This window comes from Phyllobates terribilis, unplaced genomic scaffold (genome assembly GCF_046119375.1).
Source record: "Phyllobates terribilis strain yellow unplaced genomic scaffold, ASM4611937v1 Scaffold_12__6_contigs__length_324123572, whole genome shotgun sequence".
Taxonomy (NCBI): Eukaryota; Metazoa; Chordata; class Amphibia; order Anura; family Dendrobatidae; genus Phyllobates; species Phyllobates terribilis.
The window spans coordinates 259045825-259190003 of record NW_027362772.1 but is presented as its reverse complement, the minus strand read 5'-3'; the positions used below and the strand labels follow the sequence as shown (position 1 = coordinate 259190003).

General features: G+C 45.2%; 1 long non-coding RNA gene across 1 annotated transcript; it reads right to left on the bottom strand.

Annotated features, from left to right (window-relative positions):
* Positions 1-57168: 57168 nt before the first annotated feature.
* On the bottom strand, positions 57169-125058 carry LOC141171582 (uncharacterized). Its single transcript, XR_012252348.1, has 4 exons — positions 124338-125058; positions 78721-78787; positions 58267-58337; positions 57169-58146 (listed from the first exon to the last, which is right to left on the bottom strand). It is a non-coding gene; the product is annotated as an uncharacterized lncRNA (long non-coding RNA).
* Between the last annotated feature and the right edge of the window lie 19121 nt (positions 125059-144179).

The following is a 144179-nucleotide window of genomic DNA, read 5'->3' as shown; positions in this document are numbered from 1 at the left end:
GAACAAGGGTCTACATTATGCTCAGAACCTTCTTCATCTGGTCCTGGATCCAACTTATAAAGATTCTGGGCATCGGATCAGATCATTTCCTCATCTGGATTAACAGAAGCTCTGGAGCAGACCTCCGTTTCCCAGGCTATAGTATGAGTAAACAGCTGGGCAGACTCAGCCATCTGTGTTACCCCATACTCAGACGGGCAGCTGGAGACTTGGGAGCTGTGAGGAAGCAAGTGCGATTGGGGTGACACCTCTGAGGACTGGAGTATTTGTGATGTTGAAATAGAGGTGATGGAGAGCCCACTTGAAGGAGCACTTGATATCCGTTGAAGCACCTGCTGTTTTTGTGCCTCATCTAGAATTTGTAGTGATGGGCGTGTCCGTAAGAATGGGATCGTATCACATTGTCCACGAAAAGAAGTCGACATCTTAGTTTGGCTGGAAGATGGTCTTTCTTCTGCAGATGTTACTCCCCCCCCCACCGTGGGGGGCCTCGACCCACCGGCGGACAGGCACCAGTATTGGGATAGGGGGGCTGGCCGTCAGGGTCCACCGCGGCTCTGGCACAAACCCGGCGACACAGAGGTGGCACAGGCAGGAACGGACTGGCCGTGTCGGCTTCTCACTTTTTGGATTTTAGAAGGGCATGACATGCCTATATCTGTGTCTCCCCCTCCTTTTACTCCTCCACCTCTTTTCTTTTCGCATGACTATATGTACTTGTCACTTTTCCATGTGTTAGTTGTGTCTTCTGAGCAGTTTGTCAGCTTTTGGACACCTTTGAAGGTGTTTTCTATGTGTTTCTATGTGTTTTTGTTTGCCTGCCATTGGTTTTAACTGTGTTCGAAGGTGTTCGACGAACAGTTCAACGAACAGTTCGGCGAACACACGGGTGTTCGACGAACCGAACCGAACTCGAACACTACGGGGGTGGCTCAACACTAGAGAGGAGCTGCATACATGAGCAGGGCCGTCACTTCCACTGCTCACCCACGGTACTGGGGACAATTAGGTTTAAGTACTCAGGTTGGGAGGGGGACGGTTGGGGCTAAAGTAGCACAACATGATTTAATTGAATTCATCCGGAAAGAGACTCACGGCCTAGCGGGAATAACCGGTGACCCCCGCTAGGGCCAAATTCACGGTTAAAGAACTTGTGTGGTGCTTCTCATGCTTGAGGGCATCACCTTACTTTAAAAGACTGCGCCTTATTTTAAGAGACTGCGCCTTACTTTGAGAAATTTTGTATTTTTCTGATATTTCAAACCACTGTTCATTACCCTTGTTGCTAATCCCTTGTTTCAGTATACCTGTTGTATAAAACTGTTTACAAACGTCTCTGACTGTTCTCGCCTTGTGTCTCTGTGCGTTGCATTCCGGTACCTGCATTACATTTGGCGTAGTCGGCAGGATGCAACATTCAGACGCAGAGATGGGAACCGAGGACTGGGACCATTGGATGAGGTGTTGCGTGACCAACTGATTGCTGGCTTGAAAGACCCTTCCCTGAGGCAGATCCTGAAGGAGCGGCTGCGATTGAGCCCTGATATGGGCTTCCTGGAGGTAGGGGCTGAAGCTAGAGTCCTGGAGAGAGAAGTTCCTGTTCTCAAAGCCACAGTTAGAAATCATGAGGCAATTGCTCCTGGATTCACCAACCAAGAGCCTGATTGGGTATGGGAAATACGTCAGGAAATTCGAGACATTCGGGGTGAGCTGAATTCTATTAGGAAGACTCCTACTGCCCCCTTGCCGACAGACCGTACTGCTCAACGCGGACGGAGACCAGAACGAGAAAGACGTTCCTATCCGGCCCCAGCACGACATGTACCCGACCTATCGGCAGAACAAGGACCGGAGTGCTGGACCTGCGGAGGTAGGGGGCATATCTCCAAAGACTGTCCCAACCGAGAAAGGAGGAGGAGGGGACAGCCGTTAAACTAAAATGCCCCACGGTTGTGAAGCATACCGTGGGGTCTCGAGCTTCAGAGAGTAGAAAAGGGAGCTCTGAAGACATTGTCTCCGAGAGGCCCATTATCTGGGCTGAATTCAATGGGCAGCGGATCCACTGTTTGATGGACACCGGGTCTCAAGTGACCACTATGCCTGAGACGTACTTCCAAAGTCACTTTCCTGAAGTCGCTCGTTTCTGCCGGGAACCCACTGTCAAACTGGTGGCGGCTAATCAACTACCTATCCCAGTAGCGGGAGTAGTATGGATGTCCGTGCGGGCATGTGGAAACGACCTTGGTCGAAAAGGGATTGTACTGACCACCGGGCCCGGAGGCGATGGGCCCATTGTAACCCTGGGCATGAATGTGCTGAAAGAAGTCGGACAGTTCCTGGCTGAGGGCTGTAGCAAAAACAACTGGACCCGCGCCACTCGAGACCCAGCTAACAAGAGAGTGTTCCAGCACCTCGTGCGGGTCAGTCAGATTCAAAAGTTGCCCACTACCTCCCAGTACCTTGGTAAGGTATCGATACCGCCCGAAGCCACAATGACACTGCCGGTGGGACAGACTGTACTCACTTTGCCGGTGCTGGCACATGTGTCCTTAGAGGGCGTGGACATTCAAGTTGAACCAATGGAGGGAGAAGAAGCGCCCTCTGGACTCCTGATTGCTCGAACTCTGGCCACCGTGCGGCACGGTCGAGTACCCGTGCGCTGCATCAATTTAAGTGGCACCAGTTTACAGTTATTGCCCCGACAAGAGGTGGCGCGAGTGTGCGTAATGCCGGAGGCCCTTACTAGAGCTGACGCTATAGGGCTGGCACCTGTAGAAGGAAAACCATGGACCCTAGAGGTGTCCCTCAATAGCCAGGAACATGGAAGAGAACCGTTGGCTGGACGCCACCTCCTGGAAGAAATGGAAGCTAACCTGACTGAGTTTTCTGCTGGACAAGTAAGGCTGATCGAACAACTTCTACAGCGATATCAGGGAGTGTTTGCACAGCATGAAGATGATTTCGGGTGCACTCGGGACATTCAGCACGAACTACCCACCGGAAATACTGCTCCCATCTGAGAGAGAAATCGGCAGATACCGCCTCAAATGTACCAGGAGGTGAAAGAGCTGTTGGCCCACATGTTGCGGAACGGTGTGATCCGTGAAAGCCAGAGCCCCTGGGCGGCTCCGATCGTAATGGTCCGAAAGAAGGACGGTACCCTGAGATTCTGCGTAGACTATCGGAAGCTGAATGCCTGTACAGTACGGGACTCCTATCCACTCCCCCGAATCGAAGAGTCTCTATCTGCACTAGGGATCGCCAAATTCTTCTCCTCCCTCGACCTGGCCAGTGGCTATTGGCAGGTCCCAATAGCTGAGAAGGATCGTCCGAAGACAGCTTTTGTTCTCCCTATGGGCCTGTTTGAGTTCAATCGAATGCCGTTCGGACTAACAAATGCGCCAGGAACCTTCCAACGGCTGATGGAGAGATGCTTGGGGGACCTCAACTTTGAAGCCACTTTAATATATCTGGACGATATAATTATCTATTCCGCAACGTTTGAGGATCATCTCCGCCGATTGGAACAAGTGTTAGAACGGCTACAAAGGCACGGCCTGAAAATTAAGCCTTGTAAGTGTCGTCTCTTCAAACGAGAAATTGAATATCTGGGGCACACTGTGTCCAGTGCAGGGGTGCACCCCACTGCGGAGAAAGTAGCTGCCGTGCAGAAGTGGCCCACGCCCGCCAATCTAAGGGAACTAAGGGCATTCCTGGGGCTCCCTGGATACTACCGCAGATTCATTAAAGACTTCGCTAAGATTGCGAACCCGCTCAATGAATTGCTGAGAGGAACAGCCGGGGGAGCCAAGCGGCAGCCCATTCAGTGGGGCCCACGACAAGAAGAGGCATTCCAAGCATTGAAAATGGCGCTAACAGATGCCCCGATTCTGGCCTACGCTGACTTTTCGCAGCCGTTCATGTTGTACACTGATGGAAGCTTGCATGGGCTGGGAGCAGTGCTGGCTCAAGTACAAAGAGGGAAAGAGCGAGTGATCGCGTATGCCAGCAGGTCACTCCGAGATACGGAGAAGAATCCGGACAACTACAGTTCGTTTAAGCTGGAGCTACTGGCACTGGTGTGGGCCATGACCGAGAAGTTTGCTGAGTACCTGTCAGGGTCAGAAGTGCAAGTGTGGACAGATAACAACCCTTTGGCCCACTTGGAGAACGCCAAACTGGGCGCGTTAGAACAGCGGTGGGTCGCAAGAATGTCCAAATTCCAGTATAAAATCGCTTTTCGGTCCAAGGCCCTGGACACACATGCAGATGTCCTGTCCCGGGTCACTCAGGCGGGGCCGAAGAAGGACAGAGATGAGGAGCTCGAAGGAGACGAGATCCCGATTTCAGCCAGTTCTCCGCTGCTGTGGTCGACGCCCAAGAGACCAGAGGGGAGCCGAGGCCCACTCAGATTCTGGGCCGTTCAAGAGACGAATGGATACATCTGCAGCAATCTGACCCGGAGCTAGCAAAGTTGAGAGAATGGGTCGCCCTTAATCAGAGACCCGACCAGGAAACCAGAGCTGCTTCACTTCCAACTACCCTACAAATCCTAGGCCAGTGGGAGAGGCTCCTCCTGAAGGACGGCTTGCTATGCCGAAGAATCCAGCTGCCTCGAGAGTTTGATGTTACCTGGCAAGTGGTAGTTCCAGGAGCGCTAGTAACACAGCTAGCCCAAGAAGCTCATAGAAGAGGTGCTCACTTCGGAGTAGAAAAGACCTTCCGGTGGTTGCAACGGCTGGTGTATTGGCCTCAACTGCGACAAGAAGTCGAGGGGGTCTGCCGAACATGTCGCCAGTGTGAGTTGAACAAGCCCCCGGAGCAAAGAGCTCCCATTCAGACCATCCGAACTTCTGCCCCCTTGGAAGTCTTGATGATTGACTACTTGATGGTAGGAACTTCATACAACGGTTATGGACACTGTTTAGTCATGACTGATCACTTCACCAAGTTTGCAGTAGTGACGCCCACTAAAGATCAAACGGCAGAAGCCGCAGCCAAGGCCATCTGTCAAGATTTCATCCGGATTTATGGGTGCCCGAAGCGAATACATTCTGACCAGGGGGCCTGCTTCCAAGGACGAGTGATTGATGAGCTATACCGCATCTATGGGATCGACCGTTCCCGGACAACGCCCTACAACCCGCAAGGGAACGGTGCATGCGAGCGCTTTAACCGAACCCTGTTGCAAATGTTGCGAACACTGGAAGCGGACAAAAAGATGAAGTGGCCCGAATTCGTGTCCGAGCTGGTGTGGGTGTATAATAATCGAGTTCATGCAACCACCGGCTACACCCCCTACATGTTGCTGTTTGGAAGAAGTGGCCGAGAAATCACCGAACTGGAGCTAGACTCAGAAGACCCCGGTCCGGGCAGTAGCCCAAGTACCTGGATTCGAGAACACCAGCGTCGACTCCATACCGTGAGAAAACTGGTTGCTCAGAAGTTTCAGGAAGTAGAGCATGCAGTTCGGCCCCCGACCACAGGTGGATCGCTTCAGCCAGGAGACCGAGTGCTGGTGAGGGCTAAATGATTTGGGAGTAAGCTGGACCATCGTTGGGAGGCAATACCATATCGGGTGGTGAAGAAGGTTCACCCAGACAACCCCGTCTACGAGGTTAGGCCCGAAGGGGATGACGCCGCGACATCCAGGGTGTTGCACCGTAATATGTTGCGACCTTGCTCCTCTGAAGCAGAAGTCTGTAACAGGGCTGGGCCCTCAGACGTGTTGGTTGAAGTGCCACATACAGGAACCTTGGGGGATGAAGAAGGGTGGGCCACAATGCAGTTGGGCCCGTCAGAACCGTTGGTGCCACTCCCGAGTGGAAGTCAGAATGAGTCAGGAAATGATTTGCAATCCCCGGTAGTTGATTCCTCGGATCTCCCAGAGTCTCCTCCGCAAGAAGAGCCCCGCAGAACTGAGCGGGCTAATGCTGGAATTCCTCCTAACCGGTATGCTCAGGAAGAGTTTATCTGGTCTCGAATCCAACAGAAAACGCAGGAGTGTGCCCAACTCCTGTCTGAGCTTGCACTGCCTCGAAGGAGACATCAATTTTGCGAGGAGTCCACTCGCCCGAGGACTGGCGAGCAAAAAGGAGGGAGGAATGTAGAACGAGCAAAAAAGCTTGTAAAAGAACTTCAACATGACGTTTCAAGGATGGAGCGAGACTGCCATCTACTGGCCAGAGACAGTCAAGCGGAACCAAAATATACAAAGGAAGTTGCAGGGAGGGCAGATTCAGAGGCTGGACCCGATCAGGTGACTTCGAGGAAGGAGTTCAGAGAGATAAGAGGCCAGCGCGCCAAACCTGAGGGGTCTTTGGTGCCAAGCAGCAGAGAGGAGCAGACGTGCTCCCTGCGTCCTGAGAAACCCCGCGTGACAGGGCAAATCCAGAGGCCTGAGAGGTGCTCCAGCCGGGCACCGGTAAAAGAGCTCCGGATCCCTCACAGTTGTGACTCGAGTGCTGTGCCTGCTGAGGATACTAGGAACCTGATCGCGGTGCTGAGTGAGTTCGCGGAACCCGACGTCGGCCGCCGACAGACAAGGCCTGGACCCCCCTATCCAAGCCTCGAGAGACTGCCCCCAACAGCCAAGCAGAGAGGAGCTGCATACATGAGCAGGGCCGTCACTTCCACTGCTCACCCACGGTACTGGGGACAATTGGGTTTAAGTACTCAGGTTGGGAGGGGGACGGTTGGGGCTAAAGTAGCACAACATGATTTAATTGAAATCATCTGGAAAGAGACTCACGGCCTAGCGGGAATAACCGGTGACCCCCGCTAGGGCCAAATTAACGGTTAAAGAACTTGTGTGGTGCTTCTCATGCTTGAGGGCATCACCTTACTTTAAGAGACTGCGCCTTATTTTAAGAGACTGCGCCTTACTTTGAGAAATTTTGTATTTTTCTGATATTTCAAACCACTGTTCATTACCCTTGTTGCTAATCCCTTGTTTCAGTATACCTGTTGTATAAAACTGTTTACAAACATCTCTGACTTTTCTCGCCTTGTGTCTCTGTGCGTTGCATTCCGGTACCTGCATTACACTACCATAGCCTGCAGTGTCTCCAGACTTGTCTCCCATCTAGTACATCTAGAACGTCAGTGGTCGGTGATAACATAAGCAGCTGACAGCAGCGGATCTTGATGATTTGCCCAAGTGCATCCAGCTCAGCAGAACATTCCTCAGTTGACCATTAATAACCTCATTGATAGCAGCAAAGGCTGTAAGTGCTGGGATATCTGCTCATACTGCAGACTGATATAATCAAGATGTTTTGAAAATTTTGTTTCCATTTTGTCATCATTTGCAGATCAGTAACATCTCTATTCATCCTGTGATTTCCATCATTCCACAACTTTTGTTTCTTGAATTTGCAATTTTAAAATATATACACGGTGGTCCAAAAGTAGGTGGCCAGAAAATAATAACATTTATTTTGATTTATATATAAAATTATATTTACTAACACAAGCATAACATTGACAATTACATTTTATTCTGAACAATAATACAAAAGCCCTTAAATTTTATCAACGCAGGTGCTCAAACTGTTTTCCATTACAATTTGCACAGCTTTGAAGTCGCCTCTTACACTTCGACAAACTTTTTTGCACAAGTCTCTTTGGGCATTAGTTTCTTGAAATGCATCTCTTATGTAATTTTTCAAATCACTGACACTTTTTGGTTTTCGACTATAAACTTTGTCCTTGAGTTCTCCCCAAAAGAAAAAATCCATTGGGGTCAAGTCTGGTGAAGGTGCCGGCCAATCAAGTGGGCCTCTTCGGCCAATCCATTTATTAGGAAATGTTTCATTAAGATACTCGCGGACTACTCTTGAATAATGCGGAGGGGCCCCATCTTGTTGGAAATAAAGGTCATTTGAATTAGGCTGTTGCTGTAACTGGGGAACAACTTGATTCATTAGAATTTCGAGATACTTATCTCCTGTGACTGTTCCATCAAAAAATATTGGTCCTAAAACACCAAAACTTGAAATACCAGCCCAAACATTGACACCAGACTCATTTAGTTGTTGCTCTAATGTTAAATGCATGTTCTCATTATACCAGTAAATACAATTATGTCTGTTAATATGGCCGGATAATCTGAAAGAAGCTTCATCACTCCACATAATGTTATCTAAAATTACTGGATTTTCTTCAATTTCGTTAAGCATAATCTCACTAAATTGCAGCCGCCTGTCTGGATCATCCTCCAATAAACCATGAATTAGACGTGGACGATAAGCTTTCCACCCAATAGATTTCAGGATTCGCATGATAGAAGCCCGTGAAATTCCCAATTCCAAAGAGGCTCTTCTGTGGACTTTTTTGGACAAATGTTTCAGCAACAAGTTGTTTATTATCTTCTGTACAGACTGTTTTTGGTCGACCAGTTTTTGGAGCATTAAGGATTGAGCCAGTGGCATTGAATTTGTCACGAATGCGGTAAATGGTTTGTCTCTTTGGGGCTTGAGTACCAAATGTTTCAACCCAATTTGCTCTAACGGTTTCAGCATTTTGAGGTTTCCAATACTGTGTTAAAATCCATTTTCTTTGATCTGTATTTAAATTATCTGCCATTATGTGTTATCTGAAGTATCTGAAAAGAAAAAAGATTTGGGGGAGATCTATCTGTGAAAACTAGATCAGTGAAACTGGCTCAGTTGCCCTTAGCAACCAATCAGATTCCACCTTTCATTTTCCAAAGAGCCTGTGAGGAATGAAAAGTAGAATCTGATTGGTTGCTAAGGGCAACTGAGCCAGTTTCACTTTACACCATGTTTGATAAATCTCCCCCTTCATAACCTTATTACACTTTCTGTCCACCTACTTTTGGACAACCCTGTATATGTATATATATATATGTATATATATATATATATATATATATGTATATATATATATGTATATATATATATATATATATATATATATATATATGTAAAAGAAGGTATATCAAAAGGCAGCACTCCAAATACTTTTTTTTAGAAAAAATGGACTTTATTGAGCCCAAAAAGCAACGTTTCGGTTCACAGAACCTTTTTCAAGTCCATTTTTTCTAAAAAATTAGTGGAGTGCTGTCTTTTGATATACCTTCTTTGATATGCAACAGTTTGGACAGACTGTTTGGAGGCCTGGCACCCATCAGTGAGTAATTATTAAATGGTGCTGTTTTCAATATATATATATATATATATATATATATATATATATATATATATATATATATATATATATATATATAAACTTGTAATCTTTGGGGAGTCTGGTCAGAAACATTAAGGGACCTTGGGTGATATGCACAAACATAGGGGGTCATTTCACTTAAGTCCTTTTAAGGGTTGAGAATATCCCTTTGTGCAGGTTGATAAGTGCACTGAGGTCTGGATGTGCTGTAGTTCTAGGATATGGCCTGGTGATACTGTTCTGGCCAAGACTGGACTGGATGGAGGAGCAGATGGGAGGGATGACATAGTGGGAGCCCTAGAGAGTGAGGACTAAGGTGGCAAAGCTGCCTCTATTGTGTGCAAAAATAAATGTGGATGGGCCCAAAGTATGGCCTAATTGTCCCATAGTGAAAAAGCATTCTGGATGAAATATCACAGTGAATATATGTGGCGAGAACACGGTCTTGAAAAAGCAGGGTCAGGGTCGGAAACTCAAGAGTGGGTTCTGTACGAGAGTGTTGCCAGATTGCAAACCCCACGTTTCTCCCACCTCGAGGTCTAAGACCGGCCATAGACATTAGATGGCTGATGGCTGAAAGCTTGTTTGGCTGACAATCATCTCAGCTGACTCTCCCATACAGAGGAGCGCTCGTTATGCCAATGCTCCTGTGTTCTCTATGAAAAAGCCTCCGACTTAAACATCGGTTGGTGGCTAATCTATGGGAAGACAATGCGATCGGCAGTCCGAAATCAGACCTGCCTGATGGGCATCTTCCCTGACCATCATTTGGCCGGCGACTCCATATACATTAGACCGTTGGCTGAACCTGTCGATATTAGCCTAGTCTAGTGTGTATGGCCTGTCTCTGATTTTTTTATTCTTTAAACATGCCAATTCAACGATGAATCCAGCTGTCAATTTCATTTTTTAGCCTACAAGAAAATTTTAAATTGGATTGGCCACTCGGACAAATGAGTATGACACTAATAACTAGTTTTTTTTTTTAGAGAAATTTCTCCTACAACCGTCACCTACTTTGAAAAAGTTTGTAACCCCCTACCCCAACCTTCATATATCACTCGAGGTTCATTTTTTAGAGTTATGTAATTTACAGAATCTTTCCAAGATTTTGCATCGATTTTATCCATTCATAAAAAAAATAACATTTTCCGCCTTTAATGCGATGAGGTCATTTGGTTTTGATTGGTTAGGATATAGAGATGCATATTAAAAGTGGACGGAAGAAATAAGACTCCGAGGAGACGTTTCCTGCACAGTAAATGAGCAAACTTAATGAAAACCACTGTTATTCTTTCGCGTGTGTCATTGTATTGTGTAGTGTACACCAGATGGATATTGGGTTGCCATGGAAAAAGCATGTCTTTCGAAAAAGATCCTATAAATAGTAATAGCAATATTCAATCTTAAACATCTTTCTCCAAAGACAGACCTTGCACAGCTCGCATTGAATACTTTCCTTATGTGACTTTACCAGATTTACTGTAAAAGCCATAGAATTTCATTGGAAAGTCAGAGATCTCATAAAATGATCCTTGAAGTTTAACTGAGCAATGTTTGACTTTTCCCACAGCCACTCCACTGATATTATTGGAATTTGTCGACCGTGTGTGAATGGTGCCAAGCAGTATTGCTTTCAGTGTTGAGTTCCAAACTTGGACGGCTTTTGAGGAATGGCCAGTTTCAATTTAAAAGGGAAAAAAAAACCTGTTTTTACAGAAGGGGGTCGGTTGTGGAAGAAAACCTGAAACTCTGTAACAAAACATAATAGAAGAAACAGAACAGAAATGTTGTTGTATTAGATAGAAGGGCCCAGAAACGATGAAACTAGAACCATTTTTCATAATACTGGAGAAAAACACAGCAATTTTTGCCCTAAAGGAGGGAAGATCAGATAACCAAGGTGAAACGGACAAATGCTTGGAGATCATAATTCCAATTGGGCTCATGACCATCTTAGAAACGTCTTAAAGGAAATATTTTTGCCCACATAATGTAACCCCCACCTCCAGAAATATTCCTCTTACTTTTTACTTTCATAGATTTTGAACCAGTCATCATTGACAGATGTATCATTTGATCTCCAGTCTGACTACCGGCCCAATACAAACTCAACCCATAGATAGAAGGTCATTCTCTCCCCACCAAGCTGCACTTTCCTTGCATCTCTGTAGGACCCCTGCATGTGCCCTGGGTGCTGAATGCTGGGTGGATTGGGAGCAGTCCATTTTGCTTGGCCAGCATATTTAGACACAGAGTGCTAGGGCAGAAAATTGAACCTTTGCCCTAGAAAAAAGAAAGCCTTGCAGCTCTATAAAATAGCAGTGTCTATTAAATGATTAGTTCCAGTGTAATAAACTGTCCTAGATCACACTGGCTGTCTATAGCTATAAGTGCTATCTGCATAATCACCAGTGTATACTTTCAGATGCATCTTCAGTTTATCTCCTCTGCCTCCTGCTTGTTAGTACTGACAGGGAACAAGCTATTACAAGCAGGTGTCAGGTGAAAGATGCGTCAAATACCCTGGGGCTGTGCAGTATGAAGATGCATCATATGGGACACACTGAGAACCTGCAGTGTGAATTAGGGGATAGTTGTTCTGCATCAATGATATATTACTTGCTTTCCTTAGATTTTTTATTTTACTTACATAGCATCATCATATTCCACTGCACTTTACAGTTTCAGACTTAATCATCATTCCACCCTATTGGGGCTCAAAATCTAAAATCACTATCAGTACGTTTTGGGAGTATTGGAAGAACCCAGAGAACGCAGAGGAAACCCACGCAAACCTGGGTAGAACATACAAACTGCTTGCAAATGTTGTCCTTGGTGGGATTTGAACCCAATTGGGTCAGTTGGTTCATAAAGGTCAAAAGGATTGGTTATATAACCTTATTTGATGTAAGACCATCTTTGTACTTCATGCTCAAAACACATCTCTTGATCAGGGCAGTACTTATTATGAGATCTGCACCAATGTCCCATTCCAGGATTGGTCCATGGTCCCCCATTTATTTTCATGCATGTAGAGAGTCTAAGCCAATCAACTTTTCTGTCTCTGCATCAGCCGACATGGTGGAGGGTTCTGGCTTAGCTATTAAGGTTAGCCAGATAGTCAGCCCCCTTTTCATATAGAACAGGGGTGAAAAACCTTTTTTCTGCCAGGGGCGATTTGGATCACCCGGGGGCCATACAAAATTATCAGCCTGAAATTTATCCTGCTATATTTGATCAAACAATGAACTAAACTTGTCTCTAATGTGACGGCTGGATCTGCTTCTGTTTGGTGTGGCTGTGATGTTAGGTGGTATGGATGATACTACTTGCAACTGCTCTTCCACATTTGCGTCAGTCTGAAGAGCTGTCGACTCTTTGCTATGAATTTTGAAAAGAACTCGCAGCATTAAGCTCTGACCACAGATGTATATTACACCTCACAGAGGGAAATCACTGCACACGTTACATATATAGAACTCAAGCAGTGGGAGGTCTGAAGTATATACAACACATAGGAACCACTGAGACTGCTGTATATACATCACATAGGAGACAAGAAGACTGCTCTATATACATCACATAGGAGACACTGGGGCTGGAGCATGTACATTCCATAGGAGACACTCAACTGCTCCACATACATCAAATAGGAGACACCAAGACTGTTCTATGTATACCACATAGGAGACACAAACTGCTGTACATAAATCATATAGGAGACACTGAGACAGCTCTATATACATCACATAAGAGGCACCGAGACTGCTCTATATACATCACATAAGAGGCACTGAGACTACTCTATATACATCACATAAGAGAAAAGTAGACTGCTCTTTATACATCACAAAGGAGATACAGAGACTGCTGTACATACATCACATAGGAGTCACCGAAATGCGTCTGCTGGACCAAGCACTGTGGTTCTAGGGAATCTGCCCAGCACAGGAGAAAACGACCCATGGGCCGGGTGTTCCCCACCCCTAATATAAAAGAAGAGTACAAATGAATAAGTAGAACTTCCTGGACTACATGATTGTACATTTTTCATTACACAAAGTATCAGCTATTTTACACACACTATGTCTAACCATGGTTGGCATTGTTTGGAAATGTTCCATATCTGGTCCATGTCCATTGAAATCCATCACAATAAATATTTAGTATCAGTCTGACTGCAAACATTTCACAAGTCTGATCCATTTCATCACTAGAATACAATAGTTTTCCTGTTTTCATGGTAACCACCAGCAACAATCATTGAACCCGTCCTTGCCTTTCCTCTTTTCTATAAAGGATCACGGAGTCTTAAAGAACATTGTTACTCCATGAAGAAGAAATGAATGATTTAAGCATGAAGAAGAAATTTCACAGTGCTGGGAAATCTGATTTTCATGTCAAAATCAGTTATGTATAGAATAATATTGGAAATGTCATTATCTACACAACATCAACTAACCTGCATTTCACAAAAAAACTTCCGACTCTATAGAGCGATACCATCTTTACAGCCAGTGCTCACACCTTCTCCTAAGGACAGGTGCAGACAATTGTATTATCGGCCTGAGTGCGATCCAATGTTAGTCTATGGGGCTGTGCACATGTCTGATTTTTTCCTAGGACAGAATCTGTCCAAAGAAAAAATTGCAGCAAACACGATTTGCATCCATAAATTGGATCACACTCGGCCATGCAAGTCAATAAGTTTGTGGGAAAAAAAATCGGACTGCACTTGGATGACATCTGAGTGCAGTATGATCTTCACAGACTGACAGAATGGAGAAGATAGAGAACCTTTTTTCTTCCATCTTTTCCTCATTCAAGAAAATCGGATCAAACTCTGATCAAACTCTAATTAGCATAATCTGCCCGATTCTCTCATATGATAGAAAATATGGTCGTGTGACCCTAGCCTAGAGTCATCTTCCCAGGATGAATGCTCCTTGGAGGAAGAAGCCAGGATGATGTCTCACTAGCATGTGCCACCCATGTATCCCCAGAATATTGGTTGATTATCCTGGTCTCCACAAGAGTAATTCACTTCAGAATAGTGACCCTCCGATTGCCATGCCAGTTGATATGGAACATGCTACCATACTTGGATACATGTCACTTAAAAGGGAATCTGTCAACCCTCCTAAATGGCCATGTAGGTCTTTAAAAGCTAAATCCATTAACACCTTTATATCTTCTATCTGTCGCTGCATTCCCGAGATATCAGTGTTTTAATTCATATGCAAATAAGGTGTTAAGTGCTTTGGGTGTGACAGAGCACTTAGGATATTATTAAGTAATTGTGTCATGTGAGCCCCGAGAGATCAGACACCGACATTGCTGGAACGGGGCATTCACTGGAGGTTATTATTATAACATGGGTAAAATATGGGGATTGAGAAGGGGTTGAGTGAGAAGATGACAACCCCTTTAAGAAGTCTAATATAGACTATTGGTCTTCTCATATGGGATAAAGGGATCTTTAGTGTGGGGGGCTTCAGGGTTTGGTTGCAACTGCCTCCGAACCTATAGACTTTTTCTTAGGTCTAAACACGACTCGGATTGCGATCAGATCTTTATGCCTCTTGTTGTGATCGATCATTGGGGGTTTTAGTATTGGACCTTCAACCATCGATGGTACTGAAAAGGGGCTATACCACTAAGCCATATTAAAACCTATTTATCTACACTTTATGTTTCACGTCTACTTAGATACACCCTAAAACTAACGTAAAACTTTAGATTTTTTTTATGATAATGTTGATATTTTTGAAATATAAGTAATTTTTTATACAGTATATCACAATGAATACATTCATGTTCATCATCCACATACAATAATGAATTTGTTTTGTTTTTTTCTTAAAAGGGTTGTCCACCTTTGGGGGAGTCATTTTTTTATTTTTCTACTTAAACGTATGTATTTTGGGCTAAAAATAATTTTTACAATTGGTTTCCATTAAAAATTTTGCACCTTTTGGCTCTTACAGGCTCTTTGTTTCCTTGCAAATTCAACTTTAATCTAGTCTGTGGTCATAATTCAGCCGAAAGGAGCATATAAAAAGAGAGATAATAGAATTGCAAACCTTCCTGACGTCAGAACGAGCTCACTGAAGGATCCTCAGTTAACTCATTCTGCAGACATCAAGAGAAAATACAGCGCAAAGGTTATAGAAGGCAAAATTTTCAATAAAACCCAATTGCAAAAATGACTTTTAGCCCTTAATACTTGCATTTAAGCTAAATAAATAAAATGGTTCCCATGGGTGGTCAAATCCTTACCTACTTGTTTGCTAAAAATGCAGTTTTACTTTAGAGAACATTCTTGACACCCAGGAGACCAACCAGACCTGGGCACCCTCTTGAATAGACCCCATAGCGGCCACATGTGCTGCCTTTGTGGTTTTTTGGCGCTTTCATGGTCCAATACAACCTTGTTTAGTGCTATAGAATGGATTACAATTATACAAGTTTATATGCTTAGTTTGGGTGTAAAGTGTTGATATTTGATCCCCCAAAGTGGTGTTATACTTTGTCTATTGTTAACTAAATACAATGCTTCCTTTTCATTCTCTGTTTTCCGGAGCAAAGCAATAAAATTGTTCTGTGATTCAATGACGGCTTACTAACTTTTTACTATTATTTAAAAAAAAAAAAAAAAAAAAAAGTTTCCCACAAACTCTATACCCCCCCCCAGGAATTACATTAATTGACTGGGAAATTTGCAGACAGGAAATATATAAAAAAAAAATCGACACAGCTCGGGAGTAAAACTGGATTTCTTACAGTGTCATTCAAACTAAAGCCTTATTTGTCATCCAGGAACATTTCAAAACGAAACATCTTTCGAAAGAATCGAGCCTGACGCAGCGGAGAAGAAATACTTGTCTCATCTGTTGCTTGAAAGTTTGTGACATAGTCAGAGCACCCCATCACTTAGCGAGTGGCTCTTCCATTCCCAAGGAAGTGACTTTAAGAAGAGTAAAAAAAAAATGTAAAGCTGCTATAGTGATGGCTGGTGCCAAAATCAAGAACAAAGGGAAACGAAAGCTTATGGGTTCCCTCCATCCCCACCTCTTAGCTTCCAGATAGTAAAAGGACAGATGGAAATAAATAACACGTGACGACAGAATCTGATTGCATGGAAGGGTTTACTGTTTGAGACAGTAAAGGAATTGAGAGAAGAGGTGGACACCGAATAATAAAACCCTACACCACCAGGATCAAAGCCATTAACTCCTCTCCTAGTGATGTCACCATTAAGTTCTAGACCACCAGGGATGTCTCAATTAACTTTTTCACATCCCTGGATCCTCAGGGAAGTGTCTTACTATTCAAATTAAATCTTAAAGTCCCCATACACATCAGCTGAAAGTTAGAAGAACCTGCTGATATTGACGAAAGTAACATAGTAACATAGTTTTTAAGGTTGAAGGAAGACTGAGTCCATCTAGTTCAACCCATAGCCTAACATGTTGATCCAGAGGAAGGCAAAAAATCCCATGTGGCAAACACTAAGCTCCACATTGGGGAAAAAAAATCCTTCCTGACTCCATACGACAATCAGACTAGTTCCCTGGATCAACGCCCTATCAAAGAATCTAGTATTTATAACCTGTAATATTATACTTTTCAAGAAAGGCATCCATGCCCTTCTTAAATTTTAGTAGTGAATCACTCATTACAACATCATGCGGCAGAGAGTTCCATAGTCTCACTGCTCTTACAGTAAAGAATCCGCGTCTGTGATTATGAATAAACCTTCTTTCCTCCAGATGTATGAAGATGCCCCCTTGTCCCTGTCTCTGGCCTCAGAGTAAAAAGATCAGTAGACCGGTCTTTGTACTGTCCCCTCATATACTTGTACATTGTAATAAGATCACCCCCTAAGCCTTCGTTTTTCCAAACTAAATAACCCCAAGTGTAATAACCTGTCTTGGTATTGCAGACCCCCCAGTCCTCTAATAACCTTGGTCGCTCTTCTCTGCACCCGCTCTAGTTCAGCTATGTCTTTCTTATACACTGGAGACCAGAACTGTACACAGTATTCTAAGTGTGGTCGCACTAGTGACTTGTATAGAGGTAAAATTATGTTCTCCTCATGAGCATCTATGCCTCTTTTAATGCATCCCATTATTTTATTTGCCTTTGCAGCAGCTGCCTGACACTGGCCTCCAAACGTGAGCTTGTCATCCACCAATACACCCAGGTCTTTTTCAGTTACAGTTTTGCCCAGTGTTTTACAATTAAGCATATAATTATACATTTTATTTCCTCTGCCCAAGTGCATTACCTTACATTTATCCCCATTAAAGCTCATTTGCCATTTATCAGCCCAAGCTTCTAGTTTACATAGATCCTCCTTTAATATAAAATTGTCCTCATCTGTATTGATTACCCTGCAGAGTTTAGTGTCATCTGCAAATATTGAAATATTACTCTCTATGCCCCCTACAAGGTCATTAATAAGTATGTTAAAAGGAAGGGGGCCCAATACTGACCCCTGTGGTACCCCACTGTTAACTGAGACCCAGTCTGAGTGTTTTCCATTAATAACCACCCTTTGTTTCCTATCACTGAGCCAATTCTTAACCCACATACATATATTTTCCCCTATCCCCATTGTTCTCATTTTATGTATCAACCTTTTGTGTGGAACCGTATCAAAAGCTTTTGAAAAGTCCATATACACAACATCCACCGCATTTCCTTGGTCCAGTCCAGAACTTGCCTCCTCATAAAAACTGGTCAGATTAGTCCCTCGTAAACCCATGTTGATATTGGGTCATGAGGTTATTCTTCTTCAGATACTCTAGTATAGCATCTCTTAGGAAACCCTCCAGGATTTTACCCACAGTAGAGGTTAAGCTTACTGGCCTATAATTTCCAAGTTCAGTTTTTGTCCCCTTTTTGAATATTGGAACCACATTTTCTATACGCCAGTCGTGTGGTACAGACCCTGTTATTATGGAATCTTTAAAGATTAAAAATAATGGTCTATCTGTGACGTTACTTAATTCCTGCAGTACTCGCGGGTGTATCCCATCCGGGCCTGGGGATTTGTCAACTTTAGTGATTTTTAGACGCCGCCGTACTTCCTGCTGGGTTAAGCAAGTGACATTTAATGGAGAATTTTTGTTATCACTAATCATGTTTTCTGTCATGCGATTTTCTTGGGTAAATACGGCTGAAAACAAATCATTTAGCATATTGGCTTTTTCCTCATCCTCATCCACCATTTCACCCAGACTATTTTTAAGGGGGCCAACACTATCATTTTTTAGTTTTTTACTATTTATGTAGTTAAAGAATATTTTGGGGTTATTCTCTCTGCCTCAATCTTTGCTGCCTTGATTTGTTTTTTACATAATTTATTTAATTTTCTACATTTATTTAATGCCTCATCACTACCTACTTGCTTTAGTTCTCTAAATGCTTTCTTTTTGTCACTTATTGCGCCCCTTACAGCTCTATTTAGCCATAGTGGTTTCCTCCTATTTCTAGCATGTTTATTGCCAAAGGGTATATATTGTGCACAGGTCCTATTCAGGATGTTAATAAATGTCTCCCATTTGCTTTGTGTAGCTTTATGTCTCAGGATATCGTCCCAGTTTATTGCACTAAGATCATCTCTCAACCGTTGGAAATTTGCCTTCCTGAAGTTTAGTGTCCTTGTAACCCCTCTACTACACATCTTATTAAAGGTTACATGAAAACGTATTATTTTGTGATCACTATTACCTAAGTGACCCCCAACTCGTATATTTGATATGCGGTCTGGCCTATTGGTTAATATTAAGTCTAGCAGTGCCCCCCTTCTTGTTGGGTCCTGAACCAGTTGTGAAAGGTAATTGTCTCTCATAGTTGTCAAAAACCTATTACCTTTGCTTGAACTACATGTTTCTGTCCCCCAATGTATTTCAGGGTAGTTGAAGTCTCCCATAATAATGACTTCTCCTTGAGTCGCTGCTTCATCTATTTGCTTTACGAGGATATTCTCCGCTACTTCCATTATTTTTGGAGACTTATAACAAACCCCTATCAGTAATTTATTATTTTTTCCCCCTCCCCTTACAGTGCCTACAAGTAGTATTCCACCCCCTGCAGATTTAGCTGGTTGACACATGCGGAATTAACTTGGCATTGTGACATTTGTACTGTAGATCAGCCTGGAAGTGGGAAATGCACTGCAGCAAATTTTTTTTTTTTTTTTTTAAACGTTAAAAGTTAATTCAGAGTGTCATTTATTATTCAACCCCTCAAACCACAAGAATTCTGTTTGGTCCTCCTAAAGTATTAAGAAGTAGTTCAGGCACCAAGAATAATGAGCTTCACATGTGTGGATTAAAGATCTCTTTTGCCAGCCTTTTCTGACTATTTAAGACCCTCCCCAAACTTGTGAACAGCACTCAGACATGGTCAACATGGGAAAGACAAAGGAGCATTCCAAGGCCATCAGAGACAAGATCGTGGAGGGTCACAAGGCTGGCAAGGGGTTCAAAACCCTTTCCAAGGAGTTGGGCCTACCTGTCTCCACTGTTGGGAGCATCATCCGTAAGTGGAAGGCTTATGGAACTACTGTTAGCCTTCCACGGCCAGGACAGCCTTTGAAAGTGTCCTCCCGTGCCGAGGCCAGGCTTGTCCGAAGAGTCAAGGCTAACCCAAGGACAACAAGGAAGGAGCTCCGGGAAGATCTCATGGCAGTGGGGACATTGGTTTCAGTCAATACCATAAGTAACGTACTCCACCGCAATGGTCTCCGTTCCAGACGAGCCCGTAAGGTACCTTTACTTTCAAAGCGTCATGTCAAGGCTTGTCTACAGTTTGCTCATGATCACTTGGAGGACTCTGAGACAGACTGGTTCAAGGTTCTATGGTCTGATGAGATCAAGATCGAGATCTTTGGTGCCAACCACACACGTGACGTTTGGAGACTGGATGGCACTGCATACGACCCCAAGAATACCATCCCTACAGTCAAGCATGGTGGTGGCAGCATCATGCTGTGGGGCTGTTTCTCTGCCAAGGGGCCTGGCCATCTGGTCCGCATCCATGGGAAGATGGATAGCACGACCTACCTGGAGATTTTGGCCAAGAACCTCCGCTCCTCCATCAAGGATCTTAAGATGGGTCGTAATTTCATCTTCCAACAATACAACGACCCAAAGCACACAGCCAAGAAAACCAAGGCCTGGTTCAAGAGGGAAAAAGTCAAGGTGTTGGAGTGGCCTAGTCAGTCTCCTGACCTTAACCCAATTGAAAACTTGTGGAAGGAGCTCAAGAATAAAGTCCACATGAGACACCCAAAGAACCTAGATAACTTGGAGAAGATCTGCATGGAGGAGTGGGCCAAGATAACTCCACAGACCTGTGCCGGCCTGATCAGGTCTTATAAAAGACGATTATTAGCTGTAATTGCAAACAAGGGTTATTCCACAAAATATTAAACATAGGGGTTGTATAATAATTGACCCACACTTTTATGTTTAAAATGTAATAAAATTCAGCTGAGCAACATAACTTTTTGGTTTGTAAGATTTATGCTTCTGTTCATGAAACCTACTCTCGTTTGCAGTTTGAAGGCTCTAACTTATTTGCATCTTATCAAACCAGCTAAATCTGCAGGGGGTTGAATACTACTTGTGAGCACTGTATCTCCACCCACAGGGACTCCACATTTTCATTAGATTCAAATATATCCTCCCGCAAGACGGGTTTTAAGGATGATTTTACATATAAACACCCCCCCCCCCCCGCTTGTTTGTACGGTCATTTCTGAACAGACTATAGCCCAGTAAATTAACTGCCCAGTCATGGCTCTCGTCCAGCCACGTCTCAGATATCCCTACCATGTCATAATTATTTTCCAACAATATTAATTATAATTCCTCCATTTTGTTGGTGAGCTTTCTGGCATTAGTGTACATGCATTTATGTATCTCTCTGTACCTCTATTCCTTCTTACTTTATTGACTGTTCTAACCCCACCTCCAATTTCTTTATTTGTGCCCAGGTCACTATCTGCACTATCTTCCCCACCTATAAAATGAATACTCTCCCCCCCAATCCCTAGTTTAAACACTCCTCAACCTTCTAGCCATTTTCTCCCCCAGCACAGCTGCACCCTCCCCATTGAGGTGCAGCCGGTCCCTAGCGTAGAGTCTGTAGCTAACTGAGAAGTCGGCCCAGTTCTACAGGAACCCAAATCCCTCCTTCCTGCACCAGTTCTTGAGCCACTTATTTATCTCCCTAATCTCGAGTTGCCTCTCTGGCGTGGTACCGGTAGTATTTCAGAGAATACCACCTTGGAGGTCTTGCAGCCTAATTCCCTGAAATCATCTTTAACCCCTTTCCAACCCATGACGTCTTAGTACGCACATTTGCATACTGAACCGAGCACATGTCAGCTGATTCTTACAGCTGACATGTGCCCGCAACAGCCGCGGGTGGAATCGCGATCCACCTGCGGCTGTTAACATGTTAAATGCCGCTGTCAATCTCCGACAGCGGCATTTAACGCGCGCTTCCGGGTTGCGCGTCATAAGCCACGCCCATCGGCGACCCCGTCACGTGATCGTGGGTCACCGATGGGTGGGCATGACAACCCAGGATCTGCAGCAGACGCCTGTGGTTGTCATGATCTGGTCGCTATGAGCGCCACCTAGTGGTCGGCGCTCATAGCACAGGACCATTTCTGCTGCATGCAGGGGATCTGCTCGTCCCCTGTATGTAGCAGAGACGATCAGACAACTGCTGCTTCTAGTCTCCTATGGAGACTATTGAAGCATGCAGTAAGTGAAAAAAAAAAGTTTTTAAAAATATAAAAAAAATTAAAAAAATATAAAAGTTTAAATCACCCCCCTTTCACCCCATTCAAAATAAAATATATATAAAAAAAACCTACATAGACATATTTGGTATCGCCGCGTTCAGAATCGCCCCATCTATCAATATAAAAAAAGAATTAATTCAATCTTTAAACGGTTTAACGAGAAAAAAATTCTAAACGCCAGAATTACGTTTTTTGGTCGCCGCAAAATTGCAATAAAATGCAATAACGGGCGATCAAAACATCGGATCTACCCCAAAATGTTATCAATAAAAATGTCCACCCGGCGCGCAAAAAATAAGCCCTCATCCAGCCCCAGGTCACGAAAAATGGAGACGCTACAGGTCTCGGAAAATGGTGCTATTTTTTCTAAAAAATTTTTACCAAACTTTGGAATTTTTTTTCACCACTTAAATAAAAAAGAACCTATACATGTTTGGTGTCTACGAACTCATAATGATCTGGAGAATAAGAATGGCAGGTCAGTTTTAGCATTCAGTGAACGTGGTAAAAAAATAAAATAAAAAACAACTGTTGTATTGCACTTTTTTGCAATTTTACCGCACTTGGAATTTTTTCCCCGTTTTACCGTACACGATATGGTAAAACTAGTCATTGCGTTGAAAAGTACAACTCATCCCACAAAAAATAAGCCCTCACACGGCCATATTGACCAAAAAATAAAAACGCTATGGCTCTGGGAACAAGGGGAGCAAAAAACGAAAAAGCAAAAACGACAAAACCCAAGGTTGCGAAAGGGTTAAGGACCTTCCACCTACCTCTAACTTTGTCATTTGTGCCAATGTGCACCATGACCGCTGGGTCCTCACCAACCCCTCCCAGTAATCTGTCTACCCGATCAGCGATGTGCCGGACTCGAGCGCCAGGTAGGCAGCACACTGTTCGACGATCCCTGTCTTTGTGACAGATTGCCCTATCTGTTCCCCTAATAATTGAGTCCCCCACTACCAGCACCTGTCTGGCCTGCCCTGCTCTCCTATTTCCCTCTTTACTGGAGTTGACACTCCTCCGGCTTTCAGGGGACATGCCTTGCTGCCGCAGTGCTACCCCTGTACCGTCATTCCCCTCATCTGCCAACTTTGCAAACTTATTGGGGTGTGCCAGATCAGGACTAGCCTCCCTGGCACTCTTCCCTCTACCCCCCCTTCTAACTGTCACCCAACTAGCGACCTCACTGTCCTGCAGCTCCCGACTACCACCCTCCCCCACATCTACCCCAGTGAGCTGCTGCTCAGTGAGCAGCAGACTCCTTTCCATATTGTCAATGGATCTCAGTGTTGCCAGCTGCTCATTTAGATCCAGTACCTGGGCTTCCAAACGCACAACGTGCACATGACTCGCCCCCTGGGCCGTGGGGCACTCGGAACCGGGCAATAGGGAGACGATGGGGGTAGTAGTGGCGACCCGGTCCCGTGGCTCAGGGTGGTCAGACCAGTGGCAGTCTTTTAGATGTTTTAAGAGATGTCCGACTACGCCACCCGTGGATTGCGGTTATTAGGAACCGCCGCTGCAGGGCAGACCGCTGGGGCTGATGATATATGCAGCTGGGATGGTGTGACTCTCCACGGGAAGAGTGCAGCCCCAGGGCAGTGTAGTGGATGGTGGGAGTGATGGTGGTGAGAGTCCCAGTACCGGTAGTGCCGGAGGAGCGAAAAAGCACACAGACAACGTACTGCAGTCCAGGGTCTTTACTCACGGTTAATATCCAAGTCACTTCTGCAGGGAATGACTGCCCGAGCCGTGCGGCGTCCACCAGGTGAGGGGCTCGGTCAACTCCCAGGCAGCTCAGGAGTATGGCTCAAGACCCCCTTTTGTCCTTTCTCTGGCCTGCCTCACCAGTGACCCACTTTTGTCCAGCTGCCGCGGACTTTTGCGGTTAAACGTGGGCCCCGTTCTCCGCTGTCCTATATGGTGCCTTCCTAGCAGGTTTGGGATCCGGCACCCTAAACCTGACCCTTCACCCTGTATTCTCGTGGGTTCTTAGGGTCCCTTCTGCCTTCTTGTTCCTGAGCCCTTCTGTTTCTCTGTCTCTCCTCCGTCTTTCCTGTTCCTTCTTCTCCTCCCTTCTCGTGGAGCTGGGCTGAGGTGACACCACAGCTTCCCTTCACCTCCTCCTCGGCCTCTCACTAGGCCCTCCTGGAGTAGAGCTCCTACAAAGCCTCTACTCCCTGTCTTCTCCTCTCTGGACAGGACTGAACTGAACCCAGATCTAAGATGGTGCCCACTTTTTTTACCTCCCTCTGACCATGAGCCCAGGTGACCAGCAATCAATGGGCTCCTTCCTACGCTCAGGAACCAACCCCTGTCTGCCCCTACAGCACTGGGTGTTCCACCCCCCTCCCCACTCCAGACAGGGACATAGTCGGTCGTGCCTGCACTTCTGTCTAGTGGGAGCACCGTTGAGCTGTCCCTCGGAAATGGGGTGTGTGTGCTGTATGCAGCTAACTGAGCCCTGGTCCATACTCCATCCTTACCCGGGAGTGGAATATCACACCTCTGGCAGAGGTGCAATACCCCTGTAGCGGCCGATCCCTCGGGGCGCTACACACACATCTCGCACAGCAGTAAGCAACCCCGACCGGCTGTTCAAGGAACGCATACATGTGGCAAGATGTACACTGGATAGCATTGTCAATAATGGAGCTCATTTTCTAATGGGGATTGCAATAGACAGAATTTTAAGTAAAAAAGAAAAGTAAAGAATTAATAAAATACAGACAGCAATTCAGTCCAAAGTCCTCCCTTCCAAACTCCCTGAATCACTAGTCACTGAAAAACAAGTCACACACTTACTTTCGTTCGCACTTATGCTCCGGTCACACTCAGCTCGTTCACACTCGCAAACTAAGAGATTTAAAGAGTCCCCCCCCCCCTTTTTTCAGCAATGCACCCTACAGCTCAATGCACTTCCAAAAGTGGTCAACCATCTGATGTGTGCTGTGAAGCCGTCTCCTAAATCTTTCCCAACATCATCTGTCAAGAAGGATCATGCAGTTGGAATTTCAACTCCCAATCCTTTTGTTTCCAGAGGAGGTAAGCCCCTGCCAGAGGTGCCTGACAGGGGCTTACCTCCTCTCACCCCAATGAAAACATATGAATGCTCGAACCAGCCGAGTTCTTGAGTGCATAAGGAGAGGAGAGGAAGCCATGGGCTGTCAGTTATCTCAGGTGTTTAGCCAGCTTTAAATGGGTTGTCATCTCATTCCTTATGTTTGGCCCCATTAAAATAAAAACACTTATACTCCCCTCTGGCGCCGGCGCCGTTCCGGCAGTCACGTTCTCGGAGGAGATAAGTAGTGGACAACCCCTTTAAAAGGGGGGTTTTCTGGTTTGAGAAAAAAATCCTGTCCCATGGCTGTAATTTCTTTTAAAAAATAAACTAATCTTTACTCACCCTCCCCAGGTCCAACGACGAGTCTCCGCCACTGCTTGCGGTGGCTGTTATTGTATGCAGAGCTGATACCACATTGATAGCTCTGCAACCAATAACTGAGCTGAGAGGCTCTGTCCGAGTTCAATCAGCTTGCTGACTGGCTGCAGTGCTGTCGATGTGACAATAACAGATACTGGGAGCAACAGCAGAGACTCATAGCTGGACATGGGGAGGGTGAGTAAAGCACTTTTATATATTTAAAAGGAGACCAGAAAACCCCTTTAATGTACTAAAAATGTCTCCCTTTTACAAACCTAGACCTCCCTAGACCACCAGGCCATATGCTTAACTTTTACATTTTGTTTTAGTCCATGCAGCTTGTGCAAATTGCACCACCATAATCTTTCCTCCGAGCTCAGTCCTTCTAGTGTCCTCTAACAGGAGGCTCCGGACACCTTCATTACCCTCACAGCAGGTATAGTAAAGGATAGTGCCAATTAAGCTATATTTGGGTTTTTTCGTGAACATAGTTCAAAGTTAAGAAAACCTAGAAGTGTAAAATTAATAATCAGCTAATTGTAACAACTCGTTAGACTGATAACATCGTCCTCCAGAAGGGATTCTGTACAGCCGAGACGCAAGTCATTAATCATTCTACCAAAACGTCTCCAGAAGAAAGAAATTACAAAAGGCAATAAGACGGACATTAAAAAGTTTTTTATGTATTTTTTTTTTACTGTTATTTTTCTATTTATTTTTTTAATGCTCCAATCAAACATAACATTTATGATATTATTTAATAAGGGATCCTTAGAATCTTGATATGTGATCGTTGGGAATGACATCACGACACCTCGCACACAGCGTGACATATTAAATAGCAGCTGGAAATTGAGCTGAAAACTTTGGATCTTCAAGCAATGTTCACCGAAGACAGATCACATAGCGGCTCCCGGCCATTTTTTTCATATCTTATGGCTACAATGCACCTTCTATTGACAAAACTATTAGTCTATGTGCACATGTTATGAAAATATGCAAATGTCTCTTAAGAGAGGAAGAGGACTTGATCTCTAGCGCCACCTATAGGAACTAGCAATCCTACAATTCAATATCGACCCTTTAACTTGCCTTGTCACATGATTTAGGATAAAAGCCAAACCAGAATCTCTATTTGCAGACACGTGTTTCTGGGTTTTGCCCCTCCCCAGTGAATTGAATGAGGTCTGATTTGGCTGCATGAAAGGCCACTGACTGGGGTATGAGAAGAAACCCCTTTTGTACTGGTTCATGATGCCACCATTGCCCTAATTTCTGGACTGAAGAATCTGGCTCTCATTTAGCCCCCTCGTTATCCATGGTAGAGTAGAAGTTTGCCTTGAAATGATGCTGCCCCCTCATTCTTATGAATAGAGGGTGATGGAAGCCCTTGTAGATTCTTATCGATCCCATCATCGACTCCATTACATTCCCAGTGGACCTGGCACTGTGGTATGTGCACACTTGCCTCCATATATCTATATAAACAAAATAAAACTAACCTTGAAATATAAAAGAAATCAGAAATCCATCAAGGATAGAGCCGAGCAAAAAGATTCACTCGTTCCTGGTCCAATGGCCACATCAGTAGTCTATGGCTGCCGGACCAGAGCCCAATGAGCCTCCTCCTACCTGCAGGCATCACCGGTGCCTCTTCTGATTTGTAGGGTTGGGCAGTTACACACGCATTATTTCCCGCCATGCCTACTAATCAGAAAGTATGCCGACCGGTAGGTCTCTGGTCAGGTGGACATGGACTATCAACATGACCTCTGAACCAGGGTCCTGTGAAACTTTTTGTTCAACTCTTGTCATGATCAAACTTTTTAAATTAAGCAATTGTTCATAATACTACAGTAAGTGTCACCTTTATAAACTACAAAAAGGGTCTACTGCTCTGAAGGATGTGGCATGAACTTGCATTGCACGGGCAATTCATTTATTTCAATGGTAACTCTGCAATGCATCATTGTTCCTGTGGTGGCGCTGCAGGGGAAATTGAACACTTGCTGCTGGCTTCCTCTGCAGATTACAGCTGAGCCCTGTAGTGTGGGGTCATGAGGGTCAACAGTGACTCAACATATGATCAACTTGTGCAAAAAGGATTTCACCTCAACCATAGGACATCGTTGACGTGTTTCAGTTGGGCATTGTGTTCAAAGTTCAGGTCAGCTCTGTACTATTAAATTAATGGAAGCCATGAATATCTATTAATTTATTTGGGAAAAATCCAGATGAGGTCATTGGTGCAATCAAATACATAGAAGAGAGAGTCCTATTGCAGAGGTCAAAATAGACCCACTATTTTCGTACAATAATTTACCACCAAAGAATTTGGTACAAGAATTTACCACAGAAGAGTCTACACCCTTACCAAGATCGTTAAATGAGGAATAAAGGAATTGGCCTTAGGGAAGAGTCAGACGGCCATATAACTTGGACGAGGATCACACCACAATGCTCGGACTGGTCCAGCGATGCAACCATGCTGCTGATATGAACTGTCAATCAATCTGCTCCTGGCAAACAGGAAGCCAGGAGGCAGAGGAGCAGTGTGTTCCTGAGCATCAATGCTGAGAACAAACATTAAAGAAAAAGTCAGTCGACCGTATAACTTGGACAAGGATCACAACGCAATGCTCGGACTGGTCATCAGCTTTCCTAACTCAAACATGACAGCATGTATTTCTATCCAGCTGTTGCGCTGTCATGTTTGAGTTAGGAAAGCCGATGGCCAGTCCCAGCACTGCGTTGCAATCCTAGTCCAAGTTATACGGCCGTCTGACTTTTCCTTTAATGTCTGTTTTTGACATTGATGCTCAGGAACACACTGCTCCTCTGCCTCCTGGCTTCCTCTTTGCTGGGGGCAGATTGATTGACAGTTCATAGCAGCAGTATGGTTGCATTGCTGGACGAGTCCGAGCATTGTGTTGCGATCCTCGTCCAAGTTATATGGCCTACTGACTCTTCCTTTAATGTTTGTTCTCGACATTGATGCTCAGGAACACACTGCTCCTCTGCCTCCTGGCTTCCTGTTTGCCGGGGGCAGATTGATTGACAGTTCATACTAGCAGTATGATTGCATTGCTGGACCAGACCGAGCATTGTGTTGCTATCCTCGTCCAAGTTATACGGCCATCTGACTCTTCTCTAAGGCCAATGCTTTTATTCCTCATTTCCTCAAGACAGGTAGGTGTTCTGGTGGTGTGATTTGCATCTATCCTGTAGATATACCAGAAAAGTCCCAAAATAATCTCTGTTGCGTACAGTCTGTGCATATAGGAGAGAATTCTCCTTTATACTCTTTTAATATCTAGTATTTAATTATCTCAGCGGATTTCTTGCAGGACAAGCAACAGTCTATTTTCTCCGGGAAGGTATGTTTGACTCTTCGGAAATAAAACTGTTGAAGAATTGGATTTTATACAGGTTGCATTATTCTGAATAGAATTTATTGTCCAGATGGAGATGGAAAATGTTCGCTCCTAATGAAGTGGAGAGTCCAGGAATTAAAGAATCCTTCCCATAACTCGACTCAGAATTCACTATGTGACACGTTACTGTGTCCTAATGGAGAAATGAAAATATATCCGTTATATAATGTCTATGTTAACCTTTTCAGTGGCACAATAAAATTACAATATTAGGAAAAAAATAAACTCTGGTAACCACAGAATGTAAAAAATCTACGCCTTGTGTTGAAATCCATTTTTATACACTAAGAAATAGAAATCACAATATATTCCTTTTGCTGCTTAGTAAATATTTGCACATTAAAATTAAAGAAAAAAAACAAACTTTATTGATATTATTTTATTTGCCATTAGGGGCAGTATTCCATTTCAAATGATTGCATCTTGGTTGGAATGAACAATCAAAAGGACTAAAGGGTAACATTTCTCCTTGTGGAGAGTGACATACCGGCCCTAGCATGCCAATGTAAGAAGGCTTATTCGTCATGCAATGCTCCTCTGGGAAATTAAATATGCAAATTGCCTCTTCAGAGAGGAAGAAGACTAGAACTCTTTAGCGCCACCTGTTGGAAGCAGCGATTCTACAAGTTACTACAACCCTTTAGCGAGCCTTGCAATATGACTTACGATAAAAGCCAATCTGCAGGCACGGTGTTTTGGGGTATTGCCCCTCGTCAGTGCAAAGTATGAGATCTGATTTGGCTTGGTGAGAGGCTCTGGACTGAGGTGGACAGGTGGCGCTATAGAGTTCTAGTCCTCTCCCTCTCCGAGGAGGCAATTTGCATATTTAATTTAACAGAGGAGCATTGCATGGTGAATAAGCCTCCTTACATTGGTATACCAGGCATGGCTTGTCACTCTGCACAAGGAGAAACGCTACCCTTTACACCTCAGTCCAGAGCCTTTCACCTAGCCAAATTAGATCTCATGCTTTACACTGATGAGGGGCAATATCCCGAAACACTGTGCCTGCAAATTGAGATTCTGATTTGGCTATTATCCTAAGTCATATTGCAAGGCTCGATAAAGGGTAGATAGTAACTTGTAGGATCGCTGCTTCCAACAGGGGGTGCTATAGAGTTCTAGTCCTTTTCCTCTCTGAAGAGGCAATTTGCACAACCAAAAGGAAAAATGTTGCCTCTTTTCATTATTGTTCATGACAACACAATGTATATACATGCAAATTTACTGGGTTTTGTCCAAAAAAAGAAATCCTTTTATCCACCCCCCTCGCAAAAAAAAGACTTATTTTAGAGTATAATTAAATTTAGTTTGCGCTGGAGTATACAGCTATGGTGGCTCAGTGGTTAGAACTGTTGGCTTGTAGCACTGTGTCATCAGCTTGTTTCCAACCAAAGTCTGAAGTCTGTGTACTCCAAGGCCCTGATTCATCAAGATCGGTGACTTTCTCGCTGTTTTTGGTGGTTGATTGTGTTGGAGTCAGACGCATACCTCTTAATGAATCAGCAGAATCTGACAAGTGGTGTGCACCTCTGTGCGCCACGCCACAAAAACCTCACAGGAGTAACATTTCTGGTGTAAAGCACACCATGGCTCATCCTAAATTAGATGAGATTTGGCATCACGCCCCCCGTCCTCCATGCTCAGCCTACATGCTTCCATGAGCATAAACCCTAAATCCCTGGAGTTATTACTCATCTTAAACATATATTGCAGCCAAGACAGCACTTTTATAGTCTTTTACAGTAAAGAATCCGTGTCTATGATGATGGAAAAGCCTTCATTCTGTAGTAGCCTAGGTAAGAATGGACTATTACATAATCCTCTGTACGTAGTAAAAAGGTCCCCTAATTTGTCCTTCTCTAAGATAAGGAATACCAAACTATAATTTTTCTTGGACGGCGGTCTACCTACAGTGGGGAAAAAAGTATTTAGTCAGCCACCAATTGTGCAAGTTCTCCCACTTAAAAAGATGAGAGAGGCCTGTAATTCTCATCATAGGTAGACCTCAACTATGAGAGACAAAATGAGAAAACAAATCCTGAAAATCACATTGTCTGATTTGGAAAGATAGTTTTTTCAAATTTTGGTGGAAAATAAGTATTTGGTCAATTACAAAAGTTCATCTGAATACTTTGTTATATATCCTTTGTTGGCAATGACAGATGTCAAACGTTTTCTGTAAGTCTTCACAAGGTTGGCACACACTGGTGCTGGTATGTTGGCCCATTCCTCCATGCAGATCTCCTCTAGAGCAGTGATGTTTGGGGCTGTCGCTGGGCAACACGGACTTTCAACTCCCTCCAAAGGTTTTCTATAGGGTTTAGATCTGGAGACTGGCTAGGTGTTATGATCTGCAACAAGTACTAAGGAAAGATAGGGGAAAGCTGTCTCTACAGTAAGACTAAGCTGAATCCCTACGATGTAGCGGGCTGCCTGTTCCTAGCGAACAGACCCGCCTTTGTCCTCGGCTAGTCTGAACGAAGACCTATAGCATAAGGGGAGGGGTCCCTAAAAGAGCTAAGGACTGGGACAAAAATGGGATACCTCCTAAACAGAGAAGTTGTTGCAGAACACAAAAAGACAAACTGACAAAAAGGTACTAGAGGTCCCAGAAGTACCAAGCGAACTGACAGAGAAAGGCACAGAAGCACCTGGCTAGAGAAACAGTCAAACACTGAAGTCCAGCACAGCCAAAAGGGCGGAGCTGGAATATAAAGGCAGATGATCACGTGACCGCAAAACACAAGATGGAGAAAAAACAAACAGGAGGGTTCTAACAGTACCCCCTCTTTTATGAGGATCCTCCAGATCCTACAGGCCCAGGCCTATCCGGAAACCTCTTGTGGAAAACTTTAACAAGCCTAGGAGCAGAGACATCATCCGTCCTTACCCAGGAGTTGTCTTTGGGACCGAAACCCTTCCAGGAGACAAGATACTGTAATCTCCCTCTCTGCCATCTAGAATTCAAGATATGAGAAATTTCATATTCGCCGTCTTCTACCACAGGAGGAACTGTGACAGTGGCATCCCTATCTGACACATCAGCCTTTTTTAACAAGGAAACATGAAACACTGGATTAATCTTCCAGGAAGTAGGGACATCCAACCTAACAGCAGACAGGTTAACCACCTGAAGCACCTTAAATGGACCCACAAACTTAGGACCCAGTTTTTTAGAGGGAATCCTCAACCGCAGGTTCTTTGAGGGCAACCAAACCATGTCACCCATAGTAAACAAAACCTCCTTACGTTTCCTGTCAAAATACTTCTTGGACTTCTTGTTAGCCTCTTGAAGGTTGCAACGTACATTAGTCCAAACTGTCTCCAAATCACCGGAAAAATTCTCCTCCTCCGGCACCGCCGACCCCAATTTGGAAAACAAACCAAATCACAGATGTCTCCCAGTACAACAAAAAAAAGGAGAACACCCAGCAGAGGAGGATGTATGATTGTTAAGAGCAAATTCCGCGAGAGGCAGAAACTCAGACCACACCTCTTGATTGTCCGCCACAAAACAACGCAAAAACTGTTCTACATCCTGTTTTTTTCTTTCAGTCTGTCCATTAGACTCAGGATGATAACCAGACGAAAATGACAAATGGACTCCCAACCTGTCACAAAAAGCACGCCAAAAGCGAGCCACAAACTGAGGTCCTCTATCAGAAAGAATATCCATGGGAACGCCATGAAGCTTGACAATCTCCTTAACAAACGCCTTAGCGAGTGTCTTGGCGCAGGGCAACTTAATGAATGGAACCAAATGACACATCTTACTCAAACGGTCCACGACCATCCAGATGACAGTAAAACCCTCAGACACAGGAAGATCAGTAATAAAATCCATTGTGAGATGCGTCCAAGGTGCACTAGGAACCTCCAGAGGGCAAAGCAACCCTGCAGCAGGAGTATGTGAAGCTTTTGACCTAGCACACACAGTACATTGATGCACCCACTTGATGACTTCTTTCTGCCATCCAGGCCACCAAAAGCTGCGACTGATAAGTCTCCGAAATTCCTGGATGACCTGCCAACCGAGACTCATGACACTCCACAAACAAATCTCTCCTAAAGGCTCTAGGCACGAACAACCTCCCATGGGGAGTGCTAGATGGGGCATCATCTTGAGCTTTCAGAATCCCATTCTCCAAAACGGAGTCCAATGCTGCCACCATAACTCCCTTCTGTAAAATGCTCTCCTCCTCCTCGGCACCGACCGTAGGAGAGAAGCTGCGAGATAAAGCATCGGCTTTAACATTCTTAGTACCAGGGATATAGGTAACAGAAAAATGAAACCGAGAAAAAAAAAGTGCCCACCTAGCTTGACGGGCATTCAAGCGCTTGGCAGCATCCAGATAGATCAAGTTCTTATGATCTGTGAAAACCTGAAGAGGAAATCTAGCACCTTCCAAAAAATGATGCCAATGTTCAAACGCGAGTTTAATAGCCAGCAACTCACGATTTCCAACATCATAATTCAGTTCGGTTTCCGAAATTTTTTTCGAAAAGAAGGCACAAGGATGTACTCCACCCTTGTTCTCCTGAGACAAAACTGCTCCGACCCCCACCGATAAAGCATCGACCTTGACCAAAAAAGGCTTGGTCTCATCAGGCTGTATAAGGATAGGGGCAGAACTGAACCTCTCTTTGAGATACTTAAACGCTTCAATGACCTCAGTAGTCCACTGGACCGTATTCGCACCTTTCCTGGTGAGATCGGTTAGAGGTTTAACAATTACAAAAAAATTCTTAATGAACTTCCTGTAATAATTGGCAAAACCCCAAAATCTCTGTATAGATTTCAAACCAATAGGCCTAGGCCATTCCTGCACAGCCTGAACCTTCACAGGGTCCATCTCAAAGCCCTCGCCGGAGACAATGTAGCCCAAAAAACTAATTTTCTGCACAGCGAACTCACATTTCTCCAGCTTAGCAAAGAGTGAATTATCACTCAATAACTGCAAAACTTCACGTACACTCTGCCAATGAGACTCTAAATCTGGTGAATAAATCAAAATGTCATCCAAATACACAACCACATTCTTACCAATCAAAGGTCTCAGGATGTCATTAATAAGGTTCTGAAAAAATGCAGATGCATTGGTAAGACCAAAAGGCATCACCAGATTCTCAAAATGACCTACCGGAATGTTAAAAGCAGTTTTCATTCATCACCCTCCTTCACTCGTAACAAATTGTATGCCCCCCGGAGATCAATCTTAGAGAACCACTTGACCCCCACTAACTGGTTAAACAAGTCAGGAATTAACGGCAATGGGTAGGAATTGCGTAAGGTAATCTTATTAATTTAACGAAAATCCAGACATGGACGTAAACCCCCGTCCTTTTTTTTAACAAAGAAAAATCCAACTGCCACAGGCGACTTAGAAGGTCTAATGTGACCAGCAGCCAGGCTAGTCTGTATGTACTCCTCCAAGGCCTTTCTTTCAGGGATAGTCAGATTAAATAAGCGACTCTTGGGAAGAGTAGCTCCAGGAACAAACTCAATGGCGCAATCATAGTGCCTATGAGGAGGTAAAACTTGCGACTCCTCCTCCGAAAAAACCCTCCAAAAATCTTGAATAGGTACAGGTAATTCCCCTTTTTCCACAGCCACAATGCGACCATTGCAACATTTATCATAGCACTTCGGACTCCAAGACTTAATCACATTAGTAGACCAGTCCAGCAAAGCATTGTGCGGTTTTAACCAAGGCAATCCTAGAACGACCGGAGAGGGTAAATTATCTACAGTGGTGGCCAAAAGTATTGGCACCCCTGAAATTCTGTCAGATAATACTCAGTTTCTTCCTGAAAATGATTGCAATCACAAATTCTTTGGTATTATTATCTTCATTTAATTTGCTTGCAAGGAAAAAACACAAAAGAGAATGAAGCAAAAATCAAATCATTGATCATTTCACACAAAACTCCAAAAATGGGCCAGACAAAAGTATTGGCACCCTCAGCCTAATACTTGGTTGCACAACCTTTAGCCAAAATAACTGCGAACAACCGATTCCGGTAACCATCAATGAGTTTCTTACAATGCTCTGCTGGAATTGTAGACCATTCTTCTTTGGCAAACTGCTCCAGGTCCCTGATATTTGAAGGGTGCCTTCTCCAAACTGCCATTTTGAGATCTCTCCACAGGTGTTCTATGGGATTCAGGTCTGGACTCCTTAGAAGTCTCCAGTGCTTTCTCTGAAACCATTTTATAGTGCTTTTGGAAGTGTGTTTTGGGTCATTGTCCTGCTGGAAGACCCATGACCTCTGAGGGAGACCCAGCTTTCTCACACTGGGCCCTACATTATGCTGCAAAATTTGTTGGTAGTCTTCAGACTTCATAATGCCATCACACGGTAAAGCAGTGCAGTGCCAGAGGCAGCAAAGCAACCCCAAAACATCAGGGAACCTCCGCCATGTTTGACTGTAGGGACCGTGTTCTTTTCTTTGAATGCCTCTTTTTTTTTCCTGTACACTCTATGTTGATGCTTTTTGCCAAAAAGCTCTACTTTTGTCTCATCTGACCAGAGAACATTCTTCCAAACGTTTTAGGCTTTCTCAGGTAAGTTTGAGCAAACGGCAGCCTGGCTTTTTTATGTCTCAGGGTAAGAAGTGGGGTCTTCCTGGGTATCCTACCATACAGTCCCTTTTCATTCAGACGCCGACGGATAGTACAGGTTGACACTGTTGCACCCTTGGACTGCAGGGCAGCTTGAACTTGTTTGGATGTTAGTCAAGGTTCTTTATCCACCATCCGCTCAATCTTGCATTGAAATCTCTCGTCAATTTTTCTTTTCCGTCCACATCTAGGGAGGTTAGCCACAGTGCCATGGGCTTTAAACTTCTTGATGACACTGCGCACGGAAGACACAGGAACATTCAGGTCTTTGGAGATGGACTGGTAGCCTTGAGATTGCTCATGCTTCCTCACAATTTGGTTTCTCAAGTCCTCAGACAGTTCTTTGGTCTTCTTTATTTTCTCCATGCTCAATATGGTACACATAAGGACACAGGACAGAGGTTGAGTCAACGTTAATCCATGTTAACTAGCTGCAAGTGTGATTTAGTTATTGCCAACACCTGTTAGGTGCCACACGTAAGTTACATGGAAAACAAAAGCAGTTGGAGCGCCAATTGTGAAGAGCCTGAGGTTTGGGAGGAGGAATGAAGGGGGAGATGTTGTGACCCATCACCTGGTTCTGTTGTGCAAAGGAGCCCCGCACAACAAGGGAAAACACTTCCAGGTGGGAGTCTGTATGATGACCGCAGCTTAGCAGGAACTGCTGTAGGGAGTTTCTGTCTGCTTCAGCAGTCACATGACCAGGACCGTGTGACCGAAGTGGGCGTTCCACAATGACATCATGGCAGGTCCTGTAGTAGGCTAGTTGTAAACAGAGCAGCTTCCACCGCTCTCCACAGGGGAGATTAGAAATCAAGAAAGAAGGAATTGTGCGGTGTTAGTGAAGCGCTAGAACAACTAGACAGGGGATTAGGTTATAACACACAAACCTTTTATTGTTTAGTACGCTCTCTAACGCCATGACGCGTTTCGATAGCAGAAGCTATCTTCCAGGTAAGTTACAGGTGCTGTTAATTACACGAATTAGAGAAGCATCACATGATTTTTCAAACAGTGCCAATACTTTTGTCCACCCCCTTTTTTAGGTTTGGTGTGGAATTATATCCAATTTGGCTTTAGGACAATTCTTTTTGTGTTTTTTCATTGAAGACAAATTAAATGAAGATAATAAGACCAAAGAATTTGTGATTGCAATCATTTTCAGGAATAAGCTGAGTATTATCTGACAGAATTACAGGGGTGCCAATACTTTTCCTGTAGTTCGGCCACCTCCAGAGACAATCCCTGCAAGCGTTGAGGCAAATCCTGGATGGAAACCATACTGATCCCGGAATTTCTTTCCTTTAAATTTTTTGGGCTGGACTTACTGTTATGATCTGCAACATGTACTAAGGAAAGATAGGGGAAAGCTGTCCCTACAGTAAGACTAAGCTGAATCCCTACGATGTAGCGGGCTGCCTGTTCCTAGCGAACAGACCCGCCTTTGTCCTCGGCTAGTTTGAATGAAGACCTATAGCATAAGGGTAGGGGTCCCTAAAAGAGCTAAGGACTGGGACAAAAATGGGACACCTCCTAAACAGAGAAGTTGTTGCAGAACACAAAAAGACAAACTGACAAAAAGGTACTAGAGGTCCCAGAAGTACCAAGTGAACAGACAGAGAAAGGCACAGAAGCACCTGGCTAGAGAAACAGTCAAACACTGAAGTCCAGCACAGCCAAAAGGGCGGAGCTGGAATATAAAGGCAGATGGTCACGTGACCGCAAAACACAAGATGGAAAAAAAACAAACAGGAGGGTTCTAACACTAGGCCACTCCAGGACCTTGAAATGCTTCTTACGAAGCCACTCCTTCGTTGCCCTGGCGGTGTGCTTGGGATAATTGTCATGCTGAAAGACCCAGACACGTTTCATCTTCAATACCCTTGCTGATGCAAGGAGGTTTGCACTCAAAATCTCACGATACATGGCCCCATTCATTCTTTCATGTACACGGATCAGTCGTCCTGGTCCCTTGGCAGACAAATAGCCCCAAAGCATGATGTTGCCACCCCCATGATTCACAGTAGGTATGGTGTTCTTTGGATGCAACTCAGCATTCTTTATCCTCCAAACACGACGAGTTGTGTTTCTACCAAATAGTTCTACTTTGGTTTCATCTGACCATATGACATTCTCCCAATACTCTTCTGGATCATCCAAATGCTCTCTAGCAAACTTCAGACGGGCCTGGACATGTAATGGCTTAAGCAGGGGGACACGTCTGGCACTGCAGGATCTGAGTCCCTGGCGGCATAGTGTGTTACTGATGGTAGCCTGTGTAATGTTGGTCCCAGCTCTCTGCTGGTCATTCACTAGGTCTCTCCGTGTGGTGCTGGTATTTTTGCTCACCGTTCTTGAGATCATTTTGACCCCACAGGGTGAGATCTTGTGTGGAGCCCCAGATCGAGGGACATTATCAGTGGTCTTGTATGTCTTCCATTTTCTAATTATTGCTCCCACAGTTGATTTCTTCACACCAAGCTGCTTGCCTATTGCAGATTCAGTCTTCCCAGCCTGGTGCAGGGCTACAATTTTGTTTCTGGTGTCCTTCGACAGCTCTTTGGTCTCCACCATAGTGGAGTTTGGAGTGTGACTGTCTGAGGTTGCGGACAGGTGTCTTTTATACTGATAACAAGATCAAACAGGTGCCAGTACTACAGGTAATGAGTGGAGGACAGAGGAGCCTCTTAAAGAAGAAGTTACAGGTCTGTGAGAGACAGAAATCTTGCTTGTTTGTAGGTGACCAAATACTTATTTTCCACCAAAATTTAAAAAAAAAATTCTTTCTTTCCTAATCAGACAATGTGATTTTCAGGATTTGTTTTCTCATTTTGTCTCTCATAGTTGGGGTCTACCTATAATGTCAGTTACAGGCCTCTCTCATCTTTTTAAGTGGGAGAATTTGCACAATTGGAGGCTGACTAAATACTTTTTTTCCCCACTGTATTTCCTGTTGTAGGCCCAATACAAAAATTATAGAAGTTGTATTTTCGGTAGACCATTGCCATATTGGACCTTTGGTATTAAAGATTTGAGTATGGGAATGAGCTGTTATTATGATATTTCCAGTATAAGGCTGAACACTAGTATCTGACACAATGCTCTTTTCTCACCTTTCATATACAATGGAAAGTAGCGAGGTGCGAAGAAAGAGAATCCTCTATTCTTAGGATAACAGACTATGACCTTGACTTAGAAATGTTATCCAATGATGAGGGTGTTCATGATCAAGGCAATCATCAGTGTCCTAACGAACAGTCTAAGGAAGAAGACTCGGAAATACAAACATTCCTATATTCCTACGGAATTCTGTTGAATCAAAATAGGAATATACTTTTGTTTTAGATTTAAAGGGGTTCTCCACTACCGGACAACCCCAGCTTAATTAATTCTGGACCTGAATAAAAATAATAACAGTGTATGCTGACCTGCCCCTGCAGCACCGTTCCAACGAAGTTGGCATCGCTGTGCCCAGTGGTAACATGATTTTGTTGAGTCACGTGTCGGCCGCTCTTTGGCTGCAGTTCATCAATATTTCAATATTAGTTAGTTAATCCAGAAATTAGTTAGCTAGCAATATAACAATATGCCAGCAAAGTGCATGTGCATATATAGATCACAGTTGATGAAGCTTACTCATGATAAAGAGCAAGTGCAGAATCCCAGGGGACACTCTGATGAAATAGCTGCAGCTGACAAGTGGACAATGTCCTGTTACAGCCGGGAACTATCACACCCAGAGCACTTAACGTCTCATTTGCAGATGAAAGAAAAAGCTAATTAATTTGTAATGCAGCAACAGATAGAAGATATAAAGGTGTCATTGGCTTTACATATCAAAAGACCTACATGCACATATACAGTACCTTGTAAAAGTATTCATACCCTGTGAATATTGTTGATCGAGCATGTATTGGTAACCCTTTCGGCGAGCACGCTCGGGTGCTAGCTGAGTATTTTTGGCGTGCTCGGAATCTATGTTAGTGTCGCCACGACTGCATGTGTCACGACTGTTAGACAGCTGTGACACATGCAGGGATTGCCTGTTTGTTTGACACTGATTAACATAGATGCCGAGCACGCCGAAAATACTCAGCGAGCACCTGAGTGGCTCGCTCAAAGGGTTAACAATACACGCGTGATCAACACTACCTGTGAGCTGTTCCACGTTTTTTCATGTTACACCCACAAACTTAAATGTATTTTTATTAGGATTTTATGTGAAATACCAACACTAAGCAGCAAGTATTTGTGAAGTGTAAAAGAAATAATACATGGTTTTCCAATTATTTAAAAAATGTATATCTGAAAATAGTGATGTATAGATGTATTCAGCCCCCTGTATTATGACACCCCTAAATAAAATCCTGAGTGACTAATTGCCTCCAGAAGTCACATAGTAAATTAACTTACTATGCTGCTGTGTGTAATTTATTCTCAGTATATCTACAGTTGTTCAGTGAAGGCTTCAGAGGTTTGAGAACATTAGGGACCAAACAGCATCATGAAAACCAAGGAACCCACCAGACAGGTAAGGAATAAGGTTGTGGAGAAGAGTAAAGCAGGGTTAGGTTCTAAAAAAAATAGTCCAAGATCTGAACATCTCATGGAGCACTATTCAATTATCATCCAAAAATGGTAAGAGTATGGCCGGAGGTGTAGCTAGGGTTTTGGTTCAGGGGGGGGGGGGGGGGCGAAACTTCTGAATGGGTCCCTAAACAGGTAACCCTGATTACAACTATAGTGACGCACCCAGATAGTGGATGTAGGAGAACCTCAGCAGATGACAGCGCTGTTACTGAAAATAATCTCTATACAAAGACCAGCACTGATACTACCGCCATATGGTGACATATATTGATATATGCCAGTCCTGCAGAAAATAGAAGAGATCACAGCACAGTTATATATAGTAACTTACAGCTGACGTTCTTTCTGATTAAATGGTTCACTTTTTCCGTCTTTTCCATCTGGCCCAGACCGACACGACAACTTCTCCATCCAGGACTCAGAGTCTCAGGTCTGCAGAGATCACAACAAACAAGAAAGAAGGAATTGTGCGGTGTTAGTGAAGCGCTAGAACAACTAGACAGTGGATTAGGTTATAACACACAAACCTTTTATTGTTTAGTACGCTCTCTAACGCCACGACTCGTTTCGATAGCAGACGCTATCTTCCTCAGGTAGATACTTCATTCCCCCCCCCCCAAACCTCAGGCTCTTCACCATTGGCGCTCCTACTGTTTTTGTTTTCTGAGATCACAACAAAGACACATTTGACTCCTTACATTTCAGGCCCCGTCCCCATCTATTCCCAACCTGCACAAACCCCTCATCCTGCTGATACCCCAATGCTGAGCCGCTGCCGTATGTGTGCCTATTACTGCACCTGCTGTGTGCCCTCTATATGGTAAAACAAGCCTCTAGAATATAGTAATGCCGTGTGCAAGTGCCCTAGAAAACAGTGACCACATTTTGCCCCCTAGAAAGTAATAGTGCCCTCTGTGTGCCCCTCTGACAGTCACAATAACTTGAGTTCCCCTATAACGGTAAGTATAAGTGCCCACTTAAGATTTAATAATGTCCTGAGTCTCCCCCCATGTACAGCTCCCCTATACACAGTATGATGCTCTCTTATACACAGTATAATGCCCCCTCACTGTATAGTATCCCACACAGTATACTGATCCCTTAGTAGCCTCCAATCCGATGGCTCCAACACTGTATGATGGCCCCCACTCTGTGAAAAGAACCCACATTATCTCCCACAGTGTATGATGGCCCCCACACTGTGCAAACACCCCGCATTATCTCCCACACTGTATGATGGTCCCCACACTGTGCAAAGACCCCACATTATCTCCCACACTGTATAATGCCCCCTCACTGTATAGTATCCCACACAGTATACTGATCCCTTAGTAGCCTCCAATCCGATGGCTCCAACACTGTATGATGGCCCCCACTCTGTGAAAAGACCCCACATTATCTCCCACAGTGTATGATGGCCCCCACACTGTGCAAACACCCCGCATTATCTCCCACACTGTATGATGGCCCCCACACTGTGCAAAGACCCCACATTATCTCCCACACTGTATGATGGCCCCCACACTGTGCAAAGACCCCACATTATCTCCCACGCTGTATGATGGCCCCCACACTGTGCAAAGACCCCACATTATCTCCCACACTGTATGATGGCCCCCACACTGTGCAAAGATTCCACAATATCTCACACACTGTATGATAGCCCCCACACTGTGCAAAGACCCCACATTATCTCCCACACTGTATGATGGCCCCCACACTATACAAAGACCCCACATTATCTCCCACGCTGTATGATGGCCCCCACACTGTACAAAGACCCCACATTATCTCCCACACTGTATGATGACCCCCACACTATACAAAGACCCCACATTATATTGACTCACCCCCGGCGCCGTGGGGTACTCTCTGGGAGATATCACGGTGGCTGGCCCAGGGCGGTCAGTGCAAAAAGGGGTATCAATAATTAGTAAAAGTTCAGAGAGTTCGTGACGCCACCTGTGGTGTCTGGTGAGGATCACCAGCGCTCCAACAGTCCTCTGAGGCAGGTGTCAGAGCAGCTAAAGATGGTACGGCTCCCCACAGGTGGAGCAGGCCTCAGGGCAGTGTTAATAGGTGGAGGGCTGCGCTGGGCGTTGTGGTGCGGTGAGGAATATTGGTGCCGGTGAAGAAACAGACAGAGGCTGTTCGATGCAGTCGTCCAAGGTTTTACTTACAGTTCTTAGGCAATTTACAAGTGCACTTTACAGGTGAAGGCCTACCTCGTTGCTCTGCGTTCACCGGGTAGGGGTTCAGTCCTTTTTCAAGTAGCTTAGGAATGCCTGGCAGAACCCCACTTTCTCGTGTTCCTACTTTTACCGTCTTCACACTTGGTCCTTCTCACCGCTGCCCTACGCTGCTCACTCTCATTCCCGCTCAGATATGCTGAAGTCCTTCCTGTACGTCGGATCCGGGACCAACCTGACCCCCTGGGGATTAGAATGAAGCAACCGATCCCTCCTGACACCTGGCAGGAGCGGGGCGTACGGGTGCCGTCCTGCACGCGCCGTACCCCCTGGGATCCTTTCCTTAGAACGGAGCCTACTCCCTGCTCCCCTCCAGGGCCTCTATCCTGGGCCCTAACTTGTGGAGCAGAGCTCTGACTGAGCCTCTGCTCCCGGACTGTTCCTCTGAACAGCCCTCACTAAACTCCAGTCCTTACTCGACTACTCGACTGATCTGAACTAAGATATCTTCCTTTTATATCTACTGTATCAGTGCTTCCTCCACCCACACCCACTATTGGTTCCCCCTAAATTTGGGTTCCCCCCCTACTCCAGCCAGTGTCAGGGCTCAGCAGCTGCGCTCTGCATGTTGCTCTTCCAGCCGGCCTGGAGCAGTGTGGTATTGGATGCAGGTGTTTGGGGTTCCGTGCGGCACTTCCATCTTACTTGAGAGAAGGGAGACACCACACCTCAGGTGAGGTGCAGTACCTCTGTGGCGACTGAACCCTCAGGGGCGCCACAATATCCTACACTGTATGATGGCCCCCACACTGTGCAAAGACCCCACATAATCTCCCATACTGTATGACCCCAAGTGTAATCCCCACACTGTATAAATAGCCTCCATATAGTATAATGTGCCAGATAGTCCTCAATATAGCATAATCCCCCCCCATAGGCAGAGTCTGTAGTATAATCCCCCCATAGGCAGAGTCTGTAGTATAATCCTTCCATAGGCAATCTGTAGCATAATCCCCCTACCCCCTATAGTCAGTCTGTAGCATAATTGTAGCGCCCTGAGGGTTCGGCCACTACAGGGGTATTGCACCTCTGCCAGAGGTGTGGTATTCCACTCCCAGGTAAGGATGGAGTGTGAACCAGGGCTCAGTTAGCTGCATGCATCACACACACCCCATTTCCGGGGGACAGCTCAACGGTGCTCCCATTTATACAGTAATGCAGGCACGACAGACCATGTCCCTGGCTGGAGTGGGGAGGGGGGAGGAAAACCCAGTGATGTAGGAGCAGAAGGGGACGGTTTCTGTAGCATAGGAAGGAGCTCATTGGGTGCTGGTCACCTGAGCTCACAGTCAGAGGAGGAGGTATAAAAGGTGGGCACCTTCTTAGGACAGGAGTCAGTCAGTGAGAGGAGAAGAAAGGGAGCGGAGGCTCTGTAGGAGCTCTGCTCAAAGGCAGGCCTAGGGTGAAGGACGGAGCCTGGGAGGAGAAGGAGAAGTAGGCCTGGAGAAGAGGCCGAGGGAAGGAGGAGAAGAAGGAACAGGAGAAGAGGAGAAGTGACAGAGAAGCAGAAGGGCTCAGAAACAAGAAGGCAGAAGGGACCCTAAGGACCAACGTGAAATCGGGTGACGGGTCAGGCAAGAAAAGGGTACCGGATCCCAAATTGGTGGAGGTAAATTATCCCTCAGCCAAGAACCGGAGGTCGTGATCACTTGGTGCGACCCCCTGCTAAACCTTGCTAGGAAGGCACCATATAGGATAGCGGGAAACGGGGCCCACGTTTACCCGCATAGATTCTCGGCAGCTGGACAAAAGCTTGGTCACTGGTGGGGCACGAGCCAGAGGAAGGATAGAAGGGAGTCCTGTGCCATGCTCCTGAATTGCCTGGGGGTTGACCGAGCCCCTCACCTGGTGGACGCAGCACGGCTTGGGCAGTCACTACCTGCAGAAGTGACTTGGACTATACGAACTGTGAGTAAAAGACCCTGGACTGCAACACGTTGTCTTTGTGCTTTTTACTTCGCCAGCACTAACGGTACTAGGACTCCCTGCACCATCACCCCCACCATCTACTACATTGCCCTGGGGCTACACTCTTCCCGTGGGGAGTTATACTAACTCAGCTGCACACACCATCAGCCTCGGGGGACTGCCTTGCAGCAGCGGTTCATAATAGCCGCAATCCACGGGTGGCGTAGTCGGACTTTACCTAAAACATATAAAAGACTGCCACTGGTCTGACCACCCTGAGCCACGGGACCGGGTCGCCACTACTACTCCCAGCATTGCCCTGAAGCCCAGTCCCGAGTGCCCCACGGCCCAGGGGGCGAGTCATAATCATCACCCCACCCCCCATAGGTAGTCTGTAGCATAATCCCCCCACCCTCCCATAGGCAGTCTGTAGCATAATCCCCCACCCCTCTTAGGCAGTCTGTAGCATAATCCCCCCATCCCCCATAGGCAATCTGTAGCATAATCCCCCCACCCACTATAGTCAGTCTGTAGCATAATCCCCCCACCCCCATAGGTAGTCTGTAGCATAATCACCCCACCCCCCATAGGCAGTCTGAAGCATAATCCCCCAACCCCCCATAGGCAGTCTGTAGAATAATCCCCCACCCCTCTTAGGCAGTCTGTAGCATAATCCCCCCACCCCCCATAGGCAATCTGTAGCATAATCTCCCCACCCCCTATAGTCAGTCTGTAGCATAATCCCCCACCCCCATAGGTAGTCTGTAGCATAATCCCCCCACCCCCCTTAGACAGTCTGTAGCATAATCCCCCCACCCCCCATAGGCAGTCTGTAGCATAATCCCCCTCACCCCCAATAGGCAGTCTGTAGCATAATCCCCCCACTCCCCATAGGCAGTCTGTAGCATAATCGCCTACCCCTCTTAGGCAGTCTGTAGCATAATCCCCCCCACCCCTCTTAGGCAGTCTGTAGCATAATCCCCCCACCCCTCTTAGGCAGTCTGAAGCATAATCCCCCACCCCCATAGGTAGTCAGTAGCATAATCCCCCCACCCCCCACAGGCAGTCTGTAGCATAATCCCCCCACCCCCCATAGGCAGTCTGTAGCATAATCCCCCTCACCCCCCATAGGCAGTCTATAGCATAATCCCCCCACTCCCCATAGGCAGTCTGTAGCATAATCGCCTACCCCTCTTAGGCAGTCTGTAGCATAATCCCCCCACCCCTCTTAGGCAGTCTGAAGCATAATCCCCCACCCCCATAGGTAGTCAGTAGCATGATCCCCCCACCCCCCATAGGCAGTCTGTAGCATAATCCCCCCACCCCCCATAGGCAGTCTGTAGCATAATCCCCCTCACCCCCCATAGGCAGTCTGTAGCATAATCCCCCCACTCCCCATAGGCAGTCTGTAGCATAATCGCCTACCCCTCTTAGGCAGTCTGTAGCATAATCCCCCCACCCCTCTTAGGCAGTCTGAAGCATAATCCCCCACCCCCATAGGTAGTCAGTAGCATGATCCCCCCACCCCCCATAGGCAGTCTGTAGCATAATCCCCCCACCCCCCATAGGCAGTCTGTAGCATAATCCCCCTCACCCCCCATAGGCAGTCTGTAGCATAATCCCCCCACTCCCCATAGGCAGTCTGTAGCATAATCGCCCACCCCTGTTAGGCAGTCTGTAGCATAATCCCCCCACCCCTCTTAGGCAGTCGGTAGCATAATCCCCCCCACTCCCCATAGGCAGTCTGTAGCATAATCCCCCACCCCTCTTAGGCAGTCTGTAGCATAATCCCCCCACCCCTCTTAGGCAGTCTGTAGCATAATCCCCCACCCCTCTTAGGCAGTCTGTAGCATAATCGCCCACCCCTCTTAGGCAGTCTGTAGCATAATCCCCCCACCCCTCTTAGGCAGTCTGTAGCATAATCCCCCCCACTTCCCATAGGCAGTCTGTAGCATAATCCCCCACCCCTCTTAGGCAGTCTGAAGCATAATCCTCCCACCCCTCCTTCATAAGAAAAAACTAAATAAATAAGCACAATACTCACCTCTCTCTCCTCCTGGTTCCCCCGCTGCTCTGAGCGCCCGGCCTGCACACATCTTCAGCACAGCGGGCCGGGCGCCATGTGATGATGTCAGTGACGTCAGACACAGAGGACGCCATGGGGACTGATGGGAGAGGGGGCGGCACTCCCTCTCCCATCACTGAGCTTGCTCAAGGTCCCCATAGCATCCGTCGGGCAGTGCAGGTACATCGAGTCTCCCTCAGCACGCCGCTACAGTTACAATAGCATAGCTTCGGGTGGGCCCCCTCAGAGCGCGGGGCCCAGGGAGACCGCCCCCTTTGCCCCCCTGGTAGCTACACTACTGAGTATGACACATCTGCATACCTACCAAGACATGGCCATCCACCTAAACGGACATTCCAAGCAAAGAGAGGATTAATTAGAGAAGCAGCCAAGAGGCCCATGGTCACTCTCGAGGAGCTGCGGAGATGCACTGCTCAGGTGAGAGAATCTGACCTCAGGACAATAGTCCCCAAATCTGGCCTTGATGGAAGAGAGGCACTTTCAGGAAAATAATTTACAAAGAAAGTGTTTATCTGCGAAGTGTCCCAGGATCGTGGAGATGTTTAGTAGAAGCTGTATAGCCAAGAAATCATCTATGTTCAGTAATTTCCACAAACTTTCGACAATCGCTGCATCTTTTTCCTGCTGACTGATTAGTGCAAGCAATCAAGCTAAATCATATAAATCAAACCCATTGTGTAAATTATCCAGATGTAAAAGGTCATAATCAAAATTACAATGTTTATAGGAAACCCATTCCTGAATTTAGGTAACCTCAGGCATTATCTACGGGAGGGGACTTATAGGAGAAATCAGGCTTTTTTGGCAGGGTCAATGTTTAGATTGTTAATGCAGACATTAGCAGTATATGTAGACTGGAGAAAGCATTTTTCCCACCAAAAGGATAAATAAATATAATATATCCCAGATGCACCTCGTCTGCTTGTAACTGAAGCTCAGTGAGCAAGGCAGAGGCTGACAACCTTTCGCATTGCAGCTGCAGTTAAGTAACAGCTCCCAGGATCCTTTATAAATCTGGTTTGATTTGGGACATTGGGTGTTGTAATTGGCAGACGTAACAGTTTGCTGCTATAGATACAGTATTAAAGAGAATCTGTCACCTGGTGTTTGCTATATAATCTGAGAGCAGCTTGATGTAGGTGCTGAGACCCTGATTCCAGCGATGTATCACTTACGAAGCTGTATGTTGTCAATTTGATACAATCACTGTTTTTTTCTGATGAAGATCTAGCAGTGCTCTGAATATTCAACTCTGTAAAGCCCCGTCCATACCACCAATTGCTGGCTTTCATAGCCGGAAAGCTGCCAATCAGTGCTGGGGGTGTGGTTGGACCAAGAGCCACCAGACACCTAGTCCTGTAGTGATGATCTCATTTTATACACAGCTCAGAATTCAGAGCACTGCTAGATCTAAAGCAGAGAAAACAGTGATTGCAATAAAATGACAGCATGCAGTCCAGCAAGTGACACATCGCTGGAATCAGGGTCTCAGCCCTTACATCATGCTGCTCTCAGATTAGATAGCAAACACCTGTGACAGATTTTCTTTAATTATGAGTCTGGACACTGTGATAGTTTACTTTAGCCAAATAACACAACATGTTTGAGCTCTTTTGGCTAATAGTATAGTATTGGCTTTCTTATTAGGGCCAAAGGGACCTTTTTTGTTAGAATCCCTGTTATCTCTGCTGCAGGTCTAGCAGTGCTCAGAATTCTGAGCCCTGTATAACCCCTCCCACACCCATGATTGGCTGCTTCCTGTGTACACTGCGCATAGACAGAAAACTGCTAATCAGTGATGGGGGTGGGGTTACACAGATATACTGGACTGCCTGGCACGTGACACCTAGTCCTGCAGTGATAATTTCCTGCTGATAAAAGTATTGATCAAGTGACATCACTGGAATCAGGGTCCTTGCCCCTACATTAAATGTCAAAAACTTGCTGACAGATTCCCTTCAAAATCAAGCCAGTAGCAATAAACGACAGCCGGTCAGCTGCATGTTTGCTCCTTGGCTGTCATTCAATAGCCAGGTAAACCGCTTGTAAGGATGTGTACTGAACAATGTATAATAGGTTGCCCAGGGCGCATAGGCTGCCATTGTTCTAAGTAGCACAAAGATCAATGCGATGTTGAGAACGATGATCTGTTGTGTAGATCAAAAAATAATTTCACCCGACGAACGAGCATTTTTCTCATTTGTCGGGTAATCAGCAACCGGTTTACACTGCAAGATTATCAAGAGCGAACAATGCAGGGAACGATCGAATAATAATCTTACATGGACCCCAAGTCTGTGCATTATTGACCCAGCAAGGTGAAGCTTTTATTGCAGTGCATTGTAGTGCCAATAGCTATAAACCACAGTACCAGGTACGTCTGACCTTCTGCCTCCCCCGCCTCACAAATCAAAAACTTCATGAGATTTATGTAGGGGCAGACTCCACTGCTTTCAGCAGGATTCCTCTCTTTTGATAAATCCAGGGCTGCATTTTTCTACATTTCGGAATCTGGGGGACTTCAGTAAATAATTCCTATATTTTTGAAGTTACAGCTGTCGACACAAAAAAAAGCAGAGAATTATGAGAGAATAGCAGTATGCAAGCAAGACATCACTAGTGCAAGCTGTGATATTCAGACCAGTGAAGTCCGAATCTGGCCAATCCAATGTTGGTGCCAAAGATGGTAGTTTCACAATCTTTATTTTATTGTCCCTGTTACTCAGTTTCCCAAGAATCTCCAAGGATGGTCAAACGCAACAAAGAGCAGTCGTTGAAGAGCAATATCTCCCGACCTCTTCCAAACCTGTGGCCTATGGGAAAAGTGAATTAAACTGTTGCTAATCCCCTCAAGACTTCCTCATCTGATGGTCTTATAGTCGTGCCAAAATAGATGGTTTGGCTGACTTTAATGGGCATAGGGATGGCCAGATTTTCACAAATATTACAGCCCGGGAAGGTCACACAAAACCACCCACTACGATCTTTGGAACGAACAGCTCTTTGCTGTCCCCTATCGTCTGGACAATTACATGATAGTGCAAACAGCCTGCGGTCTCCTCTGACCAAACAGGCCGGTTATCGGAAAACTAACAGTGAGCGTATAGTGTATACACCTCCAGATTCCAACACATGGAATATGTGCATATACGCCCGTACGATCACCGCTAACTCCACGATAACCCCAGACTACTCGCTGCCACCACCAGTCATTTTTACAGGCTGACTGGAGGCCTGGTTCTGGTAGCATATGGCTTTGGGGCGCAGTTTACAGAACAAAAGGAACAGAACTATTACATTTTATATTTAATTCAAAGGGAGGCAGTGTTTATGAAAAATATACAAAAGATTTTACAAAGGGGACAAAACAATACAGCATATACAGTTACAAAATAAAAGGGATAAAATAAAAGAAACTTACTACACCGATCACAGATATGATTCGGCCTAGCTAAGGAGAGCGCTTCATTTGAAGAACGTCCAGTAAACGGGAATCATGCATACACTGAAATCTATCTCTCTACAGGAACACAGATCATAATTCGGCTTGATCTTTTATCAGCCCCGGAGTTCCACCCATACACCCTCCCCATGATGACCTCATGTGGGTTCGGTTGTGGGATGTCCTCAACCCTTCAGGATTTTATGAAATTTCCAATTTATGTGATAACTTTACTCCTGATGGTCACAGAAGTTTGAGATTGCCGCCATGTTTTCCATTAGGAAAACATTTCCACAGATAGTAAACATGTCAGTTATCTGTCCACTGTGGATTTTTGGCTCATAGGCAGGGGTTACAGTTATGAAAAATTATGTGTCTTCTTCCACTACTATTTCTGTCGCTGAAAATGTATGTGTAGCACCCTGAGGATTCGGCTGCTACAGGGGTATTGCACCTCAAGCCAGAGGTGTGATATTCCACTCCCGGGTAAGGATGGAGTGTGGAACTGAGCTTAGTAGGCTGCATGCACTACATACATCCCATTTCCGGGGGACAGAACAACGGTACTCCCACCAGTATATGTGCAGGTACGACAGCGTCTGTCCCTGGCTGGAGTGGGAGGGGGGTGGAACATCCCAGTAGTGTAGGGGCAGATAGGGGGAGTAGTCTGGGTAAAGCTAGGAGCTCATTGGGTGCTGGTCACCTGAGCTCACACATAGAGGGAGTATATAAGGTGGGAACCATCTTAGATCAGGGTCAGACAGGCAGACAGTTACCAGTCAGTCTTTTGTAGAGGGTCAAGCAGTCCTGAAAGAAGAGAGAGAGGAGAAGAAAAGGACCCAGAGGGGAAGAAGAGGGAACCCCAAGAGCCCAAATACAACCAGAAGGGTGAAGGGTTGGCACAAGGGTACCGGATCCCAAGCTGGTGGAGGGCACTAATCCTCAGCCAGAGACCGGAGGTTGTGGGCAGGATCTGCCACGACCCCCCACTAAATCCACTGCGAAGGCACACCGAGTATAGGGTCAGGGAACCCAGAGACAAGGGTTTTACCAACAAGAGGCCCGAGGGAGCCGGACATAAGTGGATCCCTGGTGGGGAAGGCCAGAGAAAAGGAACGTCAGAAAGGGAGCTCAGGATCACGCTCCAGAATTACCTGGGGGTTGGCCGAGTCCAGGACCTGGTGGACGCAGCACGGCTCGGGCGGTCACTCAAGGCCGGAGTGACCAGCACAACAGCAGTAAGTAAAAACCCTGAACTGCACAGCCCGACTCTGAGTTTTATTACCATCCTCACAGCACCACCACAACCACCACCCTCTACAACTGACCCCCTGAGGCTATACCCCTCCCGTTGGGGGTTATACTACCAGAAGCTGCACACACACCACCAGCCTCAGCGGACCCTGCTGCAGCGGCGGCCGTATTGACCGCAAATCAACGGGTGGCGTAGTCGACACTAAAGAACATCCAGCAACATCTGTAGGACTGCCACACACTGAGCTTGACACCCTGGGCACGGACCGGGTCACCGCCACTCGGAGACTACAACCCCCATCTGATCCGGCTCCGGGTATCCCCCAAACAACACTGGCCCAGGGGGCGCGTCATATGTTTCATGAATATCGGATTTATACAAATTTCGATATTCAATATTTCCTTTTGCAGACATTAAGTCTTAGCTGGCTTATTGTAACATTTCCCCTACAGGATATCACAGTGTTGCTTGAATCCAACCTGCATCTCCTGTGGACAAAATGGCTTCCACTGCCCTGTTCAGGTATAAACACAGGTACCCTTTTGTTGTCCAACTCTTTAAAAAGAGTTCTCTTGTCTATTTTAAATCTCTTCGTCTATGCACCAAAAGACATCCTCTTTGGCACTTGGCTTCAAAAGGACGTCCCGCATTTTAATTTCCTACTTCCTTATGCCCATTGTAAGTCTGTTTCTAAGGGTGTCAGCTAGATTACCAGCTCTTGTCTTACTGGAAATCTGTGTGAAAAGAAAAAGGAGTTCTTGTTTACTAGGGAAACACTTCAAGGCTATCAACCCCTTCAACATGGAAAAAAATGTTTTTATCAGAAATCTTCATTCCATTATTCATTTTCAGACCCTCTGATTGCAGTTTGCAATCTGAACCGAGTTTCAAATTTTTCTGTTGTGGGAGTGTCTCTCTCAGTAGTATAGGCTGGATGTGAGGACTGTGGGTATCCAGGATGCTGCTGTGCCGTTAACTCATATATCAGCACAGCACCTATCCCACACTTTTTTCTTCTTCATGTGCTTTACTCTTTTCCTGTAGCTTGCTTTCTTTCCCCTCCCTGAAACTGTAAATACTTTCTCCCCGCTCCATGGTGTGAAAATCTGAGTAAAATCCACATCTCTAATGCTGTGAGAATGAGCTCTGCTAGATTTGTAACATTTTGGCAGAGTACTCTTCTTAAAGGAATTTTGCAGCAGCAAATGGTCCAATTATTTTTTAATTAAGACGATTTAGAAAGTTGCTTATTTTTGCATTTAGGAAGCAAATGAACAATAACCATAAAAGTCGGTGCATAGGTATACATAGGCTTTAAAGACCTTGTTGAATATTTAATAAGCTAATGCACCAGAATTTTGACTTACAGTGGTGGCCAAAAGTATTGGCACCCCTGCAATTCTGTCACATAATACTCAGTTTCTTCCTGAAAATGATTGCAATCACAAATTCTTTGGTATTATTATCTTCATTTAATTTGCTTGCAAGGAAAAAACACAAAAGAGAATGAAGCAAAAATCAAATCATTGATCATTTCACACAAAACTCCAAAAATGGGCCAGACAAAAGTATTGGCACCCTCAGCCTAATACTTGGTTGCACAACCTTTAGCCAAAATAACTGCGAACAACCGATTCCGGTAACCATCAATGAGTTTCTTACAATGCTCTGCTGGAATTGTAGACCATTCTTCTTTGGCAAACTGCTCCAGGTCCCTGATATTTGAAGGGTGCCTTCTCCAAACTGCCATTTTGAGATCTCTCCACAGGTGTTCTATGGGATTCAGGTCTGGACTCATTGCTGGCCACCTTAGAAGTCTCCAGTGCTTTCTCTCAAACCATTTTATAGTGCTTTTGGAAGTGTGTTTTGGGTCATTGTCCTGCTGGAAGACCCATGACCTCTGAGGGAGACCCAGCTTTCTCACACTGGGCCCTACATTATGCTGCAAAATTTGTTGGTAGTCTTCAGACTTCATAATGCCATGCACACGGTCAAGCAGTCCAGTGCCAGAGGCAGCAAAGCAACCCCAAAACATCAGGGAACCTCCGCCATGTTTGACTGTAGGGACCGTGTTCTTTTCTTTGAATGCCTCCTTTTTTTCCCTGTACACTCTATGTTGATGCTTTTTCCCAAAAAGCTCTACTTTTATCTCATCTGACCAGAGAACATTCTTCCAAAACGTTTTAGGCTTTCTCAGGTAAGTTTTGGCAAACTCCAGCCTGGCTTTTTTATGTCTCGGGGTAAGAAGTGGGGTCTTCCTGGGTATCCTACCATACAGTCCCTTTTCATTCAGACGCCGATGGATAGTATGGGTCGACACTGTTGTACCCTCGGACTGCAGGGCAGCTTGAACTTGTTTGGATGTTAGTCGAGGTTCTTTATCCACCATCCGCACAATCTTGCGTTGAAATCTTTCGTCAATTTTTCTTTTCCGTCCACATCTAGGGAGGTTAGCCACAGTGCCATGGGCTTTAAACTTCTTGATGACACTGCGCACGGAAGACACAGGAACATTCAGGTCTTTGGAGATGGACTTGTAGCCTTGAGATTGCTCATGCTTCCTCACAATTTGGTTTCTCAAGTCCTCAGACAGTTCTTTGGTCTTCTTTCTTTTCTCCATGCTCAATGTGGTACACACAAGGACACAGGACAGAGGTTGAGTCAACTTTAATCCATGTTAACTGGCTTCAAGTGTGATTTAGTTATTGCCAACACCTGTTAGGTGCCACAGGTAAGTTACAGGTGCTGTTAATTACACGAATTAGAGAAGCATCACATGATTTTTCAAACAGTGCCAATACTTTTGTCCACCCCCTTTTTTAGGTTTGGTGTGGAATTATATCCAATTTGGCTTTAGGACAATTCTTTTTGTGTTTTTTCATTGAAGACAAATTAAATGAGAGAATAATACCAAAAAATTTGTGATTGCAATAATTTTCAGGAAGAAACTGAGTATTATCTGACAGAATTGCAGGGGTGCCAATACTTTTGGCCACCACTGTATATTGGTCCAAAACCCTGGCATACTTGCCTTTTGACAGGTTGACAGTATTACGTGTTTTAGACACTTTTTGACCACCTACTCTGTCTACCTCTTGTAATACTGTAAAGCTAGCGTCACACAACCGTTTTCTCTTCATCCAAAAAAAACCAGTCCGATTATGTTAATCAGACTTTGATCAGAGTGGGATCTGATTTTCTCAGAGGTGGAGAAAAAAAAAAAGTTTCTCCACCTCCTCCATGCAGTCAGTCCGTGATTTTTATTACGGACCCATAGACTTGAATGGGCGCGTGCCTGCCATCCAATTCTAGGAGTCAACTCGTGCATGCTGTGATTTTATTCCTCTGACCACTCAGCCCGATGAAAATATCAGCCATGTGCATGGTCCCATAGAAAAACATGCATAACATAGGATTATAGAGTGTTAGAGTTGGAGGGAACCTCCAGTGTCATGTCCAACCCCCTGCTCAATGCAGGATTCACTAAACCATCTCATGTCTGTCCAGCCTTTGGTTGAAGACTTCCATTGAAGCCCACCTTTTCTCCCCCACTCAAAAGCCCCATAGGAGCTGCAAGGTTTGCACTATGAACTCTCCTGAAGGAGAAGCCAGGGCCCACCGGAGGATTCTCCGGTTCTCTGGTGGGCCAGTCCAACCCTGATCATGGGTATGAATCCTTTCTGTGAAAACTCCAGATAGCACTCATCCGAGATAATCGGTTGCGTGCAAGAGCCCTAAAGAATGAAACAGTGAAGTAGTCCCTTGAATGGATATTATCAAGTTAGTGAAGTCATCCCCTAATAATAGAATAGGGAATAACTTCCCGATCACTGGGGTTTCCATCACTGGGACCTCCACCGATCCCGAGAAACAGGCACTGGTCGATCATGCGCACTGTCACTCCATTCATCCATAGGGTTCGCTTACCCTGGAGTATAAATAATTTATATTAATTATTTAAATTAACTATTTATATTATCCAGGAGAATGGAATAATTTTTTTCTCCCTTGTCAGCCGTGTACAATCCGTTTTTTCACTCCGCAGCTATTAATCTTTTAAAGGACCATTTACAGTTTCCTATGCTACAGAATTATAAATGTATCCATAAAAATCGGATGCTGTAATGATGGTCCGTATGACAGGCAATTTTTTTTATGGCATGCTATGATTTTTTTCTCATGCCGAATACAGCTGAGAAAATATACGCAGATCTGCACTGCCTCCATGAATAACAATGTTCTGAGTACAATCTGATTTTTTATCGGATTGCACTCGTCCGATTTATACACCAGTGAGAACAAACCCATATGGGAATGCCGGTGCAGCGCTCAACTATCTCCGGAAGTCCCATTAAAAATAAATTAAGCAGCCGTGCACATGATTGACCACCACTTTTTTTAATCGGAGATCTTCTAAGCCCTGGTTCCCTCAGTTGGACCCTTAACGAATAGAAATTTATCCCCTATGGCACGGATAGGGGATAACTTCCAAACCTTAAAGGGGTATTCCCATCTCCCAATATGTAATAGGTGTAATAATAATAATATTAACAAATACCTTCAATTAGAAATTTAGTATAGTTCTTCTGATTCACTATGTCTCTTTCCAGCAGAACCTTAGGAATCCATGCTTACGACCTCTGATATAGTGACCGTTATCTAGTTACTAGTTGTCGTAACCATGGATACCTAAGGTTCTGCAGGAAAGAGACATAGTGAATCAGAAGAACTATACTACATTTCTAATTGGATTTATTTGCTAATATCGTTATTATTACACCTACTACATATTGGGATAGGATCTTGGAGATGGAAATACCCCCTTAAATTCTAAGGTTTGACCCCATAATTAAGAAGGGAAGAAGTGAAGGAATATATAATAATTTCCATGATTGTCCGTCCGTATAAATGATGCATTGTTACATTTTTTTTGTATATATACAGTGATAGTAAATCCCCCCTACCCGTGTAACCCAGCTCTGTACAATTGTAATGAGTCAGTAACCTTTTTAGAAGCCCCATTACATAAGAAGCTCTGTTTTCCCCGGATTATTTTTCCTCCAGAAGCTTTCATTTCACTAATGTAGAACAGAATTGTTTACAAGCATTTTGCAGCGAGACATCAGTTTGGCTGAGATCTTGAATATAAACAGTAGCAAGTGCTTTTAAATATGACTTCTTTTTTTTTTTCTTATGAGAAAAAAGCTGGAAACGCGTTGACAAAAATTAATTCATTATTGCAAACAGCATATTTTAATTAATATTTGGAACTTAGACGTAAAGGATGAGGAGCACAAGCAATGTAGGAACAAAGGCTTGTACTGTGGGGGGGCTCCGAGCTTAGTTTTTTTATTTATTGGGCGTCTCCTATCAGTTCTTTCCAGTCCTCGCTGACCGCAAGCGTAAAACTGTTTCACGTATTGGAATAATGAAAATGCTCACCACTTCACATATGGGAGGGTTTCGCAGGCGAGGGAGCTCGTCACTGTGTGAATGTTTTATTGCGGAGGCAAAAAAAAAAAAAAAGTGTTAAAATGCCCCTCTGGCGCTCAGCATTACCAACCGGCTTTCTAATAACAATTACAGACCTTTTTTTTTTTTTTTACCAGACCCAATTAATGCATTCTATATAGAAATTGTGTTTATTTTGAATTTCGATTTAATAGACAAATAAAAAGTCAACTGAGCGTAGAAGTCGTATTCTTTGATAATTAACGTTTATGAAGCTGTAATGGGTTAGAACCATATAACATTCACAGACCAGAGCAGCCGGTTGGGAAAGAAAAGGGTGAGAATATTCACATGAAACACCGGGAATTAGTACAAGGTCAGACAGACACATGACATGAAGAGAAAAGTCTGCTGACTCCAGCATTGTTTGAAAGTTTTGTAAAGATCTCTGTTGCAGGTTTGTTTGCCATGTAATCTGAGAGCAGCATGATGTAGGGGTAGAGACCCTGATTCCAATGATGTGTCACTTACTGGTCTGTGTGCTGTCATTCTTGATACAATCACAGTTTTCTCTGCTGCAGATCTAGCAAAGCTTGGAATGCTGAGTTCTATGTAACCCCACCCACAACACTGATTGGTTGCTTTTTGTGTACACTGTGCAGAGGCAGAAAGATGGTGGTAGAAGGATTTGACCAGGAGGCACAAGATACCTAGTCCTGTAGTGATAATCTCCTGCTGATAAAACACTGATTTTATTGTAACATCAACATGCAGTTCAGTAAGTGATGTATCACTGGAATCAGGGTCTCTGTCCCTACATCATGCTGCTCTCAGATTACCTAGCAAAAACCAGTGGTGACTTATTCACTTTAAATGGGATATTACAAGTTCACAGGATAGGTGCTAACTTTGTGATCAAGCCAATCAGTGAGGCGCTGAGCTCACAGATTGGCTGCAGTTCTGTCGACGTGACGTCAGCACTGCAGACAATTACTACCTGCCCATTAGTTTTTAGGCCCGTAGTAAAAAAAAATAAAAGAGTCCTTGACAATCCTTTTAATGCATCAACAATCTGTATGATGAATAATTCTGCTGAAAGTTGAAATCAACTGCAACAGGTTATGGGCCCATGCCGTTAGTACTGTCAGCGACCAGCTTCAATCTGTGGGAGATTTCCCTGCACTGCCTCTACAGGGGAAGTAAGGTATTGCAAAATTCTCAGATTTCCAGATAAGATTTGTTGGGAAATTGACTTTCAGCAGCTTTCGTTTCTAGAAAGAGATGAGGATTTGGACTGAGCGACTCGGTCTATATTCTTTTAGCGTTCTTAAAATAGTAGAGTGATGACCTGTCCTCCGACCTCTACTTTGACCATTGAGGACAAAAAGTCGAAGACCATAGGGATCTGCAGGATACAGCATAGAGGAGATCCTATTTCTAAAAATGCGAAACTGGTAATCGAAAGCAGTCGTGAACTTTGTATCGCCGTCCAGCTAAGGAGAAGGAGTTTACATTGTTGGGGGTGTATCATGTATGTGAGAGGGGGGGTTTTTGGCGAGGTGCCACCATATGGGGGGTTATGTATCAATATCTGTTCATCCTGCTTGGGGTGAGGCCTCCTCTTTTCAGCACCATTTTGCAAACATCTGGACCTAAGGAAAAAAAAAAAAAAAATCTCCATAATTTCCTCCGCTGGAGTGTAACTTTTCCACAGTTGGGGAATTGTCCAACTATGAGAACAGCCAAAAAAGTAAACAGATTTTTAAGTTCACCTTTTTTTTTTCTTCTTTTCCCTCCTCCTTATAGAAACTGAGCCAAAAAGTATTCTGAGATTTGTCTCACTCTGGAGAAAAAAAAATAATAAAAAATTGTTATCCGAGCTTAACAGGTTCTAGCACCACAGTTCTGCTTTTTTCGGTTTCTTTCCCAGGCCGAGGTGTGAGATTCAGATCCGAGCTTTTAGTAATTGTATTTCCAGATTCTTTTAAAAGCTTGGATTGTTCAACCTATATCCCAGAAATCATAACACATTTGTATTGGAGAAGTGACACAAGGTTATGGCATTATTAAAAGGCAAAAAAAAACTATTAAAAAAACACAACCTCAACTAAATCCACTTCAATAGCAAAAATAACACTGTTGGTTACGTTCCCTCTTAAGTTTTGCCATGTTCTCTGCAAGTTATAATATGTTTTATTAGTCCAATATATATAATAGACACCATTTTTTAATGTGTTAAACCACCATGACTTTCTGCTGCGAGAGATTCTGGATAAAACAATGCCTCCTTTGTGTAAGACGTCGTAAACTGACCTGGCTGTATAATGGTTGGATAGACATGACATTGGATGGGAAAAAAGGACACAATGTTTTTTTCATGCTGCAGAGCATCCATTTTTTAATACCTTGGTGAGTAAAATTGCAGATGTAATGGAAGATGAAATGGATAGATTTTAGATTTTTTTTTAAGATCAGAACATGGTATACAAAAAATAACCACTATAGTGACATGGTCAGGCTTGTACTGGCCCACAGGAGAACAGGGGAATCTTCCAGTAGGCCACCTGTCACGTAAGGTGTGGGAAAGACTTTGTGTTGCACTAAGCGAAGAGGGAAAGGGAGCCCAGACTCTAAGGAAAGGGGGGAAGTCGAGACTTCCTAGGTTGATCTAGCATCACCCTGTCTCCCCTAACGTCCCTGGATTGGCTCTTCACCAATCGCTGCACGCGTGCCTCTCCCTGTCTTTACCTGGCATATGGCTATGGCTAAGGAAGGGAGGAGATGAGCACTAGTCAATCTCCACTAAACACTATAGACAACAAGGGTACACAAACAGGGGGAAATAGTTTAGCTTTAGACAACTCCAGACAAAAGTCCTTAAGCTCCAGAGAGGACGAATTACTGCTCTCGCTAAAGCCTTCACCAGTAGTAATGAATATCGCCGGCACCTCCCTCTGAAATACAGCAGGTATTTATACACCCAGGCAGGGTGTTAATTAGCCAGAGGAAGGTAGCCGCTGAGTCCTAGAGACAGCCTTTAATAAGATGCCTGTAATACCAAACGTAGAAATCTCTTGCAACCAACTGCAGGGCAACTGTCTGTCACTTCTGACACACCCGTGACAGTACCCCCCCCCCTCTACGAGTGGCCTCTGGACACTCAGGTCCGGGTTTCTCAGGATAAGAGGTCTGGAATGAGCGAACCAACCTGGGAGCGTTCACCCCTGATGCTGAAACCCACATCCTCTCCTCTGGACCATAACCCTTCCAGTGCACCAAGTATTGTAGAGATCGACGTTGGAGATGAGAATCTACAATCCTCGAAATCTGGAACTCCAAATTACCATGAGTTAATCGAGACTCCTTTTGTTTAGGAATTGCAGGACAGGTCCCAACAAAATGTCCCTTTTTGTCACAAAAAAACATTCCTTTTATCCTGTGAATCTCCGGGGAGATGTATGATGTAGAGACACCCCCTAACTACATGGGTTCCTCCACCTCCCCCCAGTACTGGTTCACCCCCAGACCGCTTCCCTAGCAGAGGTACACAACCCCCGACAAGAAGGCCCCGGAGAAGGTGGTTTCACCCGTCTATCCCAAAGGCGCCTATCAAGACGGATGGCCAACAACATGGCAGCCTCCAAGGACTGAGGGGTTTCATATAATGCCAAGGCATCTTTCAACCTTTCAGTAAACCCCTCACAAAATTGACTTCTAAGGGCCGAGTCATTCCATTTGGAATCCGTTGCCCATCTTCAGAATTCCGAACTGTACGTCTCCACTGAGCGATTTCCCTGCTGAAGGCAACATGGCCTAGACTCAGCCAAGGCGACTCGGTCAGGGTCATCATAGATTATTATTATTTATTATTATAGCGCCATTTATTCCATGGTGCTTTACATGTGAAAAAGGGGTTACATACAAAAGCAATTACAATTATCTTGAACAAAATGTGACGGTGACTGGTAAGGATAGATGAGGACCAGAGCCCCGAAAAAAACCCTCCACAGACTGGAGACAAACCAAGTCCTGCGGTAAATAAAACACCCACGACTGAGGATCTCCCTGCAGTAGAAAGATCACAATACCAACCCGTTGCTCCTCATTTCCAGAGGAGTAAGGACGAAGCTTAAAATACAGTTTGCAGGACTCCTTGAATACAAAAAACTTGTCCCTATCTCCTGAAAACCTGTCCGGGAGGACAACCTTGGATTCAGGCTGGACAGGCCTACCTGCAGAGACCCCCACATTAGCGACCTCTAGCCGCTGATGTTGCTGCTGAACCTCACAGCGGAGCTCATTCACCTGCAGGGACAGACAGCGGAACTGCTCTGCAAGCTCTGCAACAGTACCCATGCCAAGGGAGAAAGGAAAAAAAAGTCCACGCCCAAAATCACACAGAGGTGAGAAAAAAAAAGTGTAAGGTTTTTTTTTTCCTTTTCAAAATGTGCTTAGCTGGCGATAATGTCACGCAAGGTGTGGGAGAGACTTAGTGCAACACAAAGGGAAGAGGGAAAGGGAGCTTAGACACTAGGGAAAGGGGGTAAGTGGAGACCTCCTAGGTTGATCTAGCGTCACCCTGTCTCCCCTAACATCCCTGTATTGCCTCTTCACCAATTGCTACATGCGGGCCTCGCCCTGTCTTTCCCTGGCATATGGATAAGGCTAGGGAAGGGAGTAGATGAGCACTAGTCGATCTCCACTAAACACTATAGACAACAAGAGTACTCAAACAGGGGGAAATTTCTTAGCTTGAGACAACTCCAGCCAAATGCGCACAAGTCCTCAAAGCTCCAGAGAGGACGAAGTAGTGCTCTTGCTAAAGCCATCACCTGTAGTAATGAATATCACCAGCACCTCCCTCTGAAACACAGCAGGTATTTATACACCCAGGCAGGGTGTTAATTAGCCAGAGGAAGATAGCCGCTGGGTCCTAAAGACAGCCTCTAAGATGATGTCTGTAATGCCAAACGTAGAGATCACTTGCAACCAACTGCCGGGCTTCTGTCACTTCTGACACACCCGTGACACCACCACTCTCTTATATGAGTAGTACTTGGCACAATATACTTGAATCACTATGTACAGACAAACCCAGTTCATTGTTAATTGTTCATTGTAAATCCAGATCACATAGGTGAAAAATGGATGTCTGAATGAGGTCTTACATCCCCATACAAATTAGACTAAAGTCGGCTGAGTCCACAGATATCGATGGGTTTGACTGACTAATGTTCATGGAGGTCCTGGACAGATGACTGTCAGGGGAGGTAAGGATCCGACATGTCTCATTTCGGACTGTCAATCCTTTTGTTTTCTCAGAGATAAGACGCCATCAGAGATGTCTGGCATCGATTCTCATAGAAAACACAAAAGCAAGCTTTCCTGCGTATGGAAAGGTTGGGAGAGAAAGTTGCCAACGGCCACCTAATGTGTATGGGGTCTTCAGAAGGATCCCTTGACAATAAGCGAATAATAAAATCCCTCCTTGCTGGGACTCTAGTAGATGAGTCAGATGTAATCTGTGAGGACAATAAATGTCCAATTTCTCTGTAGTGCCATCACAGGAGACATTTCGCATTGCAAGTAGCCATTCACATGAATGTGTGTTCTGTACAATATAGGACAGGACCGATCCTCTGGGGACAGCCTTTATTTTCCCTCTCCACTCTGGTGATAAGGATCCTGAATGAGAGGACTTATATGTAGAGGTGGACAAATAGAAATGTCCTGCAATCATAATAGAGAGAGATAGAGAGAGAGATTGGGTCTCCATTACTTTCAGTGGGGTTCGGGTTCTGGTGGAAGTTTGGGTACCCGAACCAAAATTTCTCAAAAGTTTGGATCAGGTACCAGAACTCGAACTTCCACCAGTCCACCCATCCCTACTTATATGTAAAATAACTTCAGTGCCAAATAACTTTAGCTGTAGGATAACAGTCATATGACTGGTTCATTCGTCTACTGGCCCTATTTGGGCGGGATTTGGGCGACATCGCTTTTCATCTCCCAAAACACCCTGCTACAGTACCCCTGAGTGTGCGCGTGCTTTGTGGGGACTGGTTGCTTACCCCTTTCTGGGCCATAAATGGTATTATGGCATAGGGACCTTTTACTCATGCGACAATTCAGTAGAGCCAGAGTCCGGTGTAAAAAGTTAAAAACATATGTACTGTCAAACTTCACATAAAGCAACATTTCTTGGTAGAAAACATGGTAAATATTGCAACTTTCTTCGGCTTCAGGCCAGAATAGGATGCTACCTCTACACCTCCAGAGCCGGTTTCACATGTTGTTGGTAGCCCACTCCATACTAACTGATATATTAGCCCCAGTTACAGGGGAAATTCAGCTTTCTGCATAGCCGAACTGACCCGGTAACTCCCGCTTCTTAACTACACACAGCAAACACATGATCATCACTGAGTTCCGGAGAAAAGAAAGCAGCCAGCACTTCTTATTCTGCATACACAGCACTTGTTCAGTGCTGTGTATACAGTAATCAAGAAGGCAGATACATTAATAAACCATCTCTGCCTTCTCTATAGTGAGAGTCGGACAGCTGGCTACCCACTCCTGCAGCTACACAATGTTGTACAGCTGCTCTCATATGCAGTGACATTAGAGCATATAGAAAAATTGCACAAAAGAACCCAGAGGGTAGAAAAATAAAAATTATTTTTAATGAATCAATTATATATATATATATATATATATATATATATATATTAAAAATGTACAAAGTACTGTAGACTAGGGTTATGACAATGAGTGACCAAAATTTGGCACCGCAATAGAGAAATGCAAATAATAGTATATATATGATATACAAAATATATAACAAATTGCAAAACAGGACATTAGCAGGTAGCCATAAACCCATAGTTGATAAATAGTAATTGCATGCAACAAAGTCATATAGAACCTGGGGGCAGCTGATACCCTGATATAAGTATATACATAGTGGTGAAGATATATGTTTTGCAGAAAGTATATGTACGTATTAAAAGATTAATACCTCAATCATGTATTGTGGTGCCATGATGACCCCAATGCGCGTTTCAGCTGGAGTACCTTCTTCTGGGGGAGTGGCATCACAATAATAGGCCGGATCTTAAATAGTCACAGAGAGCCAATGAAGATATGTGTCACATTGTCTATGCAAGATAGACTACTGTAGATTCGCGCATGCAGCGCCGACGCGTGCCGGAAGTCAGCATCACTGATGCTGTCATCGGGAGGGGAGTGGCCGCAGTGAATTGTGGTGACACCCATGTGTGGTCACGTGAGCGGAGCCACTGTCATGAGACCATCCCATCGCTGAGGGATTTACAGTGACATTCTAGAACATCACTACAGAATAAACTGTTCAAACGCTTATAGTATATGGGTGGTCCGGAACACTACAATTTTGTAGTCAAATAAACAACATATCTATCTATAAATACAGTATATATATATATATATATATATATATATATATATATACACAGTATGTGTACATATATACACATATATATATATTTCTGTAGAAGATCCCTTTGATCATGATACATTATGATGCTTTGGTCAATTTGTGTAAAAAAAAAATAAAATGTGCTATGTACGAGTATACTTCCACCAACTAGATCAAATATATGTGCAAAGATCTACCCACCAGAGGCGCCTGTAATGCATTTCTGGGGAAGATGTGGAGGAAAGTTCCTTTCTAGTAAGAAAAATGTGTCTATTTTATTTTATTATTATCCCAGCCAAATGTTTCATATCTCCACTCCCACATAATGTGTTCCAAAAGGTAAGAATGCCCAGAAAACGTCTCCTGCAGATAAAGTGTTTATACTTCAACCAAACAGTGAAAAATGGCTTGAATTAATTTCTTTTGGCTGGGGAAATGAGTAATTTATGTACTTTGATAAACTGTCCATATGCCCTTGTTTGTACGTTCAGAACTGCAGTATCTGGTTGTAAGGATAGGAGTGCATTTAAATATTAAACTTAGTTAAACAGTTTTATAACGAGCGGGTGTGAAAGCGCTGCAACAGATGTGCCGCCTTGTGCAGAAAATCCCATCTTTAGCTGAACAATTCTATAGTTAAGATCTATATCGCTCTGCAGATTTTTTTTTATTTCTTCCCGGATAGTAAATAGGTCATTGAACAAATATTCTACAATACATTCTACAACTACCTAATTAAGCAGCCGAAAATACCTTTTAAAAAATGTCCAAGACGATGCAGTCAGCAAACGACACAACCATAATTGTTGTAATTTATCTACGTGTTTTTTTCCCATATTGTATAAAAGAAAAATTGGTACCTGTAGACCTCCAACATGCTGCTGTTGATGGATCTATTCATCTAGTTTTGTATTATTATTAGTTATTAGCATCACCTTAGTAGTCATCCCAATTATCATTTGATCGATGTGGATTTAGATTCTGTTAGGCTCGGTGCAGACGGGCTTATATTTTGTCATCTGAGAAAAATCATACTCTGATCAGGGTTTGATCAGTCTGATCAGAGTTTGCTCCGATTTTCTCCGTTATGGAGAAGATGGATAAAAAAATTGTTAGTACTTATATTTTGTTAAGAAAATTGCAAACATTTCAGTCTGCAATCTCCACTCCTTCAATTCATTTTCAGGCCCTGATATGCAGCTTGCAGCCTATTTCAAGTTCCAAATTTTTCTTTTGCTGGAGAGGCTCTCCCAGTAATACAGGTATAGGCGGATTATAATGAGGGCAATCTGGGCTACCGTCCGGGGCCTGGGGGCTCCAGGGGGCCCGGGGCTCCGGGGGGTCCATGGTCAGATTGCCCTCATTAAAATATGCATGCCGCCGCGGCACATACCGGCAGTCAGAGGCGGGGGGCCCCCGGACCACTCCCCCAGCAGCGGCGCACGGCCGCTACTTCTTCGGCCAGGCCAGCACTGCACCTGTTAACTTCCCCGTGTGCTGGCCCAGCCGCGTCAAAGCTAGGAGACACGGCATTGTGCGCGGCCATGTCTGCTAGTGTGACGTCACTCAGTGCGCGCTGCACTGCCTCACCGGAGAGAAGCTGGACGACTGGAGCCGAGCCGGGGGATGGTGAGTGTGTGTGTGTGTGTGTGTTTGTGTGAGAGTGTGTGTGAGAGTGTGTGTGAGAGTGTGTGTGAGTGTGTATGAGTGTGTGTGTGTGTGTGTGCGCGTGTGTGTGTGTGTGTGTGTGTGTTGGCAGATATCATTGTGTGATGTCTGTTTATATGTATTTTTGTGTTTCAAATGTGTTTATGCGTGTATGTACAGTACAGACCAAAAGTTTGGACACACCTTCTCATTTAAAGATTTTTCTGTATTTTCATGACTTTGAAAATTGTACATTCACACTGAAGGCATCAAAACTATGAATTAACACATGTGGAATTATATACTTAACAAAAAAGTGTGAAACAACTGAAAATATGTCTTATATTCTAGGTTCTTCAAAGTATCCACATTTTGCTTTGATGACTGCTTTGTACACTTTTGGCATTCTCTTGATGAGCTTCAAGAGGTAGTCACCGGAAATGGTCTTCCAACAATCTTGAAGGAGTTCCCAGAGATGCTTAGCACTTGTTGGCCCTTTTACCTTCACTCTGCGGTCCAGCTCACCCCAAACCATCTCGATTGGGTTCAGGTCTGGTGACTGTGGAGGCCAGGTCATCTGGCGTAGCACCCCATCACTCTCCTTTTTCTTGGTCAAATAGCCCTTACACAGCCTGGAGGTGTGTTTGGGGTCATTGTCCTGCTGAAAAATAAATGATGGTCCAACTAAACGCAAACCGGATGGAATAGCATGCCGCTGCAAGATGCTGTGGTAGCCATGCTGGTTCAGTATGCCTTCAATTTTGAATAAATTCCCAACAGTGTCACCAGCAAAGCACCCCCACACCATCACACCTCCTCCTCCATGCTTCACGGTGGGAACCAGGCATGTAGAGTCCATCCGTTCACCTTTTCTGCGTTGCACAAAGACACGGTGGTTGGAACCAAAGATCTCAAATTTGGACTCATCAGACCAAAGCCCAGATTTCCACTGGTCTAATGTCCATTCCTTGTGTTCTTTAGCCCAAACAAGTCTCTTCTGCTTGTTGCCTGTCCTTAGCAGTGGTTTCCTAGCAGCTATTTTACCATGAAGGCCTGCTGTACAAAGTCTCCTCTTAACAGTTGTTGTAGAGATGTGTCTGCTGCTAGAACTCTGTGTGGCATTGACCTGGTCTCTAATCTGAGCTACTGTTAACCTGCGATTTCTGAGGCTGATGACTCGGATAAACTTATCCTCAGAAGCAGAGGTGACTCTTGGTCTTCCTTTCCTGGGGCGGTCCTCATGTGAGCCAGTTTCTTTGTAGCGCTCGATGTTTGTTGCAACTGCACTTGGGGACACATTCAAAGTTTGCCCAATTTTTCGGACTGACTGACCTTCATTTCTTAAAATAGTGATGGCCACTCGTTTTTCTTTACTTAGCTGCTTTTTTCTTGCCATAATACAAATTCTAACAGTCTATTCAGTAGGACTATCAGCTGTGTATCCACCTGACTTCTGCACAACACAACTGATGGTCCCAACCCCATTTATAAGGCAAGAAATCCCACTTATTAAACCTGACAGAGCACACCTGTGAAGTGAAAACCATTTCCAGTGACTACCTCTTGAAGCTCATCAAGAGAATGCCAAGAGTGTGCAAAGCAGTCATCAAAGCAAAAGGTGGCTACTTTGAACATTCTAGAATATAAGACATATTTTCAGTTGTTTCACACTTTTTTGTTAAGTATATAATTCCACATGTGCTAATTCATAGTTTTGGTGCCTTCAGTGTGAATGTACAATTTTCAAAGTCATGAAAATACAGAAAAATCTTTAAATGAGGTGTGTTCAAACTTTTGGTCTGTACTGTATATGTCTGTATATGTTTGTGTGTGTGCGTGGCTGCGTGCGGCCTCCCGCTGTGTATAGATGGCTACGTGCGGCCTCCTGCTGTGTATAGATGGCTACGTGCGGCCTCCCGCTGTGTATAGATGTCACCGTGCGGCCTCCTGCTGTGTATAGATGGCTACGTGCGGCCTCCTGCTCTGTATAGATTGCTACGTTCAGCCTCCTGCTGTGTATAGATGGCTACGTGCGACTTCCTGCTTTGTATAGTTGGCTACGTGCAGCCTCCTGCTGTCTATAGATGGCTACGTGCAGCCTCCTGCTTTGTATAGATGGCTACGTGCAGCCTCCTGCTGTGTATAGATGGTTACGTGCAGCCTCCTGCTGTCTATAGATGGTGCCGTGCGGCCCCCTGCTGTGTATAGATGGCTACGTGCGGCCTCCTGCTGTGTATAGATGGCTACGTGCGGCCTCCTGCTGTGTATAGATGGCTACGTGTGGCCTCCTGCTGTGTATAAATGGCTACGTGCGGCCTCCTGCTGTGTATAGATGGCTACGTGCGGCCTCCTGCTGTGCATAGATGGCTACGTGCGGCCTCCTGCTGTGTATAGATGGCTACGTGCGGCCTCCTGCTGTGCATAGATGGCCATGTGCGGCCTCCTGCTGTGTATAGAAGGCTACGTGCGGCCTCCTGCTGTGTATAGATGGCTACGTGCAGCCTCCTGCTGTGTATAGATAGCGCCGTGTGGCCTCCTGCTGTGTATAGATGGCTACGTGTGGCCTCCTGCTGTGCATAGATGGCTACGTGCGGCCTCCTGCTGTGTATAGATGGCTACGTGCGGCCTCCTGCTGTGCATAGATGGCCACGTGCGGCCTCCTGCTGTGTATATATGGCTACGTGCGGCCTCCCGCTGTGTATAGATGGCTACGTGCGGCCTCCCGCTGTGTATAGATGGCTACGTGCGGCCTCCTGATGTGTATAGATGGCTACGTGCGGCCTCCTGATGTGTATAGATGGTTTTGTGTGCTCAATATTAAGTCATACAATTAATGTAAGGCTATGTGCCCACGATGCAGAAATGCTCCGGATTTTTTTTGAGCGTTTCTGCTTCTCCCTGGCAGAAAAAACGCATGCGGATAGTACATGCGTTTTTCCTGCCAGGGACATGCGGATGTGAAGCATTCTTCACATGCATTTCCGCATGCGGGTTATCAAGCACTTTCCAAGCGATTTTAGCATCACTTGGAAAGTGCTTGACAACTTGGTCACACTATATAAATCCATGCAACCTGCATGGATTTATATAGTGTGACCGTAAAAGAATGGTAAAAAAAAATGAATAAATATATACTTACCTTCTGATGGCCTGCCGACTTCAGCGGTCGCGTGACCCGTCACATGACTAAATGACGTCACCACAGGTCCTTTAGTCTACCGCGAGCTGCCGGCAAGTCAGAACGCATCGGATAAAGACACCGGGGGCCATCAGAAGGTAAGTATAATCTTTATTTTTTATTTTATTCTTTTTTTTACAGGTTCTATGGTACCTGGGTCTGGAGGAGAGTCTCCTCTTCTCTAGACCCGGGTACCATCCGCACATCGAAACGCATGTAATGCGCATCTACATATACAGTGATGCTGATTCCATGCGTTCCAAGGCAAGTCAATGGCGGTAAAAACGCTGCGCTTCTGCAAAATAATTGGTAGTGCTGCGGATTTTTCCGCAATGATAATCTGCAGCGGAAATTTCCACAGCATGTGCATAGCACATGCGGATTATCATTGGGGAACATGGCAGGCCTTCTACCAAGCATTTTTTAAGCGTTTCTGCAGCGGAATTGCCGCTGCGGAAACGCTTAAAAAATGCATAGTGGGCACACAGCCTAAAAAAAATTATTAGAATTAATATATTAATATTGTGCCAAATTAATTTCACGTGAACTATCACATGATCTATCACGGGATCATATGACATGTGATACATCAGGTGTGTGTGTGTGTGTGTGGGGGGGGGCTGCGCCTTCTAAACTGCCCGGGGCCCTTGCTACTCTTAATCCACCCCTGAATACAGGCTGGATGTGAGGTCTGTGTGTATGTATACATTGTACTTACTTGCTTTCATGTATCAGCACGGCTACATTTCTGTACTTTCCTGATTATCTATAGCCTTTTCTATGTCCTCCAATATACTCTCTCTCCTTTCTGCTGTAGATCTCTGAAAAAAACCCTTCCTCTCCCTCCTGCTATCTCTAACACTGAGAGAATGGAGTGAGGGAACATAGAGTCATCAGGAACAAAAGTCCTGAAAGTTTTGTACAATTTTTACAAAGCATTCAGCTAGATAAAGAACTTACAGACACTTCCCAGCAGAAAAATGATAGAAAATGTTTAAAGAAGACTCTCTGGAAAGTAGTTTTATTTTGCATATAGGAAGCAAAAATTCTACATGAAGGTATGCAGAGCCTTAAAAAAAAACCTTAATATTATTATAGTGTGCTTTTTATTTGCACATCACTATGCACCATGTTTCAGGTTATATACTTAACCTTGATATATTAATATCTTCTAATCTATGGACAACAAAGGAGCTCTGGCCACATCTATGATCAACTCATTTGAACCATAATATTTGTAATATTTGTGTCAAAAATCAGAGTTGATCAACATCTGAAAAGCGTGGAGATGCAAATGTAATACCGCACTGCTGTCAAGCTGATATGATAACTATTTATGTTATGAATATTTCTATCTGATGTTTTATCTTCAGTAAATACCATTGTTATAATTACTTAAGGAATACAATAATTGCACATAGACCTTATACGTTTTTCTGTACATTATGACCGTGCAAGCTAACTATAGAAAGTACAAAGCTTTTGTTACATTTCTTCACTACCATTAAAAACATTGCTTAACATTATTCCTATTGATTTAATCAATGTCTATTGATTATATATTATGTAGGAATTAATTAACTAGAGGCTCTCTTTTTTGGAGAAAGGAATGAGGTAGACATCCATTGTATGTGGCAAAAGACCTGTTACAGATTTGGTTTCGGTTTTGTGTAGTTAATGGCTCATTCAGAAATCCGATATTTTCACGGAAGAGAAAACCGGATCGATTTTGATCAGAGTTTGATAAGAGTGTGGTATGAGTGTCATCCGATGTGGTTGTATCTGGAGAAATTCTTTTTTTTTTTAATTTCTCCACCTTCTCCATTCTGACAGTCAATGAAAATCGGACTGCAAGTCAAGACCCATTGATTTGCATTGACGATTTTAATAGGACCCTCGGATCAAATTCAAACATGTCCCTGATATTTTCTGAGGACCACTCTGTCCGAGGAAAAATGGGACATATGAATGGCCCATTGAATATCATAGAAAATCACGGATAGAACATATACGCAAAAATTGATGTCTGAATGAGCCCGAAGAGAAATTATTTTAAGCAGGCTATAAACCCTGGCTGGAAGTTGGCTGAACCTGAAGATTTCGGCAGGGTCAGTCAACTATCTAATGTGTATGGCGTGCTCCCATTTTCTCCACCGGTGTCAGAAGTCAGAGGAGATAGGGATTGGGCAATTAGATGTTGACTCGATTGTGCCATCTTTTTTTTTTTTGGTTTGGGAGCTGGGGAGAAATAGCTGTCGGCCAAACTAGCATTCAGCCAGCAGATCTCACCTCCGAGAGACAAAAAAACCCCAAAGAAAAGGGGCTAGGCAATGGAAGCCTAGTATACATTGTGACAGAGTCACTGGTATGATTTATGAGGGGAGGTATGTGTCACACAGGTTGCTAGCCTGTGTGAACGGAAACCAATGGACTTTCTGCCAGCATGTTATATGCTGGTGGGTTAACTCACTTAAAGGGCGAGGTTTTAGGGGAATGACATAGTGATGGGAGGGACGTCATTCCCCATACCTCCACCTCAGGGTGTGGCTGAGCAATGTTTAAATGTTCAGTCTTGTTTTTTTTTCTCTGTGTTGAGTTTGGAGAGGCAAGGTCTCCAGACTGGACAGCCACAGCTCAGGAGGGAGCTGAAGGCTGGACATAGTTTGTGTGAGCGACCCGCACACACATATATGGACTGTGCTATAGTTTCTCTTTTGTTTTGTTGTTTAGCCAAGTAAGGCTGTATTTATTTTGCTGGAGAGCAGAGCTTTATGCTGTTAATAAAGCCAGCAAAGAAAACCTGGGTTCCTGAGTCTACCTCCAGAAGTGGCCGAGCGAGTCGTCCTACCACAGTTGGTGTGAGAGTGCTGGCAAGATTCCAGGAACACATGTACTTGCCACAGAGACCGGTGGATGTCCTGGGTGAAGGCCGCCAGCCAGCCAGAGATGTCCGGCAGCATGGAGGAGCTCAATAAGCACCTGGTGCAGAGCCAACAACAAATGCACCAGCAGCACTTGCAGAGCCAGCAGAGCACTTGCAGAGCCAGCAGAGCATGCAGCTGAGCCAGCAGAGCATGCAGCAGCACCAGGAGACAACCAAACTGTTGCTGCAACAGATTCAATTGCAGCAAAAGTCGCAGCAGCAGTACCAGCGGGAGCAACAAAAGCATCAGCAGGAGCAGCAACAGTAGATACAGCTTCTGGTGGATGCCATCCAGGGCAGAGCAACCGCCCCACCCCAAGGGCCGACTGATGACTCCCACATCAGGAAGGCGGTAAGATGGGTCAAGCAGTAGATGACCCCCGGGGATGATGTAGAAGCCTTTCTGACAGTCTTTGAGAGGGTGACTGATCGGGAGAGACTTCCACCAGAACAGTGGGCAGAGGTTCTGGCGCCATATTTGTCGGGTGAACCCCAAAAGGCATATTACGATTTGGCACTGAAGGATGCCAAGGAATACGCCAAGCTAAAGACAGAGATCTTAGCACTCTGGGAGTGAATATGGCGGTGAGAGCCCAACGAGTCTACCACTGGGCGTATGCCAGCGACAAACCCCCTCGCTCACAGATGTTTGACCTACTGCATCTCGTTCAAAAGTGGTTGCAGCCAGTGTCCTCCACTCCAGCCCAGATGGTTGAGAGGGTGGTGACTGATAGATTCGTGCACTCCCTTCCCAAGTCGGTACAGACTTGGGTTGCCCAGGGCGATCCCCAGAACGCAGATGACTTCATCAGTCTGGTAGAGAGGTATCAGGTGGTTTTGAAATCCCTCGGGAAACCGGATATAGTCACTTCTCCATACTGGGATACCCAAAAGGGGGTGGGTTCACCACGGAAGGGGCCTAGAGACGCCACTGGGGAGCGTCCCACTCCCACTGAAGGTGCCACAAGGACTGTTAAAGATATAGTCTGTTGGCGGTGTCACAACCCTGGACACGTAGCCGCCCAGTGTCATATGTCCCCTGAGCCCATGGACTGCAGCCTAGGAAGACGGGGTTCCTATTATGCTAATCCAGCCTGCAGTGCGGACTGTCAACCCGGCGAGGGGCCACAGGCATGTGCCGTATCCATTAATGGAGTAAAGGTCCTTGGACTGTTGGACTCTGGGAGTCTGGTGACTTTAATCAGAGCTACCCTTCCCCACCAGTTGATCCCTTCCAAAACTGTGCGCGTTGGGTGCATCCATGGCGACGCCAAGGACTATCCCGTGGCCACAGTGACGGTGGGAACAGACTGTGGTGCCCAGTCCCATGAGGTTGGGGTGGTTAAGGACCTGATACATCCCGTCATACTGGGCCATGATTTTTCTTTATTTTGGGACTTGTTGGGGAAGGGAAACAGACTAAGTAGCATGGGGAAAAGCCAGGTCCCTGGAGAAGAACCCTCGACGAAGTCTCAAGTGGATGAGTTGCCACTGTGCGTCCTTGCCGGCGATGAAGGCGATATGGTGACCGAGGAGGCCGACCTCCCTGAGTTAGATGTGTCTGGAGAAAACTTTGGGACTGCGAAAGTTCGGGATCTGACCTTAAAGGGGGCGTTGACCATGTTACTGTATGTAATGGGGTTGCTCAAGAGCCTGAGGGCCGATACCAGGCTCCCCGACTTTGCAGTTCAGGGGGAGTTGCTATATCGGGTGGCTAAACAAAGGGGCGGTAAGACAGTGGAACAGCTGTTAGTACCGGGACCATACTGAAGGAGGGTATTGGACATGGCACACTCACATATTCTGGGGGGACACCTAGGGGTGGAAAAAACTCAGGAGAGAATAGTGAGTAGGTTTAATTGGCCAGGATGTCACCGGGAGATCTTAAACTATTGTAGGTCCTGCCCCACCTGCCAGATAACTGCACCCACCTCCCATTTCCGTAGCCCCTTAGTTCTCCTACCTGTGATAGAAGTTCCCTTTGAGAGGATTGCCATGGACCTCGTGGGCCCTTTAGTTAAATTGGCCCGGGGCCACCAATATATTTTGGTCATCATGGACTATGCGACCCGGTACCCCGAAGCGGTACCCTTAAGGAACTCGTCCAGTAGAAGCATAGCTCGGGAACTTGTCCACATCTTTGCCAGGACTGGCCTGCCAAAGGAAATCCTGATGGACCAAGGAACCCCATTCATGAGCAAGGTGATGAAGGAGCTGTGTAAAGTGCTTCGAATTACCCAGCTGCAAACCTCTGTTTACCATCTGCAGACCGATGGCCTGGTGGAGCGCTTTAATAAGACTCTGAAAGCAATGCCCAAAAAGGTCGTCGAGAAGGATGGTTGAGATTGGGACTACCTGCATCCGTTTCTACTGTTTTCCATCAAGGAAGTTCCCCAAGCCTCCACTGGCTTCTCTCCGTTTGAGCTTCTGTATGGCCAGTATCCAAGGGGTCTCCTAGATATCGCCAAGGAAACCTGGGAGGCCGAGGTCACCCCCCACCGGAGCATCATCGAACATGTCGCCCAGTTACAGGAGAGAATGGCGAAAGTGATGCGCATTGTGAAGGAACATCTCCTCCGGGCACAGGAAGCCCAGGTGAGGGTGTATAACCGGTCAGCAAGGCTGAGACAGTTCCAGTCTGGGGATCGCATTCTGGTCCTCATTTCCACTGTCAAAAGTAAATTCCTGGCCAAGTGGCAAGGCCCGTATGAGGTGGTGGAGAAACTCAGTGAAGTGAACTACCGAGTCCACCAGCCTGGCTGAAGAAAGCCGCACCAAGTATATCATGTGAACTTGCTCAAACCGTGGTGGGACAGGGAACCAGTGGAAACTCCTTGCCTGGGAGCCACTCCTGAAGACAAAGTGGAAGAGGTCACTATAGCAGAGACTCTATCGCCAGCACAGAAGCAACAATGTCGAGAACTACTACAGCGAAATCGGGAGTTGTTTTCAGAGTTGCCGGGGCATACTCAGGTGGTAGAGCATGACGTACTTACAGAGCCACATGTAAGAGTGAATCTAAAGCCGTACCGGATTCTGGAAGCACGCCGGAAGGTGATCTCCGACAAGGTAAAGAGGATGCTAGACCTCGGGGTAATAGAGGAGTCAAAGAGTGGGTGGTAGAGCCCAATCGTCCTCATGCCAAAACCCAACGGAGAGTGGAGGTTTTGTAATGACTACCGCCGGCTGAATGAGGTGTCCAAGTGTGACACGTACCCGATGCCTCGCGTCAACGAACTCATCGAGAGACTTGGACCGGCAAGGTACATCACCACTCTTGACCTGACGAAGGGCTACTGGCAGATCCCCATGTCCCATACGGCCAAGGAGAAGACAGCTTTCTCGACACCTGATGGGTGCTTTCAATATATTCGGATGCCTTTCGGACTACAGGGGGCCCCAGCCACCTTCCAGAGGGCTATGGATCGGATCCTAGCCCCACATAAGAAGTATGCCGCAGCCTATTTTGACAACATTGTAGTCTTTAGCCCAGACTGGGCTAGTCATCTACCTAAACTACAGGCTGTTCTGGATGCTCTAAGGAAGGCGGGATTTACTATAAATCCGAAAAAATGTGGCGTCGGAAAAGAGGAGGCCAAGTACTTGGGCTATGTCGTCGGGAGAGGCGAAATAAAGCCGCAAGTTAATAAAGTGGAGGCAATCCAGACCTGGCCAAAACCGCTCTCCAAGAAGCAAGTGAAAGCGTTCCTGGAAATGGTGGGATATTACCGGCGGTTTATCCCAAATTTTGCCATGATGGCCGCGCCACTGACGGATCTCCTAAAAGGCACCAGATCAACCATGGTGAAGTGGATGGAGCAGAGACCGCATTTCAACTGTTGAAGTCAGCAGTGCGTAAACAGCCGGTCCTGGTCGTACCAGACTTCAAGAAAGAGTTTGTGGTCCAGACAGATGCTTGAGAGGTTGGTCTAGGAGCCATACTCTCTCAAGAGATAAATGGGGAAGAGCATCCCATTCTCTATCTGAGCCGGAAGCTTTCGTCCTGTGAGAAAAACTACGCAATAGTAGAAAAAGAGTGTTTAGCCATAAAGTGGGCCGTAGATACACTAAGATACTACCTGCTAGGCCGGAAGTTTAAGTTGGTGTCAGACCATGTCCCATTGAGATGGTTGAGGGAAAAGAGGGGTAAAAATGCCAGGGTAACTAGATGGTTCCTAGCTCTTCAGGACTTCAACTTTCACGAAGAGCAAAGGCCTGGGAAGTTACACGGGAAAGCTGGTGCCTTTTCTAGAATTCCCAGTCTGGTATTGGAAGATGCCCAAACCCCGACTTTGGGCAGAGGGGTGGAATATGTGACAGAGTCACTGGTATGATTTATGAGGGGAGATATGTGTCGCACAGGTTGCTAGCCTGTAGGAACTGAAACCAATGGACTTTCTGCTAGCATGTTATATGCTGGTGGGTTAACTCACTTAAAGGGCGTGGTTTTAGGGGAATGACATTGAGATGGGAGGGATGTCATTCCCCATACCTCCACCCCCGGTGTGGCTGAGCAACGTTTAAATGTTCAATCTTGTTTTTGTTTCTCTGTGTTGTGTTTGGAGAGGCAAGGTCTCCAGACTGGACAGCCACAGCTCAGGAGGGAGCTGAAGGCTGGACATAGCTTGTGTGAGCGACCCGCACACACGTATATGGACTGTGCTATAGTTTATCTTTTGTTTAGCAAAGTAAGGCTGTATTTATTTTGCTGGAGAGCAGAGCTTTATGCTGTTAATAAAGCCAGCAAAGAAAACCTGGGTTCCTGAGTCTACTTCCATAAGTGGCCGAGCGAGTCGTCCTACCAAAACATGTATAGCAGTATCTCTTTCAGAGCTAATTCCACCTCCGATGACAATTCACATAGCTTAGATCTCTTAACCAGTAGCCAGACAGAGCACCACAAGCCAAGTGTCATGGGTGTATTACAGGTGACACACAGTCGCCCTGCAGTTGGTTGCAGGAGATCTCTATGTTTGGCATTACAGACATCTTCTTAGATGAGAGGCTGTCTCTAGGACCTAATGGCTACCTCCCTCTGGTAATTAGCTCCCTGGCTTGGGTGTATATATACCTGGTGTGTCTGAGAGGGAGGTGCCAGCTATATTTATTTCTACTTGTGAAGGCTTAGCAAGAGCCGTACTTCATCCTCTCTGGAGCTTGAGGCCGAGTTCGCATTTGTCTGGAGTCATCTATAGCTAAGCATTCTCCCTCTGTTTGTCTACCCTTGTTGTCTATAGAGTTTAGTGGAGATCGACTAGTGCTCATCTCCTCCCATCCCTAGCCTTAGCTATATGCCAGGGAGGGTAGGGCGAGGCATGTGTGGCACCCCAGAGGGTCTGGTTGCCACAGTGGCATTGCTTCCCTTAAAAGAAGTAATGCCATGTCTGGAGGCAAGCGGGGGTTTCCTGGTCAGGAACACAATACATGCAACACTTCCTGTCTCCAGGCCAACAAGGGGAGGCACCTCCCCTTGGCAACTGGTATCTGGGGGCAGGGTTAGTTAGTCTGGTGTGAGGAGTTGAGGTTAGGACATCAAGGAGTGAGGAGCTAGGGACTGGAGCTGGAGATAGCTCGTCCTAGCTGGACTACACAGAGAACCGGACACCGGAGTCTGAGGCTGTGGGGAATTCTAGACCCAGCAGCAGATACCGTAGGGCAGGAGATTGCAGGTCTCCTTGCCCCCATCAGACGCCCGGAGGCTCAGCAGCACTGAAGGACCAGTACCGCTAAGGAGGAGCGAGGCACCCACAAGGCCCGAGCTGCCAGCCATATGGGTGAGCACAGCACGTTACACTCAGGGACGTGGGCTACAACACAGCTATAAGCAGAGAAGCCAAAAGAGTATAGTAAGGACGGCAGGCCTACAACTCCACCTGGCCAGGAAGACTCTATGCTTGCTCCCAGACTGACCAGGCTCTTATCACTAGCCAGTACTCCAGTCCAGGCCTGTCCAATTGCTACCAGTAAAGACCCTGGGACTGCACTATACGGACTCTGTGGTTATTTCTGCACCGCGATACCCTGCACAACCACCATCATCCACACACACTGCCCTGAAGCTAACTCTTCCTGTGGGGAGTTATTCCACCTTTGCTGCTATACCACCGGCTTCAGAGGACTGTTCCGCAGCGGCGGTCTCTATTAACCGCACTCCACAGGTGGCGTAGTCGGACATTATATAACCTATATACATCTACTACCCTTGGATTGACCACCTGGGTCACGGACCGGGTCACCGCCACGGTGACTACAACCCCCAGCATCTACAGGCCCGGCTCCAGGTACCCCACGGCCCAGGGGGCGCGTCACATGCGTGCGGCAATTGCTGAAGAGGAAATATAGGGGGAGACAGGGTGACACTAGACCAGACTAGGAGGTCTCCACTTCCCCCATTCCCTAGTGTCTGGGCTCCCTTTCCCTCTTCCCTCTGTGTTGCACTAAGTCTTTCCCACACCTGGCGTGACACCAAGCCACCGTTTTTCATCGTCAAATTTTCCTTGCCTCAGAATATCCAGAAGTCACTTGCGTTAGTTCATTCTCTGCTGCCTTGAAAACCTTCCATGTAGTGCTCAGCGAAGTAGAAGATCTATTTCCTTCTATAGCAGTGTTCCTCAACTCCAGTCCTAAAGAGCCACCAACAGGTCACGTTTTTATGATTTCCTTAGTATTGCTTAGGCAATGGCATTATTGCCTGTTCAGGTGATGGAATTATCACCTGGGCAATGCTAAGGAAATCCTGAAAAACTTGATCTGTTGGTGGCTCTTGAGGACTGGAGTTGAGGAACACTGTTCTAGAGGATACCCAAGTATATTGGGAGAGCCACCATAAAACCTCTCCTTATACCTTGCATCAATTCTAGCTGCTTGCCATTTTTTCTTTCTGTCCTGTACCACACTCAACATGGGGACAGGATCTCTAGAAGATTTTTGCACACAAACTTGCCCTGAGCCACAGAGTTAGAGCTCCATCTCACACACTTTAGCCAGCACATGGACAACAATGCAACAACAAATCAACGTACCTCTCAATAAGGTCTTATTCAGATGTCCATTTTTCTCGTTCGTGATATATCATTCCTTGTGAGAAGGCTGGAAGAACAATAGCACAAATAGGGTTTTTTTCAGATTAAATTCGAATGGCATTAGGAAAAACTGCTCACCTTTTTAAAGTTGTTTACATCTGCAGACTCACCAAAGGAAGGACAATGAATACAGGAATAATGGGTTAAATTCTGCACTGCCGGACAAAGGATTAAGAATAAATGGAGCCAAGGATCAGGAGATAAATAGCGTTTTTCCACCTTTCGAAGTAGCAACACGTCTTCTTCAGGAGAACTGTAGATCACGGATCTGTGGCCACCTGGTGGCAAAGTATAAAAGTCATCCTTTACTTTTACTCTTTGCTCAAAATATTCCAAGATGTGTGGTGCAAAATGACCAGCTTTGAAAAAAAATATTTTGTGATACTCTGTCAAGAAATGTTTACACCATTTGTGTCTGTTGGCTCCTGGTGGAAAAGTACACATCTTTCATTAACTTTACTCTTGGCACAAAATATCCCAAAATGTGTGTTACAAGTTGACCAAATTAAAAAAAAAAAAAAAAAAAAAAGATTGTGTGATACTCCGTGACGAAATGTGTATGCAATGTGCGTGACAGATCATCACAAAATCATTTTTTTTTTCAAAGTTGGTTTTCTTGCATCACGCATCTTGGGATACTTTAAGCCATGAGTAAAGGTAAAGAAGGACAGGTGTACTTTGCCACCAGATGGCCACAAACGGACACATATAGCATCAACATTTCCCAACAAAGTATTACAAAATCATTTTATTTAAAAAAAAAAAGCTGATCACCTCGCACCAAATACCTTGGGATATGTCGAGCCAAGAGAAAAGGTAAGTAAGGATACATGGACTTTGCTACCAGATTCCTAATGGGCACTTAGCTAATATCGCTAGTACAGCTTTTAGGCCCCGGCCCCACTATCAGTATTCAGTCAGTAATTTTTCTCAGGAGTGGGAGCCAAAACCAGGAGTGGGTGATAAATGCTGAATTGGTGACTTGTTTCTATTATACTTTTTCTCTGATTGTTCCTCAACTGGTTTTGGCTCCCACTCCTGAGAAAAAATACTGACCGAATACTGACCAAATACTGCTAGTGGCCTTAAAGTGGTTGTCCGTGACTTGGACCCCTTCTTAATTTCTGTGTTTCCCTCCAGTAAAATATTACATACTCACCTCTGTTGCCGGCATTGGCTCCCCCAGGGCTTGGGTGACATTATTATGTCATGTGATCCCTGCAACCAATCAGCGCAGACTTCACTCTTCCAACCTACAGACAAATCAAAACATCTGGAGGAAGTGAGTGAGCAGCTGCAGCTCTCACTTCTTCTGGATGTCAATTACATGCTTAGGAGAGGAGAGTGAAGCCAGCGCTGCTTGGCCACAGGGATCACGTGACATAATAATGTCACGCCATCCCTGGGAGAGCCAGTGCCGACACCGATAGAACGACACCGGCACCAGAGGTAAGTGTTATTATTTTACTGGGGGAAACAAAGGGATGCAGAGGGGTCATCTGAGTAGTGGACAACCCCTTTAAGCCCTTAAATCTAAAATTCAAAAAAAGTTGTCCACTTGTGCAGAACCCTCAACATTCTTGGTAACGTTCAATCTGTTTAATACTTTGCATCTAAATTTTTCATATGCAGAAACCTAATTTCCTATCATTGATATAAATCACTGTTTACTTCCAAAACCCAATATAAGTTTCATGCACAATTTTGTTTATCTCACCCATAAATAGTCAAGAACCTCATTCCTTCCATTCTATTACCCCGGGAGGTGGTTACGGGCTTGTTTTCGAAGAATGTCAAGGAACAGTTTGCAATGAAATATGAGGATTCATAATTACCCAAACTGTATGGCTTACATCACATAGATATACTGGGATAATTGGGGAGAAAATGGGAAAAAAATTGCATTGTGTGACATAGTTTGGAGACAGATGGGTTTAATAAAGGAATATATTTTTCATGATTTAGGAGAAGTCTAATGCTTTTAGGGAAAAGACAAAAAAATGACTCCAGTGCATATGGGGAAGTACCTGAAATTTCATTAACTCGTCACTTGCTCCACATGAGTGATTCCAAACAGTACGTGTGCCTATGGGAAAGCTGAAATGCTAATATCTGCCCGAGTATTATAATACGTCATCTCATTATTTTAATGGCTGGGAATGAGGCAGGAAATCAGGGATTTTGTACATTCGCCAACCCAGAGGAATGTCATTTGCAGTGTGATTGTTACTTTGGATTGTCAGTCGTACGCGTAGACCCCAGACAACACACAGTTTCCAGGCAACTAACTTGGAAAAAAATCCAAGAAAATTAGTTCAGCAGGCCACGTAACTGACTTATGTAAATTATATATGTTTTTTTTTTCTTTTTTTTTCCTGTGCCTATGGCATTATGGGGTTAATTTTTGCCGTACTTAAAGGATCATCATTAATGATTCTTAGAGACTTGTTTACCGAGTGCAAAACTGGAGCTAATTTGCATTCTGAGTCACTTAATTAGTACTTCAGCTTTTACCATTAAACGTTAGCTTTGTCCTTCCCGTTTCACCGTTCGTTATTTATTATCGAGTAAATTGTGCTATTTCGGAGAGTTTAAGAAGAAAATGCTTACTTTTAGCTGCATTTAAAGAGGTTGTACACATGTAATTGGGGCTAAAATTTTTTTTTGCAATTTGGTTTTATTAAACATTTTGCACCATTTGCCTTTGATGACTTCCATTTTGCACAGTCTATTGCAGGCTGTAGAATGAGTTAACTGAGAATTTGTCAGAGAGCTTGTTCTGAGAGTTTTTAAGTCTTTTAACTGTATTTTTTCAGAGCCCTTTCACCGGATTTATGACCACAGACCACATCAAAGTAGAATATGTAGCGAAACAAAGAGCCTTTAAAGGTCAAATGGGGCAAAACTTAACAAAACCAAAAATGTCAAAATGACTTTCAGACCTTGGTACGTGAATTTAAGTAAAAGAAAAGGTGGAGAACCACAATGCACAGAGCTTTGGCAGAAAAAGCTAACAACTGCACGCAATGAGGTTAGGTTTTGGCTTTAGTATCTGAGCTCATTTGGCATTTTAAAATGGAGTCCGCCAACACGAAATGACTGTTCAAACCAAGCACATCACCTTGTTGGGGACAACGTCGTAATAAAATTTGTACCTTTAGTGTCCAAATCCATTTGTCAGAAATTGTTCTTTGCTCAAATATGCTAATGAGGTCTTTGGCGCACTCTGGACGTAGCCAAGAACCCAGAGGACAGGGACCTTGCGGGCACAGCAGGATTTTAAACCTTTAAGGCGTAATGTATTACCAATGGTTTTCTTGGTGACTGTGGTCCCAGCTGCCTGGAGATCATAAACAAGTTCTCCCCGTGAGGTTTTAGGCTGATCTCTGACCTTCCTCATGATCAAGGATACCCCACGAGGTGAGATTTTGCATGGTGCTCCAGATCAATGTCAATTGACAGTCATTTTGTATTTCTTCCATTTTCTTACTATTGCACCAACACTTGTCTCCTTCTCACACAGCATCTTACTTATGGTTTTGTAGCCCATTCCAGCTTTGTGCAGGTCTATGATCTTGTCCCTGACATCCTTAGAAAGCTCTTTGGTCTTGCCCATGTTGTAGAGGTTAGAGTCTGACTGATTAATTAAGTCTGTGGACAGGAGTCTTTTATACAGGTGACTATGTAAGACAGCTGACTTTAATGCAGGTAATGAGTTGATTAGGAGCGTCTAACTGGTCTGTAGGAGCCAGAACTCATAATGGTTTGTAGGGGGATCAAATACTTATTTCTCATTGCAAAATGCAAAAAAATGTATCTAATTTATACAATGTGATTTTATTGATTTTTTTGGGGGTATTCTATCTCTCAATGTTAAAATTAACCTACCCTTAAAATTATAGACTGTTCATGTCTTTGTCAGTGGGCAAACTTACAAAAACAGCAAGGGATCAAATAATTATTTCCTTCACTATAATATTATACATATATACATATATGCATACATACATATACACACACACATATACATACACACACAATGGGTACAGAAAGTATTCAGACCCCTTTAAATCTTTAAATTTTTCACTCTTTTTTTCATTGCAGCCTTTTGGTAAATTCTAAAAAGTTCATTTTTTTTTCATTAAAGTACACTCTGCACCCCATCTTGACTGAAAAAAAAACAGAAATGTAGAAATTTTTGCAAATTTATTAAAAAAGAAAAATGGATATATCACATGGTCATAAGTATTCAGACCCTTTGCTCAGTATTGAGTAGAAGCACCCTTTTGAGCTAGTACAGCCATGAGTCTTCTCGGGAATGATGCAACAAGTTTTTCACACCTGGATTTGAGGATTCTCTGCCATTCTTCCTTGCAGATCCTCTCCAGTTCCGTCAGGTTGGATGGTGAACGTTGGTGGACAGCCATTTTCAGGTCTCTCCAGAGATGCTCAATTGGGTTTAGGTCAGGGCTCTGGCTGGGCCAGTCAAGAATGATCACAGAGTTGTTCTGAAGCCACTCCTTTGTTATTTTAGCTGTGTGCTTAGGGTCATTGTCTTGTTGGAAGGTGAACCTTCGGCCAAGTCTGAGGTCCAGAGCACTCCCTGTCCCTGCAGCTGAAAAACACCCCCATAGCATGATGCTGCCACCACCATGTTTCACTGTTGGGATTGTATTGGGCAGGTGATGAGCAGTGCCTCGTTTTCTCCACATATACTGTTTAGAATTATCACCAAAAAGTTCTATGTTCGTCTCATCAGACCAGAGAATCTTATTTCTCATAGTCTGGGAGTCCTTCATGTGTTTTTGAACAAATTCTATGCGTGCTTTCATATGTCTTGCACTGAGGAGAGGCTTCCGTCAGGCCACTCTGCCATAAAGGCCCGACTGGTGGAGGGCTGCAGTGATAGTTGACTTTGTGGAACTTTCTCCCATCTCCCTACTGCATCTCTAGAGCTCAGCCACAGTGATCTTGGTGTTCTTCTTTACCTCTCTCACCAAGGCTCTTCTCCCACGATTGCTCAGTTTGGCAGGATGGCCAGGTCTAGGAAGACTTCTGGTGGTTCCAAACTTCTTCCATTTAAGGATTATGGAGGCAACTGTGCTCTTAGGAACCTTGAGTAATGCAGAAATTCTTTTGTAACCTTGGCCAGAGCTGTGCATTGTCACAATTCTGTCTCTGAGCTCCTTGGGTAGATCCTTTGAGCTCATGATTCTCATTTGGTCTGACAAGCACTGTGAGCTGTGAGGTCTTATTTAGACAGGTGTGGGCCTTTCCAAATCAAGTCCTATCAGTTTAATTAAACACAGCTGGACTCCAATGAAGGAATAGAACCATCTTAAGGAAGATCACAAGGAAATGGACAGCATATGACTTAAATATGAGTGTCTGAGCAAAGGGTCTGAATACTTATGACCATGTAATATTTTACACTGCTCAAAAAAATAAAGGGAACACTCAAATAATACATCCTAGATCTGAATGAATGAAATATTCTCATTGAATACTTTGTTCTGTACAAAGTTGAATGTGCTGACAACAAAATCACACAAAAATCATCAATAGAAATCAAATTTATTAACCAATGGAGGCCTGGATTTGGAGTCACCCCCAAAATTAAAGTGGAAAAACACACTACAGGCTGATCCAACTTTAATGTAATGTCCTTAAAACAAGTTAAAATGAGGCTCAGTATTGTGTGTGGCCTCCACGTTCCTGTATGACCTCCCTACAACTCCTGGGCATGCTCCTGATGAGGTTGCGGATGGTCTCCTGTGGGATCTCCTCCCAGACCTGGACTAAAGCATCCGCTAACTCCTGGACAGTCTGTGGTGCAACGTGACGTTGGTGGATGGAGCGAGACAAGATGTCCCAGATGTGCTCAATCGGATTCAGGTCTGGGGAACGGGCGGGTCAGTCCATAGCTTCAATGCCTTCATCTTGCAGGAACTGCTGACACACTCCAGCCACATGAGGTCTGGCATTGTTCTGCATTAGGAGGAACCCAGGGGTCTGAGGATCTCATCTTGGTACCTAAAGGCAGTCGGGCTACTTCTGGCAAGCACATGGAGGGCTGTGCGGCCCTCCAAAGAAATGCCACCCCACACCATTACTGACCCACTGCCAAGCCGGTCATGCTGAAGGATGTTGCAGGCAGCAGATCGCTCTCCACGGCGTCTCCAGACTCTGTCACATCTGTCACATGTGCTCAGTGTGACCCTGCTTTCATCTGTGAAGAGCACAGGGCGCTAGTGGCGACTTTGCCAATCCAGGTGTTCTGTGGCAAATGCCAAGCGTCCTGCACGGTGTTGGGCTGTGAGCACAACCCCCATCTGTGGACGTCGGGCCCTCATACCACCCTCATGGAGTCAGTTTCTAACCGTTTGTGCAGACACATTCACATTTGTGGCCTGCTGGAGGTCATTTTGCAGGGCTCTGGCAGTGCTTCTCCTGTTCCTCCTTGCACAAAGGAGGAGGTAATGGTCCTGCTGCTGGGTTGTTGCCCTCCTATGGCTCCCTCCACATCTCCTGGTATCTGCTCCATGCTCTGGACACTGTGCTGACAGACACAGCTACCCTTCTTGCCACAGCTCTCACTGATGTGCCATCCTGGATGAACTGCACTACCTGAGCAACTTCTGTGGGTTGTACTGTAGACACCGCCTCATGCTACTGTACCTCTAGGGGTGAGAGCAATGACAAAATGAAAAAGTGACCAAAACAACAGCCAAAAAGGATGAGAACAGATAAATGGTCTGTGGTCACCACCTGCAGAACCACTCCTTTATAGTGAGTATCTTGCTAATTGCCTATCATTTCTACCAGTTGTCTATTACCTTTGTGACGCTCACAGCCCTCACCCTGGGAAGTGGGGTTACTCGGAGTCAGATGTTGAAGGGATGCAGTCGCGGCCTAGACCCGTTCCGTGCCCAGGGCGGTCACATAAAAGATGTAATGGGCTTTCAGGGTTGAGTGGTATTTCGACTACGCCACCTACGGTTTCCGGTGATGGACACCAGCGCTGTCTCAGTCCACTGAGGCTGGTGTTGCTGACAGCTATGATGGGACGGCTCCCCGCAGGCAGAGCAGGCCTCAGGGCAGTGTGAGGAAGGATGGTGGATCGTAGTGGGTGGTGCGGTGTGGTGTCGTGCTGAAATAAGGGACCGGAGGCAATGGATGCTGTCTTCCAAGCTTTACTCACGTTGTTAGGTGTCAGCTGCAAGGCTTCTCCTTGCTCCTCACGGCGCGCTGCGGCCACCAGGAAGGGGTTCAGCACACTCCAGGTAGTTCAGGTGCAACAATCAGGACCCCCTGCACCAGAGTGTTCCTAGACTTTCCCACTAGGTCCTCTCCTGTCCGTATGTGGTGCGTGTTACAAGGCTGGGTCTCCCTCTGGACTATGCACAGAACAAGGGTACGGGTGGCGACTCCGCTCCGTCCGTTACCCGGTGGGATCCTCTGAGCCTCCGGGCTTCTCTGACTAAGACTTGAAGTGACAGAGCCAGATATCGCGGGCCGGTTCCCCTTTTGCAGCAGGAGTCCCTCTAGCTAGGCCAGAATAGTGAGGACAGGTGGCGTATGCCGCTCCGTCTGCATCCCCCCTGGGATCCTTTTGCCTGTGGAGCTTGTCTCCTCTGCCCCCCTCCAGGCCTTCTTAGGTAGGGACCTTGACCGGGTAGAGACAGCCGTTAACTCTAGCCCGCTCCTCGTCTCAAGGCCAGAGCACGAGGACCGTGTATCCTCAGTCAGCTGCAGGTTCACACAGAAAGCCACGTTCAGTGATGAAGATCACAATCAAAAGACCTTAAGCCCGAGATGGCCGTTTATTAAATATGAATTTTGTGGTGTAACCTAAAGTGCGTCCTCCACCCTCTCCCACTACATGGTTCCCCCTATCTTTTGGTTCCCCCCATCTCCTCTTATCCCAGCTGGGGCAGCACCCTGGTGCATACAAGCCCCCCTCAGGTGGGAGAGGTGTAGTGTTGGATGGATGGCTGAGTCCTGAGAGGTGCCCCTTCCTTACCTCGGAGAGGAGATACCACACCTCTGTCTGAGGTGCAGTACCCTTGTGGCGACTGAACCCTCAGGGGTGCCACACATTTGCATAGCAGCAGGAGAAATTGATTCACAATCAGTGTTGCTTCATAACTGGACAGGTAGATTTTACAGAAGTGTTATTGACTTGGAGCTACATTGTGTTGTTTAAGTGTTCCCTTTATTTTTTTGAGCAGTGTAGTTTTTCCTTTTTAATAAATTTGCAAACATTTCTACATGTCTGTCTTTTTCAGTCAAGATGGGGTGCAGAGTGTACTTTAATGAGAAAAAAAATGAACTTTTTAGAATTTACCAAATGGCTGCAATGAAACAAAGAGTGAAAAATTTAAAAGGGTCCGTATACTTTCCGTACCCACTGTGTGTATATATATATATATATATATATATATATATATATATATATATACACACACACACACACACACACACACATACATACAAGTGTATCTCACTCAATTAGAATATCATCAAAAAGTTAATTTATTTCAGTTCTTCAATACAAAAAGTGAAGCTCATATATTATATAGAGTCATTACAAACAGAGTGATCTATTTCAAGTGTTTATTTCTGTTAATGTTGATGATTATGGATTACAGCCAATGAAAACACAAAAATCATTATCTCAGTAAATTAGAATAATAAACAAAAAACACCTGCAAAGGCTTCCTATGCGTTTAAAAAGGTCCCTTATTCTGTTTCTGTAGGCTCCACAATCATGGGGAAGACTGCTGACTTGACAGATGTCCAGAAGGCAGTCACTGACACACTCCACAAGGTCCCAGAGTTACAATTTTCATTTGGAAATCAAGTTCCCAGAGTCTGGAGGAAGAGTGGAGAGGCCACAATCCAAGCGGCTTGAGGTCTAGTGTGAAGTTTCCACAATCAGTGATGGTTCGGGGAGCCATGTCATCTGCTGGTGTAGGTCCACTGTGTTTTATTAAGACCAAAGTCAGCGCAGCCGTCTATCAGGACATTTTAGAGCACTTCATGCTTCCCTCTGCCGACAAGCTTTTTGGAGATGGAAATGTCATTCTCCAGCAGGACTTGGCACCTGTCCACACTGCCAAAAGTACCAATACCTGGTTTACAAACAACAGTATCACTGTGCTTGATTGGCAGCAAATTCGCCTGACCTTAACCCCATAGAGAATCTATTATAGAGAATCTATAGGGTATTGTCAAGAGGAAGATGAGAGACACCAGACCCAACAATGCAGACGAGCTGAAGGCGTCTATCAAAGCAACCTGGGCTTCCATAACACCTCAGCAGTGCCACAGGCTGATCGCCTCCATGCCACGCTGCATTGATGCAGTAATTGATGCAAAAGTAGCCCCGACCAAGTATTGAGGGCATTTACAGAACATACATTTCAGTAGGACAACATTACTGATTTTCAAATCATTTTTCCATCTGGTGTTATAAAGTATTCTAATTTACTGAGATAATGACTTTTGTGTTTTCATTGGCTGTAAGCCATAATCATCAACATTAACAGAAATAAACACTTGAACTAGATCACTCTGTTTGTAATGACTCTATATAATATACGAGTTTCACTTTTTATATTGAAGAACTGAAATAAATTAACTTTTTGATGATATTCTAATTTAGTGAGATGCACCTGTAGATATACACACACACACACACACACACACACATAGTTTTGGACGATCCCTCTTTTTAGAAAATTTAACATTTCTTCACTTGTTGGCAGATTAGAAGGTATCCTGCGGCTGAGCCTGCAATGCTCAGCTGTAATCTGTGGGGGTACTCAACAGCAGCAACAACTATTCACTTTCCCTGCAGCGCCTCCACAGGGGAAATGAAACATTATACAGCTGTCATTCACATCTGTGTGTTTTCCATGATAAGCATGGTCTTTATAGGGCGCAGAAACCACCCTCCATTACCTTCTGAATACTGTAATAGGACATTTGAAAACAAAGTCCAATGATGATTTCAGCTACGATTAAGGCTCGAAACGCGTTAGTAAAAACTCTTCTATATTTTAATGGATTTACAATAAAGATTATTGGATTTTAAGTCACCATGTTCTGGACTTCAAGCCATCATTGAACTTCATCAGGTACGCCTGGAGCCTCAACAGATTTGTCAGTGCACTGACACTTCTCGCCTGCAAGCTGGATGAACACATGCACATCAAGCAGGGGTGAGCTGTACCTGATAATACCATTCATCTACATGATATAAAAATAAAACCTATTTAATACACTGCTCACAGTTGAAATGGCTGGCTACAGATGGAAAAACTTTGTTTTTGGAAAACTAAATTATAACCTGTATGTCAACTGAAAAGGCAGCCATATTGTCAGCTTTTTCAACAATATTTATCACCATTAACCCCTTTACCACCTTGGGTTTTTCCATTTTTGCGCTTTAGTTTTTTGCTCCCCTTCTTCCCAGAGCCATAACTTTTTTTATTTTTTCGGCAATATGGCCATGTAAGGGCTTGGTTTTTTTGCGCGTCGAGCTGTACTTTTGAATGGCGCCATTGATTTTACCATATTGTGTACTGGAAAATGCAAAAAAAATTCAAAGATCGGGTGAATTATTTTTATATATTGCTAGATCGGGCGATTCTGAACTCGGCAATACCAAATGTGTGTATATATATTTTTTTTTATTGTTTTATTTTGAATGGGAAAAAAGAGGGGTGATTTGAACTTTTATAGTGTTTTTAATTTTTAATATTTTTAAGCCTTTTTTTTTTCACCTTTTACCTGCTTCAATAGTCTCCATGGGAGACTAGAAGCTGCGATTATCTGATCACCTGTACTACACACGGCAGGGCTTCAGCTCTGCTCTGTGTAACAAAAATCTTCATCTGCTATGAACGCCGACCACTGGGCGGTGCTCACAGCAATTCGGCAATGACAACCGCAGGGGTCTCCTGCAGACCGCTCTATGTATTATCTGATTTTCCTGTCTGTCTTTCTCTCTGCTCCATTTTTCTTAACTTCATTATGTTTCTGTTTGATTAGTGAATTGTTGCATTGAACTTGATATCTGACCCTGTTTGATGCTTTTTTACATTTTTTCCTGTTCATTTTAAAGCAACTTAAAAGCCTTTAAACAATTAACCATGAAATTGGACCAGAAAATGACAAGATGATTTTATCTTTGCTTTTAATTAAAAAATGTAGAAGAAAATTTTTGGAAAACCCCTGTCCACTGGCTGCAGTAAAAAACCCTCACCAGGTCCGGTGCTGAGTCTCCACCGCTGCTCCTGACCTCTGTTATTGTCTTCAGTGATGACGTCACGTCGGTAGCGCTGCAGCCAATAACTGAGCTCAGCAGCTCGTGCCATCAACTCGACAGAGCTGCTGAGCTCACTGATTGGCTGCAGCGCCGTCAATTTTCCATCAACACTGAAAACAATAACAAACGCCGGTGGCAGCGTTGGAGACTCAGCACTGGACCTGGTGAGGGTGAGTAAAGAAGAGTTTTTTTGTGTTTTTTTTTAAACACACTGCAGCCAAGGAAGAAGGGTTTTCCAAAACCGTAAACCAATTTTAAGTTGGGTAGGGTCACATAATCTTTCAAATTTGGCCAAAAAGTGTTTGCTTTGGGGACAACAAGCTTCAATAGGCGTGACCTTTTGATTTGGTCGATCCAAAAGGCTTACGCCCCCTCAGATTTTGCGCTCACTGGCTATGTGAACAAATAGGTTTTTGAGAAGTTTTTGGAGCAGAAACTGAGCGGAAATTGAATGGAAACTCTACAAATCCTTCTCAAAAATGCAAAGTGTCCTCAAAACTTGGAGTTTCTATTGCAAAACCACAGCAAAAAGACTCCATGTGCACATAGCCATTTAAAAGACCTTGTGACCCCAACAGGTCCCTATAACCCCTTCACGACCGATGAGTTATATATACGTCATAGGTTGTCTCCCTGCCTTTGGTGCTGCTCTGGCTGTGAGCCCGCATCTTTCCCTGCATATGACAGCTGATTTGATCAGCTGTTATGTTCCTCTAACAACCCGGGGCTGTTAAGTTAAATGCTGTCAATCTCTGACAGCGACATTTAACACACGCTGGGCAGACATTTAACACACGCCCATCGGCGCCCTTGTTACATTATCGCGGGGTGCCGAGGGGTCATGACAGCTTGGGATCTGCAGAAAACCCCAGTGCCTGTCATTGTAAATCTTCTATGAACGCCGGCCCGTGGCTGACAATCATAGGAGATCATGATTTCTGCTACACATAGCAGGGCTAAAGCCCTGCAATGTATAGCACAGGTGATCAGAGGATCGCAGCTTCAGGTCTCCAAAAAGAACTATTGAAGCCAGTAAAAAAGTTTTCAAAAATATTAAAAAAATAAAAAAAAACACAAAAAGTTCAAATCACCTTTTTGCCTCATTCAGAATAAAATAATAATAATATTAATAAAATACAGATGTAGGGGCAGAGACCCTGATTCCAGTGATGTATCACTTTGTTTCCTGAGTGCAGCAGTTGTGATAAAATCACAATTTTCTCTGCTGTAGATCTAGCAGAGCTCGGTATGCTGAGCTGTGTATAACCCCGCCCACACACCTGATTGGCTGGTTTCTATTTACATTGTGCATAGGCAGAAAGCTGCCAATCGGTGTTGGGGTTGGGTGGACTAGGAGACATGAAGAAGCTAGTCACATAGTGATAATCTCCTGCTGCTAAAACACTGAATTTATTGAAACAGAAATAAAGTCTAGTAAGTGATACATCGCTAGAATCAGTGTCTCAGCCCCTACATCATGCTGCTCTGAGATTACACATCAAAAACTTGCTGACAGATTCCATTTAAAGACATTATGCCACTACCATTTATCACCTATCTAGGGATAGGTGATAGATGAATAATTGCTGGTGCTTCAACCATTGTGACGAGCACTGATCACAAGAAAGGGGTCTCAGTGTCAATGAAGCTCTACTGCGCATGTGTGACCTCTACGATATTCACTTCTAGGGGTCTATGTGACGCGCCCCCTGGGCCATGTTGTTAGGGATACCCGGAGCCGGATCAGATGGGGGTTGTAGTCTCCGAGTGGCTGTGACCCGGTCCGTGCCCAGGGTGTCAAACTCAGTGTGCGGCAGTCCTTGCAGATGTTCTTAGTGTCGACTACGCCACCCGTTGATTTGCGGTCAAAAGGCCGCCGCTGCAGGATGGTCCGCTGAGGCTGGTGGTGTGTGTGCAGCTGTGGTAGTATAACCCCCAACGGGAGGGGTATAGCCTCAGGGGGTCAGACGTGGAGGATGGTGGTTGTGAAGGTGCAGCAAGGAGACTCAGAGTCAGGAGATGCAGTTCAGGGCTTTTACTTACTGGTGTTCTTTTGGTCACTCTGGCCTTGAGTGACCACCCGAGCCGTGCTGCGTCCACCAGGTCCTGGACTCGGCCAACCCCCAGGCAATTCTGGAGCGTGGTCCTGAGCTCCTTTCTGACTCTCCCTTCCTCTGGCCGTTCCCACCAGGGATCCACTTTTGGCCGGCTCCCTCGGGTCTCTTGGTGGTCAAGCCTCCTCTGGGCTCCCTGACCCTATGCTCGGTGTGCCTTTCTAGTGGATTTGGTGAGGGTCGTGGCAGATCCTGCCCACAACCTCCGGTTCCTGGTTAAGGTTCGTTTTGGCCTCTGCCAGCTTGGGTTCCGGTACCCTTGTTCGCCAACCCTTCACCCTTCTGTCCTTATTCTGGGATCTTGGGGTTCCTTCTTGTTTCCTCTCTGGGTCCTTCTCACTCCTCTCTCTCTCTCTCAGCAGGCTCTGTTCTGGAGCTGGGCCCAGCCGGAGCCACATCTCCCTGTCAGCCCTCCTGGCTGAGCTCCTCTGCTCTGCTCCTCAGGCTAAAGACTCTCACTGACTGACCCTGTTCTAAGATGGTGCCCACCTTATATACTCCCTCTATGTGTGAGCTCAGGTGACCAGCACCCAATGAGCTCCTATCTTTACCCAGACTACTCCCCCTATCTGCCCCTACACTACTGGGATGTTCCACCCCCCTCCCACTCCAGCCAGGGACAGACGCTGTCGTACCTGCACATAAACTGGTGGGAGTACCGTCGTTCTGTCCCCCGGAAATGGGATGTATGTAGTGCATGCAGCCTACTAGCTCAGTTCCACACTCCATCCTTACCCGGGAGTGGAATACCACACCTCTGGCTTGAGGTGTAATACCCCTGTAGCAGCCGAGTCCTCAGGGTGCTACATTCCCCCCTGGTAAATCACAGCACGTCCTCGGGCTGTAAAAGAATAAACATCCAAAAACATACAATTTTTTTCAAAAACATCATAAACATATAAAACATTATATATATCATCAGCATAAAACTTTTTAATATAAACATTCTTGTTCCTCCGGCCACGGTGCAACTTGTGACCGGGTAAAGTGCAACAGTCTCTTTTAGTAAAAACAACAGTTTCCTATAAAACCGGTAGGGGGCGCCTTAGGAAGCGCAACTATATACAAGGGGAGGTATGGCCGCTCTTAGTCCTCGGCCAGTGGGATTAGGGATGTCTGCTCACAGTCCTCAGCCTGTGGGGAGATGGGACACACTGTAACAGTTCACTGGTCCCAACGGGGACTACACTTTTGTAGCAACAGTTTTTGCACCCACACGGGTAACTATTTTACATATTCTATTTACAGTTCATCAGTGGCGGTGTGCTCTTGGCTGAGGGTAATCTTTAGACCCGTCCGGGTCCTCTTGATCCTCCTCACCCCGTAGCTCCTTCTCAGTAAGTCTATGCAAGTGCAGGGCATACGGGCCCTTGGCGCACTGATGCCGGGTGAAGGTGACCTCATCACCCAGGTATAGGTCACGACCTCTGTGTCCCTCCGGCAAATGACTTTCAACGTCTCTGCGGGTGACAAAGACGTCGCCGGGGGTCTTGTGGTCCCGGATGAAACCCCACCCGTGCTCCAACTGGAATTTTATTACAGTCCCGCTGGCACGGGGACCGTGGGCAGCACGGGGGTTTCTGCGGGCTCGGCTCTTCTGCTCGGCGCTCTTCACTTGGAGCCGCTCCTCGCGGACCCGCCTCTCTCGTCGCTCTCTAGCAAAAACCTCCAATTGTTGCTGGCAGCACTCCGCACGCTGGGCTGCGGCTGCCCGGGTCTCCTCGGTGAACCCGATGAGGTCTTCTCCGGTGGGGTCCCACGCAAACTGCGCTTCCTCCAATGAGAGTGGGGTGATCTTGGCGGGCGCCGGAGCCGGGATCAGGGGCTCATCCAGGGGTCTTTCCTTCCGGAGTCGGGGATGGTGATACTCCGGTGGCCACACAAAGGGCTGCCCATCCGGGCATGTGTGCTGGGCAAATAGGTCTTCACCCAGGTGTGGCGCTGTGGACGTTGAGGGCGCTGTTGTGGTGGCGGTGCCCGGTTTCACCAGGCCTTGCGACCAGGCCTGGGACACCCTGAATGTAAAGGGCACCGTGAAGACGGCGGCGCCCGGGGTTACCTGGCCCAGTGACCAGGCCGGTGGCTCAGTGGAGGTAGAAGGCGCTGTTGGCACTGCGGCGCCCGGGGGCACTCGGCCTTGCAACCAGGCCGGTGGCGTCTCCTGCTTGGCCGTGCTCTGGATCGAGGCGCGTGACGTCACAGGGGGCGTGGCCGCGGCTCCGGCCGCTTGAGGCCTAGCTTGGAGCGATGACGCAGCGGCTACGGGAACGGTGAGTGGGGCTTCGGGCTCTGCGACGGGGAGCTGGGGCAGGTTTACAGCTTCTGGGCACGGGATATTGTCGTCCCCATTACCTGCCTTCATCTCTTCGGCTCCCTCCGCGGCATCGTCTCCGGCCGTCGTCCCTCCTTCGCCGTCCTCAGAGGTGGACTTGCTCCTCGCTGCGGGTGGCATGCTTCGCTGGCAGGCTCCAGCCTGCAGGGCCATCTCTCGGGTCCACTCCGCCAGTGTTTCCTGCTGCACCCGGGCCATCCTTCGTGCGAGGCCCTCCAGCGCGGTCTGTGCACGCTCCCGGTCTCTGGGGAGCTGCGCCAGGATCTCCACCAGGCCTTCTGGAGTTGTCGCTTGCAACAGGCTCCTGACCACTGGGTCGGTGCTGCCTGCCTCTCCCTCCATCTCCGGGTACGGCTCCTCCAGACTCCTCCAGGCTGCTCCCATCTTCTCTCTTTTGTTCTGTATACGCCCATACTGAGGGCGGTCCTGGGGTAACTTGGTGATTGTCAGTTCCAGGGGCAGTTCCCTCACGCTGATGGACATATCAATCATCACAGTCTCTGCTGGTGGGGGCGGTTTCCACTTTTGGCGCCATTTCCGATCTTGGCCCACGATGGGAGGTGGCCTCTTGCCATCCTCTGGCACGCCCACAATGGCGTCCGCTCTGCCAAGGCGGGAAATCTTCTCAGATGGCGGGAACCGCTTCCCAGTGGCGGGAAACACTGCAGATGGCGGGAAAAGACTGCAGATGACGGGCAAATGGCGGGAACTGATCCGAGATGGCGTCCGATGGCGGGGACCCTCTGGAATTGGCGGGAGACTTCGTTTTGAGGTAAATGCGAATTTTTCTTTAGGCACGCAGTACCTGGTTGTTGCGGGCACGTGATCCTGCCGACTACGCCAAAAGTTGACGCGCCCCTGGGCCTGTGTCGCGCTGCGTTGCGCATGCAGGAGCTTACCCGGAGCCGGATCTGTTGAGGGTTGTAGTCTCGTGGCGGTGACCCGGTCCGTGCCCAGGGAGTCAGACTAAGTGGCGCTGTATCAGCGGTAGATGATGGACGACTACGCCACCCGTTGAATGCAGCTATGGAGCTGCCGCTGCAGGGCAGACCGCTGAGGCCGGTGGAAGGATGGTGCAGCGTGGATGGTATAACCCCCAACGGGAGGGGTATGGCCTCAGGGCAGCCGACGTGGATGATGGGGGTAGCAGGAACCACTCAGAGACGATGCAGTGTAGTTCAGGGTCTTTACTGGTGACAAAGATAGACCCTCCCGGAGTACTGGCTAGCGGTTGGGGCCTGGTCAGTCCTTGAGCAGATGGGATCTCCCCTGGCCAGGCGGAGTTGTAGGCCTCCCAAACTAACGATACTCTTCTGGCTACCTTGCTAGAAGCGAGTATAAGTAGCCCACGTCCCTGAGTGTACCGTGACAAATGACACCGCAAGAAAGGACCTGGAAACCATCTGCAGTGACTTTGAAGACTTAGGCAAGAAAGTGAAAGAATTGGGAGCGCAGGTGGTCTTCTCATCCATCCTCCCAGTGGATGGCCATGGAACAATGAGGTGGAATAAGATTCTACAGGTGAACAACTGGCTACGTCGATGGTGCCGTCAACAAGGATTTGGATTTCTGGATCACGGAATGAATTACCTATACGATGGACTACTTGCTAGAGATGGGGTGCACCTTACGAAGACTGGAAAACATGTATTTCGAAGTCGCCTTGCTACACTCATCAGAAGAGCTTTAAACTAGAACAATGTGGGAAGGGAAGCAAAAGGCCAGAAAAAGCCATACAGCTGACAAATACTATTGAGATCTCTGCTACTGGAAGTGGAAAAGAAGAACAAAGACAAAAAAATCTAAATAATAAAAATATGGGAGGAAGAGAAACCAATCACAAACTAAAATGTTTTTATACAAATGCACAAAGCATGGGCAACAAACAAGGAGAATTGGAACTACTAATGCAGGAAAAGGAATATGATGTCATTGGAATCACTGAAACTTGGTGGGACGATACACATGATTGGAATAAAAGGCTAAAAGGATACAACTTATTTGCAAGAAACAGACTTGATAAACGAGGAGGAGGTGTTGCATTGTATGTTAGAAAAGCGTATATCTGCACAGAGATTGAAGCTTCAGAGACTGGGAGTTCTGTGGAAACTGTTTGGGTAAGAATACAAGGAGAGAACAACGGAAAGGACACCATTGTAGGCATTTACTACAGGCCACCTGGGCAAGCTGAAGATATGGATGAACTCTTTATGTATCAAATGACCAAGTTCTCCAAAAAATATGACGTAGTGGTCATGGGAGATTTCAACTATCCAGACATTTGTTGGGAATCTCTCTCAAGTAAAACTAACAGGTCAAGCAAATTCTTATCCTCTCTTGCTGACAACTTTATCTTCCAAAAGGTAGGGGAGAAAACAAGGGGATCTGCTACTTTGGATCTAATCCTTATAAACAGGGAGGAAATGGTTGAGGAGGTAAAGGTGGCTGGGACCCTAGGAGGCAGCGATCATGCTATTATAGAATTTTGGATAACTAGAGGAGGAAGACATGTGAAGACTCAAACTTCAAGGTTAGATTTTAGAAAGGCAGATTTTAAGAGACTCAGAAAGAGAATAGGAGGGATCCAATGGCTGGATGTCCTTAAGGACAAAAATGTCCAGGAAGGATGGGAAATTTTTAAAAATGAGATTCTCAAAGCACAATCGTTAACAATCCCGAAAAGTAGGAAGAATGGGAAGCATTTAAGGAAACCAGGATGGATGAACACAGAACTTAAACACATGCTAAAAAGAAAGAAAGAAATGTTTATTAAATGGAAAGAGGGAGGCATATCTAAAGAAGATTATAATGCAGTCTGCAGATCCTGTAGGGCACGTATCAGGTTAGCTAAAGCTGACAATGAATTAAGGCTTGCAAGAGATGTCAAAAGCAATAAAAAAGGATTTTGGGGGTATGTCAAAAGTAAAAGAAAAGTCAAAGATGCTATAGGATTTTTACAGGATGAAAATGGAGAAATGGTAAGAGAGGATGTTGAGAAGGCCGAACTTTTTAATTCCTATTTTGCATCTGTTTTCTCTTAGAAAGAAAATGTAACATCAACTGATCTTCACTGTCCTTTTAAAGGAATAGAGGAATCCAAGTTATCAGTAAACAGAAAGATTGTGAGGGAATATTTAGCTAACATAAATGAGTTCAAGTCTCCAGGTCCAGATGAATTACACCCCAGAGTACTGAAGGAGATTGTAGAAGAAATTTTAGAACCACTCTCCATAATCTTTGAAAATTCTTGGAGAACAGGAGAAGTCCCAGAAGACTGGAGAAGAGCAAATGTTGTTCCTATCTTCAAAAAGGGGAAGAAGGTGGACCCAGGGAACTATAGGCCGGTGAGTCTGACTTCTATACCAGGAAAGATCTTTGAACAAATTATTAAACAACATGTATGTAAGTACATGGATAAGAAAGAAGTGATTAACCAGAGTCAGCATGGATTTGTAACTAACAAGTCATGTCAGACTAACTTAATTTCCTTCTATGACAGAATCACTGACTGGGTGGATCAGGGAAATGCTGTAGATATAGTATATCTTGACTTCAGCAAAGCATTTGACAAAGTATCTCACATCATCCTTATTGAAAAAATGACCAAGTATGCAATGGACCAGGCAACTGTTAGGTGGATTCATAACTGGCTTAGTGATCGGACTCAAAGGGTGGTTGTAAATGGCTTCACATCCAGCTGGATGAATGTCTCAAGTGGGGTACCACAGGGCTCCGTCCTGGGACCTGTATTGTTCAACATCTTTATCAATGATTTAGATGAAGGAATTGAGGGTAAACTGATTAAATTTGCTGATGACACAAAGCTAGGAGGGATAGCTAATACTAGAGAAGAGAGAGAGAGGATTCAAAAAGACCTAAATAAACTGGAGCAGTGGGCAGCAACCAACAGAATTGTTTTTAACAGGGAAAAATGCAAAGTACTACATCTGGGCAATAAAAATGAAAAAAGCATATACAGAATGGGAGGAATAGAGCTAAGCAACAGTACATGTGAAAAAGACTTAGGTATACTAATAGATCATAGACTGAACATGAGTCAACAGTGTGATGCAGCAGCAAAAAAGGCAAATACAATTCTGGGATGTATTAACAGAAGCATACAGTCTAGATCACGTGAAGTCATTATCGGTCTTTACTCCTCTTTGGTCAGACCTCATCTGGAATACTGTGTACAGTTTTGGGCACCACATTTTAAAAAAGACATAGACAAACTGGAGCAAGTTCAGAGAAGAGCGACCAGAATGGTGACTGGTCTGCAAACCATGTCCTATGAGGAACGGTTGCAGGATTTGGGAATGTTTAGCTTGCGAAAAAGAAGACTGAGAGGAGACTTAATAGCTGTCTACAAATATGTCAAGGGCTGTCACATTGTAGAAGGATCATCTTTATTCTCATTTGCACAAGGAAAGACTAGAAGCAATGGGATGAAACTAAATGGGAGGAGACACAGATTAGATATTAGAAAAAACTTTTTGACAGTTAGGGTGATTAATGAGTGGAACAGGCTGCCACGAGAGGTGGTGAGTTCCCCTTCAATGGACGTCTTCAAACAGAGGCTGGACAGACATCTGTCTGAGATGATCTAGTGAATCCTGCTTTGAGCAGGGGGTTGGACCAGATGACCCAGGAGGTCCCTTCCAACTCTACCATTCTATGATTCTATGATTCTATGATTCTATGTGTCGTGCTCACCCGTATGGCCGGTGACTCGGGGCCTTCTAGTAGCTTCCGCTCCACGACGGCGGTGCTGGTCCCATGCGTGTGACCGTGCCTTCGGGTTTCTTGGCCAGAGGACCTGAAATCCCCTGCCTGACGGATTCTGCTGCTGGGTAGGAGTTAGTCCCCACAGCCTCGGACTCCGGGTCCGGTAAGAAATCTTCTCAGTCAGGGCGAGCTCTGCAGCTGCCAGCCCCTGACTCTTTGTAACACTGCACCCACAGAGCTCCTGTTGTTTCTTCCTATGCTGCTTCTCTTCTCTACTTCTGGCATGGCCCAGGAGCTGGGCCCAGCCGGAGCCACAGCTCCCTGTCAGCCCTCCTGGCTGAACTTTCCCTCTCAACTCTCTAACCCTGCCTCAGCCCCAGGTTTATCTAGGGGAAGTTCTTCCCCTCCCAGGACTGGGCAGGAGGTGTGGCATGCATAGGATTCCTGACCAAGAGACCTCCCACCTGCTCTCAGACATAACATTGCCGTTACTGTGTAAACCAGACCCCTGGGGTGCCACATTCCCCCCTAGTGAAATTTAGTACTCCGGGACTAAACATATTTTTAGAAAAACATAACAAGGTATAAACAATAATAATACAATAAGAAAAACACATAAAGATGGTTACGGCGTGTCCGCAACCGGGTGCAGTCTTTGAAGAAAAGTAAGGTGTCCATTTCACCAAAACAGGGAGACGTAACCAGGTAGGGGTCTGTCCTGCCCCGAGTCCTTAACAGTCTTTAGTCCATTCCTAGGTTACGCTCCAACCATGTACAAGGATTCCCGGTAAATCCACCAAGGACTCCTAAAAATAACTAGAAACACATAATTATTTACAGGATATGGCCGCTCTCAGTCCTCGGCCAGGTAGAGGGAAAGAACGACCGCTCTCAGTCCTCGGTCAGTGGGGATAAGGAATGGCTGCTCACAGTCCTCAGCCTGGTTTAAGATAGGGGCACATGGGGAACAATTCACTAATCCCAACGGGGACCATATTTTAATTAGCAGCAGTCCTTGTACCCTTACGGGTGACTATTTACAGCTCTTTATTCACGCTACTTCCCTTCAGTAGCTATGTCCTCTTTGTGCTCCCTCCTGAGGGTAGTCCTCAGACCCGTCCGGGTCCTCTTGGCTTTCCTCGTATTGGTAGTACTGCAGCTCCTCCTCGGTTAGCTGGGTTAGTATCTCTGCGACAGTCCTCCTCCCAGGTGGCCAGGACTTTACCTCCCTTTGGGCTGCCCCGGTTAATTGGGCCACCAGGATGCTCACTTTTTGCTCCTCTGTGAGGGGGTACACCTGGAAGAGGCTATCCAGCTTTTCTCTAAAGTCATGCAGGGTATGTGACTCCCCTGAGTACTGGGGTAGCCAGGCTGCCCCCGGGATATAGGGCATGGTGAAAGGCATGACCGCAACAGCGGTGGCGCTGGCGGGGGTTGAAGCGGTGAAGCTCTCCTCCGTATCCGGCATCCTTCTCCCCCCTAGTGGACCGTGGCCTACCTTGCGATGATCCTCTTCCGTAGGCCGCGGCTCCGCAGTGGATCGTCAGGGTTGAGGACCTTCCGTCGCGCTCCTGTGACGTCGGCGTCTGCTGGGCTCCTTCCAGGACCTTACGCAACGTCCGGACGTGAGGCGGGGCTTCGGTTCTCGCGCGCTTTCGGAGTCCACGCCCCTCTTCTTCCCGCGCGGCGTCTTCAAGATGGCGTCCAACGGCGGGAAAACTCCACGGATGGCAGGAAGAAGGCAGAAGATGGCGCCGGATGGCGGGAAAACTTCGCGGATGGCGGGAAGAAGGTAGAAGATGGCGCCGGATGGCGGGAAACCTCCACGGATGGCGGGAATCTTCACCACTGGTAAGTTTGAACAGTCTTTTTCAGGCACGCAGTACCCGGTGGTTGCGGGCACGAAATCCTGCCGACTACGCCAAAAGTTGACGCGCCCCCTGGGCCATGTTGTTAGGGATACCCGGAGCCGGATCAGATGGGGGTTGTAGTCTCCGAGTGGCTGTGACCCGGTCCGTGCCCAGGGTGTCAAACTCAGTGTGCGGCAGTCCTTGCAGATGTTCTTAGTGTCGACTACGCCACCCGTTGATTTGCGGTCAAAAGGCCGCCGCTGCAGGATGGTCCGCTGAGGCTGGTGGTGTGTGTGCAGCTGTGGTAGTATAACCCCCAACGGGAGGGGTATAGCCTCAGGGGGTCAGACGTGGAGGATGGTGGTTGTGAAGGTGCAGCAAGGAGACTCAGAGTCAGGAGATGCAGTTCAGGGCTTTTACTTACTGGTGTTCTTTTGGTCACTCTGGCCTTGAGTGACCACCCGAGCCGTGCTGCGTCCACCAGGTCCTGGACTCGGCCAACCCCCAGGCAATTCTGGAGCGTGGTCCTGAGATCCTTTCTGACTCTCCCTTCCTCTGGCCGTTCCCACCAGGGATCCACTTTTGGCCGGCTCCCTCGGGTCTCTTGGTGGTCAAGCCTCCTCTGGGCTCCCTGACCCTATGCTCGGTGTGCCTTTCTAGTGGATTTGGTGAGGGTCGTGGCAGATCCTGCCCACAACCTCCGGTTCCTGGTTAAGGTTCGTTTTGGCCTCTGCCAGCTTGGGTTCCGGTACCCTTGTTCGCCAACCCTTCACCCTTCTGTCCTTATTCTGGGATCTTGGGGTTCCTTCTTGTTTCCTCTCTGGGTCCTTCTCACTCCTCTCTCTCTCTCTCAGCAGGCTCTGTTCTGGAGCTGGGCCCAGCCGGAGCCACAGCTCCCTGTCAGCCCTCCTGGCTGAGCTCCTCTGCTCTGCTCCTCAGGCTAAAGACTCTCACTGACTGACCCTGTTCTAAGATGGTGCCCACCTTATATACTCCCTCTATGTGTGAGCTCAGGTGACCAGCACCCAATGAGCTCCTATCTTTACCCAGACTACTCCCCCTATCTGCCCCTACACTACTGGGATGTTCCACCCCCCTCCCACTCCAGCCAGGGACAGACGCTGTCGTACCTGCACATAAACTGGTGGGAGTACCGTCGTTCTGTCCCCCGGAAATGGGATGTATGTAGTGCATGCAGCCTACTAGCTCAGTTCCACACTCCATCCTTACCCGGGAGTGGAATACCACACCTCTGGCTTGAGGTGTAATACCCCTGTAGCAGCCGAGTCCTCAGGGTGCTACATATGGAATCGGTAGTGTACATCCATGGGGGTCATTGAAAGGAACAGTGGTCACACATGCGTACCCCCTCTCCATTCCCATAGGGACGTGGGACCTCCTTTCTTGGGATCAGTAGGGATCATACATTTAGCATTTATTATTCTTGAATATTTGACGTTGGGATTCTACACACAAATGTGCACCTAATTGTCTCAGTGCATCGTATATATCAGGCGAAAAGCTCATGGAATATATTTAGCATAAGATCTACTGAAACGGGTGGTATTTTTTAACATCTATTCTCTCTCTATATTTCTGGATACATTTTTCCCCAATGAGACTTAAACAACAATCCGGGCTGCGGAGCAAATCTGGAATCGTTGCAGAAAGGCAATGTTACAGGTAGAAGCAGCTACTAAGTCCTCCATGGCAGGATGACCAACGCACAACAGAAAAGTTATGATCTCAATTCTATTCACTCTTCAAGGTTAATAAAATCTTCCAGAGTTATTTCCACCTCTGGCAGTCCTTCCCAGCTCTGGATTTATAGGTGGACATACGTGCCTTGGGATTTTTGCCTTCAGCCACGCTGGAAGCAAAGTGTAACTTTTTCCTAATGAATTTAACGGGCTGCATTGAGTAAGGTGGCCATAATAACTTCTTCATCCCCCCAGCCCCCCACACACTTCAACTAAAATGCTTTTCTTTACCAGACCATAACTACTGTGCAGTGAATGTAGCATGGGGAATATTTCACAATGCATGTTCATCGTTGTGCACAGAACCCATTTGTTTCCAGGTTTATAGGAGCATTTTTCACAGTATTTATAAGTGAACACAACAGCATGGTGCTAATATGTGCTATGTCTGACATAGCTGAGAACAATTTCAAAATGGGCCATTTAGTAGACTTATGAGATCCCTGGTATCTTGTGAAAGTCAGAGCAGGCGATGTCCGCACCTCCAGCCAATACACCACTCTCGACATGTTTTACTGGCAGTGCCGTGGAGATATACAGTATTGTGTTCATCAAGCTGGTATTTAGGTTTAGGTCAGCACATATATATATATATATTTTTTTTTACATCAACACATTTGTCGCTTTCTTAATGTATGCCGAAAAGAGCCAAAAATAATGATAAAGTTTGCAAAAAAATGAGAGTTAATATGGAAGGTCCCTTGGAAGAAGGGAAATCGTTACATTCCTGCAAATACAAAACTGTTTGCATATCAAGTTTCTTATTGATATGCTCTTGTTGCCCCGTATTGGATGCTGTGTGATGTGGTTCCTTTAAGTGTTTTTACTCTCGTCAGCCCATAGTATAGTGGGCTGATGCCCAGCTGTTGTGTCGGCACCACCATATCCTGCAAGAGTAGCAAGGCACCAGGAATAATAGTTTCCTGCTTTCCAACTAGCAGGAGGAGATGCCAACGCCAGCAGGAGTCGTTAGGAGGAGAGGGTAGAGGAGAGACTATAAAAAGGCTGTGTTTAGTGCCAGATGGTGTGTGCAATAAGACAGCATGGGGGCCCAAGGAACCTGCACCGGGGCTGAAAGTATGGCAGGCTGGAGCTCGTCTGTCAAGAGGTTCAACAGTGTTGTGAAAGCAAAAGTCTGCAGGAGCCAGTGATGATGAGCCCGAGTGGGGGTTGTGGATGGCGAAGCCTAAAGTATCTGCCATGTCAGGGCTAGAGACAGAAACCCAAATGTTCAGACGTGCCAGATTAGTTGTCAAAGAGAAAAGGCGGTGAGATGACCGAGAGTGAAAGTCTTCGAGACTAGTAAAGTTTTGCCATATCTGAGTCAGTGTAGGCTTTGTGAAACTTCAGCCCTGAGAGATAGTGAGAGAGAGTGATCTGTGGATAGTATGAGATTGGCTGCCCCCGTTGGCCCAGGATTTGTCTTGTTTTTCTAACTTTGTCAAGCAAGTAGGCTGGTGGGACTCAGATGGACAGGGGTAGCCCGATATGCTCTTTAACTCGTACGCATGAAGCTGTTGGTGTTTAACAGAGAATTCCATGAAAAGTGGTGGCCAAGCAGTCATAATGACCCAGGACATATCTATCCAAAGCGACTACTGCCACCCAGCAAGAAATGCCTAGGTGGGCCTGGCTGTGGCAGAGGCTAACCTCCTAGAGACCAATAGTGACAATGCAACAAGGGCGAAAGCCAAAAAGTATAGATGTCACTTGACTCTCGGTGGACTAAGTTGGGCTGTATCGAATGGTCTAAAGCTCAAATAAAAGATCGCTCAGAAGTTAACAGAAATGTAAGATTTTCAATCAACAATATTGCCGTGCATTTAAATGTTACAGGATCCTCTGGGTCGTGTCTCTAGGCTGTTTTACATAATCAACCCATGAGACACGCCTCCTCGATAAAGGCCAAAAAAACCCTAAATATAAAGATCACATCTCTGGAACTGTAAGGTGAATTTAAAAAAAGAAAAAGGGAACACTCCATATGCAGTCAAGAGCAAAAGGGTAACAATGTTTTGAACTTTTGACTTTCAGGCTCCATATCTCACCATCCACTAAAACTTTTAACGTGAGACTACCATCATATTATAGGCCTTCATCTTGGCTATCTCATACATAAATTTGACATACTATATAGCATATGATTAGTTATGCAGATTCTTGTAAGGTGACAGCATTGTTACTGTTTTGCTCCTGGTGGTGGAAAAAATCTTTTTCTTCCTGTATACTACAAATTACAACCTGTTCTCACATTCCCTAATAGTTCAGTGTTTCATTAGGTGGATTCCCAAGGGAAAGGTCACTGTTTTGACTCAAGGAGCATCCATGAAGAAAATTTCCCCAGAAAAGAGCAACAGCATCATCCAGCTCATCAATAGCGGTCTCTCGGCCAAGAAAATTTCCAAACTGTATCATGTGAGCGCCATGACAGATGAAGACTACGAAATGAAGCTCGTCCATACATTCTAAAGCTAAGCGGTGGACGTCCAGGCAAAATATTGAAGTCAACAAGTTGGCTCATCACAAACACGGTCCATGCAAGCACCGTGCAATGCAATGTTACACAAGTCTGGAATGGGGACTCAAAAAAATGGTGAAGAAGCTTCAACTTCAATATCATCATCAAAAAACCAAGCAATGTGAACTGAGGTCTAAGATGGTAGACATGCAAGAAATAGGAGCATGTTCACACTAGCAAAAAGAAGCAAAACCTACAGAAGACAAAAAATATATCTCATACCCTACCATCATTATATATAAATGTAAAGCAAAGTTGCATAATAAATATAGGGTACTTAGTGAACTATTTTTGATCAAAAATAGTTCACTAAGTACCCTATATTTATTATGCAACTTTGCTTTACATTTATATATAATGATGGTAGGGTATGAGATATATTTTTTGTCTTCTGTAGGTTTTGCTTCAATATCATCATCAGAAGCGTCGACTCGAGTTTGCAAAAAAAGTACAAAAAATGAAAAGTAGAAGATTGGAAACAGGTGATTTGGAGCGATGAGACAAAAGTCAATAGACTAGGCTCTGATGGGTACAAATGGGTCTGGAAGAATTAAGGGAAAAAGGGGCTAACAGATGGAGAAACTAAAGGAACTGGAGGAAGCCTGATGATATGGGGTTGTTTCACAGCCAAAGGCGTTGGATACTTGACCAAGATCGATGGTGGTCTCAATGCTGAGCTATATGTGAGTATCCTACAAGACAAATTACTTTTTACACTGAAGTACTATGGGTATGAAAAGGACAACATAGTGTTCCAGCAGGACAGCGACCTGAAGCATACGTCAAGATTGTCATTGAACCATTTCTTCGCCAATGAAGTAGAGGTGCTGGATCGGTATCCACAGTCCCCAGAACGCAACAGAATTGAACAGTTGTGGGTAGAGATGAAGAAAAAACTGTATACATACCAAAGTGAGTCGACCAGTATGCACCAACTTTGGGAGCATGTAAAAGAGACCTGGGATCAGATGTCAGTCGAGACATGTTTGAATATGATCGAGAGCATGCCCAGAAGGATTCAGTCAGTGTTGAAAGGCTAGTAAGGTGGATTTACAAAATAATAAAAGTTAAAATTTAGATTTTTAGGAGCAAAACAGCAACAATGCAGTAACATGAGAAGAATCTGCATAAATAATCATATGCAAAATAGTTGCAAGTCAAATTTATGTATGAGATAGCCAAGATGATTGTCTATAAAATGATGGTAGTCTCACGTTCAAAGCAGTATTGGATGTTGAGATATGGAGCCTGAAAGTCAAAAGTTCAAAGCATTGTTACCCTTTTGCTCGTCACTGTATATGATGCAAAAACTGGACACTTGATCTGATGACATGTCTTCTTTAATATTGTAACATGCATGATGCTTAAGTAGTATTTATTTCATTGAGTAAGGTCTAGCGATGAGCGAACGCGCTCGCCACTGCTCAGTACTCGCCCGAGCATCACTGTGCTCAACGAGCTCAGCACTTGGCGAGTATTTACGGGGTTACTCGGGCGGAAACTCGGGTCCCCTCCCTGCATGTTTGGCGCTCTTTAGAGAGCCAATAAACATGCAGGGATTGCCTGCCATGCACTCTAATGCCGTAGCCATGTTGGTTGTGGCATTACAGTGATTGGCTGGCCACACAGCATCATCAGGTCTAGAGTGCGCCTGTATTTGTGCACTCTCAACTGGCACCATCAGCAACCACGTCCTTGTTCCAGTGCAACATTCAGTTGTCCCTACCCCAGTCATTGGAACACAAGTGCAAATACGCAGCCAACGCCCCACAGGCCAGACTATTAAATTCACACATTTCGCGAATGCTTGTTGCAAATGTTGCCTTTTAGGCTCATGGAGACAGAAGCTTTCCACAACCTGATGGCGGCGGCCATCCCTCTGTACTCGGTCCCCAGCCACCACTATTTCTCCCGGTGTGCAGTCCCCGCATTACACGAGTACGTGTCACACAACATTAGACGTGTCCTCCACAACACAGTTACTGGGAGAGTCCACCTAACCGTGGATACGTGGACAAGTGCTTGTGGGCAGGGACGTACATCTCACTGACGGCACACTGGATTAATATAGTGGAAGCCGGGACCCAGTCGGACCTTGGGACGGAATACGTTCTCCTGACGCCGAGGATTGCAGGCCTTGGGTGAATCAGGGTTGCCCCCACATTCTACAGCTCCTCCTCCTCCTCTTCAGCCTCCATCTCCAAAATGACCACATCAGTCACAAGCTAGAAGCACTTCAGCACTGCCTCGGAAAAGCAGCAACAGGCTATGCTGAAGCTAATATTCTTAGGTGACAAACCGCACAATGCTGAAGAGTTGTGGACAGCTCTAAAAGAGCAGGCAGATCTGTGGCTCACACCGCTGAACCTAGAGCCAGGTATCATAGTCATGTGTGACAATGGCCGGAACCTGGTGGCGGCTCTTAGGCAAGGCGAGCTCACACACGTACCCATGGCCGGCCCATGTGCTTAACTTTGTGGTTCAGCGGTTTCTCAAAACCTACCCGGATCTGTCGGATTTGCTTGTCAAAGTACGCCGCCTGTGTGCCTATTTTAGAAAGTCAGCTACAGCTTCTGCCGCCCTTGCCGTGCTTCACTAGCTTCCAGTTCACCGACTGATCTGCGATGTCCCCACGCGTTGAAACTCCACATTGCAGATGTTGGGAAGGATTTGTGAGCAGAAGAGGGCAGTTGTTGACTACCAGCATCAACAAGGCCGTGGGTATTCAGGTCAGACTCTACACATAAAACCTCAGGAGTGGACATGGATGTCAAACATTTGTACCATCCTCCAAAACATTGAGGACTCCACCAAGATGGTGAGCGGTGATGACGCCATAATTAGCGTCACCATCCCGCTTCTCTGTCTTCTGAAACGCTCTCTGCTCGCAATCAAAGAGGATGCATTGCAGGCGGAGCACGATGAGATGGAGCAAGGAACCATACAGGGTGATTACACACAGCCCAGCCTCATCTCATCCCAACATGGATTGGGTGACAATGAGGAAAAGGAGGAGGAGGAGGAAGGACAGGAGTTAGTTTCATGCACTATAGACGGTACTACCTGCACAACTGTCATACCGTCTGTTCAGCGTGGATGGCCTGAAAACAGAGAGGAGGAGGAAGTGGAGGATGAGGAGGAGAACATGGTCAGTCATCCTCTTGGTGAGGACACTGAAGTCTTGCCTCTTTGCAGTCTGGCACACATGGCTGAGTTTATGTTACACTGCCTTTCACGTGACCCTTGCGTTGTCCAAATTTGGGTGACAGTCATTATGGGTTGGTAACACTTCTAGACCCATGCTACAAGGAGAACTTTCTGTCTCTTATTCCCTTGCAGGACAGGCCTATTAAAATGGGGCAGTACGAGAAGGTCCTTGTTGTGGAATTTTTAAAAAAATTCCCATCTGAAAACGCTAGCGGCAGAGGTCACAGTTCGTTGGACAACCAAGGAGATGGAGACACAACTCCATTCCAGCAGAGGCATGGGAACACTGTCAAAGTTCTGGGAAAGTTTTCTCATACCCTCCCATCTTCTAGACCCTGAGTGCAAAGTTTGGGAAGATGGTGAGGGAGTACCTTGCCGACCTCACCAGCGTCCTCCGTGATTCATTTGTGCCTTATAATTATTGGGTATCCAAGCTGGACACGTGGCATGAACTGGCTCTCTACGCCTTGGAGGTCCTGGCCTGCCTTGCCACTAGCGTTTTGTCAGAGTGGGTTTTTAGTGCCGCTGGTGGAATTATAACCGATAGGCATATCCACCTGTCAACTGAAAATGCTGACAGGCTGAGTCTTATAAAAATGAACAAGGGCTGGATTGGGTCAGACAACACCACCGAATGATAGCAGCGTAACAAACTCAAATACAGTGTCTTTTTTTGGGAGGTCTAACTCTGTTCCCATGCACCTCTGTCTTCACACCCAGACATGGGTATACGCTTTCTGATTTTGTCTATTTGCTCTTGTCCTCCTCCTTCTCTGTATCCTCATCCTCCATCACTATATCACCACATCTACGTCTCTTGCAAGGGACATTGGAGTTCCTCCGAATTTTTTCCAGCCGTTGCTTCACTGCATAGGCAAACAGTATGGGAGACACACTTCCTAATATTGGGAACATTGTTTTCAGGAGGCCCTCCGACCTCTACGTCTCTTGCAAGGGGCATTGGAGTTCCTCCAAATTTTTGGCTGCTGTTGCTTCACTGCATATGCAAACAGTATTGGAGACACACTTCCTAATATTGGGAGCATTCTTTGCAGGAGGCCCTCCGACCTCCACGTCTCTTGCAAGGGGCATTGGAGTTCCTCCAAATTTTTGGCAGCCGTTGCAGTCACTGCATACAGTATAGGAGACCCACTCGTTATTAATGGGAACAACAAAGCATAGCCGACTGCAGGCCCTTTAAAAATAGTAAGGGCCGCCTGATGGCCCTATAAAAATAGTCTTTGTGACTTTCAGAGTCCTTCCATAATAAATGAAACAGGATGTTCATTAAGGGTGTGGCCGGAAAAGCTGGAAAGCTTATTCATCTTGCTCCCCATGTCTCTGTGTCCACTGTTTTGGCTCAGTCACTCTGCCCTTATCCACATGTACGTCACTTGACAAACGGTAAGGTTTTAAATATTAGAGTTAGGACTGTCCCACAAGGGTCACTGTGATGAGGCGGGATGGCTTTCGCATTATTTTAATCAAAATTATGTTAACTAAGTACCCTTTATTATTTTCATGCACTATTGCAATTTATTTATTTACTGCAGGGTATTTGTGTATTGTATTTCTGTCTTTGTTTTTTTTATGAAACACGATGTGTCTGATGATATATCACACACCACATGGCCAGATAACGTAGTAAAATGTTAAAATGACATTTCCATTTGCATTTGTCACGGTTGAAAGCAATGCAAAAGTGAAAAAACGCATCAAGAACAGCCCAAGGTGTGGCGGAATATTTTTATTTTTGGTTATTTATTAGAGCACCAATCATGCAGGGATTGTCTGCCACTCACTGTAATGTCACAGCCATGGTGGTTGTGGCATTACAGTGATTGCCCAAATTGATGGGAACAGTGCTCACAGTGAAACATGAAAAGCCGGCAATTCAGCAGCGGCATACACCGGTACAAGACAATTTAGAACTGAAAGAATAGAGCATCACACATAGATTAGATAGATAGAAACATGTCAGTCACATATATAATAAGTACAGTGACAATGTTGGTTACTGTACTTGTTATTTAGAGTTAAAATAAAGGATTTATTTAAAAAAATAATAACAGTGTTTTCAATGCACCCGTCTCTTTAAAAAAGCCGGCCGGCAATTCATCAGCGGCATACATCTGTACCCGACAATTTAGAACAGAAAGAACAGAGCATCACACATAGATTAGATAGATAGAAACATGTCAGTCACATATATAAGAAGTACAGTGACAGTGTTGGTTACTGTACTTGTCATTTAGTGTTAAAATAAAGGATTTATTAAAAAAAAAATTGGCGTGGGGTTCCCCGTAATTTTAGTCTCTAGCGGAGGTTAAGCAGATGGCTGGGGCAGATGTTTGAAGCCTGGGAAGGGGGTAATACCCACGGAGCTTCCCAGGCTACTAATATCAGCCCCAAGCTGAATACCTAGCCTTTACCAGCTATTAAAATGGGAGACCCCCCCAAAAAATGACGTGGGGTCCCCCCTATTTTAATAGCTAGCAAAGGCTAGGCAGACAGCTGGGGGCTGATATTAAAAGCCCAGGAAGGGTGCCATGAATATTGGTCCCCTCCCAGGCTAGAAACACCAGCCATCAGCCGCCCCAGAAATGGCGCATCCATAGGATGCGCCAATTCTGGCACTTAGCCTCGCTCTTCCCACTGCCCTGTAGTGGTGGCAGTGGGGTAATAGGGTTGGGGTTGATGTCAGCTTATAATGCCAGCTGACATCAAGCCCAGGTTAGCAATGGAGAGGCGTCTGTAAGACACCCCCATTACTAACCCCATAGTCAAAGTTAAAAAAAAACACAAACACCCAGAATAAAGTCTTTTAATTGAAATAAACACATAATTCTTTAATGTTCTAAATTAAACCATACTTACCATCACGCCCATTCCAGCTAAAGCCAACAATCTCCTGCAATAAAAATAAAATAATAAACTAACCTCATCCTTACCTTTCCATGGTTCCCAGGATGGCTCCAGCTCTGCTACATCGAGATGACAGGCTGGATCACAGCCGAAAGCTGCCATCCAGCTTGCCATGCCGCAGACACTGAGAAGCGCAGGCATGCTTGCGCTCCTCAGTGTCTGGCTGTGACGGCATCCAGATGAGCCGAGTTTATATCCAATGAACTCAGCTCACCTCATGCACGTCACTGACAGCGTGGGAGAATTCTCCTGCTCAAGCGGTGCCGGCAAATGACGTCACAACTTGAGCAGGAGAATTCTCCCACGCTGGGATGGCATTGAGATGACAGGCTGGATCTCCTTCATAGACACTGCAGAGCGCAAGCATGCTTGCGCTCTGCAGTGTCTCTGAAGGATGACAAGCTGGATGGCAGCGCTCAGCTGCGATGCAGCCTGTCAGCTCAATGCCATCCCAGCGTGGGAGAATTCTGCTGCTGAAGTGCTGAGCGCAGGAGATTTCTCCCACGCTGTCAGTGACGTGCATGAGGTGAGCTGAGTTCCTTGGACATGATCTCGGCTCATCTGGATGCCGTCACAGCCAGACACTGAGGAGCGCAAGCATGCCTGCGCTTCTCAGTGTCTTCGGCATGGCAAGCTGGATGGGAGCTTTCGGCTGTGATTCAGCCTGTCATGTGAATGTAGCAGAGCTGAAGCTGTCCTGGGAACCATGGAAAGGTAAGGATGATGTTGCTTTATTATTTTATTTTTATTGCAGGAGATCATTGGCTTCAGCTGGAATGGGCGTGATGGTAAGTATGGTTTAATTTAGAACATTAAAGAATTGTGTGTTTTTTTCAATTAACCCCTTAATAACATCTGACGTACTAATACGCGTCTGTGCCCTGGGACTTAAGAGCCAGACCCGTATTAGTACGTCATGGCGATCGCGCGCGCACACAGGCTGTGCGGGCGCGATCGCCGCCGGGTGTCAGCTGATTGTCACAGCTGACACCCGGTACTATGTGCAGGGAGCGGTCACGCACCGCTCCCAGCACATTAACCCCCGCGATGCTGCGATCGAAGTCGATCGAAGTCGATCGCGGCATTGCGGGGGCAAGGGGAGGTGATCGCCGATACTCACCTCCTCTTCCAGCTTCCAGCGCAGTCTGCAAAGGCTTCCCGGGTGTTGCCATGACGACCCGATGTCGTCATGACAACATCCGGGTCACCAGAGAGCAGGAAGATTGCTTGGACATGCGCAGTGCATCTCCAAGCAATCTTCACACTGTGCACTTCTGACAGCCTTCATGGCATAGGGATGGTGCTCCATTCCTGTGCCATGCAGGCGATCAGAAAAAAAAAAGTGAAAGTCCCAGAGTGGGACAAAGTAATAAAGTGTATAAACTGTGTGAAAGTGGAAAAAAAAAAAAAAAAAAAATGTGCAAAAATATTATAAAAAAATAAAAAAAATAATACACCAAAAATAAAAATATAATGTACCCATCAATAAATATTATTATAAAAAAAATAAAAAAAAAACAATAAAAGTACACATATTTGGTATCGCCGCGTCCGGAACAACCTGACCTATAAAACTGTCCCACTAGTTAACCCCTTCAGTGAACACGGTAAAAAAAAAAAAAAAAAAAACAAGCAAAAAACAATGCTTTATCACCATACCGCCAAACAAAAAGTGGAATAACACGCGATCAAAAAGACGCATATAAATAAAAATGATACCGCTGAAAACGTCATCTCGTCCCGCAAAAAACAAGCCACCATATAGCTCCATCAGCCGAAAAATAAAAAAGTTATAGCTCTCAGAATAAAGCGATACTAAAAAATATTTTTTTCTATAAAATAGCTTTTATTGTGTATAAGCGCCAAAACATAGAAAAATTATACAAATGTGGTACCGCTGTAAACGTACTGACCCGAAGAGTAAAGCTGCCTCATCAATTTTACCACACGCGGAACAGAATAAAAAAAAAAAAAAAAAAACAATTCCTGAATTGTTGGTTTTTGTTTATTCTGCCTCCCAAAAATCGGAATAGAAAGCGATCAAAAAATGTCACGTGCCTGAAAATGGCACCAATAACAACGTCAAGTCATCCCGCAAAAAACGAGCCGTCACATGACTGTCTGCCAAAATTTGGAAAAATTATAGCTCTCAAAATATGGCGATGCAAAAACTAGATTTTACAAAAAATGCGTCTTTTAGTGTGTGACAGCTGTCAGTCATAAAAACCCCATATGATTCTGGCATTGCTGTAATCACACCGACCCGAAGAATAAAGTCGTCTAATCACTTATACCGCACAAGGAACGGCGTCAAAAATAAACTCTTGAGTTAGGATTGGGCTAGGGTTAGGGCTGGGTTTGGGGCTAGGGTTGTGCTGGGGCTAGGGTTGTGCTGGGGCTAGGGTTGTGCTGGGGCTAGGGTTGTGCTGGGGCTAGGGTTGTGCTAGGGTTAGGGCTGGGGTTGGGATTTTTTTCAAAAGTAAGAAAAAAAGATGACGATATGGCGACTAGTGTTGAGAGCAAGTGCTCGCTACTTGAGTTTGCATCGGGTGCTCTGGTATGCATTTAGTATCGTGGGTATTTGAGTGACATGCTCGAGTCTCTGCCCCATATGCTTCGCGGCCAAAAAACTTTACGGGGATTGCCTGCCATGCACGAGCGATCCCCGCATGTTTTTTTTTGGGTGTCTAATAACCGTGAAACATGCGGAGCAGGGACTCGAGCATGTCACTCGAGCACACGCTGTACATGGTGCATACCTGAGTACCCGATGCAAACTCAAGTAGCGAGCACTTGCGCTCAAGAATAATGAAAACTTATTCAATATGATGACCTAATGTAAACAAATAATGTGCCGTACCTCTGGGTTCAAAATGTTCACTATACACCTTAATAAAATCTTTGAGGGGTATAGTTTCCAAAATGGGGACACTTGTGGGGGAGCTCCACTGTTTAGGCACATCACGGGCTCTCCAAACGCGACATGGTGTCCGCTAACAAATTGAATGGAAAATCGGCTCAAATTGTTAGCGGACGCCATGTTGCGTTTGGAGAGCCCCTGTGTGTCCAAACATTGGAGCTCCCCCACAAGTGACCCCATTTTGGAAACTAGACCCCCCAAGGCACCTATCTAGATGCATAGTGAGCACTTAGAACCCCCAGGTGCTTCACAAATTGATTCGTAAAAATGAAAAAGTGAAAATAAAACACTTTTTCATTTTTATGAATCAATTTGTGAAGCACCTGGGGTTCCAAGTGCTCACTATGAATCTAGATAGGTGCCTTGGGGGGTCTAGTTTCCAAAATGGGGTCACTTGTGGGGGAGCTCCAATGTTTGGGCACACAGGGACTCTCTAAATGCAACATGGTATCCGCTAACAAATTGAATGGAAAATCGGCTCAAATTGTTAGCGGACACCACATTGCGTTTGGAGAGCCCCTCTGTGCCCAAACTTTGGAGCTCCCCCACAAGTGACCCCATTTTGGAAACTAGACCCCCCAAGGCACCTTTCTAGATGCATAGTGAGCACTTGGAACCCCCAGGTGCTTCACAAATTGATTCGTAAAAATGAAAAAGTGAAAAAAAAAACACTTTTTCATTTTTATGAATCAATTTGTGAAGCACCTGGGGTTCCAAGTGCTCACTATGAATCTAGATAGGTGCCTTGGGGGGTCTAGTTTCCAAAATGGGGTCACTTGTGGGGGAGCTCCAATGTTTGAGCACACAGGGACTCTCCAAATGCAACATGATATCCGCTAACAAATTGTCGGCTCAAATTGTTAGCGGATATCATGTTGCATTTGGAGAGTCCCTGTGTGCCCAAACATTGGAGCTCCTCCACAAGTGACCCCATTTTGGAAACTAGACCCCCCAAGGCACCTATCTAGATGCATAGTGAGCACTTGGAACCCCTAGGTGCTTCACAAATTAATTCGTAAAAATGAAAAAGTGTTTTTTTTTTCACTTTTTCATTATTACGAATCAATTTGTGAAGCACCTGGGGGTTCCAAGTGCTCACTATGCATCTAGAAAGGTGCCTTGGGGGGTCTAGTTTCCAAAATGGGGTCACTTGTGGAGGAGCTCCAAAGTTTGGGCACAGAGGGGCTCTCCAAACGCAATGTGGCGTCCGCTAACAATTTGAGCCGATTTTCCATTCAATTTGTTAGCGGATACCATGTTGCATTTAGAGAGTCCCTGTGTGCCCAAACATTGGAGCTCCCCCACAAGTGACCCCATTTTGGAAACTAGACCCCCCAAGGCACCTATCTAGATGCATAGTGAGCACTTGGAACCCCTAGGTGCTTCACAAATTGATTCGTAAAAATGAAAAAGTGTTTTTTTTTTCACTTTTTCATTATTACGAATCAATTTGTGAAGCACCTGGGGGTTCCAAGTGCTCACTATGCATCTAGAAAGGTGCCTTGGGGGGTCTAGTTTCCAAAATGGGGTCACTTGTGGGGGAGCTCCAAAGTTTGGGCACAGAGAAGCTCTCCAAACGCAATGTGGTGTCCGCTAACAATTTGAGCCGATTTTCCATTCAATTTGTTAGCGGATACCATGTTGCATTTAGAGAGTCCCTGTGTGCCCAAACATTGGAGCTCTCCCACAAGTGACCCCATTTTGGAAACTAGACCCCCCAAGGCACCTATCTAGATGCATAGTGAGCAGTTGGAACCCCCAGGTGCTTCACAAATTGATTCATAAAAATGAAAAAGTGTTTTTTTTTTCACTTTTTCATTGTTACGAATCAATTTGTGAAGCACCTGGGGGTTCCAAGTGCTCACTATGCATCTAGATAGGTGCCTTGGGGGGTCTAGTTTCCAAAATGGGGTCACTTGTGGGGGAGCTCCAATGTTTGGGCACACAGCAGCTCTCCAAACGCAACATGGTGTCGCTAACAATTTGAGCCAATTTTGCGTTAAATTTGTTAGCGGACACCATGTTGCATTTAGAGAGCCGCTGTGTGCCCAAATATTGGAGCTCCCCCACAAGTGACCCCATTTTGGAAACTAGACCACCCAAGGCACCTATCTAGATGCATACTGAGCACTTGGAACCCTCAGGTGCTTCACAAATTGATTCATACAAATGAAAAAGTGTTTTTTTTTTCACTTTTTCATTGTTACGAATCAATTTGTGAAGCACCTGGGGGTTCCAAGTGCTCACTATGCATCTAGATAGGTGCCTTGGGGGGTCTAGTTTCCAAAATGGGGTCACTTGTGGGGGAGCTCCAATGTTTGGGCACACAGGGACTCTCTAAATGCAACATGGTGTCCTCTAACAAATTTAACGGAAAATCGGCTCAAATTGTTAGCGACACCATGTTGCGTTTGGAGAGCCGCTGTGTGCCCAAACATTGGAGCTCCCCCACAAGTTACCCCATTTTGGAAACTAGACCCCCCAAGGCACCTATCTAGATGCATTGTGAGCACTTGGAACACTCAGGTGCTTCACAAATTGATTCATAAAAATGAAAAAGTGTTTTTTTTTTTCACTTTTTCATTGTTACGAATCAATTTGTGAAGCACCTGGGGGTTCCAAGTGCTCACTATGCATCTAGAAAGGTGCCTTGGGGGGTCTAGTTTCCAAAATGGGGTCACTTGTGGGGGAGCTCCAAAGTTTGGGCACACATGGGCTCTCCAAACACAACATGGCGTCCGCTAATTATTCAAGCAAATTTTACAATCAAAAAGTCAAATAGCGCTCCTTCCCTTCCGAGCCCTGCCGTGCGCCCAAACAGTATTTTTTCCCCAAATATTGGGTATCTGCGTGCCCAGGGGAAATTGCACAACAAATTTTGGGGTCCATTTTTTCTTGTTACCCCTGTGAAAATAAAAAAAATTGGGTCTAAATTAACATTTTTGTGAAAAAAGTTAAATGTTCATTTTTTTCTTCCACATTCAAAAAATTCCTGTGAAGCACCTGAAGGGTTAATAAAGTTCTTGAATGTGGTTTTGAGCACCTTGAGGGGTGCAGTTTTTAGAATGGTGTCACTTTTGGGTATTTTCTGTCATAAAGACCTCTCAAAGTGACTTCAAATGTGATGTGGTCCCTAAAAAAATGGTTTTGTAAATTTTGTTGGAAAAATGAGAAATCGCTGGTCAACTTTTAACCCTTATAGCTCCCTAACAAAAAAAAATTTTGGTTCCAAAATTGTGCTGATGTAAAGTAGACATGTGGGAAATGTTATTTATTAACTCTTTTGTGTGACATATCGCTCTGATTTCAGGGCTTAAAAATTCAAATTTTGAAAATTGCAAAATTTTCAAAATTTTCGCCAAATTTCCGTTTTTTTCACAAATAAACGCAAGTGATATCGAAGAAATTTTTCCACAATCATGAAGTACAATATGTCACGAAAAAACAATCTCAGAATCAGGGGGATCCGTTGAAGCGTTCGAGAGTAATTACCTCATAAAGTGACAGTGGTCAGAATTGTAAAAATTGGCCCGGTCATTAACGTGCAAACCACCCGCGGGGCTTAAGGGGTTAAAGGACTTTATTCTGGGTGTTTGTGTTTTTTTTAACTTTGACTATGGGGTTAGTAATGGGGGTGTCTTATAGACGCCTCTTCATTACTATCCTGGGCTTGATGTCAGCTGGCATTATAAGCTGACATCAACCCCAACCCTATTACCCCACTGCCACCGCTACAGGGCAGTGGGAAGAGCGAGGCTAAGTGCCAGAATTGGCGCATCCTATGGATGCGCCATTTCTGGGGCGGCTGACGACTGGTGTTTCTAGCCTGGGAGGGGGCCAATATTCATGGCACCCTTCCTGGGCTATTAATATCAGCCCCCAGCTGTCTGCCTAGCCTTTGCTAGCTATTAAAATAGGGGGAACCCCACGTCATTTTTTTTGGGGTCCCCCATTTTAATAGCTGGTAAAGGCTAGGCATTCAGCTGGGGGCTGATATTAGTAGCCTGGGAAGCTCCATGGGTATTACCCCCTTCCCAGGCTTCAAACATCTGCCCCAGCCGTCTGCTTAACCTCCGCTAGAGACTAAAATTACGGGGAACCCTACGCCAATTTTTTTTTTTAATAAATCCTTTATTTTAACACTAAATGACAAGTACAGTACAGTAATCAACACTATCACTGTACTTCTTATATATGTGACTGACATGTTTCTATCTATCTAATTTATGTGTGATGCTCTATTCTTTCTGTTCTAAATTGTCGGGTACTGATGTATGCCGCTGATGAATTGCCGGCCGGCTTTTTTAAAGAGACAAAAACACTATTATTTTTTTTAAATAAATCCTTTATTTTAACACTAAATAACAAGTACAGTGACCAACACTGTCACTGTACATATTATATATGTGACTGACATGTTTCTATCTATCTAATCTATGTGTGATGCTCTATTCTTTCAGTTCTAAATTGTCGGGTACTGATGTATGCCGCTGCTGAATTGCCAGCTTTTTTAAAGAGACGGGTGCATGAAAATCGGAGGGCACTAGTGTGTTCCAAGTGCCCTGCTATGTTTTTCATGTACCCTCCTATATACCCTGCCTGCCTGTCTGCCTATATATTCTGCCTGCCTGACGTTTAATTGAGCACCGTTACCATCGATTTGGGCAATTTTTGACCTTCTGCAGACCACCGGGGGGAACCACCAGAAAAATGCTTGAGTTTCCCATAGACTGACATTGGGCTCTTTGCTCGGGTCGAGCACCCGAGTATTCCAATGTGCTCGACCTGAGTTTCGAGCACCCGAGCATTTTAGTGCTCGCTCATCACTAGTCATTACCTTGGAAAGGATGTTCCTTATCATATTTCCCAGGAAAATCCATTTTGGTTTTGTTTTTGAATGTTTTATTGTGAGTCCGTAAAAGTGGCGTAATACCTCTGACAACGTTGTTGAGCAGTGACCTGGGGGTCAGAAATGCTTCCAGGGGTTTTCCCCATGCTGTTCCCATGTCATTTGAGCACTGTTCCCATCGATTTGGGCAATTTTTAGGCCCTCTGCAGACCGCCGGGGGGAGCCGCTGGAAAAATGCTCGAGTTTCCCATAGACTTACATTGGGCTCGTTGCTCGGGTCGAGCACCCGAGTATTCCAATGTGCTCGACTTGAGCAACAAGCACCCGAGCATTTTAGTGCTCGCTCATCATTAGTAAGGTCCCATTCACATGTCCAGTTTACTTGTGTGACTGTGATCTGTGGTTTTCATGTATAGCACTCGTGCTTATTATATTCTATACTGCCATTCACATGTCCGATATTTTCCTCGGACCGAGGGGTCTGCGGAAAATATCAGCGACGTGTCCTATTTTGATCCGAGGGTCGGACCAAAATTGGCAATGCAAGTCTGTGGTTCCGAGAAAAAAACTGGACATCACTCGAATGAGACTGATTTTTATAGACTTTCTGAAGTGGAGAAACTTTTTTTTTTTCTCTCCACTTATGAGAAAAACATTTAAACCACACTCTGATCAAACTCTGATCAGATTAATGGGTCCGTTTTTACTCATAGGTGGAAAAATCAGACATGTGAATGAGTCCTAAAAAAAACGTCACCGATTTATCCTTGGAAAATGACCGTCAAATCCTCAGGATTAATTTTAATTTTTTTTGGGGGGACAGTCTTATGATAGACTAGAAATATTTGATCTGTGAGGATCCGAGAAAATGGAACAAGCGCAACCACAACTGTGTTCCTTAGCAGACGCTTCCTCACCAATCACATATTGAACGCCTATGCTGACGATAGTCCAACATTACTAAAGTTCTGGAGCAGTCTTCAGGCCGACACATAGAGAAACACTGGAGTGTATACAAACTGTGTGAAGTCTGCGAAAGAGAAGAATCCTCAAGATCCAGCTGCACATGTTTTATTCAACATATCACCAGTGACATGCAATAATCCACTTGTATATAAATTAAAACTGGCTGTAACTTTTTAAAGATCTCGAGAAGTGCCAAGAAGCAGACGTTATCTGACATCTGAAATGATTTTAGTCCTATAAAATGAGTTTGCATCTCAAGGAACATGAGGTAATGTGGGCATAGTGCTACGTTGAGGAAAATGTCAATTTACTTAGGTTATTAAAATTGTTTTCCAAAACATCGTGAAAGCAGACTTTTTCCATTCAGTCTGCAATTTGGCAATTTCGCGTACCTTGTTAAAGAGAATTTAGATCTTGCTTCCTACACTATGTTGGTTATTGTAACTAATTCAGAATGATTGGCAATATATGCACCTACATCGGGTTACCATGGAAATTAATGGCTTTGCAGGGTGTGGATTTTTTCCTGTTTTTTTTTTCTTTAAGACATTTTCAGCTCAGCGTTCTTTCTGTGATTGCACAAAGTGTATTTGCAGCATATCTGTTGGAGTGTATATATATATGTTTGAAACAGCAGGAATTCTCTCTTAGGTCTTTACTGAGAGATTGCTCATTGATCTCTTTCCCCTGGACAGATATGACTATCAGTATGTGATTTACGGACCATATACTTATAAGTGAGCAAAGGTTACTGGAAAATGCTAGCAAGACCCAAGTGCTAAATGCAATGAGACATTTAAGACTAATATTCCTGTTCAATCTCGTGGAGATCAGTAGCTTGAAATATTAAAGCAGAATGTGAATCGTATTTTAAAGAGCGAATATTTTCATACCAATATTATCCAGTATACAGTTAATTTTTACATTGTTCAACATTTTTTTTTACATTATCCAAGACTCATTAATAAAGATGAGAGGATCTTTTGAAATTTTCAAATTTGACGGCTTCTCCAAATTTTTCAAGAAAATTTGATTTGTGGTGAAAAAATTTGCTTGAATCTCAGTACTGGAAAGCTTGTAATTGCTCAGAAGAAACATGGGAGGGGGAGTGAGAGGACCCCACTGACCATAAGAGCTTACACTCCACGAGAGAGGACCCTACTGACCATAAGAAAGTACACTCTTCAGGAGAAAGAGGACCCCGCTGACCATAAGAGCTTACATGCCTCGAGAGGACCCTACTGACCATAAGAAAGTACACTCTTCAGGAGAAAGAGGACCACACTGACCATAAGAGCTTACATTCTACAGCGGAGATAGAGAGGACCCCGCTGACCAGTCTACGAGAAAGGACCCTACTGACCATAAGAGATTATACTGTACAGGAGAAGGAGGACCCTGCTGATCATAAGAGCTTACACTCTACAGTAAACAGAGACTTACCCAGTGGCCCTGGAGATGGGAAACAACTCTGTTGTATTCTCTGATACTTCAGCAGTGTGGGAAATGGTCCCGGACAAGGTTTTTTTTTGGGCGAACAGCAAATCGAAGATCAAAGTGGAACCATGAATTTCAGGAAATTCGACTCAAACCCGATCTTACACAGATCAATCCGCTTATCTGTATTCATTAATGCTTATTTTTGTGTGTTCATTCAAAATTATTGTGCAAAAGCTATGAGTGAAAGCAAAAATGATCAGGTAGGTCACAGAACAGCTCAGGCCCATAATTTTTGGGAGTCATGAGAGTCTCACGTTATCACATAATGGAAATCCTGCTTAAACATCTGTGCTTAAATAATGTTGTTCTCCCCTTCATAATAATCATGTGGATGCATGGCACTCACTAAGGATCAGGGTGTTCAAATAAAGTACCTACCCCTTGTCCAATATAAGAGGAACTTAGCACTCCAAATAATAATGCTGAAAAAGTTTTAATTTTAACAATCCAAAATGCATATACCACATCTGGGTCTTATAAAGCAGACCTTCATCAGACGTACGGATTGTATGTGAATGAGAAGAGACAAAGCAGAGAATGCACGCTGAAGAAGTGACAGCAGTCAGCAGCAAGTCTTCTCCTTGTGGGATTATTTTTCCTTCTCCTCTTCTCTTCCCCTCCTTTCTATTGCGTTACATTCCTATTATTATCTTGCCAATTTCATTTTATTTTATCATCCCCGCATCCTCTTTTTTTCTCTCCCTTCCTATCCTCTCTTCCTCATGTTTCTTTTCCTATTTTCTTAATCCTATTCCGTGGTCTAACACAGACCTTCCCTTTTGTGCCCCTGTGTGACGGCACAGGTTGCATCGATGGTATATCTGCCCCTGTCCTATTCCTCATATGCCTCTTCTCCTCTTCTTCATCAATTTTCTCTTTTTTTCATCTGGTTCCCTTCTTGCTTCTTTCTTTCCTTTCTATGCTATGGCTCTTATTTTTCTCCTTTTCCCGTTGTTCTTTTTCCCACATCTTGTTAATCTTTTCTCGTGTGTTCCTATTCACCTTTTCTTTTTCCTCTTATTTTTCTTTTCTTTATTTTGTTCTACTTTTCTTCCTCTTGTTTCCCACCTCTTTAACTTTTTTACTCTTTTTCACATTTTACTTTTCATATTCAGCTTTTGTTCAAGTGTTCTTCATCTTCAGTTTTCATCTCCTCTTCTAATTGTTTATTTCCTATTCCTCTGGTTTTTTTTTATTATTCCTCTTATCTTCCTCCAGTTCTTCTCTTCCCTTTTCTTTTCTTGTTTGTTTCCTCTTCCTATAATCACCTTCTCTTCCTTGTGCTGATTTCTTTTCCTGTCCGTCCCCTCAACATCTTGTTCCCATGCTTAGTTTATCTCTTCTTTATCATATTCCTCTTCTCCCATGTATCTTCTTGTTCTTTTTTTATCTTCCTCATGCTGTTCTCTTCCTGTTCCTTTGTTCCTCATCTTGTTCCCGTCTCTGATTCTGCTTTTCTCTTTCCTATGCCTTTATTTTCCTCTATTTTTTCTCCTCCCATTTCTTGTCTTGTTCCTTTTCTCTTCCTCATGCTCGTCTTCTTTTGATCTCCTTCTGCTCTTCATCATGTTCCTGTCCCTAGTTCCTCTTTTCTTCCTCCTATTCCTCATATCTTCCTCCAGTTATCCAGTTAGCGATTTATGAGGCTGGTGACTCGGATAAACTTATCCTCAGAAACAGAGGTGACTCTTGGTCTTCCTTTCCTGGGGCGGCCCTCATGTGAGCCAGATTCTTTGTAGCACTTGATGGTTTTTGCAACTGCACTTGTGGACACTTTCAAAGTTTGCCCAATTTTTCAGACTGACTGACCTTCATTTCTTAAAGTAACGATGGCCACTCGTTTTTCTTTACTTAGCTGCTTTTTTCTTGCCATAATACAAAATTCTAACAGTCTATTCAGTAGGACTATCAACTGTGTATCCACCTGACTTCTGCACAACACAACTGATGGTCCCAACCCCATTTATAAGGCAAGAAATCCCACTTATTAAACCTGACAGGGCACACCTGTGAAGTGAAAACCATTTCCGGTGACTACCTCTTGTAGCTCATCAAGAGAATGCCAAGAGTGTGCAAAGCAGTCATCAAAGCTAAAGGTGGCTACTTTGAAGAACCTAGAATATAAGACATATTTTCAGTTGTTTCACACTTTTTTGTTAAGTATATAATTCCACATGTGTTAATTCATAGTTTTGATGCCTTCAGTGTGAATGTACAATTTTCATAGTCATGAAAATACAGAAAAATCTTTAAATGAGAAGGTGTGTCCAAACTTTTGGTCTGTACTGTATGTCGGGTAATGAGAATAATAGTATTTACAATGACAATATTAATAAAATGAACATAGGAAGAAATAGCTGAAGCGAGACACAAAACTATGCTCCAGCTATGGCAAGCAAAGCTCAATACAAATCAAGTACACATCAAGTTTCACAAACTAGTCTCAGCTAATTCTCTATCTGGCTTTCCGCTATTCGGGCCACGCCGCTACAGCGTCTTAACTAAGGGAAAACTACACTTAACCCTAACACAGTTCAACACCGAGGAGTTACTCACAATTGGGCAGATCAGACGCAGATGGCGGCCGCCACTTGTTCCTGGTGTAACTGTCCTGAATCAATTTACTTGAGTCCTTTCTCCTGTATATTGGATCTCTTTCCTCCGCAGACAGGCAAATCTTGTTTCACTTTCACTATTGAGGAATGTCTGACACTCTGTGTTGTCTGTTGCATCAGATCACAAGTCGTCAGGGAAACCGTTCTTCAACAAGGGATGAATTTCTCTACTCTGACACAATCCTGGCAACAAATCTTGCTAAAGTTCATACTCTTATCTCTCATAGATTAACAGTTTCTTTTTAGAACCTCTCCTTATCAAGGAACTTGCAGCAGTCTGTCTGTTTACTCAGACACACATTAGGTCTCTCTGCTTCCTGATTCTTCATCTCTCCCAGCACACACCAAGCAACCTGAGAGGTGAGGCGACTAGTCCAAAACCAGAAAACCCAGAGGGGAGCATGGTTTCTTGAAGCCACAGTGCATTCAGTGCCCGATAAGAGCTGATTCCCTACACTATCATCACCTTCTCTTCCTCATGCTCCTTTTCTCTTCCTGTCCTTCCGCTCAACATCTTGTTCGCGTCCTCAGTGCCTCTTTTCTTTCTTCTATTCCTCTGATCTTCTTCTAGTTCTTCTCTTCCCATTTCTCTTCTTCTTGTTCTTCATTTCATCTTATTCTTTTCCAGCAATATGATGCCAAAGGCAAGTTCTGCACTGTATCCTATCCTCAGCTCTATTTTCCACGGTTGCAACTAAAAAGATTAAAGCCTGGCAGGGACTGAAAAGTTGCTTCTTTAAATACATTATATGACTCCTTTCTAGGCTGCATGCTTGTGCAATAGCAAATTAAGTTTAATAAAAATGTCGTACAATAAAATTGGAATAACTTGGAGTGTGCTGTGAGCCGTTTTTGCATTCCTGGTTAAGGGAGTGACCTGAAAGGCCAACGTGTCTAACCCTACAACCTCAAATTGTGCCGAGCAGAATGCACCATAGTGACAATGTTCCTGCTGCTGTAACTGCCAAGCTCTGAACCTCAGCTCTGAAGTGCAACCACCAAGCCCCATTTTGTTCCTACCAAGCTGTACAGAGCAATACTTTGTGCTACCACAAAGTTTGCACCCTCATCGAGAGACTGTAATTGGTACAATAGTTGCGTCAATTTCAGTAAACTCTAGTTGAAAACTTGCTGCATCTATGTCAGTCACTATGTCATCCTTGAGTGGGGTACCGGTTAAGGGTTATAGGCGACACATCTAGTAATGTGTCTTTTGATACTTCCCAGATTTCCTTTACCAGCTCCCTATTTTGCATCAATAGTGCATACAGAAAGGGGAAACAAAAATGGTCAACCCTTTAAAATTCTAATTTAAAAATGTATTTACATTGTCACGACTTATTTTGGAGCATCATTTAGTTGCTGCCTACAATCATGTTTGGTCTATCAGATATAAGTCACATTAAAAGGAATATTGTTCTATTTTCTGCTCTTTACGAGAGAAGACCAGAGATTTGTATTTACCGTAGCCCTTTTGTATATTTGCCATACATTTTATATTTTATTTTAGGTCCTTCTTCCTAAAAGGGATTTAACTTGAAAGGAAATTTGGTTTATGGGCCTAACATCCATATCAAAAATGCCGCCTTTCTTCGAGATTCTTTACTTGTCTATTTTTAAGGTTGCATTTTGAAGTATCTCATTATGTTTTACTTATCGTAGCTGTTCCTTAATCCTCATCCATGTAATTGCATCTTCACACCCACAAAAGGATCCAAAAGCTGAATACCAAGCCTTCTACTTGGCTAACCGTCTAATGGGCAAATTTCTATGGCTGACTTCCCCCTCGTGCTTTATTAATGGTTCACTAGGCCTCACTTGGAACAAATCCTTTGGGCTCCTGGCCGTGAACTTGCTTGCAACTTATTTGGTAAAGGAAAGTGATATAAAAGGCTATTTAAAAACTCATTCCCCCTTATTTTATTGACTGATTTTCTGTTATAAATTAATCCTTTACGCGGACTGGCTTATGCGAGACGCCAAACATCTGGCCCTGTGCTAGTAGGCAGCCCTAATTAGGCAGAATTTTAACAGCATTTTAATTAAGAACGAGCCACTGTGAAACCTACAAAGAAAATGTCTGCTTTTAAACAAACATATCCCTGAGTGCTGTTGTAATCGTCCATTCATTTTGGAACAAGTATAAGGTTTTGGCGACTGTGGAAAACGCAGCAACGGTTCATTCTCCACCGGCCGAGAAATGGGAACAAGATTACAAAATCTGGCTGGTGGAGGTCTGTTCTGAAATGCATATGTTTGGGTGTAGACATAATCATATGTGTTTTCTAGGACACGCATGTTAATCAGTTGCTGAGAGCCAATTGAAATATGCTGCACTTCCATGTCAATTACATTCCAGATTGTAGATCATGAGCTCACTTAACCCTTTATTTCAGGACAATGCAACCCTCTTAATATGTTTCTTTCATTTAACACTTTTTTAAGAAAGGTAATTACATAGATTAGTTGCATTGTTGGTTGCAAATCAACTGACACAACCTAGTCCATCGGCAAAATCGGAAATCTGCGGCTACAGGACGGAAGCCCAGATAACTGCCTCTTATCTGATGGCTCTTCTGTTGATTAGCTGGCCTGGTATAAAGTGACCGATGCATCACACGGCAACAAAAAAAATCAAAAGAAGAGTCAGGGTTGCCGTCACGTAGGAGGTAGTGTTGAGCATTCCGATACTGAAATATCGAGTATCGGCCGATATTCGCGGTATCGGAATTCCGATACTTATTTCCGATACTTTTACAATATCGAATACCGGAATCGGAACTTCCCATAATGCCTGGTGCTCCGCAGCGTCTCTGAAGGAAGACAAGCTGGATGGCAGCGCTCAGCTGCGATCCAGCCTGTCATCAGAATGCCATCCCAGCTTGAAAGAATTCTCCTGATTGTTTAAAAGTCGGCGGGCGGTAAAAAGCCGCCGGCTTTTAAACAATCACACAGCCCCATACTGCTTCCCCGCAGCCTCCCACCCCGATCCTGCGCTCCCCCGCCACCTCACATCCCGATCGTAAGTTAGGACCGGGCGGGGAGCACAGCACCAAGGAGCGGGGAGCGAAGGACCCGGGCGGGGAAGCTGGCAGTGAAAAGACTTCACCGCCGGCTTTCCCGTTCTGTGCTGCGCTTTCCCGCCGGTTATTTCAAATGAACAGCTGAGGTATCAGGTGATGCCGATCAGCTGTAAATTTGAAGTAGCTGAGGTGCCCTCAGAGGGTTCATGTGAGTTCATGCTTGACTGCACTGCATGAACTCACATGAACTTTCCCACGGCCGCAGAGGTCAGCCTCACCTCCCAGACCATCAGCCCGTCATGATTAGTGTGTGCGCGGTGTCTGTGCGATGTCTGTGGGGGTGTGCGCGGTGTCTGTGCGATGTCTGCGAGTGTGTGCGGATGTGCGCGGTGTATGTGCGATGTCTGCGGGTGTGTGCGTGCAGGCAGACATAGGCCGATGTGACACTACTACTCCCATCGGCCTATGTCTGTCCCCCGTCCACTCGTGCTAGCAGGATCAGCTCGATGGGAGCAGTAGTTCCCATCAGCCTGATCCTGCTATTTAAACTGCCCCATGTGCTATTTTTGCCCCTATACACATTTTTTTTGGTCCCCAATAAATTTTAAATACATGTCATTGGTGGCCAGTGGTTACCTACAATAAATTAGTTTATACATTACCTGTCCCCGCCGATCGCCACCTAAAATAAAGTAAAAAATAAAAAACTACATCTATACTCACCTAGACACCTAATTCCCCGAAGCCATCGATCTCCTGTAATAAAATGTAAAATAATAAACCACAACCTTATCCTTACCCCTCCGTAGTAGTCCACGAGTGTCCCACGAAGATCTCCAGTTTAGAGCTGCCACATAGAATGTGACCGCTCTGAACCGCTGCCGCCGCTAGAATGATGGTGCCGTAAAACAGCCCCGTCATTGCATAAGCGGGTTCGCCGGAGTTCAGGCAGCGCTGCTCCGGTCAGATCCTTTACGGCCCTGCTGTAACGTGAGAAATTCCCACGATACAGCAGTGCCGTAAAGGAGGTCTCCGGAGCTGCGCTGACTGAATGCACTCCGGTGACCTCAGTCAGTGGCTCCCGCTGCCGTGAGCGGACGTGTTCCCGGCAGTGTGAGCTTACAGCAGCCATGCACAGCTGTCACCATCTCCAGATGTGACAGCTGTGCATGGGAGATCAGCGCAGGAACGTGGACAGGTAACTATTTTTTTTTAGTAAACTAAGAATGAAATAAAATGGTGTGCTTTATTTCAAATAAATTATTTTTTTCTGGGTGTAGTGTGTGTTTTCTTTTTAACACTTTGTAGGTTAGTAATGGGGGTGTCTTATAGACGCCCATCATTACTAACCTGGGCTTCATGGCAGCTGGCGCTGACATGAACCCCACCACTATTACCCCCTGCCACCGCACCAGAGCAGCGTGGAAGAGCGAGGCTAAGCACCAGAATTGGCGCATCCTATGGATGCGCCATTTCTGGGGCGGCTGACGGCTGGTGTTTCTAGCCTGGGAGGGGGCCAATATTCATAGCACCCTTCCTGGGCTATTAATATCAGCCCCCTGCTGTCTGCCTAGCCTTTGCTAGCTTTTAAAACAGGGGGGACCCCACGTCATTTCCCCCATTTTAATAGCTGGTAAAGGCTAGGTATTCAGCTGGGGGCTGATATTAGTAGCCTGGGAAGCTCCGTGGGTATTACCCCCTTCCCAGGCTTTAAACATCTGCCCCAGCTGTCTGCCTAACCTCCGCTAGAGACTAAAATTATGGGGGATCCCACGCCAATTATTTTTTTAATAAATCCTTTATTTTAACACTAAATGACAGTTGAGGAGTTAATAAAGATGCAGTCCCTAAATTATTATTGATTTTTTAATTAATTTTTCCCAAAAATTTTGACGTGGGCTTTGCCATATTTTTGTATGCCAGCCAGGTACAGCATCCAGGAACGGGCTGCCCCCAACTCCCAGCTGCCTAATTGTACCTGGCCGGACACAACAATATAGGGAAGTCCTTTTTTTAATATTATTTCATGAATTTCATGAAAAAAGTAAAAAAAAAAAATTACGTGGGGCTTCGCCCTATTTTTGTGTCCAGCCAGGTACAACTAAGCAGCTGGGGGCTGGAATCCACAGCGCAGGGAGCCCCAAGCTTTGTGGGCCCCCCCTGCTGCGAACTGCAGTCGGTAGCCACCCCAGAAAATGGCGCGTTCATAGAAGCGCCATCTTCTGGCGCTGTATCCAACTCATCCAGGGCCCTGGTGCGGTGGCTCACTGGGTAATAAACGGGTTAGGGCCAGCTTTGTATTATCGCTGGCCCTAAGCCTCAAATTCATGGGGTCACGCCAATATTAGACATGACCGCCATGAATTTCTAGTAAAGTATTTAAAAAAAACACAACACCCAGAATAAAGTCCTTTAATTGAAATAAACACACAATTCTTTAATGTTCTAAATTAAACCATACTTACCGTCACGCCCATTCCAGCTGAAGCCAACGATCTCCTGCAATAAAAGTAAAATAATAAAGCAACATCATCCTTACCTTTCCATGGTTCCCAGGACAGCTTCAGCCCCAACCCTATTACCCCACTGCCACCGCTACAGGGCTAAGTGCCAGAATTGGCGCATCCTATGGATGCGCCATTTCTGGGGCGGCTGACGGCTGGTGTTTCTAGCCTGGGAGGGGGCCAATATTCATGGCACCCTTCCTGGGCTATTAATATCAGCCCCCAGCTGTCTGCCTAGCCTTTGCTAGCTATTAAAATAGGGGGGACCCCACGTCATTTTTGGGGGGGGTCCCCCATTTTAATAGCTAGTAAAGGCTAGGTATTCAGCTGGGGCTGATATTAGTAGCCTGGGGAGCTCTGTGGGTATTACCCCCTTCCCAGGCTTCAAACATCTGCCCCAGCCGTCTGCTTAACCTCCGCTAGAGACTAAAATTACGGGGAACCCCACGCCATTTTTTTTTTAAATAAATCCTTTATTTTAACACTAAATGACAAGTACAGTAATCAACACTGTCACTGTGCTTCTTATATATGTGACTGACATGTTTCTATCTATCTAATCTATGTGTGATTCTCTATTCTTTCTATTCTAAATTGTCGGGTACAGATGCTGAATTGCCGGCCGGCTTTTTTAAAGAGACGGTGCATGAAAACACTAATATTTTTTTAAATAAATCCTTTACACTAAATGACAAGTACAGTAAGCAACACTGTCACTGTACTTATTATACATGTGACTGACATGTTTCTATCTATCTAATCTATGTGTGATTCTCTATTCTTTCTATTCTAAATTGTCGGGTACAGATGCTGAATTGCCGGCCGGCTTTTTTAAAGAGACGGTGCATGAAAACACTAATATTTTTTTAAATAAATCCTTTACACTAAATGACAAGTACAGTAAGCAACACTGTCACTGTACTTCATATATATGTGACTGACATGTTTCTATCTATCTAATCTATGTGTGAAGCTCTATTCTTTCTGTTATAAATTGTCGGGTACCGGTGTATGCCGCTGCTGAATTGCCGGCTTTTCATGTTTCACTGTGAGCACTGTTCCCATCGATTTGGGCAACCACCTCCCCCAATACATTCTACATTATTGTTAGTTGGTTTCCATCATGTAGAATTAACCTACAAGGAAAGAAAGGGTTTATTTTCATTCCGATATTTGTGTCCCATTGACTTGCATTGGTTTCCGGTATCGGAATCGGCGATATCCGATAATTTTTGGGTATCGGCCCGATCCAATCCGATCCGATATTTCCTGATATCGGAAGGTATCACTCAACACTAGTAGGAGGTGGTTCTCAGAATCAGGGCTCTCGTCCGATGATCATGGATTACCTATGTGGCCAATCAATCAGGGTCTTGTGCACCAACTCTAAATTACCTGCAGAATTTTAAACCTTTTTCAAACATATCAAAATACAGTATATGTACTTAAAGGTGCAAGGGGTGAAGCCAAATGCTTACCACCCCCAGGTGTTGAGGGGAAACTGGCTCCTCAACAAGACATAGAAACTTCTTAAAAATAACTAGCGATTTATTTACCAAGTGTTCCAATATAGAAAATTTGTAACTTTGCGATGGAACAGATAACTTCTGGAGCACTCCAGACAAACCCGGCTCTTCCCCAGTGATGTGCAGTGTGCCAACTTGTGCCTTCACCTGTATTCTTCTCTATCGCAGTCACCACTCACATAGTACCAGTGAGACCCACTCCACTCACTTGATGGTTTTACACACGCTAAACAGTCTATTCACAGGTCTACTTCTTCCCTACATCCGGAAAGTCCCGATAGGTCAACTGCTTATCTCTCTTTGTTCCTGGTGCCCTACCTTGGTTTCTGTCCCTCAGGTTCTGGACTTTTACTCTCTCATCTCCCCCCCATAAGTCAGGCACCCTCCCACATCACACAGCTGATAATACTTAGTGCATTATTGCTGTTTGGTGGGTTACAACCGTTAACTCCAATAACTCAGTGGGGTCTTTGGCTTCTTACCTGAGCAACCTGACTATTGTTTTCTGTGCACTCACTCCACAAACAACCACCCACTTCACTCTTCTGTCTTCGGCCTTAACTATTAGCAAACCGTCATTCTGACATTCGGCAGTTACTCAACTCACTTTCACACAATGTCAGTGACACATATCATCAGTAGTCAGATAACCCATTGACATCCCAAGAGATGTTATGGCACTTTGCATGTTAACATCTGCTCAGCAGTAGTGGAGAACACCTTCAAAGTCAGTTGACTGACCCATCGAAATCAAGAGGTTAAGATGACTTTGCTTAAAAGGTGGTTGTCTCGGGAAAACAAGTTATCACCTATCCATAGTATTGGTGGTAACTTGTTGATGATTGGGGGCCCAACTACTGGGACTCGTACTGATCTACAGAATGGGGAACTTTTATCCCTGTTAGAATGGAGCTGCAGGGCACATTCTCGAACGCTACTCCATTTTTTATCTGTGGGACTGTCAAAAGTATGCTCTGCTTTATTCTGACAGCCCTATAAAGAATGAATAAAGTGGTGGTCCTGTTCCATTTTCTAATGGGGATAAAAATTCTCTGTCAAGAATAAAAATGTCCAGTTAAGCCAATCAGTGTGGGTTCCAGCGGTCGGACCGCCATGGATCAGTTATCCCGTGGATAGGTGATCACTTTTTTTTCACTGGACAACCCCTTTAACATTGCAAACCATCCAAACAGATGTCTAGAAAGCCTTAATATTCACAGTTCCCAGGTACAGGTTGTGTGAATAATTTCACCGCCGGCACTAAACTACGAACGCAATGGGGTAAAATGTGGAAAGTATCAGATTGAGTGCAGGATTGGGAATTCCTGTACCCAAAGTGAGAGCAGATGTGAAAAGCTGACATGAAAAATATTGTTGTTGTAGCAAAAATCCCTCTGTGTTTTGCCTGGACACATTTACATTAAAACGTTAAATTACGCAGACGGGGTAGTGAAAAGGACGGCGTAAGTCTGACCCATGAGAAAAGCCTTCGACTGCTCTCTGTAGTATTGCAAATTCACTTCCCTAACTTAATAATCTCTCCTTGTGATACTTTTCCATGTTACAACGAATGATTTACCTTTGAAAGTAACACAATTACCTAATTGCATCAGGCTAAGTTCTCTATGGAGAGGTGACCCTCGGGTCTCTAAGTGGCGATTAAAAATAAACTTGACTTGCGGGTTTTCACAATTTTTTTTTTCTATCACCGCAGTTGTACAAAAGCATTTGACAATGTGCACATCAAGCCAATGGCATGCCAAGTGTATGGTGGAACATGGACATGTGCTAGCGATTTCTCCTCCTCCCAAGGGAAGATCTCGTAGGACTTACAATATTTTTAACTGGCTGAAAATGTAACTAATACATTGTGAATGTTATCTTTCCCTTGACTGCTTCAAAGCGAGTCCAACCAATAGTTTCTTTTCGTAATGTAATGTGTCGAAAATATTTCCGAGAAAGCAAAAGCCCGAAATGTTTTCTTTACCTCTAGGTCACTTGTTCATCTATCCAAACATCCTCAATTTTAGCTCATGTTATGCAGATGTCCCCATCAAACTTGGCAGGAGAATTTGGAAATTAGAGAATTCAATTGTTTTAAACGGGAAGGTTTGGAAAAATTATTCAGAAATTGTGCCCACATCATCCATCATTGTCCAGCCATCACTTTAATATTTACTTAAGCGGTGTGGATTTTTACATTTTTAGCTGTGATATTTGGACCAAGAATCTCATAGCCAGTGCCAAGAAGAAAATATCCGACTCTAATTTTTTTTTCCCTGTGAACATGATTCTGTACAAATATTTGAAGGGTTCTCAACTTATTTTTTATAGAAGAAATTATTTTGTCTGACAAAAAAAAAAAATCCCAAATTGGAGACCTCCTCATCCCCAAAGAGTTTACCCTCTGGTGGCAAGTTTCAGAAATCTCATGGAAGTAAATGAGGAGAGGCACGCCCACCTCCCCATACTTTGCAGTGCCCCATTCTCCAGGTACAGGTGCCAGAGGTGGGACCAGCATCTATCACACATTTTTAAAATAAATGTCAGAAAGGAGAATACCCAAAATACTTACACTATTTGTCACAAGTACTTTGCTGTGGCACGTGTAGTCAACGCCTCATCTCGCGATGCACTGAGGAGGGAGGGCTACCAAAACAGACAGTTACCTACCTTCCATACATGTGGAAACCTACCTACTGTACCTTCCAAACTCGCTTGGGGTCCAACGGACCCCACTCGACTAATGAAAGGTTGAAGGGGTATTCCAAAGTAATTAGCACTTATAGATTTATTCACAAGATAGGTGACAACTTCTAGATTGGCATAGGACCCCTGTTTAGACTCCCATTGATCACTAGTACAGTTGGAGAGGATCAATTTGTGGGACTCAGGTCGATCAGCCAGGTCAATGCTCTGCAGTGTTGGACTGAGTTGGCAGAGGCCCACCAGTAACATTGATTCTTGGAGCCCACACTTCAGCTACATGCAAAAATAACCTGACCCTAGTATCCAAATGTACTTTTGCTTCTATATAATATTAATATGGCTAGCTTGTTTAATGAATGATTAGATTATACCTTTTCCTGCAAATTGTGAATCAAGTGTAATAGCACTACTCATTAGCACTCCTTCACAGGAGCAGCCTACCGGAGGATTCCCCTGCACCCCTGTGGGCCAGTCTGACTGTGGTGAGCTTTTACCACTGCATGGGAACTCTGCGAATCTTTAACCTTCTGGGATCCCCAGCGCAGCTTTTAGTTTGCCGGGTTGGCGCAACGTCATCTGTGCATCACACCGCAATACAGATTTTGTGCCAGGCCGACTAATCACTGGGGACCTTGGAAGGTAAGAGTCACGAGACTCCTGTCCAGCAACTACTGACCTGGCCAATGTACCAGAGTCCTGCTGTCACGGGGTTACCATGACAGTTTGGAGCCATAAGATCTCAGCGTCGCATAGCTCCTACTCCAACTCCGAGAAGAAGCACTTCTCCGTCATTTTAAATGTGTGTTTATTTCTTCCGGCAGAACAGGGGTTAAGTGGCCATGTTGGAATTCCCTGTGCTCACAGCTGAGCTCGGTTAGCCACTCCTTTTCCCTTTATAATCTGGGTTCTGATACCTTGTCAGAGCTAGCTTTTGCTGCATGGCTAACGGAGGGAGAGAAGTTCTTATGAGAAGGAGAGTTGAAGGAATTATTTGTGACTGTAGTCAGGTTTGTACGCGTGGTAATTCCTTATTCTTCTCCATTTTTGGTGTATTCCCCTACCTTCACACCCTGGTGCTTTCCTCTGTTATATGTGAGTGAATATTTTGTGTGCCTGGAGTTTTCTGTTTACCCCTGTCTGTGTAACCCTGTTTGTCGGGTTGGTGTACTACAGTGCACAGTAGCGCCCCCTTCTCTGGGTGGGGAGAGTGAACAGACGGAGGGCTTACTCAGGAGTTAGGGCGAGGGTGGAGACCCTGGCATCCTCACCTTCAGAGGTATCCCCGGGGAATATGGCAAGCTAGGGTGCCCCCTAGTGTTAGGGACAGGGTAGAAGTCCCTGGTCCCTGGTCACCCGACAGCTGTGTCGTGACACCTGCTAATCGATCCACCCAATTCCTAATCACTACAATGGGCCACTTTTATTTATTACAATTGAAACACAGTGCGCATGCTCCACTTGTGCTCTATTCATTATGTATGGGACTGCTGTAGAAAGTGGAGTGTAGTGCTCCGGCAGTCCCATAAAGGAAGAATGAAGCGAGAATGTGAACTGTCGCTCCATAAAAAATTGGAGATAAAAGCGCCCCATTCTGGAGTTTGGCGTGGTCCCACGAATCTAGAAGATAATCATCTACCATGTGGAGTTTCGTGCAAGTAGAATACCACTTTAAATAATACAACTTTCAAAGCCTGGGACTATTACATGGCATTTAAAGCATTTTATACAAGTAAATTATGGTGCAAAAGATGGCTAGATTGAGGGAAGGAAATGTTACACTTTTACTAAATTAAAAAAAAAAAATTTGATTACTGCTCCATTTAGCCCATGATAATTCAGTCTAACAAGGGTCTATACACATCCGCAACCACTGATTATTAATTTTAGGAACATAATGGCTTGTTACAATAAACCAGCTTTTCTCATTTGCATTGCATTCCTCTTTGGCTTATAATTCCTATTTCATGCCACTATTACCACCCAGAAACTGATTTAAGAAATTAGGATGCATAGCAAGGAGATTAGAGGAGAGAGACATAAAGATGTTAATCAAGACACCTAATTTGTCAAGTCTTTTCAATCAGTAATGGACTGAGAATGCGGCCTCCTGGGAAAATCTAGATGAATAGAGTCCGTCTACCCTGTAAATGACATATTTGCATATTATTTAATGTATTGCTTTGTAATCACTCTGTACTACGTTTGTTCTCTTCATGTCAACAATACAAATCCTAATTCAATCTAGGGAAGCGAGAGAGGCAGTCAAATGCTCCGCAAAGCCATAGGAATTTTCTGAAAAGTGGTTATGAAATTAAATAGGGATAATTGCCTTTGGAAAAACTGTTTCGTGGCTTTATAGGTCTATTATCCCAATTTGGTCAACACAGCCCCCGCAATTCCTCATGGTTAAGCCAAATAAAGCTAGGGTTTATATGAGCAGCAGATACGTCTTGTAAGGATCTAATAAGGAGGGAGAGTGGAGAATAACTTCAGAGTCAAAGATTTATCTGGTATGGGGAATTTCTGCAACCCCTACAAGTAAATAAAATGTTAGCATAAAAGAAATAAGATAAAAAAAATACAAAAAGAACCTTTCCAAGTTCATACGTTTGACCTATTTTCTAGGATATTCACTCAACGTACGTCTAACATGCCCAAAGAGTTCATTAGCTTCAATTGCAATCAAAATTATTCACCTCCATTGCAAATTTGGTTTGTTAGCGAAAGTTAAAAACTTTCTTCTGTTTGTAATAAATCAATGAAACAAAAACTATTTCATACCAAACTAATATAACAAGTGTTTTTTCCAAATTTGGCACAAAATGCCCTTTTTTACTGACTACTAAAGGCTCAGAATTACTTACCCCTTCATGACAAGCATCTTTAATACTTAGTAGAGCCCCTCTGGCTGTTATGACCTGCTGCAAACATGATGTATAGCCAGACATCACTGAGGAATCTTAGCTCATTCCTCATGGACAACGGCCTCCAGTTCACTAATATTCTTCGGTTGTCAAGAAAGAGGTCCAAAATGTTAAAAGAAGAGATCATTGCCTTTCTTCCACTTGACAGAAAGTCATCAGAGAATGGCTTATAGAAAGTCACCCGGACCTAGCAGTGACCGGCTGCTACAATGGGGAAACCAGAGATGACTAAATCTCTTCAAAGTAAACTGGATTTTAAAAAATTGGATTCTCCTAAATCTAAGCATTCTTTGAGATTCACTTTGTGCAAATTCAACAATATGACAGCTACTTGTTCGAAATTTTGCTGTCTTGCCACCACAGCCACAACGTCTGGTGCTCTAAACGTCCGATTCTCCACAAGTCTTTTTCTGCTCTTCAGTCATCTTCACGGGGTTTCCGATGCAGAGTAAACCTCAGACGTCAGACTAGGCTTTGGACTACCTGCATTGTAACTTTGAGACACCACAATGCGCGTTGTGATGTTTGAGGCCTACTCAACATTATTACGCATCTGTCCTGGATCCATGATTTTCTTCCCTCATCCCAATCCACTAGCCTTTCTTGTGCTCCACGTTGGGCTTTGCAGGTAGCATGGCATGTTCCCATATCTTGAACTTCCAAGGCCTATATAAGGTCTCCCAAGATTCACACGCGAGTCTTGGAATTAGGACTTTTTAGTATGACTTTTAGTCTGTGCACAGTTCCTGTCAGTGGCCTCCGAGGCTTTACCTGTCTGTCTGTGGCTTCCATGACGTCTCCTGTCCGCTTGCGGCTTAGAGGACTTAATTAATACTTTTAGTTTGCCTCTGCTATGTGTCTGCCTGTGGCTTCATGGATGTGCCCCGCCTACCAGCGGTTTCCAGCATCCCATCTGATTGCCTGTGCTCTCCTGGATGTTCCCATCTGCTTGCCTGTTGTTTCCAGCAATCCACCTGTCTACCTGTGGTTTTCAGTCCCACAGCTGTCCGTGTTCAGCGTACTCCACCTAGCTGCTTCACCAATGCCCGTGACCCATGTGTCCACCCGGGTCTTGGGCTTAGAGGATCTACCTCACCTAGTGAGTCCTAACAGGCATCAGCTCTTGAAGATGATGGAAGAGCCGAAGAGCATGAGTGAGGGACTGGTTGTGTAAAACACTGGATGAGGGATTTCGGTGGTGGTACAGCTAAGCAGGAAGGTATTCTTTTTCCATCCCACGTGTTTTTGCCCTAGGGTGTAGAGAGACTCCAGAGCATAATAAGAAGCATTCAATTTGCATTGAATAGTTACAATGTCAATCGAATTTCTTGGCCAAATTTGAGCGAACTGCTGAATCTGAAATTTGGCAGATTCACTCATCAGTTCACTAGTAGAAACCATACTGTACCAGAGAGAATCTAGTTGGAGAGCAACTAAAGCACAATGTGATAGACACCATTTCATGTTTTACAAAAGTTTTTCTTAAGTGAATTCTGAACACTCTGGAATAAAACGTGGAACATTGCTATATTTTAGAAAAGTTAAGGAGCTGAAAAATAATTATGACACTTTGATATAATATTCAATACATAGTTATATAAAACATGAGTCATGCGATTCTTCTCAGCCTACTAATGCTGCCAAATTTCAATGTGACACTCAGAAAATAGAGAAAACTCTTTAAAGTAAAAAGTAGAAACTTTACACAGAATTGCCATTTATCATTAATATACAGTATATCTGCCCTTGAAGTGATTTGTTTTAGCTGGTATGTGGGAGGATCAGCACTGGATGTAATCTCGAAAACAAAAAATAAACATTTTAGATGAGATATGACTGTGTGATACGCTTTGCATTAATCATATGGCAGCGCATTAAATCGGGTTTCAGATCTGGAAGAAATCTAAATATAACTGAACATTTGAGATGATCTCTTCATCCAACGCTGGACTTTACAGGTTGATTGTTCCCAATTAACCTGCAAACTAGGTTGACTTATAGGAGGACTATACTTTTCATTGTAACTCAAGACATCGAACACCACTTTCAAGGTACATGGTAAATACTCAATCACATCTTAATCTTTTCCAGGTTTTACTTTTGCAACCAACCCCAGTTACAGACTATAAGCTGCTCTCCAGTGTTACACACCTGTCCCTGGTCTGGGCTCTGCTCTATTTGCCCCGATCCTTTGAACTTTCTTGTGCTCCACGTCGGGCTTTGCAGGTGGCCTGGCATGCTTTCATGTGATGAACTGCCTGGGACTATTTAAGGGCGTCTAAGACACACACCCGAGGCTTGGTATTGAAACTGAGACTAGACTTGAGTTTGTGAGTGCACAGTAGCATGGCTGTGGGCTACAGGACGTCTCCTGTAGACCATCACCTTCTAGTGCTTCTTTCCACTTGTCTGTGGCTTCTTGTGACTCCGGAGTTCTATCGGCTACCTGTCCCTGGGTCTCCTAGACATCTTCTCTGTGTCCTCCTGTGGTTTTCAAGACGTCTTCATGGCTGTGTATGCCTTCCTTGTTGCTGACTTTCCTATTACTCCAAAGTGTATCTGCTACCTGCCTGTGGTTTCCTGATGTCTTCTGCCTGCCTGTGGTTTCCTGCACTCCACCTGCTTGCCTGAGGTTTACTGATGTCCTCTGCTTACCTTTGGTTTCCTGACGTTCTCCTCCTGCCTGCAGTATTCTGCACTCTTACCTGCTTGGCTGCAGTTTCCTGATGTTCTTTGCTTGCCTACGGTTTCCTGACGTCCTCCACCCACCTGCAGTTTCCAGAATTCCACCAGTCTACCTATAGTTGTGTGGCACCCAGCTGTTCACAGGTAATACAGGACCCAGAGTGCATGGATGGACTTCTCCACAGGAGGCCCTCACTACATACAAATGACGCGCCCCCTGGGCCTGTGTTGTGCAGGGAATACCTGGAGCCGGATCGCTGGGGGTTGTAGTCTCCGTGGCGGTGACCGGGTCCATGCCCAGGGTGGTCAATTCAGTGGCAGTCTTAGTGTAATAACATGTGTCCGACTACGCCACCCGTGGATTGCGGTCAATGGGGACCGCCGCTGCAAGGCAGACCGCTGAGGCCGGTGTTATGTGTGCAGCTAAGAATGGGATGACTCCCCACGGGAGGAGTACAGCCTCAGGGCAGTTAGCGTGGATGATGGGAGTGATGGTGGAGATAGTCCCAATGCCAATAGTGCCGGAGGAGCAAGAAGTCACAGACAACGTGTTGCAATCCAATGTCCTTTACTCACAGTTTGTATTCTCCAGGTCACTCTCGCGAAGCAGTGACCACCCAAGCCGTGCTGCGTCCACCAGGCAAGGGACTCGGTCAACTCGCAGGTCTTTCTGGAGTATGTCTCAAAGCTCCCTTCCGTCCTTTCTCTGGCTCGTGCCCCACCAGTGACCAAGCTTATGTCCAGCTCCCGCGGGCCTTCTCTTGGGAGGGCTACGTGCCCACGTCCCTGACCCTATATGGTATGCCTTCCTAGCAAGGTGTAACGAGGGGTCGCACCAAGGGCTGGTCACGACCTCCGGTTCTTGGCTGAAGATCATTCGCTTCCACCAATTTGGGATCCGGTACCCTGTTCTGCCAACCCGTCACCCGCAATCTCCTGGGTCCTTAGGGTTCTCTCTTCCTTCTCGTTCCTGAGCCTTTCTGTTTCACTTGTTACTTCTGTTCTGGTCTTGTTCCCTTTCCTTTCCACTGTTCCTTCTCCTCTCTCTCTCTCTCTCTCTCTGGCCCCGGCCTCTGTGCTAGGCCTGCCCAGGGAGCAGAGACCATGCAGCAGCCCTGCTCCCTGCCTTCTCCACTTCTCCTCACAGACTGAACTTCTTCTCCTTCAGTGCTGGCTGGGCCTCACAGGCTAGGCCCGCCTCCGGAGCAGAGCTCCACAGAAGCTCTGCTCTGTCACTTCCTCTCCCAGACTGAACACTGATCAAAGATGGTGCCCACCTTTTATACCTCCCTCTGACCATGAGCCCAGGTGACTAGCAACCAATGGGCTCCTCCCTATGCTCAGGACCCAACCCCTATCTGCCCCTACAGCACTGGGTATTCCACCCCCCTCCCCACTCCAGCCAGGGACAGATGCTGTCGTGCCTGCACTTCTGTCTAGTGGGAGAACCGTTGAGTTGTCCCTCGGAAATGGGGTGTGTGTGCTGTATGCGGCTAACTGAGCCCTGGTCCATACTCCATCCTTACCCGGGAGTGGGATATCACACCTCTGGATGAGGTGCAATACCTCTGTAGCGACCAAGTCCTCGGGGCGCTACACAAACACCTCCACCCTTCCACCTCATACCACCAGATGGAGCCCGTTAGGGATACAGTGGTGGCCAAAAGTATTGGCACCCCTGCAATTCTGTCAGATAATACTCAGTTTCTTCCTGAAAATGATTGCAATCACAAATTCTTTGGTATTATTATCTTCATTTAATTTGTCTTCAATGAAAAAACACAAAAAGAATTGTCCTAAAGCCAAATTGGATACAATTCCACACCAAACCTAAAAAAGGGGGTGGACAAAAGTATTGGCACTGTTTGAAAAATCATGTGATGCTTCTCTAATTCGTGTAATTAACAGCACCTGTAACTTACCTGTGGCACCTAACAGGTGTTGGCAATAACTAAATCACACTTGCAGCCAGTTAACATGGATTAAAGTTGACTCAACCTCTGTCCTATGTCCATGTGTGTACCACATTGAGCATGGAGAAAAGAAAGAAGACTAAAGACCTGTCTGAGGACTTGAGAAACCAAATTGTGAGGAAGCATGAGCAATCTCAAGGCTACAAGTCCATCTCCAAAGACCTGAATGTTCCTGTGTCTTCCGTGCGCAGTGTCATCAAGAAGTTTAAAGCCCATGGCACTGTGGCTAACCTCCCTAGATGTGGACGGAAAATAAAAATTGACGAGAGATTTCAACGCAAGATTGTGCGGATGGTGGATAAAGAACCTCGACTAACATCCAAACAAGTTCAAGCTGCCCTGCAGTCCAAGGGTACAACAGTGTCAACCCGTACTATCCGTCGGCGTCTGAATGAAAAGGGACTGTATGGTAGGATACCCAGGAAGACCCCACTTCTTACCCCGAGACATAAAAAAGCCAGGCTGGAGTTTGCCAAAACTTAACTGAGAAAGCCTAAAACGTTTTGGAAGAATGTTCTCTGGTCAGATGAGACAAAAGTAGAGCTTTTTGGAAAAAAGCATCAACATAGAGTGTACAGGAAAAAAAAGAGGCATTCAAAGAAAAGAACACGGTCCCTACAGTCAAACATGGCGGAGGTTCCCGGATGTTTTGGGGTTGCTTTGCTGCCTCTGGCACTGGACTGCTTGACCGTGTGCATGGCATTGTGAAGTCTGAAGACTACCAACAAATTTTGCAGCATAATGTAGGGCCCAGTGTGAGAAAGCTGGGTCTCCCTCAGAGGTCATGGGTCTTCCAGCAGGACAATGACCCAAAACACACTTCCAAAAGCACTATAAAATGGTTTGAGAGAAAGCACTGGAGACTTCTAAGGTGGCCAGCAATGAGTCCAGACCTGAATCCCATAGAAACCCTGTGGAGAGATCTGAAAATGGCAGTTTGGAGAAGGCACCCTTCAAATATCAGGGACCTGGAGCAGTTTGCCAAAGAAGAATGGTCTACAATTCCAGCAGAGCATTGTAAGAAACTCATTGATGGTTACCGGAAGCGGTTGTTCGCAGTTATTTTGGCTAAAGGTTGTGCAACCAAGTATTAGGTTGAGGGTGCCAATACTTTAGTCTGGCCCATTTTTGGAGTTTTGTGTGAAATGATCAATGATTTGATTTTTGCTTAATTCTCTTTTGTGTTTTTTCCTTGCAAGCAAATTAAATGAAGATAATAATACCAAAGAATTTGTGATTGCAATCATTTTCAGGAAGAAACTGAGTATTATCTGACAGAATTGCAGGGGTGCCAATACTTTTGGCCACCACTGTATATATATGGAGGGTGGAGCAAGAAGTCAGTCAGAAGTCAGTCAGACAGAGTCAGAGAGGCTGAGGAGAGCGTGCTGACGCTGAGAGCAGCGAAGACGCAGCACGTCTGCTGCTGAGTTCTGAGGGCCCCGAGTGTGGCCGACGGCAAGGAGGAGAGGAGAGAGGAGTTAAGGGGGCAGAGGAGCATCATAGGCTCACCCCAGTATATAAACCGGACACCGGGTCCGCGCCTACAGGGTCCTTCATACCCAGTAGGGATCACCGGCATACCAGGAGGACTACAAGTCCCTGGCCGACCTGAAGCTAAACCCTTAACCGGACCAGGAACCACGTAGGCCCCAGCATTACCATGGATAGTGGTTGCCAGCAGAAGGTCCTACTACCAAGCGACAGGTGAAGGAACAGCACGACACATAAGCTAGGCCCAGTTGCAGGCTGGCCAGGAGCATACAGAGAGGCAGACACGGACCAGGAGGCCGTATACCCGCTTACTGGGGAGAAGTGCTGAAGTGCACCCATTCTACTGAGTACACTGGACCGTACCTGACATCCGCACCAGTAAAGGTATTGAAGCGAATCCCCTGTCTCTGTCAGTTACTCCTGCTGCGCCATCCCGCCTGCACTACAACGCCCAGCATCACCACCATCTGCACCTACACTGCCCCAGGGGCCCGCTCCGCCTGTGGGGAGCAGAAACATCCCAGCTGCCATCCCATCACCCTCGGAGGTCTGCAGCAGGTAGCGTAACAAACTATTTATTTTATTTTTATTTCTATCCAAGTTTGAATCCCCTTTTTCAAGAGTGACCCCAGGGTACGGGCCCGGGAGCAGACCACCGCGACATCCCCAAACCAGGTAAAGGCCCGGGTACTGAGTCTTCCCCATCCCCTGGGCGCGTCATCTCTTCCTGGCGTCACGAACAGGATTGCGTGCCCGTTGCCACCAGGTACTGTGCTCCTTAAAGAACTGTGTCGCATACCGTGGTGAAGTTTTCCCGCCAATTGCCGCTGTTTCCCGCCATTTTCGAGTCGCCGTGCGGGAAGAAGAGGGGTGTAACCGCGGGAATCGGAGAGTCGTGACTGCTGGAAGCGCGCGAAGCTCAAGCCCCGCCTCACGCTCTGACGC